The sequence below is a fragment of the Xenopus laevis genome, chromosome 2L (assembly GCF_017654675.1).
Source record: "Xenopus laevis strain J_2021 chromosome 2L, Xenopus_laevis_v10.1, whole genome shotgun sequence".
NCBI classification, from domain to species: Eukaryota; Metazoa; Chordata; class Amphibia; order Anura; family Pipidae; genus Xenopus; species Xenopus laevis.
Genome location: NC_054373.1, coordinates 190526373 through 190670551, shown reverse-complemented (window position 1 = coordinate 190670551; position 144179 = coordinate 190526373). Strand labels below are relative to the sequence as shown.

Genomic DNA, 144179 nt, shown 5'->3' with positions numbered 1-144179 from the left:
CACACTGTTGTACATGAGACTCCCCTGTATGTGTAACACACTTTGTACATGAGACTCTCCTGATGTGTAACACACTGTTGTACATGAGACTCCCCTGTATGTGTAACACACTGTTGTACATGAGACTCTCCGTATGTGTAACACACTGTTTGTACATGGACTCCCCGTATGGATAACACACTTTGTACATGAGACTCCTCCTGTATGTGTAACACACTGTTGTACATGAGACTCTCCTGTATGTGTACACACTGTTACATGGACTCTCTGTAGAGTAACACACTTTGTACATGAGACTCCCCTGTAGTGTAACACCTGTTGTACATGAGACTCCCCTGTATGTGTAACACACTGTTGTACAGAGACTCCCTGTATGTGTAACCAAACTGTTGTACATGAGACTCCCCTATGTGTAAACACCATGAGACTCGTATGTGTAACACTGTTGTACATGAGACTCCCCTGTATGTGTAACACACTGTTGTACATGAGACTCCCCTGTATGTGTAACACACTGTTTACTGTTGTACATGAGACTCCCCTGTATGTGTCACACACTTGTACATGAGGACCCCTGTATGTGTAACAACTGTTGTACATGAGACTCCCCTGTATGTGTAACACACTGTTGTACATGAACTCTCCTGTATGTGTAACACTGTTGTACATGAGACTCCCCTGTATGTGAACACACTGTTGTACATGAGACTCTCCTGTATGTGTAACACACTGTTGTACATGAGACTCTCCTGTGTGTAACACACTGTTGTACATGAGGACTCCCCTGTATGTGTACCTCCCGTATGTGTAACACTGTTGTACAGAGACTCTCCTGTATGTGTAACACACTGTTGTACATGAGACTCCCCTGTATGTGAAACACACTGTTGTACATGAGACTCCCCTGTATGTGTAACACACTGTTGTACATGAGACTCCCCTGTATGTGTAACACTGTGTACATGAGACTCTCCTTATGTGTAACACACTGTTGTACATGAGACTCCCCTGTATGTGTAACACACTGTTGTACATGACCAGACTCCCCTTATGTAAACACACTGTTTACATGTATGTGTAACACTGTGTACATGAGACTCCTGTATGTGTTAACACACTGTTAAATGAGACTTCCCCTGTATGTGTACACACACTCCCTGTATGTGTCACACACTGAGACTTGTATGTTCACACACTGAGAGACGTAGTGAACACGTTGTACATGAGACTCCCCTGTATGGTAACACACTGTTGTACATTGAGACTCTCCTGTATGTGTAAACCACTGTTGTACATGAGACTCCCCATGTATGTGTAACACACTGTTGTACATGAGACTCCCTGTATGGTAACACACTGTTGTACATGAGACTCTCCTGTATGTGTAAACACACTGTGTACATGAGACTCCCCTGTATGTGTAACACACTGTTGTACATGAGACTCCCTGTATGTGTAACACCACTGTTTAATGAGATTCCTGTACACACTGTGCTCTCCTGTATGTAACACCACTGTGTACATGGACTCCCCTGTATGTGTAACACACTGTTGTACATGAGACTCTCCTGTATGTGTAACACACTGTTGTACACAGACTCTCCTGTATGTGTAAACACACTGTTGTACATGAGACTCTCCTGTATGTGTAACACACTTGTTGTACATAGACTCCCCTGTATGTGTAACACACTTTGTGTACATGCAGAGACTCCCCCTGTATGTGTAAACACACTGTTGTACATGAACTCCCCTGTATGTGTAACACAACTGTTGTACATGAGACTCCCCTGTTGTGTAACACACGTTGTACATAGACTCTCCTATGTGGGACTGTATGTGTAACACTGTTGTACATGAACTCCCCTGTATGTGTAACACACTGTTGTACATGAGGACTCCCTGTAGTGTAACACACTGTTGTACATGAGACTCTCCTGTATGTGTAACACACTGTGTACATGAGACTTCTCCTGTATGTGTAACACACTGCTTGTACATGAGACTCCCCCTGTATGTGTAAACACACTGTTGTACATGAGACTCTCCTGTATGTGTAAACACTGTTGTACATGAGACTCTCCTGTATGTGTACACACTGTTGTACATGAGACCTCCTGTATGTGTAACACACTGTTGTACATGAGACTCCCCTGTATGTGTAACACACTGTTGTACATGAACTCCCTGTACACACTGTACATGAGACTCCCCTGTATGTGTAACACAACTGTTGTTACATGAGACTCCCCTGTATGTGTAAACACACTGTTGTACAGAGACTCTCCGTATGTGTAACACTGTTGTACATGACTCCTCCTGTATGTGTAACACACTGTGGTACATGAGACTCTCCTGTATGTGTAACACACTGTTTTACATGAGGACTCCCCTGTATGTGTAACACACTGTGTACATTGGACTCTCCTGTATGTGTAACACACTGTTGTACATGAGACTCTCCTTGTATGTGTAACACACTGTTGTACAGAGACTCTCCTGTATGTGTAACACACTGTTGTACATGAGACTCTCCTGTATGTGTAACACACTGTTGTACATGAGACTCCCCTGTATGTGTAACACACTGTTGTACATGAGACTCTCCTGTATGTGTAACACACTGTTGTACATGAGACTCTCCTGTATGTGTAACACACTGTTGTACATGAGACTCCCCTGTATGTGTAACACACCTGTTGGTTAACATGAGACTCCCCTGTATGTGTAACACACTGTTGTACATGAGACTCCCCTGTATGTGTAACACACTGTTGTACATGAGACTCCCCTGTATGTGTAACACACTGTTGTACATGAGACTCCCCTGTATGTGTAACACACTGTGTACATGCAGACTCCCCTGGATGTGTAACACACTGTTTGTACATGAGACTCCCCTGTATGTGTAACACACTGTTGTACATGAGACTCTCCTGTATGTGTAACACTGTTGTACATGAGATCCCTGTATGTGTAACACACTGTTTACATGAGATCCCCTGTATGTGTAACACTGTTGTACATGAGACTCCCCTGTATGTGTAACACACTGTTGTACATGAGACTCTCCTGTATGTGTAACACACTGTTGTACATGAGACTCTCCTGTATGTGTAACACTGTTGTACATGAGACTCCCCTGTATGTGTAACACACTGTTGTACATGAGACTCTCCTGTATGTGTAACACACTGTTGTACATGAGACTCTCCTGTATGTGTAACACTGTTGTACATGAGACTCCCCTGTATGTGTAACACACTGTTGTACATGAGACTCTCCTGTATGTGTAACACACTGTTGTACATGAGACTCTCCTGTATGTGTAACACTGTTGTACATGAGACTCCCCTGTATGTGTAACACACTGTTGTACATGAGACTCCCCTGTATGTGTAACACTGTTGTACATGAGACTCCCCTCTATGTGTAACACACTGTTGTACATGAGACTCCCCTGTATGTGTAACACTGTTGTACATGAGACTCCCCTGTATGTGTAACACACTGTTGTACATGAGACTCTCCTGTATGTGTAACACACTGTTGTACATGAGACTCCCCTCTATGTGTAACACTGTTGTACATGAGACTCCCCTGTATGTGTCACACACTGTTGTACATGAGACTCTCCTGTATGTGTAACACACTGTTGTACATGAGACTCCCCTGTATGTGTAACACAACTGTTGTACATGAGACTTATGTGTAACACAACTGTATGTTTCAGACTGGAGTTTGATGCTTATCGGGCCGACCTGGAGGAGCTGAGTTTGGGGCCGCGGGATTCAGCCACATTGTGTCGTATGGAGGTCGCACAACAGAACTTCCAGTCGCACCGCGTGAAATACGAGAAGCTGAGGGGGGACGTCACTATCAAACTGCGCTTCCTGCAGGAGAACAAGGTCAGTCTCCCCCAAACAGTCAGTTCCTCATGGCAAGTGCTGACCCCAAAACCTGGAGGAACAGGAGAGAATGCAGTTTGTCTATCCTTTGCCCCCCATCTCCCAGCCATGCAGAGATCTCTAACCCCCATGAACACTGGATCCCTGTTTCTGATCTTGCCTGAACCCCGTCTCTAATTGGGCCCAGGGCTGGACTCTTTTGCTTTATGGCACCCAGTCATGGGGGACTAGTGAGTAGACATGGACTAGTGAGTGGGACTAGCGAGTGGGAATAGTGAGTGGAACTAGCTAGTGACCCCAGTTGATTAGGTACCTACCTGCAGCCAGATTGTGTGACACGATTGTGACCCGCTGCTGTTTGTCCCCCCGCAGGTGAAAGTGATGCGCAAGCAGCTCCTGCTCTTCCATAATGCCATCTCCTCGTACTTCGCTGGCAATCAGCAGCAACTGGAGGCCTCCCTGCAGCACTTCAACATCAAGCTCAGCAGTCTGGCCACTGACAAGCCCTCCTGGCTGGAGGAACAGTGACCGGGACAGCAGGAGGGGCGCTTATTTATACAGCTGTGTGTGTCTGTACATGTGTGTGTGTGTGTGTGACACTCCCTATATATGTCTGGCCATGTCTGTGACACACATCTGCACCTGAGTGTGAGTGCATGTATCTGGGGTACACTCAATGATTTCTTAGTCTCTGTACATATGCCTGGGCATGTGAGTGGGACCAAGTGAGTGTGTCTGTGTGTTTTCAGTATGTGAGTGACACTCCATCTGATTGTGAGTATGACTGTGTGTGTGAATAAGACTTAATGCTTGTCTCTGAGCATGTGAGTGACACTCTGTATGTGTGTGTGTGTGTTATGTGTGAGACTACAACACTCCATATGTCTCCATAGTTTATCTGTGTGAGTGACACTTGGTATGTTAGTCTGGCTGTGTGTGTGACATTCAGTATGTAAGTGTGGGTGTGTGAGTGACACTCAGTATGTAAGTGTGGGTGTGTGAGTGAGACTCGGTATGTAAGTGTGGGTGTGTGAGTGAGACTCAGTATGTAAGTGTGGGTGTGTGAGTGAGACTCAGTATGTAAGTGTGGGTGTGTGAGTGAGACTCAGTATGTAAGTGTGGGTGTGTGAGTGGGACTCAGTATGTAAGTGTGGGTGTGTGAGTGAGACTCAGTATGTAAGTGTGGGTGTGTGAGTGGGACTCAGTATGTAAGTGTGGGTGTGTGAGTGAGACTCAGTATGTAAGTGTGGGTGTGTGAGTGACACTCAGTATGTAAGTGTGGGTGTGTGAGTGAGACTCAGTATGTAAGTGTGGGTGTGTGAGTGAGACTCAGTATGTAAGTGTGGGTGTGTGAGTGGGACTCAGTATGTAAGTGTGGGTGTGTGAGTGGGACTCAGTATGTAAGTGTGGGTGTGTGAGTGACACTCAGTATGTAAGTGTGGGTGTGTGAGTGAGACTCAGTATGTAAGTGTGGGTGTGTGAGTGGGACTCAGTATGTAAGTATGGGTGTGTGAGTGAGACTCAGTACATTGGGTAGGGGTGTCAGGCTAATTACTGGGGGTGTAAGGATGAATACACACACACATTACTACACTACTAGTGAGAATTGGCTCTACTAAGACACTACATCCCTTATGTAATAAAAGGCACTACATTTATGCAGGTGCTGTAGCCCATAGCAACCAATAGTGTGTGTTTTTAAGCAGGTGACCTGTAAATGCTGCCTGCTGATTGGTTGCTATGGGTGACTACTCCAGGGCAAATGTAGTGCCTTTTATTACATAACCCTAGTGTGTGTGTGAGAGTGTATGTATGTATATATGTATGTGTATATATGTATGTGTATATATATATATATATATATATATACACACTCAGTATTGTCTATGGCGGGGCTATTTTTTTTGACATTTTGTAGCTGAAAGAAGTAGCTGCTACTAGTAGCTCTGCTCACAAGCCAATAACACAGGACACTTTGCTTCAGTCCACTTCTAATTGGCCAGCTTATGTCAACATAAAGGGACTATGCTCAGTGTGCAGCTGTCCTATGGGAAATCCTCATTCAACTTTCCTACTTACTCTTCTATATATATATATTTGCTTTCTGCCCTAAAGCTCCTCCTGTTCCATAGCTCTACTTGCTCTCTGCCCCGCCCACTACTCTAAAGCTCCTCCTGTTCCATATCTATACTTGTTCTCTGCCCCGCCCCCTACCCTAAAGTTCCTCCCATTTCATATCTATACTTGTTCTCTGCCCCGCCCCCTACCCTAAAGCTCCTCCTGTTCCATATCTCTACTTGTTCTCTGCCCCGCCCCCTACCCTAAAGCTCCTCCTGTTCCATAGCTCTACTTGCTCTCTGCCGCGCCCATTACTCTAAAGCTTCTCATTGTTTATGTCCCACTCACTGACATAACATTGTATTGTCAGGGCCAGTGAGTATTATCTTACTGGTAAATCCATCTCCCGGGTCCTTACTGTAAGTGCAGATACCTGGACTTGAACCTGGAAACCTGTGCAGGGAGGACAATAGAATAGAACTGTGTAGCTCCTCCTACTTGCCAAGCTCTGACTTCCCCTCCATTAATACTGAGGACATTTGGAATCACTGCTGGGCCATTGACACCAGGACCGGTTACAGCCAATGGAATGTCACATAAGGGTCTGGGGTCAGCCATGACTGGACGTTGCCTGTTTTGAAGGGAAAGAAGTGATTGGAGGAATTACGGCCAATTAGATGCTTGCGATAAAACTTAATATTAAAGGAGCAGTAACACAAAAAAATGAATGTATTTGCCCTGATGTACTATTCTGCCCTGTGCAACTACACGACTTCTCCTTTAAGTAGCACTATTATTTATTATTATTATTAGTAACATGTAAAGTATATAAAGTGCCAACTTATCCTGCAGAGCTGCACAATAAATCAGTATATACATCGGAGATACAGATTTACGTATAAAACAACCAATAACCCATACCTCCCCCCCCCAAAAGAGGAAAAGAGTTTGCTAAACTAAGCCCCTCCCAGTCTGTTCCTATGTATTATCTGACCCAAGAACCCCACCAGAAAACCACAGGCATTTTCAAATAAAAAATGGTGTTACTGGCCCTTTAAGAACAAACAGCAGGCTCTCTGTGTACATAACGGATGGTGGCAGGGAGTTGTAGAGGATTCCGCAGCTTAGTCTAACTTGCCCTTTAACTGCCCCCACACAGGGTAAGTAAATAAACACTAATTGTATTTGGGCCCGTGACAAACACTAACACTGTGTGTGCTCCCACTCCATGGGCAGGCGTGTGTGTGTGTGTGTGTGTGTGTGTATGTGTGCGTGTTCATGACCCGAGGGAGTGTGTGTTTACATGTATGTGTCACATCCTGAGGAAGTGTGTGCGTGTTCATGGCACAGAGAGTGTGTGCACACGTGTGAGAGGTGAGTGATACTCTGCGTGTCTGTCCCATAGGGGTAACAGGATTAAGTACATGTAATGAAGTGAGGAGCAGGTGTAAAGTAGTTGATGATTAGGGATGGTCAGTAATTAGTGGGCCTGCTGCTGACACTCTAATCCCTTTCCCACCTGCTCATCTGAAGCTTCTCCTCCTGTGGCAGTCGCTCCCTACTCCTCTCCTTGTAGTTGTTGTATAGAGAGCAGTGCAGAGCTTTGGGGCGTTGATGGGATTAGGGGTAACAGAGTTAGGGATGTGGGGACAGTGACCCCCCCCCAGGCCATTGCTTATTTATCAGCCCTCTTGTTCATTATTACACACAAAGGAGGCTTTCTGTGCATTGCAACATACACAACCATCCTGATTGGAGGCTTAATAGGGTGTGGCTGAATGTTCTGGAAAATCCTGTTCTTTAATTATTCACTAATTGATGGAATAACATTGTGTGTATTGCCAAGTGCAGCACTCTGTGTGTATGTGTGTCATGTCCTGTGTGTGTGACCGACACTCCGTGTGTATGTGTGTGTAATGCTTTGTGCTACAGGTGTGTGTATCATGTCCTGTGTGTGTGACCGACACTCCGAGTGTGTACTTAGCACTGTGGGAATGTACTTGATGCTTATACACACCATGTCTGTGCATTTGTGTGTCTAATTTGTGTGTAACACTCCACTGAGCACAGGTGCATGGGAGTGTGTAACCCTGGGGTTGTGTACAGTACAGGGAGTACCTGCTGCGCGAGTGCATATGGACAAGTGCTAGAACTTTATGGAATTATGTGTTTAGGGAACAATACAATGGTCCACTTTAATGTCCCGAGAGTGTTGGGTAGGAACCTTGGCATTGCAAACAGGGGCTCCTAAATGGTCCCAATGACTGAGGAGGAATAGGTGGCCCACCCCTGGGGAGACCCACAAGGGAATCCATTCTATCTCTGGGGCAGTTCTCCCTGAGGTATGGGCCTGGTTCTGCAGGATTGATGCTCTCACTATAACGGGTTCTGAACAGAAGAACTTTGGTTCTGTTGGGTTGAGAAAGGACTGGTCTCACAGAGAAGATCTTGGGAGGATTCTCACTGGTGGAGCTGGAGGGAGATCTGCGTGTGTCCTGAAAAGACTGGGGGGGGGGGTAATAATGGATAAAGATTATGGAAATATTTCATTAAATTGATGAAACAATAAATAAATGAATAATGTACAATACCATGAATGAGACTTTGGGCAGATTGAGCCAGTGGAAGAAGATGTCCACAATAGTGTCCTGTTGACTTCTTACCTTCACCATTTGCTCTTGCTTTCTCTTCCTGCGAGATCACCTGACTGCTTCACCCTAGTCTGCCAGGTATAACCAAACCATGCGTCTGCCACGGGTATAACCAAACCATGCGTCTGCCACGGGTATAACCAAACCCTGCGCCTGCCACGGGTATAACCAAACCATGCGTCTGCCACGGGTATAACCAAACCATGCGTCTGCCACGGGTATAACCAAACCATGCGTCTGCCACGGGTATAACCATGCATGCCCATGTTAGGTCAAGGCAGTCTGGATATGATTTCAACCATAGTTCCACACCGCTTGGGTATGAAAGTCAAATCACAAGTTGTCCAAACTGTTATGGCTTAGCATGGGTTTGTCCCAAACATATTGAACTTTAAGGTAATTATTCAACTGCCATCTATTTGGGCAAAAATTGGGAAATTTTATGGATCTTACATCAACATGCAGTCAAGACTTCCTCTACTTCCAATTCCCAAGGCCACTTCAAACAAAACCAGCTATAAAATATACTTACTAAGAGACAGTGGAAGACATCATCATCATTTATTTATATAGAGCTGACAAGAAGGGCTTTACCTTAGTTATAACAAACAGGGAATAAATGGAGGATAACAAACAAGGGTTATAGATACAATAGGATTAGAGGGCCCTACAAATTAGAGTTTACAAACTAAATGTTAGGGGACAGTTGAGACATTAGGATTTTAGAAAAATTTTGTGATTTCTGATACAGCAATGATTGATTAATTAAGGTACATTGAATAAGCCTCTTTATACAGGTGGATCTTTAAGGAGCTTGAAAGTTTGGAAAGAAGGAGAAAGTCTGAGAACTTGTGGCAGAGAGTTCCAGAGAAAAGCAGAAGCCTGAGAGAAGTCTTGTAGGTGAGAATGGGCAGAAGTGATCAGAGGAGAAGTGAGGGAAGATCAGAAGCAGAGAGAAGGTTTCGTGAAGGAGAGTATTTGGAGATCAGAGATGAAATATAGGGAGGGGTTTCATTATTAAGGGCCTTGAGCGTAAGTGTGCGTAGTTTGAATTTGATTCTAGAGTGATATCTGAGGGACGGAATGATCTTGGAGGAAATATAATGAGTTCTGTTTTAGAAACATTCAGTTTCTGGTGGAACTGTGACATCCAAGAGGAGACAGCAGAGAGACAGTCCGTAACTTGGGAAAGGACAGAAGGAGAGAGGTCAGGAGTAGACAAGTAGAGTTGGGTGTCATCAGCATAAAGGTGATAGTAAAGTTCTAACGACTGAATACGTTTTCCTAGCGAAGTTGTATAGAGTGTGAACAGCAGGGGGCCAAGAACAGAGCCTTGAGGAACTCCGACAGAGAGTGGGAATGTAGTAGATTTAGAGAAGGAAACTTTAAAGGAACGGTCAGACAGATAAGATGTAAACCATGAAAGAGCAGTGTCCCGAATGTCAGCTGAGTACTACTGAGGCTACAGAGAGATCTAGAAGGATTAGTATGGAATAGTGACCTTTAGTCATTGCCAGTAGAAGACCATTGGTTACTTTGGTGAGTGCAGGTTCAGTTGGGCAGAAGTCAGATTGCAGGGGGTTGAGAAGGGAGTTGTGATGCTGGATCAGGCGTTTGTAATTTGGATGCGAAGGGAAACTGGACAATAGCGGGAGAGCTGGGATCAAGGGAAGGTTTTTTGAGGATAGGAGTAATTAGTGCTTGTTTCTATAAGGATGGAAAAGTACCAGTAGAGAGTGAAAGATTAAAAACAGTCATATGAAAACGTTTGAATCTACTCCACTTTCAACAAAAAAGATGACAGTGGTATGTCTTTCATTTGCCAGGAACATCTGAGTACTGGGGGGTTTTCTGAACAAAGATTTTTAAACTACAATGAATGTAGTAGTAGGACTGGTCAGGAGCAGCCTCCAGTGGCTCAACTAGAGAGTGCACAGTTCCAGGGACCCACACCCCAGAGTTCAAATCCCAACTCATCCTAAACCAAGTGTTGGAAAGACTGTAGGACAGAGGAAAACAAAATACGGACAGGAATTCATGGGATAACTGTAGGAATGCTATCTTTCCTGCATGAATTTATATTCTTCTGTACCAGGCATCACAAATTTGGTTCCTCTGAACCATGAGAAACCCTCAATGTCCAAAATAAATATTCAAGTTTCCCAATGTGCTGAGCTGATGAAACTATACAGTGCATAGGGTTAAAAGTGGATGGGCAAAGCATTTACAAATAGTCTCTTGAGAAATAAATGTCTGTATATTGCCCAATGCAACTCCTGAACCTGATGTTTCAGTGTAATGAAATATAAATAATGATCAATACCCTGTGGCTGGACAACCTACAATACAATGGAAATCCATAAAACAGTTCCCAGACTCCTATTGTCTTAATAAAGCCAAAATCAATTCTATACCAACAACCCATTAAAGGAAAACTATACCCCCAAAATGAACACTTAAGCAACAGATAGTTCATATCATATTAAGTGGCATATTAAAGAATCTTACCAAACTGGAATACATATTTAAGTAAATATTGCCCTTTAACATCTCTTGCTTGAGCCACCATTTTGTGATGGTCTCTGTGCTGCCTCAGAGATCACCTGACCAGAAATACTGAAGCTCTAACTGTAACAGGAAGAGATCACCTGACCAGAAATACTGAAGCTCTAACTGTAACAGGAAGAGATCACCTGACCAGAAATACTGCAGCTCTAACTGTAACAGGAAGAGATCACCTGACCAGAAATACTGCAGCTCTAACTGTAACAGGAAGAGATCACCTGACCAGAAATACTGCAGCTCTAACTGTAACAGGAAGAGATCACCTGACCAGAAATACTGCAGCTCTAACTGTAACAGGAAGAGATCACCTGACCAGAAATACTGCAGCTCTAACTGTAACAGGAAGAGATCACCTGACCAGAAATACTGCAGCTCTAACTGTAACAGGAAGAGATCACCTGACCAGAAATACTGCAGCTCTAACTGTAACAGGAAGAGATCACCTGAGCAGAAATACTGCAGCTCTAACTGTAACAGGAAGAGATCACCTGACCAGAAATACTGCAGCTCTAACTGTAACAGGAAGAGATCACCTGACCAGAAATACTGCAGCTCTAACTGTAACAGGAAGAAGTGTGGAAGCAAAAGACAAAACTCTGTCTGTTAATTGGCTCATGTGACCTAACATACAGTACAGTGAATCCTACGATCCCAGGGGGCGGCACTTACTTTTTAAAATGGCAATTTTCTATTTATGATTACCCAATGGCACATACTACTAGAAAAGTATATTATTATGAAAATGGTTTATTTACATGAAGCAGGATTTTACATATGAGCTGTTTTATGCAATATCTTTTTATATAGACCTACATTGTTTGGGGGGTATAGTTTTCCTTTAACTTGAACCTTTAACTAACCTTTTAGAAGAAAGGAGGTTCCAGCTAAATATTGGGAAGGGGTTTGTTACAGTGAGAGCTGTGAAGATGTGGAATTGTCTCCCTGAATCAGTGGTACAGGCTGATACATTAGATAGGTACAAGGAAGGGTCGGATGCTTTATTCACCAGTAGCTCCTCCCAGCAGACAGGAGGGAGCCAATGAGATTAGAGGAGGGAAAGGGGTGTTACAGGGAGAGCTGGGAAGTGAATCAGTGGTACAGGCTGATACATTAGATAGGTACAAGGAAGGGTTGGATGCTTTATTTACCAGTAGCTCCTCCCAGCACACAGGAGGGAGCCAATGAGATTAGAGGAGGGAAAGGGGTGTTACAGGGAGAGCTGGGAAGTGAATCAGGGGTACAGACTGATACATTAGATAGGTATAAGGAAGGGTTGGATGCTTTATTCACCAGTAGCTCCTCCCAGCAGACAGAAAGAAGCCAATGAGATTAGAGGAGGGAAAGGGGTGTTACAGGGAGAGCTGGTAAGTGAATCAGTGGTACAGGCTGATACATTAGATAGGTACAAGGAAGGGTCAGATGCTTTATTCACCAGTAGCTCCTCCCAGCAGACAGGAGGGAGCCAATGAGATTAGAGGAGGGAAAGGGGTGTTACAGGGAGAGCTGGGAAGTGAATCAGGGGTACAGGCTGATACATTAGATAGGTACAAGGAAGGGTCGGATGCTTTATTCACCAGTAGCTCCTCCCAGCAGACAGGAGGGAGCCAATGAGATTAGAGGAGGGAAAGGGGTGTTGCAGGGAGAGCTGGGAAGTGAATCAGTGGTACAGGCTGATACATTAGATAGGTACAAGGAAGGGTCAGATGCTTTATTCACCAGTAGCTCCTCCCAGCAGACAGGAGGAGCCAATGAGATTAGAGGAGGGAAAGGGGTGTTACAGGGAGAGCTGGGAAGTGAATCAGGGGTACAGGCTGATACATTAGATAGGTACAAGGAAGGGTCGGATGCTTTATTCACCAGTAGCTCCTCCCAGCAGACAGGAGGGAGCCAATGAGATTAGAGGAGGGAAAGGGGTGTTACAGGGAGAGCTGGGAAGTGAATCAGTGGTACAGGCTGATACATTAGATAGGTACAAGGAAGGGTCGGATGCTTAATTCACCAGTAGCTCCTCCCAGCAGACAGGAGGGAGCCAATGAGATTAGAGGAGGGAAAGGGGTGTTACAGGGAGAGCTGGGAAGTGAATCAGGGGTACAGGCTGATACATTAGATAGGTACAAGGAAGGGTCGGATGCTTTATTCACCAGTAGCTCCTCCCTGCAGACAGGAGGGAGCCAATGAGATTAGAGGAGGGAAAGGGGTGTTACAGGGAGAGCTGGGAAGTGAATCAGGGGTACAGGCTGATACATTAGATAGGTACAAGGAAGGGTCGGATGCTTTATTCACCAGTAGCTCCTCCCAGCAGACAGGAGGGAGCCAATGAGATTAGAGGAGGGAAAGGGGTGTTACAGGGAGAGCTGGGAAGTGAATCAGGGGTACAGGCTGATACATTAGATAGGTACAAGGAAGGGTCGGATGCTTTATTCACCAGTAGCTCCTCCCAGCAGACAGGAGGGAGCCAATGAGATTAGAGGAGGGAAAGGGGTGTTACAGGGAGAGCTGGGAAGTGAATCAGGGGTACAGGCTGATACATTAGATAGGTATAAGAAGGGGTTGGATGGTGTTTAGCAAGTGAGGGAATACAGGGATATGGGAGATAACTCATAGTACAAGTTGATCCAGGGACTGGTCCCATTGCCATTTTGGAGTCAGGAAGGAATTTTTCCCCCTCTGAGGCAAATTGGAGAGACTTCAGATGGGTTTTTGCCTTCCTCTGGATCAACTGGCAGTTAGGCAGGTTAAAATAGAGTTAAAAGGTTGAACTTGATGGATGTGTCTTCTTTCAACCTTACTTACTATGTGACTGTAAGAGAGTAGGTAAGACACACTGTATGGAGAAAGGACTATAGGACAAAGAGTCGGGAAGACATCATGAATGAAGGGAAGGATTGTGGGACAAAATCAATGAAGAGAGGGACTTAGGGCAGGGAATAGAGAAGCCAAGTAGAGAGCAGATAATAAAAAGTAGGACTATAGAGTAGAGAAGACATGATGAAGAGAAGGGCTGTAGGACAGAGACTAGGGAAGACAAAAGAGAGGACTATAGGGCAGAGTAGAGTGATGGCCATGATCTAAGATGTTTCACAATGTTGAGAAATATTCCAGTGCTTAAGTGCCTGTTCTGGACTCTGTTTCTGCCTGATCCGTTACTTCTCTGAGGTCCTTATTGTTCTGTTTAACATGAAATACAGTTCATGTCAGGCCTCAGAATGTCTGGCAGTTCTACAGAACATCAACTCAACATCAAGTCCATCTCCCCTATTTGTACAGTGGGCAATATTAGGACTGTCATGGGCTTGTCAAATTGTCTGCTAGCCAGTCCCATAAGCAAAATCCAGAATAAAGAAAAGACTGTACCAAATCCAGAGCAAGTAGACGGAACATAAGGAACTCCACAGGGCAGTTACCATTGTGTTCCAAGTAGGGTTGGGCCAGGGGGCCACAGCACTATTACTGTTATGGGCCACTTAGTACAGGTTTAATGGATCTTGGGTGGGGTAACAATAGAGGCACAGATAATGCTGGGATTCTGATGTTTCAGAGGATTATAAAATGGGGGCACAATGAGGCCAAAAAGCATTAATGGATGGTAGGAGCAAATAGAGGCATTGGGAAGCAATGGAGACAAAGACTATTTTGGAATGGAGGAGAAATGGATGCACAGTGGATTCTGGGACCAGACTGCAATGGAGGCAGAGGATTCTGGGATGAGAAAGAGAAGGTAAACTGATTATAGGATGGGCGAGTATAATGGAGCCAGAGAGAATTCTGGGATTGGACATAGAAGGCAAATAGGATTGTACAGTGGGGGCAGGAATAATTACCTGGGAGAGGAAAGAGGGTGTAAAGGCTGGTGGGACAGGAGTAAAATAAAACAAGAGAGGATTCTGGGATGGAAGAGAGACAAGGCAAATATGTGGTTTGAGGGCACAATTCATACAGGGAGGAATCCTGGGATGGAAAAAGGAGGCAAATTGGGTTGGGGGCACCATGGCACTACAGGGAATTCTGGGATGGGAGAGAGTAAATAGGATTGTGGGGTGGGAATACAATGGAGCCAGAGAAGATTCTGGGATGGGACATAGAAAAGGATTGTGGGTACAGTGGAGGCGGAGAATTCCCTGGGAGGGGAAACTGGAGACAAATAGAATTCTGGGATAGGCAAGAGAGTAGCCAAAGGGATTGTGGGTCAGGGGTAAAATAGAGATGGGGAGGGAAAACAGGAGGTAAATAGGGTTGGGGTGCAATGGGGCAATAAGGGGAGAGAGGAAGCAGAAAGGGTGGAGGGCAGGTCGGACTGAGAATTAAAATAGGCCCTGGCATTAAAGGTACACACAAGTCCAAACAGCCCCCACCAGCCCACTAAATAGTGACTTTCTATTGTACCTTATAGTAGCCCCTCTGGCAATTGCCAGAACCCACAGATTGTCAGTCCGGGCCTGGTGGAGGGTAGAATGGAGGCAATGAGGGGCAATAGAGGCAAAAAGGGTGGGAGTACAATGGGGGCAGGGAGGGGTAAGATGAAGTGAATAGAATTGGGGATACAATGGGGGCAGGGAGGCAAATAGAGTATTAGGGTTACAATGGAGCCAAGGAACAGGAGGCAAATTGGACTGGGGTGCTACAAAGTAGGGAGGCAAATTGTATAGGGGTACAGTGGGGACAGGAAGGGGAGACAGTCGTACAGACAACAGAAAATCAATACATAATTACCCAGATTTTCATTTCCTGTACTGAAACATGGCAGTAGGCACTGTAGGGTTAATCCCTCCTGTTGCAGACGGAACAGGAACTTCCTAATGAATAAATTAACCTCCCTTCCCCCGCGCCGCCATCTTTTGATTTCTTAACTCCCCCATAACGAGGGTTGGGAAGCTTTGCCCACTGCCATGTTTCAGTACAGGAATGAAAATCTCAGTGAGTTTGTATTGATTTTCTGTTTTCCTGTTACTTACACATGGCAGTGGGCACTGTAGGGGCATACAGAAGCAGCCAATACATGGGTGGGTTATGCCAAGGAAAATGTAATTATTTAGAGCACAGTTAAGAACTGCATACTCCATACTGCTGCTTTGCAGATGTCTTCTGCAGTTACCAGATGTCTTCTGAAGTTACCAGATGTCTTCTGCAGTTACCAGATGTCTCTGAAGTTACCAGATGTCTTCTGCAGTTACCAGATGTCTCTGAAGTTACCAGATGTCTTCTGCAGTTACCAGATGTCTCTGAAGTTACCAGATGTCTTCTGCAGTTACCAGATGTCTTCTGAAGTTACCAGATGTCTTCTGCAGTTACCAGATGTCTTCTGAAGTTACCAGATGTCTTCTGAAGTTACCAGATGTCTTCTGAAGTTACCAGATGTCTTCTGCAGTTACCAGATGTCTTCTGAAGTTACCAGATGTCTTCTGAAGTTACCCGGAGTGCCCAGGATGCAGCTGTACCTTTGGTTGAGTGTGCCTTAAGCTGAGAGGGTACTGTGTGGGACTGGTGTGAATATGCCATTCTGATGCATTCCTTTATCCAGTTAGACACCGTTTTTTTGGTAGGTTGATTACCTAGTCTTGTACCTTGAGTAATGATTAGCAACGAGTTAGTTTTCCTGATCTCCTTGGTTCTTCCAAGGTAGATTTTGAGGCATCTGACAACATCTAGAGAATGCCACTTCTCTTCTTCCAAGGAACTAGGGTTCTCAAAAAAGGTAGGCAGTATAATGTCTTGAGACATATGAAACTTTGACACCACTTTTGGTGTAAACTCATCCAAAGTTCTTAATATCACTTTATCATTATAAAAAGTGAATTTGTCTGGTTCTGCTGATATAGCGTGAATTTCACTCACTCTTCTGGCAGATGTTATGGCAAGAAGAAACGCCAGCTTAATGTTAACCATTTTAAGAGGTACCTTGTCCAGAGGTTCGAAAGGAGTCTCTGTTAGAGCTTTCAGGACCAGACTTAAATCCCATGGGGGAACTTTGGTTTTAGGTAAGGGTCTCGTTCTTTTTAGGGCTTGAACAAACCTTTTGATTAGTGGTCTGGAACTCCAGTTTATGCCTGAGAAATGCGAAATCTGGCCTTTGAGGGTCAAATTGGTCAATTTTAATTCCACTCCACTTTGTAAGAATTCCACTATTTGTAATTCGGAGTTCTGTGTGGCGAATGTATTCCTGGTGGAACACCATTCGGAGAATTTTTCCCAGGTCTTGTAATATTTTTCAGTTGTTGAGTGTTTTTTGGCCACTAGCAAGGTGGTGATTGAGCCTTCTGAAAGGCCTAGGGATCTCAGTTTCTCACTTTCAAACGCCAAGTCGTTAGAGCGAGTTTTTCTGGATATGGATGCACCCGTGTCTGCTGAGTGAGGAGATCCTGTCTTACTGGCAGTTTCCAGAAATTCCAATTGGCCAGTCGGAGAAGTTGAGGGAACCACACTCGTCTTGGCCACCAAGGAGCAATCAGGATTACATTGGCTTGATCTTCCAGTATTTTCCTGATCGGGATCAGTACTATTGGAGGGAATATGTACAACGGTCCCCAGTTCCAGGTTATTGAGAAAGCATCCGTCAAGGTGGCCTCTGGATCTTTTTTCCAAGAGCAAAATGTTTGCATTTTCTTGTTGAACCTGGACGCCATCAAGTCCATCTTGAAAGGACCCCATTTCCTCCAAATTGTTCTGAAAACTTGGTTGTTTAGTTCCCATTCTCCTTCCATTGGGGGAGATCTGCTTAATTTGTCTGCAATCTCGTTGTTTTTCCCCGGGATATGGATTGCTTTCAGAGACAGTAAATTCTTTTCTGCCCATGTAAGTATGGTCATGGTCAGAGATAAGAGGCTCCAGCATTTTGTTCCTCCTTGTTTCATGAGGTATCTGACCGCTGTTGTATTGTCTGATTTGATCAGAATGGCCTTCGTTGATATCAGAGGATTGAAGGCTAAGAGACTCAGGTGGATTGCTTTTAACTCCCTCCAGTTGGATGATTTCTGACTCTCTTCTTTGTTCCACCAACCTCGTACTTTGTGTTCCCCCAGGTGGGCTCCCCATCCTGTCCTGCTGGCATCTGTGGTAATTATGATCCCATTATCTACCAAGAGGGGCATGGGGACTGACAGGTTCTCTGCTTGCGTCCACCAAGTTAGACTCTTCAATGTTTCTTTCACTAAATAGATGAGTTGATCCTGCTGATTCCAGTCTCTGACTTGGGATGAGCATGGACTTTTCCTCGTTTATTTTCCAACCTAACTGTTCCAGGTAGCTTTGTACTATTGTTAGATGAGTCTTCAAAGTTGCCACCGTCTGTGCTTTGAGAAGGATGTCGTCTAAATAGGCATAAATTTGGATTCCCTTCAGCCTCAGGTTTTCTAATACCGGGGCTAGGATTTTTGTGAAAATCCTTGGAGCAGTTGCCAGCCCGAAAAGGCATTGCTGCATATTTATAATGTTTTGAACTTTAGGAATCTTCTGTGAGCTTTCCAAATGGGTATGTGTAAATAGGCGTCCCTTAGATCCAGCTTGACCATCCAATCTCCTTTGGATAGGGCTGCAGCGATTGATGTTATGGTTTCCATTCTGAATGTGGGAATCTTCAGGTTTTTGTTGAGGTTTTTTAAGTTTAAAATAACTCTGTATTCCCCATTTACCTTTTTTTGTAGGAAAAGGTGGGAGTAGATTCCCGTGAATCTTTGATCTGGGTGGACTTTTGAGATCACTTTGTTCCACCATAAGTCTCCTGTTATGAGCCGGAGATGTTTTGTGGCTTCTTTTGTTCTTGGTCTGTCTAATGATGAGACAGTTTCAAACTGTCTTGAAACTTCCTCCTAGATAAGACAGCTGGACTCTCGCACCTTCATGCTTTTTTGTCAGTTTTGGGCTCTCTTTTGTAACCCTGTGATTGGAAATTTTGGCTTCTGGATTTCCATTGCTTAGGGTTGTACTTTCCTGGTCTATATTGCATTGCATCTCGAAAGGAGTTACGCTGGTTTTTGTAGTTGAACCTTTTGTCTCTTCTTTCTTGAGGTAGGAATGCAGATTTTCCAGCTGAGGCTTTAGAGATGATTTGATCCAAACTGGTTCCAAACAATAAGTCTCCTTTGAACGGTGAAGAGCACAAGTTGTGCTTTGATTGGGAATCTGCGTTCCAATGCCTCAGCCAGAGGGATCTTCTTGCCGCCACCGCAAGACCCATTGATCTGGCTGCCAATTTGACATTACTGAGTGAGGCTTCAGCAGAATAATCATTGTCTATCTTGATATCATGGTGCATCTCCAGAAGTTTGAATCTTTCTGTCCCAGTTTTGATGGCATTTTCCAGCTCATTTATCCAGATTCTATTGGCTCTGGTTGTTGTAGTATTAGCTACCTCAGCCTTGCAAATAGCCCCCCGTAAGAGGTATAATTTCTTTAAGGTGGCGTCTTGCCTTCGTTCCATTGTGTCTTTGAGGGAGACTCCATCGTCTACAGGTAATGTGCTTCTTCTGGCCACTCTGGAGGAGCATTCACTTCTACTGGATTTCCTCCTTTGATCTTCTCTGATTGGAGGACTTCTGTAGAAAGGATAGTTTTATTAAGAGTCTAGTAGCACATCTCTTTAGTATTTGTGTATTAACACTTATCCTGTCCGTCATGAGGCTGATGCGTAAGTATAAGGGTATTTACTTACAGTTAGTACACCCAATACCACTTGTGGCACAATCCGACTGTTTCACAAAGTCCTGGTAGGGGGAGATAGAGACGCAGTATTTCTGTTACACATACAGCAGCGTCTAATCCTTTTGGCGCGTTTGCTTTTGAATTTTCGCGCCTGCGCATTACCTTTCTGCAGGTTGCGGTTATTCAGCGGTTTATTGCGCATGCGCCGATAACCAGCATTGCGACTTACTACGCTGATCGGCAACGGATGCCATGGACTCACCAGTCCCCCCAGAAACGCACATAAGCACGAAGGTTCTGCCCTGCGGCTTCAGCGCAGGAGATGTTTTACCACTGGCACTTGTTGGGGGAGTGCAGGAAGAAAAAAGATGGCGGCGCGGGGGAAGGGAGGTTCATTTATTCATTAGGAAGTTCCTGTTCCGCCTGCGACAGGAGGGATTAACCCTACAGTGCCCACTGCCATGTGTAAGTAACAGGAAATCAGGACACAGAGCAAGTTCCCATTAGATCGTGAGCTTTATAGACACAAAGTTCCTGTTGAACTTGTCATACCAAGAACATAATTAGGAATAATAAGAGACACCCACAGCAGCCCCGCGAGAGATAACGAATGGGGAGAGACAGCAGGTCCTGTAGATTTATATTTAGAAATGAGGGTTCAGGTGAGTGAGGCCCCGCCCACTGACACAGGTGCTGCTCTGAGAGTTTTCTCTATTCACTCACCCACAGACAGAGGCTCATAGTGACAGTCTCATAGACATCCTTATACTGAGAGAGACAGGCACCCGAGGAGAGACATCACCTATAGAGACAGGCACCCGAGGAGAGACATCACCTATAGAGACAGGCACCTGGGAAGAGACATTGGATTTGGGTGTGAAGAAAGTGACATCTCTGAACTGTCCAGAAGAGACATGTCTACTTTAGACTGAGACTGCTGCTTGTTAGAAGTACTTATCTTCAGTGAGACACCCTCTGAGGGGCAAGGAGTGTGGGAGAGACATGCATTTATTATACCCCTGAGAGAGAGCACATTATCCCATTAGACTGCTTGTCAGGAGGGAGAGAGACAGCTGGTGCCCATTGTAAGTAAGTACGAGTGCAGTGACTGTCTCTGGGGTTGGGAGATACGGGCTGTCTATAGTGGAGGTGACTGTATGTTTGACACTCTATAGACATTATGGGGGAGACCCATCTACTCCACTGAGCTGTCAGGTTATTCATGTTTAGGGTGAGACAGTCCCCAGCTCATCCCTTTAAACCAGACTCACATCATCTCCCCACTGAGAATTAACCTTAGAGAATTAATTGGGATTCATGCTGCCGACTGCACTGCTAACAAACTGCCCTACGTATCCCAATGTGATGCTCATTAACCCTTCAGTCTGTGGGATTCAGAGGTGGTTCTGGGGGGGGGGTATTTAGGGGTGACATTTGGTCTCCGGGGGTTGGGGGAGAACCTGCTGAGTTTAATAAATATGTAAGTGAATTAAAGCCGTGGATATTAGTGATGATATTGGGCTACAGAAAGAGATGCTTGGGGGGGGGTGAATATTATTATTGGGGTTCGTGGTGTCGCTGCTGATATGGGGGGGGTGACAGGCTTGGGAGGTTGGGGTTGTCGGCATTTTGAAAGGGTGAGTTATATATATATTTATTTACTTAGCAAGTTAATGATCAGATTATTTGATTGTTTTATGGATTTGCTTCTTCCCCTCTATCACATTCCAGCAAATTGGAGGGACATTTGGGGCAAGTAAAGGAGGTGCAACCAGACACTACTATGTGACTACTTGATGCTCCCCTGGTTAGCTCACGTTTCACACAATTACTTGCCACTTTGTCTATTTGTTGGCCAGTTGGAAGGGCCACGAGACCAGATGAGACCCTTTCATTAGGCGGCAGTGAGTGGCCAGTTACTAGGATGCAGTGAGTGCACCATTACTAGGATGAGAGTGACCATTTACTAGGGATACAGTGAGTGCCATTACTAGGGATGGCAGTGAGTGACCGGTTACTAGGGATGACAGTGAGTGACGTTTACTAGGATGACAGTGATGACTACAGATGGCCAGTACTTAGTGACAGGGAGTGACCAGCTTACTAGGATGACAGTGAGTGACCAGTACTAGGATGACAGTGAGTGGCCATTACTAGATGGACAGTGATGACCAGTTACTAGGGATGACAGTGGCCAGTTATAGATGACAGTGAGTGGCCAGTTACTAGGGATGACAGTAGACCTGTTACTAGGATGACAGTGAGTGCCAGTTACTAGATGACAGTGAGTGACCAGTTACTAGGATTGACAGTGATGCCAGGGGGATGACAGTTATAGATGACAGTGGAGTGACCAGATTAGTTACTAGGGATGAGTGACAGTTACTAGGATGACAGTGACCAGTTACTAGGATGACAGAGTGGCCAGTGAAACTTAGGGATTACTAGTTTACTAGGATGACACGTGGCCAGTTACTAGGATACAGCCAGTTACTAGGATGACAGTGAGTGACCAGTTACTAGGAGACAGTGAGTGGCAGTTACTAGGATGACATGCGAGTGACCAGTACTAGGGATGACAGTGAGTGACCAGTTACTAGGATGACAGTGAGTGGCCAGTTACTAGGATGGCAGTAGTGCAAGTTACTAGGGATGACAGTGACTACCATTACTAAGGTATGACATGAGTGACCAGTACTAGGGATGGACATGAGTGGCCAGTTACTAGGGAGACAGTGACCAGCTTACTAGGACCGTGACTGACCATACTAGGGATGACAGTGAGGTGCACCAGTTACTAGGATGACAGTGATGACCATTACTAGGTACAGTGTGACCATTACTAGTGACAGTGAGTGACCAGTACTAGGGATTGACAGTGCAGTGACCAGTTACTAGGATGACAGTGATGACCAGTTACTAGATGCAGTGAGTGACAGTTACTAGGGATGACAGTGAGTGACCAGTTACTAGATGACAGTGATGACAGTTACTAGGGATGACAGTGATGACCAGTTACTAGAGACCAGTGAGTGGACCATTACTAGGTGACAGTTGACAGTTACTAGGGATGACAGTGAGTGACCAGTTACTAGGAGATGACAGTGATGACCATTACTAGGGATGACAGTGAGTGATTTACTAGGACAGTGAGTGACCAGTTTACTGGATGACAGTGGTGACCAGTTACTAGGGATGACAGTGAGATGACCAGTTACTAGATGACAGTGCAGCTGGCCAGTTACTAGGGATGACAGTGAGTGACCAGTTACTAGGGATGACATGAGACCAGTGTATGCCAGTTACGATGACTACATGAGGTGGACCAGTACTAGGATGACCAGGTGATTACCAGTTACTAGATGACAGTGAGACCAGTTCACTAGGGATGACATGAGTGTGACCAGTTACTAGGGATGACAGTGATGTGACCAGTACAGTGAGTTACTAGGATGACAGTGAGTTTACTAGGATGACAGGATTACCAGTTACAGGAGGACATAAGTGACCATTACTAGGATGACAGTGAGTGACCAGGTTACTAGGGATGACCCAGGATGGCCAGTATAGGATGACAGTGAGTACCATACGCCAGTTACTTGGATGACAGTGAGTGACCAGTTACTAGGGATGACAGTGAGTGACCAGTTACTAGGGATGACAGTGAGTGACCAGTTACTAGGGATGACAGTGAGTGACCAGTTACTAGGGATGACAGTGAGTGACCAGTTACTAGGGATGACAGTGAGTGACCAGTTACTAGGGATGACAGTGAGTGGACCAGTTACTAGGGATACAGTGATGGCCAGTTTTACTAGATGACAGTGAGTGACCAGTTACTAGGGATGACAGTGACAGTGACCAGTTACTAGGGATGACAGTGAGTGGCCAGTTTACTAGGGATGACAAGTGAGTGACCAGTTACTAGGGATGACAGTGAGTGACCAGTTACTAGGGATGACACGTGAGTGAACCAGTTACTAGGGATGACAGTGAGTGGCCAGTTACTAGGGATGGACAGTGACAGTGACCAGTTGATAGGTGAACAGTGCAGTGGCCAGTTATAGGGATGACAGTGAGTGGACCAGTTACTAGGGATACAGTGAGTGACAGTTACTAGGATCTGGATGACAGTGAGTGACCAGTTTACTAGGGATGACAGTGAGTGGCCTAGTGGACTAGGGATGACAGTGAGTGACCCAGTTACTAAGGGATGACAGTGAGTGACCAGTTACTAGGGATTGATCAGTGAGTGACCAGTTACTGGGATGACAGTGGAGTGGCCAGTTACTAGGGATGACAGTGAGTGACCAGTTACTAGGGATGACAGTGAGTGGCCAGTTACTAGGGATGACAGTGAGTGACCAGTTACTAGGGATGACAGTGAGTGACCAGTTACTAGGGATGACAGTGAGTGACCAGTTACTAGGGATGACAGTGAGTGACCAGTTACTAGGGATGACAGTGAGTGACCAGTTACTAGGGATGACAGTGAGTGACCAGTTACTAGGGATGACAGTGAGTGGCCAGTTACTAGGGATGACAGTGAGTGACCAGTTACTAGGGATGACAGTGAGTGACCAGTTACTAGGGATGACAGTGAGTGGCCAGTTACTAGGGATGACAGTGAGTGACCAGTTACTAGGGATGACAGTGAGTGGGCAGTTACTAGGGATGACAGTGAGTGACCAGTTACTAGGGATGACAGTGAGTGACCAGGTAATGATACTAGTGCTGAAGCTGGTACTGGTACCGATACTTATACTGATGATACTGGTACTGATACTGATACTTATACTTATACTGGTAGTGATGATACTGGTACTGATGAGTTCCTGGGTCCTGTGTCCCTTGATTGGGTTTCTGAGATTTGTTCTGATACTGTAACCGATACTGATACTGATGATACTGATACTGATGATACTGGTACTGATACTGGTACTGGTACTGATGATACTGATACTGATGATACTGATACCGATGATACTGGTACTGGTACTGATCCTGGTATTGATACGGATACTGATGACATTAAGCCAAAAAACAAACAAAGTCAGCTGGGCCAGGCAAGAAGCCTTGAGAACCCTGTTGACTAAAAGCGAAGCAGTTCAGACATAATGAAAAATGGTTAAAAACTAAAACCGAGTACATAAAACCCTCACACACCACCAACAAACTGAATAACAAAAGACTCCATAGTGGAAGTGATGAAGTCTGGGAAAAGTGTCCCTAAAACCATTTAAAAACCAGGCTACAGATGGAGCGATGATCTAGTACAGCTTAGACCATTACATATGACAGTGTTCTTGCTGCAGAAACGTTCAACCATGGATGCCAGTCGCAGTCCCAGAACCCTCCCTTCCAATCGTTCCCCAGATAGAATCTCCTACGTAGCTACGTACGGAACAAGTGGGAGCTAATCACCCACCTTCCACCTATGCCACAAGCCCAACGCGTTTTGCCGTTTGCGCGGCTTCTTCAGGGGCATAAGTGCCGGGTGTGTGTCCAAATGCCGTTTAAATAGCCGTCCCTAGCCGTTCGTGTAACTCGGCGCCTCTTGCTAGCGTCACTTCTGGTTACGTGTGATGTTAGTACCCTCTGGCATCTCATTGTGCATGCGCTGCCCATACTTGCGCGTAATAGTCTGTAGGTTGTGCGCTTACATTCTTCTGACATTGCATATTGCGCCCCCCATATATTCCTGGTTGCTATGGGAAATGGGGCCAGTAACATATCAAAAAAGGGTTAGTCAGTGACTAATCAGAAACGGAGACCCCTCTAATTAAATGGATAGCGCTATGGGGCACAGTGAAGCCAAGGACCGCTTAGTTTAACCTGAAAAGGAATAAATAGCTACTTAAAATGATTCCTATAATAGTGATTCTTAGTATATCGATGTAAATTATGAAAATTATAAAAATGGAGAGAAGGTAAAGCCCTCATTCAGGCCATATGGTACTTTAGTATTTAACCAATAAATCCATTGGTCTTTACGCTGCAATAACTTCCTATCTATATCGCCAACCCGCATTGTGGGGTTGATGTGATCCACTGCTGTAAATTTTAACATCTCAATATTGCCATTGTGTGTTTCATTAAAGGAGAAGGAAAGGTTAAATCTAAGTAAGTCTTATCAGAAAGGTCTATATAAATACACCAGTAACCCCTCAAAGTAATGCTGCTCTGAGTCCTCTGTCAAACAGCACATTTCTTTCCTTCTATTGTGTACTCATGGGCTTCTGTATCAGACTAACTGTTTTCAGCTTAAACCTCCAGGGCTAGGGCTTGAGCATGCTCAGTTTGTTCCTCTCTCCTTCTATTGTGTACTCATGGGCTTCTGTATCAGACTTCCTGCCTTCAGCTTAATCCTCCAGGGCTAGGGCTTGAGCATGCTCAGTTTGTTATTCTCTCCATCCCTGCTGTAATCTGAGCCCAGAGCTATGAGTGAGCAGGGAGAGACTTGGACAGGAAGTGATGTCACACCAAGCTAATATGGCAGCTGCTATCCTAAACAAACAGAGAGTTTCTAGAGCTTATTACTCAGGTATGGTAAAACATTCTACAGAATAAATATAGCATTCTAGCTTGTACTATTGCAGCTAATCTATTGGCAATAAAATGCCTCAGTAGCTTTCCTTCTCCTTTAATGTGTCTTGCTACCGATGTGTTCGTCCTATGTTTAACATCTCCCACATGCTCAAGGATTCTTCTCCTAAATTCACGTTTTGTTTTACCAACATACCGTTTGCCGCATTCACAATTCATCAAGTATATTACTCCTGATGTCCTACAATTCATGAAATGCTTTAAGGTGTAAGTAGGAATGTCCAATCTTCCAAGGCATGTCGATGTTTTCTCAATAAAAGGCCAGGCCTGAGAACCACCACATTTATAACAGCCTTTAGTTTTATTTCCCAGCCATGTTGGCTTAGTATCATTACTGAGATGACTATGTACCAACTGATCACGTAGATTTTTGCTGCGTCTAAAAGTGATTGTGGGATTACTCCCAATTACTTCTGATAGATCTTTATCTTGCTCCAGAATGTGCCAGTGTTTGCCTTGAATCTGGCGGATCTTTTTATGTTCGGAACTGTAGTTCCCAATGAACCTTATTACTTTCTGATTATCACCGGAGACAGATATTGGCTAGAGATTTCCTAGGCACAAGAAGATGACTCCTATCTGCAGTGAGAGCTCTCTTATAGGCTTTCTTGAGGGAATTATAACCTCTCTGCTTGAATCTTTGGTACAGTTCATTATCAGCTTCATTCTTGAGATCGGCCAGTGTACTACTACAGAGCCTTCTGACCCTTAGATACTGACCTGTCGGAATGCCTCGTATAAGGCCTGAGGGATGTTGGCTTTTAGCATCCAGAAGATTATTAGTAGCTGTTTCCTTTCTAAACACCGTGGTTTGAACATTGTTATTGATATCTCTATAGATTTGAATGTCAAGGAAATTGATTATGTCTTTATTAATTTCCGCCGTGATTCTTAAATTAATATCATTACTGTTCAATGCATCAACAAAACTATGGAATTTTTCTGGGGTACCTGACCATATTACATCGTCTATGTAGCGTAACCATAGTGCGATGTTTTCTGTGAACTCCATGAGAGCCTCATTAAATACAAAATTGTGTTCCCACCACCCCAAATATATGTTGGCATAGGTGGGGGCGCAGGTGCTTCCCATTGCTGTGCCGCGTATCTGATGGTAATAGGCGACCATTGAATGTAAAGAAATTATGTTGGAGTATGAATTCCAATAGTTCAACCACAAATGCATTATGTTTTTTATACTGCTGTCCCCGTTGTTCTAGGGCAGTGGTTCCCAACCAGTAGCTCGTGAGTAACATGTTGCTCCCCAACCCCTTGGATCTTGCTCCCAGTGGCCTCAAAGCAAGAGCTTATTTTTGAATTCCAGACTTGGAGGCAAGTTTTGGTTGTATAAAAACCACATTGTACTGCCAAACAGAGACTCCTGAAGGCTACCAGTCCACATAGGGGCTACCAATAGCCAATCACAGCCCTTATTTGACATCCCCATGGACTTTCTCATGCTTGTGTTCCTCTCCAACTTTTTTACATTTAAATGTGGCTCACGAGTAAAAAAGGTTGGGGACCCCTGTTCTAGGGTGTCCAGGACCACTTTAAGTCCTATCTCGTGTAGGATGCTTGTATAGAGTGATTCTACATCTAAGCTGGCCAAATATTGATCCTCCCCTAAAGAGATCCCTTCCAGATGTCTTAGAGCATCCATGGTGTCTAATATAAAAGATGGGAGACTGTGTACAAACGGTTTTAGTATTTGATCAATACAGATACTCGCAGGTTCAGTGAGGCTCCCAATGCCTGAAACCATCGGACGTCCTGGGGGGGATGTTGCATTTTTGTGGATCTTTGGGATCGTATAAAAAGTGGGAATGGTGGGTGATTTGACCATCATGAAATTAAATTCTTCCTTACTAATAATATTTGAATCTTTCCCTCTTTTTAGAATAGATCCCAGCTCTGTTTGAAAAACCTTGGTGGGATTAGCACTTAATAACGTGTAGCAGTTCTTATCTCTTAATAGACGTGGACATTCCTGAACATATTTCTCTCTATCCTGGATTACAATGTTGCCACCCTTGTCACTAGGTTTAATTATTATGTTCTTATTTTCCTCCAATTCTGTGATGTCGTATCTTAAATGTCAGATTTTTAGATTTTGGACCCTCAGTCTGTACCTTGTGTTTTTAAAGTCAAGGGTGCAGCATTCTATAAAAGTGTCAACCTTAGTTGACCCTATTGGAGTGTATGTACTTTTTGGTCGCAGTTTGGTAAAAGGACCTTCACATTCAGTCCTATACACCTCATTATCTTCTAACAGATAGCAACGATCCTGGAATACCTGCTTCTCTTCAGCATTTAATTGTTCCCCTTTATTCCCTCTGCAGAAATGTTTGTGTAAGGAGAGTTTTCTCCCAAATAAATGTAAATCCTTAATAAGATCAAACAACAAAAAGGTATTGGTGGGAGAAAAGGACAGACCATGTTTCAAACCTTCAAGTTGGTAATGAGTGAGAACTGTTTTTGAAAGATTGAAAACCTGTAACGTATCATTACCGACTACCTGTTGTAACGGTAGCCCCATCACTGCCGGTCCCTTAGCTTTACTCTCCCCACACCTTCCCCCTGACGCGGTTCTAAAAAATTATGAGAGGCCACTGGGGGTATTGTGGAGTGTGTTGTTTTAGTTGGGAGTTGTTTATTGTGGTCAGACTTTTTTCCTAACCGACTGCTTGATAAGCTTCCCTGTGATGAGTCACTTAGTTCACTCTCTGAGGTGTATGGCTCAGGACTAAAGCGATTAAAATCCATATTGCTATTGATGATACTAGTACTGATACTGGTACTGATACTGGTACTGATGAGTTCCTTGGTCCTGTGTCCCTTTATTGGGTTTCTGAGATGTGTGTATCCAATAGTAACACAACACAAACCTGAGTAATGATGGGTTCCTGGGGCCCTGTGGCCCTTACTTGGGTTTCTGAGACCTGCATTGTGCACTTAACTTGCTGACTTACACAAACTACTATAGAGTAATGATGGGTTATTGGGGCCCCTTGTGATGGGATGCGCATATTGGGGTGCATTGGGAACAAGTCCTGAATAAAGGAGGGAATATTACGATGAGAATTTATTCAGGAAACTCCTAGAAATACTTTGCTCGTTAGTGTCATTAGGGGAGGTGACTCAGCCGGGATTGTGCAATGAGACACCTGGTTCTGGTCAGTGTTAGGCTGAAACAGATCCATCACTACAGTACCCCCTATTTGTGCCATTATTTGGGGGGGTAATTACCAAGATTGTTAGTTCCTTGACCAGAAATTACATGTAATTATTTTTCCTTACAACACTCACATGATGGATCCTGACCTGTGAACCAATCAGATCTTGCTATTTAAGTCTCCTATATGTTCCTCAGGATGTAAGATAAATAGATTAGTAAATAGATATAAAGATCTGGGTTGTTGCTTAATTACCCTGTGGGCAGATATTTGTATATCTAATATATTCATAACATTTACACTTTGTACACAATGGGTGGAGATAATGGTAAGAAGATGGAGATGATGAGGGAGATGATGGTAAGAAGATGGAGATGATGGTAGGAAGATGGAGATGATGATGGAGATGATGGTAAGAAGATGGAGGAGATGATGGTAAGAAGATGGAGGAGATGATGGTAAGAAGATGGAGGAGATGATGGTAAGAAGATGGAGATGATGGTAAGAAGATGGAGATGATGGTAGGAAGATGGAGATGATGGTAAGAAGATGGCGCTGATGGTAGGAAGATGGAGGAGATGATGGTAAGAAGATGGAGATGATGATATGAGGATGGAGATGATGGTAAGAAGATGGAGATTCAGGCCTGTCTTCCCAGCGCGCGCAACAAGATGGCGACGAGCTGGAAAGCCTGCCATCGCGCTCACATGTCCCGCAGTCCCCCTCCATCTCAGCTATGACGGGTTCACGGAGCCCGAGTCCGCCACATGTGGATACGCAAGAGCTGCTTAATACTATTCCAGATGCCCCTCCAGTCACGGAGGACATCTTGCTACAGCATCTGAATACTTTAAAGGACTCTCTCACTCACACAATCACCGATTCGGTGGCTCAGGCCCTTACTACAGTAAAAGCAGATATCGCTGAATTGGGCGATCGCACAGATAAAGTGGAAAGCTCCTTAGATGAGCCGATTGAGTCTTACAATGTTTTGACGGAGGAACATAATACTCTACAGGCAGACCATGCTCAGCTCAAATTGCTCTGCGAAGACTTAGAGAACCGCAACCGCAGAAACAATCTGCGCATTAGAGGTATACCTGATGCGGTCAAACAAGTGGAGCTCAAGGACTATCTGCATAAGCTGTTTACTTTTCTGGTCCCTGACCATCCTCCTGACCTGTGGCGTATAGACAGGGCACATAGAGCCCTAGGGGCCAGACCACCTGAGGTTAAGTTACCTAAAGATGTCATTCTATGTCCACATTATTTTGAAAGCAAAGATCTCATTATCCAAACTACTAGGAGTCGTCAGTCCATCCCTTTTCAAGGGATAACTCTCCAAGTTTTCAACGATGTTTCACCTATCACCTTGGCAAAGAGGAGAGCCTTAAAACCACTCACCCAACGTCTGAGGGAGAACAACATTCCCTATAGGTGGGGCTACCCCTTCAAATTGATAGCTGTTAAAAACAGCAGGTCGTATGTACTGCACAATATCTCTCAGGCTAAACAAATTTTACTAGCCTTGGAACTGTCAGCCGCCGATGTATCTATACAGCCATTGCGACGACCGATCCCCGACAAGTTACAGCCCATCTGGGACAAAGTACCTGCTTCGCCTAAACATGGGGCTCCCAATGGCAGGCCCATACAACCTCTCCCTCAACGACCACGGGATAGAACAACAACCTCCGTCGGAGACCTCCAGATGTCAGATGTTGCCGCTGGACATTGAATATTTTGTCACGCCGCTGAGATGGGCTCAGCGAGGACCTGGACATACTTTTACCTACTCTGATAACCGAGACTAGTTCATACCCCGAGATAGAGTCTGAGGATTATTCATCGACCTCGGCTAAATCTACTCCATTGAGTGTATCTACTCATTTACATAGAAGGATAAGAACCAGTGGACTGTGACTCACAACTCTGCCGTTTGGCATTCTCACTGTGATTGCCCATTACAGCTGTGGCCTGCAGATGAGTACACAAAATTTCCACGCTTCCTTCATATTCTGTTTTATTTGTTTTTTTATTACAGTTTTATTGTTTTTGTTTTGCTATGCTCTCAGTTTAGCACTAAGGTTAAATTTATGTTTATTGTTACACTTGTGGTACTTAGACTTATGTCATCGTACTGGGCAATATAATATGGTGGTGACCCTGAGAGACCAAGCACCAAATATTGTGAAATGTCTGCTTCCAGTGGGGTTCAAAAGAAAAACGTATGTAAATCGTGATGGCTAATTTTGTCTCTTTAAACCTTAAAGGTGCCAATTCCCCATTGAAACGGAAATTGTTGTTTAAAGAATTACGCACTTTACATGCAGATGTAGCTTTCCTTCAGGAGACGCACCGCAAAAAAAATGAGATCTGGCGATTAGCTGATTCCAGATATCCTAAATACTATTTCGCCTCGAATCCGCAAAAAAAAGCAGGAGTAGCCATCTTATTGCGTAATACGGTTAATTTTACTTTGATACACAAGGAAGTGGACATGAATGGTCATTATCTATTGCTGAATGGTGTCTTGGAGGGGGTTCGGATCACACTCCTCAACATCTATGCGCCCAATAGAGGCCAGATTAGGTTCCTTAACAAGTTAAATACGCATCTTAAAAAATATCTAGGGGACCCTGTAGTCCTGGGAGGGGATTTTAATCTGGCACTCTCACAGGTTAGGGATGTCTTGAGGGTTAAAACAACTACGCCTTTGAAGGAGTTAGAGCTTTCCTCACAAAGATTTCGTCAAATATTAAGGAAACTCCCGGTCCTAGATATATGGAGAATTAAACATCCCACACTAAAACAATATACCTTCTATTCTGACCCCCATAGTATGCATAGCCGAATAGACTATATACTAATTTCGCCCCAACTTAGTCATCCTGATATTAAGGCTGCGATAGGGCAAATAACTTGGTCCGATCATGGGCCAATCACAGTTCAAATACCATTGCAGGATCTTTGTAGGGTCAAGACCTGTCAATGGAGATTAAATGAATCCTTACTGGGGTCACCAGAGCACTTGAAACTTTTAGGGACAAAATTAGAGGAATTTTTCCAGCTGAATACTGGCTCAGTACCAGATTTCTCCACTGTATGGGAGGCCCATAAGGCTTTTATACGTGGTGAATTAATTGCCCTAGCTAGCCAGCTCAAACGCGATAAACAGGTAACACTGAGGGACCTCCAGGACTCTTTACACTTGTCAGAGCGACAATTTTCGAATAGGCCCACCCTACCACAGTTGGCTAACATTACTATCTTACGCAATAAAATTAAAGATTTACAAACACAAGACGCAGAGAAAACATTGCGGTGGACCAAACAAAGGTACTATGAATATAATAATAGAGCACACACTTTGTTGGCTAATAAATTGAAAGAACGTACAACACTTCAAAGACCACTACTGATCGACACAGGACATCGAATAGAGTCCAACCCTAATAAGATTTTAGACTGCTTTAAAGACTATTATGATCATTTATACAATTTACCCACTCCAGTTACAGACCCTATTCAACACCAGGAGGCCTTACATAATTTTTTAAGGCAATCTGGACTTCCCATTCTCACTGAACAGGAGCTCAGTCAGCTAAATGCCCAGATAACAGTAGAGGAGTTGGATTCGGTCCTCAAGGAACTCCCAGCCAAGAAGTCACCGGGCCCTGACGGTCTGACATATAAATATTATAAATGCTTTCCCAAACAACTGTACAGCAGAATGTGTGATTTATATAATAGCTATTTACAAGGTGAATCCATGCATAGAGAGACTCTGAGATCATATATTACGGTCATTCCCAAGGTAGGACGGGACCACACCAAATGTGCCAGCTATAGGCCGATATCGCTCCTAAATGCGGACCTTAAAATTTTTACCAAACTCCTAGCGAATAGGCTAAATGAAATTCTCCCTCGACTAATTCATAAGGACCAGGTGGGTTTTGTCCGCTTTCGGCAACCTGGAGATAACACACGCAGAGTAGTCGACTTAATTGATATACTAAATGCAGACAAAAGAAGTGCCCTGGCATTGAGTGTCGACGCAGAAAAAGCGTTCGACCGCCTTGATTGGGAGTTTATGTTCTCGACATTGGACATAATGGGTTTTTCGGGGTCCTTTGTTACGGCTCTTAGGGGATTATACTCTGAACCATTAGCGCAGGTGAAATCGGCGGGCCTGCTTTCTGAGACGTTTCAGATACGCAATGGGACGAGGCAGGGCTGTCCCTTATCTCCGCTGCTGTGCATTGAGCCTTTGGCAAATAGGATACGGCTTAACCCAGATATTAGAGGAGTTCAGGTGAAAGGAAAGTCTTTTAAAGTCTGCTTATATGCGGACGACGTACTTTTTACGCTGACTCAACCCCTCACCTCCCTCCCGAATTTGCACCAGGAATTGAGCTTGTACAGCCTTTACTCCGGATACAAAATAAATAATGATAAAACAGAGGTATTACCAATAAATGTCCCCCCAGCTATGCTGAAGCTGTTGAAACTGAACTTCGATTATAGGTGGAAATCACAGAATCTGAAATATCTGGGCATCTTCATTACTGCACGATATGACACCCTTTATAAGGCAAATTATGGGGTACTGTGGAAGTCTCTGACAAGTGAGATACATAAATGGGGGAGGTTAAACTTGTCGTGGTTTGGCAGAATTGCCACATTGAAAATGACCATCTTGCCTCGACTTTTGTATTTCTTCGAGACTCTGCCAGAACTTCCAAAATCTATGCTATAAATATATATGGGGGGGTAAGAGACAACGAATACGTAGGGGGGTGTTGCAAACTCGGCGGACACAGGGAGGACTAGATGTGCCGGACTTTTATACATACTATTTAGCCACACACGTTAGGCAAACAATACAGTGGTCCTTTAAGTTTGCATATACTAAATGGATGGAAATAGAGAAACTAGTTCTCGCCCCGATTCACCCGAGCACATTACTATGGTCCGAACATACTATTAAATTAGCAACCTTGGCCCCGCGTACTATATCGTTCACAAAAAAATTTGGTCCAAATGTAAAAATAGATTGGTCCCGACGGATAGAATGAGCCCCCTTACTCCCTTCCTCTTTACTGAAGCATTTCCTTTAGGACTGGAAAAACAGTTTGTTCAGCTTTGGCAACATACAACTGCACATCAGCTTGTCAATTTATTCGACCTCCGTACTAAGAGTTTCCTAGACAAACAACAGCTGATAGAAGGGCATGAGCTCCTTGGGCTCAAAGACTATATGTATTATCAGTTGAGGCACTACGTTAAATCCCTATGCTGCACTATGAAACTACCAGATTTGTCCCTATTTGAGAAATTGTGCACTAAAGTGGGGGAGCGGAAGGGCCATATTTCCCAGCTATATAAGGAACTAATTTCCTATGATGTAGAAGACCACCCCCATTTGTACATGCAACTCTGGGATAGAGATTTGGAAACTCATATCACCGTCGATCAATGGGAACGAATTTGGGCTAATGCTACCAAAACCTCCATATGCACGACTACTAAAGAGAATATTTACAAGGTATTGTTTAGGTGGTATCATACCCCAGCCCTTTTGCATAAATTCTCCCCCACTATACCACCGAATTGTTGGAGATGTGGCGCCTCACCAGCCACATTGTTCCATATGTTCTGGACATGTCCCCTAATAACCACTTTGTGGTCCACGGTACAAATATTGGTGACGAAGGCTACTTGCCTAGATTTACATAGAGACCCCCCTGACTTACCTACTGGGTCATCCGGTGTTAGGTGTAGGGAAAAGACTGCAGAAAGTACTAAACTGTATATTTACGTCAACGAGGTGTTTAATTGCAGCTCGATGGAAAGATCCTACACCCCCATCATTATGGGACCTGATTAATAGAATAGAACAGGTGAGACGTATGGAATATTTAACTGCTATACTACATAACACTTCATTAGCTACAGAGGAGGACTGGTTTATGTGGAACTCTTATTGCTCTGAACTCCAAAAGGAGGTATAGCAACCAAGAAGGACGTTGGGCGTTTAGACACTACTCTCTTTCCATACTCCATCCCTGTTGGGTGCCTCTCCCTCTCATGAGGAGGGGGGACCGGATAGACTCTTAACATTGGAACGCATTACGGATCCCCTACGTTTATAGCCACTATGAGGTGAAGTTAGCTTCTTGCTCTCAGATGAGATGCACTGCTCAGTACCCACGCATTTTGCCTTTTCTTTTTGAGTTGTTCTTTTCTGGTTTAATTTTTGTTTACTGTGGATATTGTCAATGAATGACCATATGCATAATGTATGTCTACATTGTACCTTTCTGAAACTGGTTGTGTACCGCTTTATTTGTTTCTGATTCTGTGAACTTCAATAAAAACACAGTTGAAAAAAAAAGGAAAAAAAAAAGAAGATGGAGATGATGGTAGGAACATGGAGATGATGGTAGGAAGATGGAGATGATGGTAGGAAGATGGAGATGATGATGGTAAGAAGATGGAGATGATGGTAAGATGGAAATGATGGTAGGAAGATGGAGATGATGATGGAGATGGTAAGAAAATGGAGATGATGGTAAGAAGATGGAGATGATGGTAGGAAGATGGAGATGATGGTTAGAAGATGGAGATGATGGTAGGAACATAGAGATGATGGTAGGAAGATGACGATGGAAATGGGTAGAACATGGATATGAAGAAGGGGTGGGGCAGAGCAGTACTAAAGGTGCTGGAGTAGAACTGGGCAGAGGAGAGTGCGGGGCTCATGTTTAGTAAATAGGAACATTTGTTTTCTTTGTTCTTTTGTCATTGTCTCAGGTTCAGTGTCTTTGATACAATCCCTAGTTCCATGGGACCATGACCTGCTCTTCTACTATTTCTGCCCATGACATTTGTTGCCAGACGGGTTTCTATTCATTCATAACTGGGGGGGGGGGTTGTTCAAATACTTAATATTCTTTATGTGCAAAGCTCGACCCCTAACTGCCCCGAGTCCTCCCAACAATGACTGATTTTGATTTGGGTGAATTTCTTCCTTTTCTGTTTCCTTTTTGTATTTTTCTTCTGGTTTTCCCCTCCCCGGCCTCTGGTTTTTACTTTTTCCCTCCCCAAACTTCCATTTACCTCTACCACATCCTCTGACCTTTTCTTTCAGTACCGAGACTAGTGCATTGTGGGAGTCTTCACAACATTCCCCATTCATATAAATGAGAGCTCAGCTGGATCCCAATTCACTCAGTGCCTAGTTATGAAAGAATAATAATAATAATAATAAAAACATACCTCCCAACTGTCCTGTTTTTAGAGGGACAGTCCCTCTTTTCACAGCTATACCCGCAGTCCCTCGTTTGTACTGGAAAGTCACTATTTTCTCTGGACTGAACAGCCAGAAAAAAAAACAACGTTTCTAACTTAATTGGCTTTTGGCAGAGAGCCCAGAACAGCCACAGCTGCAGATAAGATACTTTTGTTACAATTTTGAGATAAACAAATAAGTAATTGTAACAATATAAGATAACAGGTCCCTTGGGAGAACTTAGACTCACAGCTTAAAGGGCAATTCACCTTCATTAGCAAAACTGTAATAACTGAAAAAAAACACAGAAATATCTTCAAACTTTTATAACCTGCCAAATTTTGTGAAATGAACATGGTAATTAGGGGGTGTGGCCACAAAATGGGTGTGGCACTACGCAAAGCAACTTTTTTGTCCCTTTTTCTATTTCCAAAATGTTGGGAGGTGGGATAAAACGCCCCTGTAGGCTCAGGTGTTTCTATGACTCGGGGCCCAGGTGAGGGCTGGAAGGAATGTTGGTATTTATTTTGGGGGCACGCCCTGCTGCCTCATGGGTATTTTTAGATGGAGCAAAGAAAACATTTCAATAGAGCGGGAGAGGAGTTGTGCCGCGTATAATGACTTAGTTTTCTCAGTACCGGGGGGGGGGTCTCACGTTAGTTCCTCTCAGCACTGGGGGGGGTCTCATGTTGGTTCCTCTCAGCACTGGGGGGTATCACGTTGGTTTCTCTCAGCACTGGGGGGGTTCACGTTGGTTCCTCTCAGCACTGGGGGGTCTCACGTTAGTTCTTCTCAGCACTGGGGGGTCTCATGTTGGTTCCTCTCAGCACTGGGGGGGGTCTCACGTTGGTTCCTCTCCAGCACTGGGGGGTCTCACGTTAGTTCCTCTCAGCACTGGGGGGTCTCATGTTGGTTCTCTCAGCACTGGGGGTCTCATGTTGGTTCCTCTCAGCACTGGGGGGTCTCACGTTGGTTTTCTCTCAGCACTGGGGGGTCTCACGTTGGTTCCTCTCAGCACTGGGGGGTCTCACATTAGTTCCTCTCAGCACTGGGGGGGTCTCACGTTGGTTCCTCTCAGCACTGGGGGGTCTCACGTTGGTTCCTCTCAGCACTGGGGGGGTCTCATGTTGGTTCCTCTCAGCACTGGGGGTCTCACGTTGCTTCCTCTCAGCACTGGGGGGTCTCACGTTGGTTCCTCTCAGCACTGGGGGGTCTCACATAGGTTCCTCTCAGCACTGGGGGGTCTCACGTTGGTTCCTCTCAGCACCAGGGGGGGGGTCTCGCATTGGTTCCTCTCAGCACTGGGGGGTCTCACGTTGGTTCCTGTCAGCACTGGGGGGTCTCACATTGGTTCCTCTCAGCACTGGGGGGTCTCACGTTGCTTCCTCTCAGCACTGGGGGTCTCACGTTGGTTCCTCTCAGCACTGGGGGGTCTCGCATTGGTTCCTCTCAGCACTGGGGGGTCTCACATTGGTTCCTCTCAGCACTGGGGGGTCTCACGTTGGTTCCTCTCAGCACTGGGGGGTCTCACGTTGCTTCCTCTCAGCACTGGGGAGTCTCACGTTGGTTCCTCTCGGCACCGGGGGGGGGGTCTCGTGTTGGTTCCTCTCTCTTAGAAGGGAACCATAGTGAGACCCCCCATTGCTGAGAGAGAGGAACCATAGTAAGTCCCCCAGAACTAAGATGAACCATAGCGAGACCCCCCCCCCCACCAGTGGTATCTAATTTATGGGCCTGTGGGACTCATGGGGCCCAAGTGAAGGCTCAGAGGTCAGACAGTTGCTAAATGTGCCCGACAGCCAGTGATTTGTTCCCCAGCAGGTCACATGACAGGGGTAACTGGAGGATTATAGGTGGGAGTTGGGTTTTCAGTAAGTCACGTGTCTTTTTCTGTAGCCGGAATCCTATTCAATGTGACATTAAGTTTAGGTTGGGAGGGTAATGTGTTTCCTTACACCTGTTTGGGTTCCGCTTGTTTGGATCAGACATTTGTTTGGGTTCCGCGTGACTTGCTGATTGTTCTTGGTGGCTGGAGCGGAGCACAGAGTTTATTGTAACAACCTCCCTCCTGAAGTTTCTCATCCACAAGCAGAATGGGGTTTTGCCTCTGGTTTGGGGCCGTATTTATATGTCTGTGTTGCTCGGCCAGCGAGGGGCTCCTTCCCCACCACAGAGAAGTCGGCCATTAGTTGTCTTCTCTCTGATACAATTGGCTTCAACTGTTCCATGGAAGGGTCTGTTGTATTTCATTCAATGGCTTTCCATTCCCAGTGTGTGTCATAGTAAATACCCCCCGCCCAACAAACACATCATTTCAATACCCATCTGTTTAAAGAGGCTTATTCGATGTACCTTAATTAATCATTGCTGTATCATAAATGACAAAGTGTTTATATAATCCTAATATCTCAATTGTACCCTAACCTTTTATCTTGTAAACTCTAATCTCTAGGTCCTTCTAACCCTATTGTACTCTGTAATCCTTGTCTGTTAGCCACCATTTATTCCCTGTTTGCTATAACTGCAGTAAAGCACTGCGTATCTTGACAGCGCTATATAAATAAATGATGATGATGATGATGATGATGATGATGAATTCTTGTACCACAAACAAATACATTCATTTTCTGTGGCTTGTGCTGCACATAAAGGGCCGGTGGGTGGAACTTGGGAAAGGTCCAATAGCAAATGCCGGTGTGGTTGAGTCGAAGGCTTGGGAGGCACGTTGGCTGATGATGAGAAGAGTAATAAACTGGGAATGTGGGATAAATGCCAGGCATCCACGTGTGTAATTATGGGACTGTGGGTTCCTGGTGGGGCAAGTGTGGGAGTCTTTACACGTGAACGAGTTGGCACAACATGGAATGGAGGTATCGGAGTGGGTTTCAGCCCAGTAGGTGTTCTGCCTGGTGGTTGCACCCCTCCCATGGCTTTTGTTTGTCAGGCATGAAGGTGTCGTTTGTTATGGAATTTGTGGTTTCCAAGTTCTCTTGGAGGGAAGTCCCGCAGGTTTCCAGCCTCAGATAAACACGTGTTGGACTCCATGTGCCTCACGGGAGCTTGGATTGGTTTATAGGACTGGTGTGTGATCAACAAAATAAAGTACCGGTGCCTTGGTCCCACCCCAAGTCCTACGCAGCCCAGTACATGTGAGATGCAGTAGAGTAGCCAACCTGTGGTACCTCAGGTCCAGTTAGATCCTGCCTGCAACATAATCTGAACCTATTCATACTATCAAGCTATTCCTACTGACAGCCCATGCAACTGGCCATCACCAGTGGAGAGTAGAGCCAGTGCCAACTGGAGAATAACCAACCGGATTGGCCAGAATTGGGTCATCTTCATATATCTATATGGTAGGTGGGAGCCTGGGAGCACAATTACTAAGAGGGGGCCATAGTCTAAGTGGAATAGGATCAGGGCTTGGATTGGTGTAGAAAAGAATGGGCGTCTAAGAGTTCCTTTGGTTTTACAGAATTGACAGAACTTTTTGGACTGGGTTTCTAAAGAAGAATTGTTATTTATGTTTTGCCATTAATGTAGCCAATAACGAGTGCCTTATTGGCACTGGGTGGGGTCTTATTGTGGGCCAATCAGGAATGTGTCCTGTGTTGAGGGTCCATGAGGGATTTTTGGGGGAAGGATGGGGAGATTAACTGAAGCAACAAGAAGAGGAAACGTGTGTAAGGGGCCACAGGCGTGTTCTACATGTTGTGTTACATCTGTGAGATGATTGGGAACGTGTTACTGTTATTTTCCATTAAATTGGGGTTTGTCATAATGCAAGGGCAAGTGGATGTGCAAATATTATTTTCAGCTCTTATTTGTGGAGATTAATGTACATCTGTGGGGACCTTTTGTTGTGGGTTTTGTGGATCCATTAATGGTACCAACTTTATTTATTCTGGCTGTACATGCTGGAGGTCTTCCAATGATGTTCCAACGATGTTCTAAGATGTCTGGATTTTTTTGTCTGGATTTTTTTTTGTCTAGATATCAGTCTGGGCAGATTTTTGGGGAAGGCTCCATACATGGGCCAATAAACAGCTGACTTGGGCTGGAAGGGCGGAGTCATATTGGACTTTGTTTGAGCAGCTTTAGATTCCTGCAATACTGGTTAGCCCTATGTTTGTGGGTATGTACAATCCTTGAGTTGTTGCATTTGTTAGGCTCAGTGAGTGATAACTGTGTTTTTATAAGGGACGTGGATAATTGTTTCCTCTGATGAACCAGAGTGACCTCTTTTTCATTTAACTTAAAGGGAGGGAAGGAGCTACATCTATCTTCCATGCCACCCCAATCTCTCACATCTCCCTCCCTTCCTTACAAGACACCTAGTGGCCACTTGTTTGGCCGTGGCTCCTGTGGGCCTAGACAGTAGGGCTATTTCTGTAAGGAATTGCTTTTGTAACATTTGTGTATTGATTGTCCTCCCTTCTTGTTCTTTAGGTTGGGAGAACCTCTTTCTGGGAATGATCTAATTCACCCTTGTCCTGAGTATTGGCACACAGAGCGGCAAACTCCTCTCCATTTAGCCCAAAGGTACATGGATGAGACTGGTTCTGTTGCCATGGTGACTAGCAAGAACTCTTCTCCACCCTGTCCTCCACCTTGCCCACCACCTCCTCCTACAGGGTTCTCTTTCCCACCTCCTCCACCTCCACCAGCTAAATTCCCTTGTGCTCCTCCTCCCCCACCATCAGGGGAATTATCATTGACCCCTAAGTCCTCTGGGGATACAACTCTGTCACATCCTACATCAGCTCCTGAACGACTTGGAGATCAGCGAAGATCCAAATTGCGCAGCTTCAACTGGGATGCAATACCTGCTGAGCGTGTGCTGAAGGGACGCAATATATGGACTTGTGGGTCACAACAGCCAAGTCTTCAGATCGATGTCACACACATGGACAAGCTCTTTGCTCAGAGAGATGAGCCACGTAAAGCTCGATTAAGTGAAAGGTTCAGGCCACGGCACCAACAGACTGAGCATGAACCAGAGGTGAGAAAACCCAATTTTCAGCTTCTCTCCATAATCCCGTGCTACTTATCCACATGAGAATAGACTTGGCTTCTAATCAGTAAAGGGAAGGATTCATAGGAAAGCAAGATAAAAATATAGGGTTTTTTTTCTAGACCAGGTAGCAGCCAATTTGTGAATCCCTTAAACTTCATCATCGCAGATGAATTTGCCAGGAGCCATGATGTCCATATGAAACCGTGTTCCACAGCAGAACATGTCAAACAATTCATTTCACTGCATTGGGAAATGATAAAATAACAAATCATGCAGATTTTTTTTTTGGTGGGAGGGTCAGTAGTGTGTTAAAGGCACTTACTAACCTTTGAATACGTTCTTACAAAAAAAGTGACCCAATATTTCCCATTCTGTCCTCTCTGCCAATTTAGTGTTCAGGTTCTAGAGAACCAGCACATTGTTTCTATTGAAGCATTATTATGGACAGTGAGAATGAGAAGGTTCCAATCTTCCAGAGACATTTCTTTGGGGTTTCTGTCTGGCGATGCATAATAACCTTTATACATCATATCTAGGTGTCCCTTCTGGATTCTAAGAAGATCATGAACCTGGGAATATTCCTGAAGCAATTCAAGAGGTAAGTGCAATGCACTACAGGGGAGGCCGTAACACACCAACACTATTGTCCTTATTCTGACACTTTAGTTTTGTGTGTAGCTTGTCACTAAACAAGGCACATGTTTAGCATTTCTCTAGACTTCCATGATGAAAACGCAATGTTTAGGGTGTCTCTAGACTTCCATGATGAAAAGGCACATGCTAAGCATTTATCTAGACTTCCATGATGAAAAGGCAATGTTTAGCGTGTCACTAGACTTCCATGATGAAAAGGCAATGTTTAGGGTGTCTCTAGACTTCCATGATGAAAAGGCAATGTTTAGCGTGTCACTAGACTTCCATGATGAAAAGGCAATGTTTAGGGTGTCTCTAGACTTCCATGATGAAAAGGCAATGTTTAGGGTGTCTCTAGACTTCCATGATGAAAAGGCAATGTTTAGCGTGTCACTAGACTTCCATGATGAAAAGGCAATGTTTAGGGTGTCTCTAGACTTCCATGATGAAAAGGCAATGTTTAGGGTGTCTCTAGACTTCCATGATGAAAAGGCAATGTTTAGCGTGTCACTAGACTTCCATGATGAAAAGGCAATGTTTAGGGTGTCTCTAGACTTCCATGATGAAAAGGCAATGTTTAGCGTGTCACTAGACTTCCATGATGAAAGGCACATGTTTAGCATTTCTCTAGACTTCCATGATGAAAAGGCACATGTTAAGCATTTCTCTAGACTTCCATGATGAAAAGGCACATGCTAAGCATTTATCTAGACTTCCATGATGAAAAGGCAATGTTTAGCGTGTCACTAGACTTCCATGATGAAAAGGCAATGTTTAGGGTGTCTCTAGACCTCCATGATGAAAAGGCACATGTTTAGGGTGTCTCTAGACTTCCGTGATGAAAAGGCACATGTTTAGCATGTCTCTAGACTTCCATGATGAAAAGACACATGTTTAGGGTGTCTCTAGACTTCCATGATCTAATTCCCGTTAAACATTTGCTGTGGGCCTTTTCCTTCCCGTGTTCCCTTTCTGACTAGGCCGGTACATGTGATGATTGAGGATATAAAGAGAGGTGTGGGGTCTAATTTTGGAGCTGAGAAGTTGAGAGAACTTCTAAAACTACTTCCTGAGAAAGATGAGGTAAGTGGGAGAGAAGTGGGTGAATTGAGCTGGTTCATTTGGGGGATTGGGGTTCAACTCCATGCCTGATATTTCTCTTCTCCATTTCATGCCACAAGGTGAAGAGACTAAGAGCTTTCAAAGGGGACCGGAGCAATTTGTCTGAAGCAGAACTCTTCATGATACTTCTAGTCGAGGTGCCCAGGTCAGAAGCCCCCACACGTTTATGATGTCCCACCTATTGGGAATGGAGCCAGTTATTCATGTGTTCTTATATAAAGTGCATTCTGGAATGGGAATAATGTTGGGATTTTCAGGCAACAATTATATTGTTGCCAGTTACAAATGATCTGTGGATTTATGGGCTGGAGCTACTACATTGCTCTCCACCAATAGAATCAGATTAACCCTTTCTTCATACTGGGCCCTACTGAAACGTATGAACTACTGTCATGTTCAGGTTTTCTTTGCCTTTAGTTGTTCCCAGAGGCTGCAAGTGATGATCCTAAAGGAAGAATTCTTTCCTCAACTGAATTCTATGAAACAGGCAGTGGAAATACAGACGGCAGCAGCCACTGGTAAGACTGGGCCCAGGGATTGTCCAGTACCTTGTAGTACCTTGTAGCACCTTGTAGTACCTTGTAGCTGGACTTGTAGCACCTTTTAGTACCTTGTAGTGTCTTGTAGCTGGACTTGTAGTACCTTGTAGTACCTTGTAGTACCTTATAGCACCTTGTAGTACCTTGTAGTACCTTGTAGTACCTTGTAGTGTCTTGTAGCTGGACTTGTAGCACCTTGTAGTACCTTGTAGTGTCTTGTAGCTGGACTTGTAGCACCTTGTAGTACCTAGTAGTGTCTTGTAGCTGGACTTGTAGCACCTTGTAGTACCTTGTAGTGTCTTGTAGCTGGACTTGTAGCACCTTGTAGTACCTTGTAGTGTCTTGTAGCTGGACTTGTAGCACCTTGTAGTACCTTGTAGTGCCTTGTAGCTGGACTTGTAGTACCTTGTAGTACCTTGTAGCACCTTGTAGTACCTTGTAGTGCCTTGTAGCTGGACTTGTAGTACCTTGTAGTACCTTGTAGTGCCTTGTAGCTGGACTTGTAGTACCTTGTAGTACCTTGTAGTGCCTTGTAGTACCTTATAGCACCTTGTAGTACCTTGTAGTGCCTTGTAGCTAGACTTGTAGTACCTTGTAGCACCTTGTAGTACCTTGTAGCACCTTGTAGTACCTTGTAGCTGGACTTGTGGCACCACCAGGGAGTGAGCAGAAAAGAATGACATGAGGGTGATGGAGCTGGGATTAAGGGGTACAGAGGAGATGACATACAGGGTAGTGGAGTGAGTGTCTGAAAAAGGAGAACATTGAAACCTGGAGAGAGGAGAGAGAAGTTGACAGATAGATGTGGATAATAAGGAGCTGGCAGGGGTGGGAGGTGAGGAGTTGGTAGTGGGGGACAGATACTGAATGGTTAGTGGGGTGTTGAGTGAGGAACAAGTAGAGACACTGTTGTTTCAATGAGACCCATTCTGTGTTCTGATCCAGAACTGGTGAGGTGTGAAGAGCTCCACACGGTCATTTACCTGGTGCTGAAAGCTGGAAATTACATGAATGCGGTGAGTTCATTCCCCCCATTACAGATTAAACCCTAACCCTTAGTATACTCTCAGCTGTCTGATCACTCATACTTACACTCACCTCATCCCTTACAGTCCCATTCACTGTCCCACTCATTGTTTCACTCACTGTCCCACTCAAACTCTCACTCACTGTCCCACTCAAACTCTCACTCACTGTCCCACTCGCTGTCTCACTCCCCCACTATATTCTCATCTCTTCACTCATTTACTCCCCAATCGTTCCTCACAGGGCGGCTATGCCGGGAGTGCTCTGGGCTTTCGCATGGGGTCACTGCTGAAACTGTCCGACACCAAAGCCAACAAACCCGGAGTGAATCTCATGCACTTTGTTGCAAAGGTAAGAAATGCTGAAGATGGGGGAGGTTGTCTCATTTAGTAGCCCCCAAGTGTGTGACACTAACAAGCCGATGATCAATCTGGCAGCTCCTATTTATATGTCCTGGCCCAGTTTTATTTCCTCAGAGCATTTGCCAAAACCTTCTCTTATTGCCCCTGTTTATTGCCCCTTTTTATTGCCCCTTTTTCTTCTCTTGGGCAGGAAGCCGAGAGGAACAGCCGCCCCCTCCTGACGTTCCCAGACAAGTTGCTTCATATCAGCCAAGCGTCCCGGTAAGGGGGGTCTCGGGCCCATTCCCCCTCATCCGCCATATTGTTCTTTTATTTCAACTCAATTTACCCCCCAAATCAATCTTCTTGCTCCTTCCAGACCCGTCACTTACTTCAACCCCTCCAAATGACCCCCAGCACATATATATATATATAAATATAATACACAAGAGCCAGGACTAGCCTGTAAATTAAATCCTTATAAATGGCGACTAGTGATGTCATTGGTTATAATCAAAGCTTAGTGATGTCATTTCTGTCACATGACTCACTGGAACTTGTGTATTATAATAAATAAAGTGCCACCTGTTGCAAACTATGAGGATATTAGAAGTCACCTTGGGGTTCCATGACCTGTATATGGTTATGAAACTCCTCTGTAACTTATAATATCCTTATATCTTACAATAGGGGGCACTTTTATATATATAAACGTATTCGTCCCTTTTATAAAATGTATAATTAAACCATAGAATTCTTAATGAATCAGATGAAAATAAAGCATAGGACTGGCCAGATATGGGATGAGTGTGACGTTGTTGTTCAGCTTAAATATATTGTAATATATGGACAAACAATCCCTGTGTTGTTTAAAGGGTAAGACATTTTTCAGTAGCAGTAGCACAAAATGTCTCTGTCTTAAATATATTGATAATGGGTTGAGTGCAGAGGAATCTTGTATTTGACTATATGTATTTTGTGGTCACACCCTCATTGCACCCCCGCCTAATGGTTTTAAAAACTAGTGGTGAGAACAACTTTCCCCTGTTTGTTATATATATATATATATATATATATATATATATATATATATATATATATATATATATATATATATATATATATATATATATATATATATATATATATATATATATATATATATATAAAACCCCAAATCCGTAAAAAAATTGGGGGACTGTGTGAAGTGTAAATAGAAAGCGAATGAGAGAATTTGCAAATGAGTATTTAATTGCATCCAGGAACCCAGTATTCAGAATGATCCGAATTACAGGAAGACCATAGAGGCCATTTTGACCAAATAATTAACATTGTCAAAAAAAATTATTTTGTTTTTCTGTGTAATAATAAGTCAGAACCTTGTAACTGATCCCAACTAAGATATAATTAATCCCTATGGAGGCAAAACAATCCCATTGGTCCTGTGGGGGGGGCAAGGGGTATGGTGGGCATAATGTCTGTCAGGTTTATTGAATTGTTCCTCAATGGGTTTATAGTAGCAGAAGTAGTAGCAGAAGTAGTAGCAGTAGTAGCAGTAGTATCATCAGTATCACATTCCTGATACCCTGGGCTGGGGCTCCTGTTAGTAGAAAACTGCAAGTGACCAGTACAGGAGCATTGCCAGGGTTTCCTCACATTGAGTAGCTATAACTGTGTCTCCTCCACCCACTGAATCCCCACATCTTCTCTCTTACACTTATCATATTGTTTCAACTATTTTAATCCCCACATTCTTCCCTGACCCCCATCTCTTTCCTGTGTCTTTGCCCCCAAGTATCAACTCGCAGGAGATCGAGAGTGACTTGGAGAACCTGAAAAAGAAACTGAGTAGCACAAGGGAGGCTCTCCGAGACCAGTCAGACCTCAAGCATTCCATGAGACCCTTCCTGAAGGTGAGGAGATGTTTGGCCACAGAGGAAACCAGTTTGTTGAGCAGGGGTAAAGTCTTATTGGGCCCATTGAATGGCGGCGCATGGAGCTTGTGAGTTTCTATATGTCAGAAGGTTCATTGTGGGTTCTGACTCCTGCACTACTCTTTCAGCTTGCAGAGGTTGAGCTCCGTGAGGTTCTCCACTCCCTGAAACGACTGCGAGATGTACGCCGGGAACTCATGGAGTTTTTCTGCGAGGATGAATCTGCTTTCAGGATGGAGGAGATGTGTTTGGTGTTCAGCACTTTCTGTGCCCGATTCCTTTCTGCTGTGCAGGTGGGTCCTTTTGGGTATCAATGTATCAACTTCTCAGGTGTCGTCCAAACCCCAAAGTTGCTCCTTTAGGTTTCAGAATATATGTAATTGGGAGTGAAATCAGGAGAATAAGCCATTGTGGTGACCCTTTTACCCCTCAATGAATTTGGAGACTTAATTGTACAAAACAGCCCACCCTAAATCTCTTCTCATAGTCCTTTCCAGAGGTCCTACGTCCCATGACGCACAATTCTGATCTAATGATACAGTGTCTAATGATATAGTGAATAATGATATAGTGAATAAAGATATAATGCATAATGATATAGTGAATAATGATATAGTGAATAATGATATAGTGAATAATGAGACTGTGTCTAATGATATAGTAAATAATGATATAGTGAATAATGATATAGTGAATAAAGATATAATGCATAATGATATAGTGAATAATGAGACTATGTCTAATGATATAGTAAATAATGATATAGTGAATAATGATATAGTGAATAATGATATAGTGAATAATGATATAGTGTCTAATGATATAGTGTCTAATGATATAGTGAATAAAGATATAATGCATAATGATATAGTAAATAATGATATAGTAAATAATGATATAGTGAATAATGAGACTGTGTCTAATGATATAGTAAATAATGATATAGTGAATAATGATATAGTGAATAAAGATATAATGCATAATGATATAGTGAATAATGATATAGTGAATAATGATATAGTGAATAATGAGACTGTGTCTAATGATATAGTAAATAATGATATAGTGAATAATGATATAGTGAATAAAGATATAATGCATAATGATATAGTGAATAATGAGACTATGTCTAATGATATAGTAAATAATGATATAGTGAATAATGATATAGTGAATAATGATATAGTGTCTAATGATATAGTGAATAATGATATAGTGAATAATGATATAGTGTCTAATGATATAGTGAATAATGATATAGTGAATAATGATATAGTGTCTAATGATATAGTGAATAATGATATAGTGAATAATGATATAGTGAATAATGATATAGTGTCTAATGATATAGTGAATAATGATATAGTGAATAATGATATAGTGAATAAAGATATAATGCATAATGATATAGTGAATAATGATATAGTGAATAATGATATAGTGAATAATGATATAGTGAATAATGATATAGTGTCTAATGATATAGTGAATAATGATATAGTGTCTAATGATATAGTGAATAATGATATAGTGAATAATGATATAGTGTCTAATGATATAGTGAATAATGATATAGTGAATAATGATATAGTGTCTAATGATATAGTGAATAATGATATAGTGAATAATGATATAGTGAATAATGATATAGTGAATAATGATATAGTGAATAATGAGACTGTGTCTAATGATATAGTGAATAATGATATAGTGAATAATGATATAGTGTCTAATGATATAGTGTCTAATGATATAGTGTCTAATGATATAGTGAATGATATAGTGAATAATGATATAGTGAATAATGATATAGTGTCTAATGATATAGTAAATAATGATATAGTGTCTAATGATATAGTGTCTAATGATATAGTGAATGATATAGTGAATAATGATATAGTGAATAATGATATAGTGAATAATGATATAGTGTCTAATGATATAGTGAATAATGATATAGTGAATAATGAGATAGTGAATAATGAGATAGTGAATAATGATATAGTGTCTAATGATATAGTGAATAATGATATAGTAAATAATGATATAGTGTCTAATGATATAGTGTCTAATGATATAGTGAATAATGATATAGTGAATAATGATATAGTGAATAATGATATAGTGAATAATGATATAGTGTCTAATGATATAGTGAATAATGATATAGTGAATAATGATATAGTGAATAATGAGACTGTGTCTAATGATATAGTGAATAATGATATAGTGAATAATGATATAGTGAATAATGATATAGTGAATAATGATATAGTGAATAATGAGATAGTGAATAATGATATAGTGTCTAATGATATAGTGAATAATGATATAGTGAATAATGAGATAGTGAATAATGATATAGTGAATAATGATATAGTGTCTAATGATATAGTGAATAATGAGATAGTGAATAATGAGATAGTGAATAATGATATAGTGAATAATGAGATAGTAAATAATGATATAGTAAATAATGATATAGTGTCTAATGATATAGTGAATAATGATATAGTGAATAATGATATAGTAAATAATGATATAGTGAATAATGATATAGTGAATAATGATATAGTGAATAATGAGATAGTGAATAATGAGATAGTGAATAATGATATAATGTCTAATGATATAGTGAATAATGATATAGTGAGTAATGATATAGTGAATAATGAGATAGTGAATAATGAAATAGTGAATAATGATATAGTGAATAATGAGATAGTGAATAATGAGATAGTGAATAATGAGACAGTGTCTAATGATATAGTGAATAATGATATAGTGAATAATGATATAGTGAATAACGAGATAGTGAATAATGATATAGTGAATAATGATATAGTGAATAATGATATAGTGTCTAATGATATAGTGAATAATGATATAGTGAGTAATGATATAGTGAATAATGAGATAGTGAATAATGAGACAGTGTCTAATGATATAGTGTCTAATGATATAGTGAATAATGATATAGTGAGTAATGATATAGTGAATAATGAGATAGTGAATAATGAGACAGTGTCTAATGATGTGTTGATGGAGTGAGTGTCACCTCATTGCAGGAGAATGAGGAGAGAGAGAAGGCAGAAGATCGCAGGGAGCGAGTGGAGAAGCGCCGATCCATTGCCAGTTGCTCCACCCTCGACAAGGACCTTCAGGATGTGGAACTGGAGTTTCTGCTGCTCAGGATCCCCCGCAGGGGTCGCTCAGCGAGGAAACCACGGCCACTTCCACGCACCTGCTCTGTAGACACCCTCCATCTCTCCCCACCCATCATGGAAGATCCCACTGACTACATGTCCAGAGTCTTCTCTTCACAAGTCATTACAGAGGAGGAGAAGCCCACGGCCACCCCCCGGTCTGATACCAAGAAAGGACACGGGCGGCTCCGGAGAGTGAGCTCTGGGGGGGACGGGGGTCAGGAAACACCTGGAAAGATGAAGCGAAGGCACACGCTCTCTTCTCTCCCCTCCCTCAGTGACGGGGCACAGAATACCCAAAATACTCCCCCCACTGTACAACGTGAAATCAATGCTGTGGCCCCCGATGAAGCATCAGAGGTGGCTCCTATTTCATCCCCACACACCCCCCAAAACACCCCCCTTAAATGCACCCCAAAGTCTTCCCAAAAAGGCCAGTCCTCTCCAGAACTCTCTCCTTCGGGGGGGCTTTTTGCAAAAGAAGGGGGGCACGTGGGGCCCTGAGGCCTCTCACCATTCTCTGGGGGAGGAGCCACATAAGGGGGGGCAGTGCAGCGTCTGCACTTGGCACATTCTTCAGGCGTTTGGCAACGTGCGTCGTTCCCCCAAATAATTGCCCAGAGGGGGTCATTGTACGTTATGGAGACCTGGGGGGCACGTTCTAGAGACAGTGGGGCTCATTTTGCAGCACTTGGATATAAAGACAACTGGGTGTTCTGTGTCCATAAGACTGAGAGTAAGAAGGGACTGAAGTGACAGTTGGGGGCATGAAGGACTCACTGTTGGGGGAGGTGGGCAGATAAGTGTAACCCCCCCCCAGCCACTGTCGTCTTGTCTCACTCACTGCCATTGGCCAAACCCAGAAGTTTTTACTCCTCTTTATTGCTATGGGGGGGGGGACATTGAACTTACATTTAATATGACGTATTGTTATTACTGGGGGGGGGGGGTTGGAAGAGAAGGAAAAGGAGTCGGATTTCCCTCAACTCTGACCAATGGGCTCAATGGCATTTTCACAAATGTATTTGTCACCGGCAAAATGCGAAAAATACGCCGCAAATTCGTGCCAGGTGACTTTATTTGCCATCACTTCCCCTGAACTGTAACAACCTCTCAGAATACAAACTGTAATTCCACCTCAAAAATCATTAATTAATGAGATAACACTAATAAACCCAACAATTTATTGCTCCAGTCTATGAACCCCCAATAAAACTGATTTCTGATTGTTTCTGTAGTTTCCAACTGTCACATGATTATTAAATAGAGTTACACAAATGTCCTGGATTTTGGAAATTCATACTCAGGCATCAACCCAATAACTTAGGGACCTCTGCTTTTAGATTGTTAGCTCTAAGAACCAGGGCCCACTCTGCCTTCTGTATCAGTCAATATTATATATTATCTATATGTGTGATATACTTCACTGTGGCATAAGATTTATGGATTAAATACGTTCATATTAATAATACACATTACAACAAGGTGTTATTTATGAGAGCTGCATATTTAGCATTTTGCTGTCACAAAAAGAAGAAAATTTGCAGTCGTTTCTTTATTTAATCGAGAAACTGGAAAGAGTATTTGCAATTACAAAAAGAAAAAACATTGAACTTTGAAATATGATTTATGTATTTCTGTTTATTTTCTGGTGGAATTATTATTATTTATTGGGAATATCATTCTCATAAATCATCAATGAAAAACTCCCAGTCATCATCATGTTTATTTTTCTGCCATTTTATGAAACAATGACTGGAATGATGGCTGGAAAGACTGCGTTATGTGTATATATACAGTATATATATGTATATAAACCTGCTCAATAGAACAAATACAGGAATTTACCTTCTAAATGACCCTTTCTGTATACTGAGAGTTTTTTTATTGCTAATAAAACACATTGTTTAAGTCAAACAATAGTGATGGGTGAATTTATTCACCAGGCGCGTATTCGCGGCGAATTTGCGTGATTCGCCGCCAGCGAATAAATTCGCGAAACGCACGCGAAAATTGGCAGCAAAAATTTGCTGGCGTCAAAATTTTTTTTCCAAAAAACGGACGCCGGCGTCAAAAACGAGATGCTGGCACCGTTTTGCGAACTTTTCGTCGTTTTGCGAATTTCGCACAAAATTCACTAATTTTTCAGCGAAGCGAAACGGCGCAAATTCGCCAATCACTATCAAACAAGTAAAACAAAAAAACACTCTGCTTCTATAACAGAATTATTTGTGAATCAAAACATTCCGACTAGTTAAATGTGTTGTCATGGTAACGTTGTGATGTCATAAAATGGATCTAAGTAAATATGTTGTCATGGCAATGAGATTGTGATGTCATTATTTACACCGCTGATTTGTGCCGTATTAGCCCAAAGAGACTATGAAGATTTCCATTCATCCAGGTCATGGTATATCTAGTATAGGTCAATCTATAAGAACTGGACTTGCTGAGTAATCAATGAAGACGTTTCACATCCGAGCAGCTTCTTCAGTACAACTGACTGGTGTGGGAAGTTCTCGCCATATAAACTCTTCCACTAATCCAACCACAATGGCACATTGTAACTCTTCAGAGAGGTGAGACTCACAGAGGTGTAGATTGTGTGTAGTTACTGTGATAGGATTATCCAATGTTTATTATGGGAACGGGAAAAATCACAGTGCTACGCAATATGTTGGCGCTATATAAATACATGTTAATAATAATAATAACACTTCTTACTTAAAATGAACTCCTTGCTCCTCAGACACCCAAGCAGTTATAACCCCACTTGGAAAAGAAGAAAGAATCTTATTTGTGACTGTAATTTTATACAAATATAAAAGTTCTCTGATTTCTGACACCCACTATGTTTAGTTCTCAATATCTCCAGCTGAAACTTCCACATTCAACATGATTGTCCTCCATTGGTCACTTATTTACTCATTAAATGAACTCCCGCCTATAATCCTCGTATGCTGATTTCTTAATTAACATCACCCCATCAGCTCCACTTCTATTGGTTAAATATCGGGCGCTAGCTGCTCCTCTTTCACATCTGTGCCCCCATTTGTACTATATAAAAGGTTTATTAGTTTAAAAAGGCTTAAGTGCTAGTTGCTTATTTTCCACAACTGTGTAATTATTGGCTCACCAGTATTTGGTTTAATTAAAGTGCCAAGTGTTTATTTCCACACTGTGTAACTCTTAACTCTACACGTGTTGCACTTAACAATCAACACTTAGGGGCCGATTCACTAAGGGTCGAATATCGAGGGTTAATTAACCCTCGATATTTGAATGGGAATTAAAATCCTTCGACTTCGAATATTGAAGTCGAAGGATTTAGCGCAGATAGTTCGTTCGAACGATCAAAGGATTATTCCTTCGATTGAACGATTAAATCCTTCGAATCGTTCGATTCAAAGGATTTTAATCCAATGATCGAAGGAATATCCTTCGATCAAAAAAACTTAGAAAAGCCTATGGGGACCTTCCCTATAGACTAACATTGACTTTGGTAGCTTTTAGATGGCAAACTAGGGGGTCGAAGTTTTTTCTTAAAGAGACAGTACTTCGACTATCGAATGGTCGAACGATTTTTAGTTCTAATCCTTCACTTGAAGTTAGTGAATCGGCCCCTTAATCTAAACTATTTCACCAGTTGAATCAATACTTTGATAAATATAAATAAATAGTTTGGCTCTGTGATGTTGGATCTAGATGAGCTTCATGTCATGATTTGCTGCCAAGATCCAACTACATTCAATCAATCAATCAATCAATCAGTAAATCGATCAATCAATCAATCAATCATTCAGTATATCAATCAGTAAATCAATCAATCAATCAATCAGCACTTACGCTCCCAGGGAATAGAAACAAATTCTAGGCAGACTCCATTGGGAGCAGCTCCATCATTTTCCATTTTCTTATCCTTAACTAAAGGAGATACTTGATAATAACTCTAGATCAATAGGGAATCATTTGAATACACTGGACACTTTACATTTAATGAAGTTGAGGTTGGAAGGATTTTTTAAAAAAAACGTTTAATTCACGTAAGCGCTGATTGAATGATTGATTGAATTTACCCTGGCAGATAAGAACCAATCCCCATCTATTCTGACTTCTCCTCCCACATCAATTCACAGGGGTGCTGAAACGACTGTATTGATTCTCTCTCTCCTATATCAGAGCCTTTAAAAACTCCTTCTGTTTCCCCATTGGTTACACCACCCCTATAGTCTCCTACACAGGGACATAACTGACTTGACTGGTGAGCAGTTTCATTATTCAGGTGTGGAACCTGTTATCCAGAATGTGCAAGACCTGGGGTTTTATGGATAAGGAATCTTTCTGTAATTTAGATCTCCATACCTTAAGTCTACTAAACAATCATTTAACATTAAATAAACCCGATAAAAAACAAGAATAAATTGTATCTTAGTTAGGATCAAATACAATACACTGTTTTATTAATGCAGAGAAAAAGGGAATCATTTTTAAATATGTGAATTATTTGATTAAAATGGAGTCTATGGGAGATGGCCCTCCGTATACTGTTATATAAATAGAGGCAGTTGTCGGCTGTCATACTCTGTCTCTCCTATACTCCCTGTGTGTGTCATACTCTGCCTGTCCTATAGTTCCTGTGTGTGTCATACGCTGCCTGTCCTATACTTCCTGTGTGTGTCATACTCTGCCTGTCCTATAGTTCCTGTGTGTGTCATACTCTGCCTGTCCTATACTTCCTGTGTGTGGCATACTCTGTCTGTCCTATAGTTCCTGTGTGTGTCATACTCTGCCTGTCATATACTTCCTGTGTGTGTCATACTCTGCCTGTCCTATACTTCCTGTGTGTGTCATACTCTGCCTGCCCTATAGTTCCTGTGTGTGTCATACTCTGCCTGCCCTATAGTTCCTGTGTGTGTCATACTCTGCCTGTCCTATACTCCCTGTGTGTGTCATACTCTGCCTGTCCTATACTTCCTGTGTGTGTCATACTCTGCCTGCCCTATAGTTCCTGTGTGTGTCATACTCTGCCTGTCCTATACTCCCTGTGTGTGTCATACTCTGCCTGTCCTATAGTTCCTGTGTGTGTCATACGCTGCCTGTCCTATACTCCCTGTGTGTGTCATACTCTGCCTGTCCTATAGTTCCTGTGTGTGTCATACGCTGCCTGTCCTATACTTCCTGTGTGTGTCATACTCTGCCTGTCCTATAGTTCCTGTGTGTGTCATACTCTGCCTGTCCTATACTTCCTGTGTGTGGCATACTCTGTCTGTCCTATAGTTCCTGTGTGTGTCATACTCTGCCTGTCATATACTTCCTGTGTGTGTCATACTCTGCCTGTCCTATACTTCCTGTGTGTGTCATACTCTGCCTGCCCTATAGTTCCTGTGTGTGCCATATTCTGCCTGTCCTATACTTCCTGTGTGTGTCATACTCTGCCTGTCCTATACTTCCTGTTTGTGTCATACTCTGCCTGCCCTATAGTTCCTGTGTGTGTCATACTCTGCCTGTCCTATACTCCCTGTGTGTGTCATACTCTGTCTGTCCTATACTCCCTGTGTGTGTCATACACTGCCTGTCCTATACTTCCTGTGTGTGTCATACTCTGCCTGCCCTATAGTTCCTGTGTGTGCCATACTCTGCCTGTCCTATACTCCCTGTGTGTGTCATACTCTGCCTGTCCTATACTTCATGTGTGTGTCATACTCTGCCTGTCCTATAGTTCCTGTGTGTGTGTCATTCTCTGCCTGTCCTATACTCCCTGTGTGTGTCATACTCTGCCTGTCCTATAGTTCCTGTGTGTGCCATACTCTGTCTGTCCTATACTTCCTGTGTGTGTCATACTCTGCCTGCCCTATAGTTCCTGTGTGTGTCATACTCTGCCTGTCCTATACTTCCTGTGTGAGGCATACTCTGCCTGTCATATACTTCATGTGTGAGGCATACTCTGCTTGCCCTATAGTTCCTGTGTGTGTGTCATACTCTGCCTGTCCTATACTTCATGTGTGTGTCATACTCTGTCTGTCCTATACTCCCTGTGTATGTCATACTCTGCCTCTCCTGTACTCCCTGTGTGTGTCATACACTGCCTGTCCTATACTCCCTGTGTGTGTCATACTCTGCCTGCCCTATAGTTCCTGTGTGTGTCATACTCTGCCTGTCCTATACTTCATGTGTGTGTCATACTCTGCCTGTCCTATGGTTCCTGTGTGTGTGTCATTCTCTGCCTGTCCTATACTCCCTGTGTCTGTCATACTCTGCCTGTCCTATAGTTCCTGTGTGTGTCATACTCTGCCTGTCCTATACTTCATGTGTGTGTCATACTCTGCCTGTACTATAGTTCCTGTGTGTGTGTCATACTCTGCCTGTCCTATACTTCCTGTGTGTGTCATACTCTGCCTGTCCTATGTTCCCTGTGTGTGTCATACTCTGCCTGTCCTATAGTTCCTGTGTGTGTGTCATACTCTGCCTGTCCTATAGTTCCTGTGTGTGTCATACTCTGCCTGTCCTATGTTCCCTGTGTGTGCCATACTCTGCCTGTCCTATAGTTCCTGTGTGTGTGTCATACTCTGCCTGTCCTATAGTTCCTGTGTGTGTCATACTCTGCCTGTCCTATGTTCCCTGTGTGTGCCATACTCTGCCTGTCCTATACTTCTTGTGTGTGTCATACTCTGCCTGTCCTATACTTCCTGTGTGTGTCATACTCTGCCTGTCCTATGTTCCCTGTGCGTGTCATACTCTGCCTGTCCTATACTTCCTGTGTGTGTCATACTCTGCCTGTCCTATACTTCCTGTGTGTGTCATACTCTGCCTGTCCTATACTTCCTGTGTGTGTCATACTCTGCCTGTCCTATGTTCCCTGTGTGTGTCATACTCTGCCTGTCCTATGTTCCCTGTGTGTGTCATACTCTGCCTGTCCTATACTTCCTGTGTGTGTCATACTCTGCCTGTCCTATGTTCCCTGTGTGTGTCATACTCTGCCTGTCCTATGTTCCCTGTGTGTGTCATACTCTGTCTGTCCTATAGTTCCTGTGTGTGTCATACTCTGCCTGTCCTATACTTCCTGTGTGTGTCATACTCTGCCTGTCCTATACTTCCTGTGTGTGTCATACTCTGCCTGCCCTATAGTTCCTGTGTGTGCCATACTCTGCCTGTCCTATACTCCCTGTGTGTGTCATACTCTGCCTGCCCTATAGTTCCTGTGTGTGTCATACTCTGCCTGTCCTATACTCCCTGTGTGTGTCATACTCTGCCTGTCCTATACTTCATGTGTGTGTCATACTCTGCCTGTCCTATACTTCCTGTGTGTGTCATACTCTGCCTGCCCTATACTTCATGTGTGTGTCATACTCTGCCTGTCCTATAGTTCCTGTGTGTGTGTCATTCTCTGCCTGTCCTATACTCCCTGTGTGTGTCATACTCTGCCTGTCCTATACTCCCTGTGTGTGTCATACTCTGCCTGTCCTATGTTCCCTGTGTGTGTCATACTCTGCCTGTCCTATGATCCCTTTGTGTGTAATACATATAGAAAACTAGGGGGCACTGTGGGTAGAAATCATGAGCTCTGTATAAACAAACACTCTTCCTTTCCCCATCACCTTCCAATGTTTAGTTTACCAAATAAGCAGAAATCCATTAAACAAGGGGATGGGTCATTAGATAAACACCTTTCTGCCCCTCCCAAAATTGCTCTGAAGAAGCAGGATGGATAATGATAGAACTTTTAATGTAACAGGATTGAGAAGGGGCAACTGTGAAGTCCTGGATTATTACTGTTATGCTGAGCCTATAAACTGGTATAGTCAGTACTACGACACCTGGCATACCCAGGCGGTCTCCCATCCAGGTACTAACCAGGCCCGACCCTGTATCACTTCTGAGATCAGACGAGATCAGGCACTTTCAGGGTGGTGTGGCCGCAGGCGATGAACAGCGGCACTTTTCGGCTTCTTGACTTGTCAGCGGCACTGTGGCAACACAGCATCGCCTTTTATTTCTTCTTTTTCTCCTTCAAGAATTTTCTCTGTAGAATTGTTTTTGCAGCTACAATAATGAAGCTGTTTGGTTTCAGCAGGTCCATTAAAGAAAAGGGAAAGCACCAAATATCCTTATTCCTGGGTTTTGTGCCTCGTATTGACTTCTACAGACGTAATGAGCCAAACAAACCAGCAGAATAGGGGCACCCCGAGCAGTTGGCCCGGCCACAAGCCTCTCACACGACCCACAAGACTGAGACACTGGAGTTTATGAAACCTGAAAGGACGGGCAAAGTTACCATAAGAACTGCTGCAGCTATTTCCTACTCTCAATTATATTATTGGTTTAGTCACTTCGTCTGTTTCCATAGGAGAAAATCAAAGATGTCTGGCCTCCCAAATGGGCAGGCTTTAGTATGTGAGTAAATGTAATAGGGACCTTAGATTGTAAGCTCACTGGGGCACGGACTGATAGGAATGTAATAGGGACCTTAGATTGTAAGCTCACTGGGGCAGGGACTGATGGGAATGTGATAGGGAGACTAGATTGTAAGCTCACTGGGACAGGGACTGATGGGAATGTGATAGGGACCTTAGATTGTAAGCTCACTGGGGCAGGGACTGATGGGAATGTGATAGGGACCTTAGATTGTAAGCTCACTGGGGCAGGGACTGATGGGAATGTGATAGGGAGACTATATTGTAAGCTCACTGGGACAGGGACTGATGGGAATGTGATAGGGACCTTAGATTGTAAACTCACTGGGGCAGGGACTGATGGGAATGAGATAGGGACCTTAGATTGTAAGCTCACTGGGGCAGAGACTGATGGGAATGTGATAGGGACCTTAGATTGTAAACTCACTGGGGCTGATGGGAATGAGATAGGGACCTTAGATTGTAAGCTCACTGGGGCAGAGACTGATGGGAATGTGATAGGAACCTTAGATTGTAAACTCACTGGGGCAGAGACTGATGGGAATGTGATAGGGACCTTAGATTGTAAGCTCACTGGGACAGGGACTGATGGGAATGGGATAGGGACCTTAGATTGTAAACTCACTGGGGCTGAGACTGATGGGAATGAGATAGGGACCTTAGATTGTAAGCTCACTGGGGCAGAGACTGATGGGAATGTGATAGGAACCTTAGATTGTAAACTCACTGGGGCAGAGACTAATGGGAATGAGATAGGGTCCTTAGATTGTAAGCTCACTAGACATAACATACAAGGCTGGAATGTGCACAGTTATGGCCAAGTTAACATGATCTGTTGGGAGTTGCCAGTCAGCAGGTTGTGCCCCTAGGGCAGGAGTCAGACTAGAGGCAAGTCATGGTACTACACACATATATATATATATACAGATGAAGCCACTTTGATTTGTGAGTTAAATGCGTCATGACTCAGGGTTAATTGAATAAACTGTGCTATCTAAAGTCATCTTAACTCATTTAATGCATTTAACCTTTTCATTAGCATACCAAAGCACCATTGTTCACAATGGTGAATGCTTTAATTAGATGGGATGTTGTGATGCAGTTTTCTGTGTTAAATGAGATAAATGGGATATCTGTGTTTAGTTATTCTGTGTCAAACAGACAAACCAAAGTGGCTGCATCTGTATATATATATATATATATATATACACATTACATGTATGAGACGTGTGATACGGGTTTATTTGCTGTGAGCAGTTTATTCCTTACAAAACATTGGGTGGAAAAACAAAATGGTGGCAAATATATTGAAGCTTTTGGCCAAACACAAACCTGCCCACCGACTCTTTACATCTCCTCCATTTCTCCTCCTAAAGGTGGGGGGTGGCACACTGCCTATGGCACATACAGACTAAGGGTACATTGTGTGCCCACAACATGCCTTCTCTCTCTCTCTATATATATATAGCGCTATAGTGTAGGAGGGAGCTGCCATATTGTTTTCCTTTTTAATCAGAACTCTATAATGAACCTCTTGCCCCCCATCAGTGATTATGTGCCTAATACACAGGGCGAGACCCCAATCTCAGGGTGAATGCAGGACTACTTGCTGCCGCTCCATATTGCACCCCAGGAAATGTTACATTCAGTGCAAGTACAGTATAACAGCAAAGCATAAAAAGCCGGACACCCCAATAATTCTCAATAAAAAGTAACAGACACAAAGCAGGGACACCCCAATAATTCTCAATAATGATCAGACAGATGGTTAGAATGGGTGGTCATTGCTAGGGAGCCCCCCTGTGTCCGACACCTGTAGAACTGCTTGGGGCCCCAGTATAGACACAGAGAATAGAGGTAATAGGGATCATGGGGATTTGGCTGAGGAGGGGGAGACGGGGCATTGACTCTATAGAATGTCCCCCGTTAGAGAGTCAGTGGAGTTGAGGTTACACCCCCTGATAATAGGAATGTGCCGTATACATTCAATTCCAGCTCTCAGTGTTTTGGCCCTGGTTGGGGTGCGGCTGGGACCTAAAATTCAAAGAAACAAAGCCGCCCACACTCCTGCTTCTCCCTGGGGGGATCCCCTGTGTTTATTGTGGCAACAGACCGCATACAACGATTTGGGAATGTGCCCCTTTGTCTGACACCCCTTCATTGGCACAGCCCCAAAACGCTTGTGTGTTGATCACCCCTTCAGTACTGAGTAATGGAGTGTCCCCCAATAATTGTGCCTGTAGGACACTGTACTGGGGGGCAGATGGGCCGGGGCAAAGTCTGGAGTGAGGGGCTAAGCCTGGGGCAGATGAATGAGAGATGACAGTAAAGTGCAGCCCCCTGGATAGGGGAGACCCTGTGACACCTGAAAAGTGTTACATTCAGTAAATGCCCCTCATATTTATTCTAACGTCCCACCCTGAGAGCAGGCGCCCCATCTTCCTGCCATTGTGTGGGACCCACCTGAGTTCTCCTCCCTTAGTTTTCCCATGAGCTCCGTGAATTCAAAAATACCCCCCAATCCATTATAGTGGCACTGGCACCCTCGCAATTCCCTTCTTTATATTAAACCTCCCTTATGGTGGGTACCCCAATGTCCTCCTCTGCTGTAGCTTTGCCTCTAGTCATCTGCATATACCCCGTTACAGTTCAGCTCCTCTTCTGTTACTGACCAATCACATACCTTTGTTCATTCTCAGGTACCGCCCTGACAGTAAGTGCCCAACTCTGTGCATTGGATTGTCCCTGTGAGTGGTCTCTCACCTCCATCTGATATTCTGTATATATATATATATATATATATCATTGGAATGATCTGTAATTTCCCTATAATATATATATTCATTCTTATCTACTCGCCCCCATGCCCCATTTTAGGGTGCTCTGCTCCCAGGTCAGTAGATGTGACTGAAATGTGTAGAACATCTTTGTACAATCCCAGGTCCAAAACCCAGATAAGGAAAGTTCCTCCAGTGCTTCCCATAGAGACACATTTAACAATAAATCAAATATACGGAGGAGGGGAGGGCCATTTGGACATAGAAGGAGTTCAGTTGAGCTAAATACTGAATGTCCTTATTTTCGAGAGCGTTAAGCCTGGACCATTGGCCAGTGGTTACAGATCAGATTAGCAGTGGGGCCCCTTACATGGGCCCTAGTTATAAGCATGTGCTTGGGGTAAGATACCCTGTAACTGAAGAGTAAAAATACAAAAAAAAAAAAAATCATTCCCTTCTAGAGCCAGAATTCCAGTACGTTCCTCAGTGGAGATTCTGAGGGAACACAGAAGGAATCCCCTGAAATCAGGACCACTTTGAACCCCAACCCTTCTAGTGCAAGCAATGGAGGCCAGAGAGCCAGTGGTTTAGTAAGTCCAAGTCCATCTGGGAAGTGGATCCATTGTGTGCCACGAGATCCCCGGCACCACCACATGTGACCCCATGACAAACTCCAGTCTGTAAACATTCCAAAGAGAACTGACCAGGAGTGGGTAACAGCAGCCCAGAAAACCAACCCATGTCACTGTTATTCCTAGTCCTGGGCAAACATTCAGCTGCCAGGCAGAGGCCACCTTGGCAGGAATTCCATGAAGAAGTTACTCATTTACAGTATTATCTGAGGGCCGACAGACAAACACAGCAAGGCCAAGCTGGGCAGGAATGGGTATAAGCCTGGATAGATACCAGTCTGTAGGGGTCAGGCGTGGTGCACCCGGTGCTGCAGAAAACATGTAGCAGTATCTGGCACAGCATGAGCTTGGCTGCAGGACACATTGAGTTCACAAGAAGAAGACGACATCACTTCAGGCTTGACATAAAGTTGGGTGAGGAACTGGCAGATAAAGCCGTGGCCCATCATTGCAGGTAACGATACACCTTGAAGCAGTGGTTCCCAGAGTCGGCGACCACCACGTGTCCATCTGAGGTCAGAGCCAGACCTTGGGGGCCGTACAGTGGGTCCCCCATGGTGTTTATGTAGGACAGGAATGAACCTGAGCTGTCAAACACCTCAATCAGAAACAGAAAGAAGCAATTTAGCATCAAACCAATGAATTCTGCACCCACCACATCTGTCTTTCTCTGTAAGCCAGGGAATTCTGGGTAATCTTCCATCTCACGGACCCACCACACATCTCTCTTTCAGTGAATGCCAGGGAATTCTGGGTAATCTTCCATCTCTTCTACCTCAAGAACCCACCACACATCTCTGCTTCATCCATCTTTCATCTAACCCTAACCTCAAGAACCTCTCACACATTGCTGCTCTAAAAGCCAGGGAATTCTGGGACATGTCCATCCCTATTCCACAATCACATTGGATGCAGGGCTTCCCTCACAGACAGGGATTCTCGGAGACACATAACCAGACCCCCATAATGCCCTGCATGTGCTTCTGTCTCCTAACAATTGTCTCCTCTAATAGTCAATCCCTGTGCCACTCCTTACGTCTCTTTCATGGATACCCCACTTCTTTCCCCATCTCTACAACTGATGCCTTGTGCCTCTCCTTACGTCTCTATTATGGACACCCCACTTCTTTCCCTATCTCTACACGTGGATGCCCTGTACCTCTCCTCACTTGTATCAAATGATTCTTCATCCTTTTGCCACTTGCACTAACTAATGCCCCGCCGTTTTCCTCACCTGTATTCTGCTGTTGCCCCAGTCAGCCACGATTATATTTCCATTCGAATCCACAGCAATTCCAGTGGGGGCATTAAACTGGCCATTCCCCTCTCCATGGGATCCAAACTTGAAGAGGAACTCCCCATCTGCGCTGTAGACCTGGTTGAACACATGAAGGATTACAGAATAATTGGTCAAACTCAGCCAAAGTAAAAGAGGGGCGCATTAAATATTCCACAATGGGGTTCCAGGGAAATAGTCCCTCCTTGTAGAACAGAGCCCTTTCCTCTTGCCTCTTTGCCTTCTTACACCAGTTGGGGTTTATGACCTTTTATCACTCTGAAACAATTGCTTCATTTGCAAACATTTCATTTCTGAATTTCTTATTAGGGCTGCACCAAATCCTCCATGTTGGATCCAATCTGACACATAGACACTCACTACAACTTACCTTGACTGAGTGGTTGTGAAAATCTGTGACCACAATCTCATTCTTGTTATTCACTGCCACGAAATGGGGACCTGGGCCAAAACAAAATACAATTAAACTCCAAATAAAACACGAGTACCCCAATCTTACCACATTTAATTCCCTAGTTTTTTTTATCTTCCATAAAAGATTCCCTTTTACCCCATATCAGTCCCAACTTTATTCCAACCCCTTAATAAAAAGATGTCTCTTATTCCTCTTCATATGAAACCACCGTTCCCAATTCTAAATGTAACAAATTCTCTTCTATTCTACCATAGACTTTATCCACATCACTGGCCCTTTAAGTTTCCCTTCTGCCCCATCTTCTAGCCCACCTTGTAGCCCACCTTGTAGCCCAGTACTGTTGTGTAGAGCTCAGAGCCTTCAAAGAGCAGCTATTCATGGTACCGGGTGCTGCTCTGGAGATCAGCAAATAATATTAAAAGCACTGCAGAAATGTAAGTGATGCAAATCTTTTTCAGCCCAAAAACAGTAATAAAGTAAAGGCAACATTTTGGGCCCTCCAGGCCTTTTATCCATTTTTTTTTTCACTTCTCAGCATCATTTTCTTCTTCTTCCCCAAAGCCCTTTCCACTCCAAAACAAATTGTTCATCATAACCTAATAATATTATTCCTTAATACAGAGCGTGCGGCTCGCTGCCTAAAACTTCTTTGGAAGGATCACAATTCTTTAATCAAGTTCTTGTCCAAAATAAATGCAGAGAATTCTTACAGAACCCACAGGCTGGCAAGTTCTACAGTATAGCATATATAGTATATATAGTATAGAGTCTTGTCTCCTTCCAAAGCTCCAATAAACATAATTCCAAATCCCCATACACTTCCTTCAATTATTACCATCTAGAGCCCCAGGTTGTTGCTTGTCCCCAGGTCCACGTGCCCCAAATCTCCCCACAAGCTTCCCATTGGACTGGAAGATGAAGATGCAGCAGGATTTGTTGTCTATTACAATTAGGTGTCCATTACGGTCCACGGCCACTCCTTTGGGCCCCATGAGACGCCCTACACCAATTTTGTTCTGCAAAAAGAAAATAACATGGGAGGGGGAGGCAGCGAAAACTCTAGTTACGTCAGAAAGAAGTCATTGGAAATGGGTGGTGAAAGGGGAACATATGGAAATGTAGGAAGACCTGGAGAAAGAAGAAAACTGAGGAGAAAAGCATTTAAATAGAAGACTCGTCATTATCATAAAGCACAAGACTCCTCTAGAAATCTATTACCTTGAACTTGCCCTCAGGTGAAAAGATGCTGACCCAGCGATTGTCATAATCTGCTACAACAATATCTCCATTCATATCCACTGCTACTCCTGTTGGACGCTGCAACTGCCCTGGGGACCTACCCCGGATCCCAAATCTCAGCTTGAATAGGCCATCGTTGGTGAAGACCTGAGAAGAGAAGCATGGGGGAGATGAGAGGGTGGGTAGATCTAGGGAATGGACAAAGGTCTAAGATATGACACTTGTGTCTCTTTACCTGGATACACTGGTTATTGCTGTCGGCCACAACTATGCGATTATTGCCGGAGGTTGAGATTCCCTGTAAATTGGAGAATTCCCCTTTATCTCTCCCTCGGGAGCCTGGAAAAGTGCAAGATGGTACATTAGATAAGCGACCAGAACATTCCCAGTGATAAGAAACATTTCTCTCTCTTCTATCAGTATTATCAATGGTGTATCTGGAATCCCATCCAACTAATTACATAGTTCCCCAGAACAGATTCCCTTATGTTAAGTTTCAGTGCCTACAGAATCCCATTCATGGAGCAGATGCCAAACATTCCCTATGTTGTGTTAATATAATCAGTGCCCCAATGTGGAATCTCATCCTGACAGTCTTTAGCAGACCCCAAAACTTTCCTTAGGTTATATTAATAGAAATCTCCATCCCATGCTTTGCAGCAAATTATCCCCACCCAATATTCTCCTCCTCTCACCCACTCTTAGTATCATCTCATCTTCTATGGGATTCTCCTTCTTCTTGTTAGTACTGTACATGCTAGAGGGTCTCCTCACAGCCTTCTGTCGAATGTGACCCCCACTTGGAGACTTGACCCGGCGCTTGACATCCTCAGGAGAAGGCGGCACATCCCCAGGTTTTACTGCTCGCACTCGGTAAGGACTTCCACGCAGAGGTTGTCCATAAAGCCTTAAAGATAAGAGGTGCTCCCCTTCTATGCGCAATGTGTACACAACCTCATATGTTCCATTCTTATTGTCGGTCACCTCTCCCTCTTGTGCTCCTCCATCTGGGCCTGTGATTTGGGCTTTTAGGGTGGCATTGCCACTGCGAACCAACTCGCCATCCATGTCCTTGGTGGTAACTGTAACTGAGGTCTGTTGTGCGACCAGGGCTTGGCGTAAGCCTTCTCCTGTGGCCACTGATGCATACGCAACAGCATTTGTGGTGAGCAGGGCCCCCAGGTTCTGTAGGGAGCGTCTGAGTCCCTCAGTTTCCACTCGAAACTCAAGTTGTGGGTTCTGCTGGGGATGGAGTGGAAACTCACGCGAGGCCAGTTCATTGAGTCGCTCGCTCATTTGTTTCCTCACCAACAAGACTTCTGTTTCTGAGCCGTGACCCAGGGCTTGTTCTGTAAAACGCACGCTGCTCTCCATGTTGTCCAAACCTTGCTGTAGGGAGGACAGCTGAGACTGGAGGACCTTGAAAAAAAGAAATGGAAGAACCAAAACAAATTACATTTATAAAACTCATATCTATCACTAAATGCCAATCGGTAACAGGTGAAGATCACGGTTGGAGCACTCAGTGCCAGGCAGTGGCTGGGAAAGCATAAGCCATAGATACATACAAGTCATTGGTTAGGCAAATACTTCCGGCCATCTACAAATCACAAAAACTGAAAAAAAACAGAATCAACTTCTGCATGGGGGCACCATTGCCACCTCCCGTCAGAAAGATTATCAGTAGTAGGGATGCACTGAATCCAGGATTCGGGTTGGGATTCGGCCTTTTTCAGCAGGATTCGGATTCGGCTGAATCCTTCTGCCCGGTCGAACTGAATTTGCATATGCAAATTAGGGGCGGGGAGGGAAATTGCATTACATCTTGTCACAAAACAAGGAAGTAAAAAAAGTTTTCCCCTTCCCATCCTAATTTGCATATGCAAATTAGGATTCGGCTCCGGTTCGGCCAAATCTTTCGCAAGTTAGTGGTTAGTGGAATCTGCTCCTACTTCCTTAAGTCTGGGGGTCCTGATGTACGTACCTGGACACTTTCCAATCCTCTCAAATGAATTTCTTGAAGTCCAGCAGCAGAAATCTTGTTGAAATAAAAATTCCTTTATTAGGACCACTGTCAGGACCTGGATAAGTGACGTTTCAGGCTACACTGAGACTTTTTTCAAGCTCACCAAACACTAAACAATTCAGCTTTTTATAGAGAAACCTATTGCGCCATCTAGTGGCATTATCTTTATAAATTTGTGACGTGTTTCTAGTCTCCTGATCCACATGATTTCTTTGTTAAGAAGCCCTCTGGTCCAGTCAGCCCCACGTTGCATTCTGGGTACATTATCCACAACCTGATTCTTTAGCTGCTCTACCCCGAGGCACTTTTCCACTAAATGAGAGTTTTGCTCCACTGTCTTTGTCCTTATGATTTGTGTTCCCTTACACGTTCTCTAACTGGGGGGCTTGATGTGGAGACCCTTTACATCTGGAGTGGAGGTGGTCCGCATTGAGCTGGACCAAGATCCAGCAATGGATGGCACTCAAAAAAAGTTTGTTCTACAATATTTGGAGATGGTTCTTCACAATAATTACTTTGTCTTTCGGAAGAAGTTTTCTCTGCAGTTGAGGGGTACGGCAATGGGGTCGAAGGTGGCCCCGTCCTATGAGAACATTTTCATGAATAGATTTGAAGAACAGTTTGTATACACCAATAGGTGGTTCTCAAAATCTTGCCTTAGATGGTTTCGCTTTATTGATGATGCGTTCGCATTGTGGAAAAATCATTAGCAAAATCACAATAGAGTCAAACGTATTGTACGTGATGAAGAACTGCTGGGTGGGAGATTGGACGAGATGCAGGAAACTTTTAGGAAGAGAGGGAACCCGGGGGCGATTCTTGCTATTATGCCGCCCCCACCCCTCCCCACGGCACTAACCTTTCCACGCCGGAGAGGGCAGGGGCGGTCCGCCATGCTTAGTGCAGAGAGTGCAATAGTGCAATAGTGCTCTCTGCACTAGAAGAGCCGAATTTCCAGTTTGAAAACCGGCAATTCGGCTCTTAGTTACGAGGAGCGGCATTTTTGCCGCCCCTGGCAACCAGGGGGGCGCTGCTGCCTGAGGTGAGTGTCTCAACTCGCCTCATTGGTGGAGCGCCCCTGAGGGAACCCTAATAAACGTCTACAAAAGCAACGGGAGGAGGTAGAGAAATCAGAAAGAATAAATACAGTTAACGTCCGACATAAAGGACAAACAGATCGTATTCCCTTTGTCTAGAGGTTTAATGTTTAAGCCACCAGGTGGCCAATATCTTTAGGAGACACTGGGGAGTGTTGAGGGGCGGTATCCCTGGGGTAACTTGGTTCTACTCACCACCAATGATGTCATATAAAAGGAATAAAATAATTGGATCAATGTTGACTAAATCAGATTTGGGAGTGGAAAAGACCAAAGTTTTTAAGGTCCCGGCAAATGTGGAACCTTCCCATGTTTGAGTTTCAGCTGCTGCTCCAACTGCCAGAAAGGTGATGTCATTTACCATCCGCTCATGGGCACCCCCATAATAATCCCATGCGAGTTAATGTATGTGGGTCAGACGAGTCCCCCAGTTAGAGAACGTGTAAGGGAACACTAATCATAAGGACAAAGACAGTGGAGCAAAACTCTCATTTAGTGGAAAAGTGCCTCGGGGTAGAGCAGCTAAAGAATCAGGTTGTGGATAATGTACCCAGAATGCAACGTGGGGCTGACTGGACCAAAGGGCTTCTTAACAAAGAAATCATGTGGCTCAGGAGACTAGAAACACTCACTCCCCAGGGATTCAATAGGGAATATGATTTGCAAGATATTTAATTGTTTTTAAACCTTGTGTCTTACAGAAACTTGTTTAACATGTGGTTGTGCAACAGTTGTTAAGAGTTAACGGACATCAAGGTGTGACATTGTAACAAACCTGCTGGAAATTGTAACAAATTTATAAAGATAATGCCACTAGATGGCGCAATAGGTTTCTCTATAAAAAGCTGAATTGTTTAGTGTTTGGTGAGCTTGAAAAAAAAGTCTCCGTGTAGCCTGAAACATCACTTATCCAGGTCCTAATAAAGGAATTTTTATTTAAACAAGATTTCTGCTGCTGGACTTGAAGAAATTCAGCAACACAAATTGCTGGAGATGTTAGGAAAGTAATTGGAATAGACATGTGGGAGGAATAGATTGTGGCTCTAGGCTGGTCTATAGCTTGTCTCTTACCTTCTGCTTATTCACACAGATTGCCTCCAGGTCCTGCAGCAGAGCACTCTTTCTGTGCTGAAGAGCCTTTTCCAGCTCCTCAAAGGCAGAGCAAATCTCATTGACAGCCGAATTCTTCCTCTCGCTCACCTGTCGGCTGATGTCAGTCACAAGGTCAATGGCCGAGGTCAGCTGAGGAATCCTGAGAAACAACAAGTCAGGGATCATCTCAATTAGCCAGTGGGACAAAGGTCTTTTATTATAGGAATTAGGGAATTGTTTGGCTGCTCCTAATGAACATACTGAGACGGAGACACTGAAATGGGCCAAAACTGTATGTACAGCAACGTACTGTCAACTGTGTTACCCACTAGTCCCCGTCTCCTCCCCCAGGGTCTTACCCCAGCCCATCTGGCCAATCAGACTGGCCCATTCCATCAGAGAAGTAGCCAGCATTCGGGCAGAGTAGAAGCCAATACAAAGCAGACTGAGCCTGGTTGTAAGTTCTAGTTGCAGCAAACATGAGGTTTTCCAGCCAATGGGTTTCTACATGTCACCACTGGAGCCACCCTCCCCCCCAAATGCTGATGTGACCCTCCACTGCCACCACCAGAAACTCAGCCGACAAGTCCTGATTGGAGGTGTCCCACCGGCATTTGTCACGGTATCTCAGTGAGCCAATCAGACCCTGCTGCTGGCTATAGGAGCCTCTATTTATCTGACCAATGACATTGCAGCATTCAATAGGCCAGTGATGGGCATCTCAATGAGTGTAAGATCCTTTCTCACACTTGTAGAATTGGGGAGAGAAGTGGACGGTGATGAGTGATATAAGGATATAGTGATATAAGGAATCACAGTGGGGGTGAGGGATAATGTCGGGGGGCAGGGGGTACACGGCACAGGAGGATGAGGGTGTGGATTGTCTTGTTGGTACCTGCTCTTAATACTCTCCAGTTGGTTGCGTAGCGATGTCTTGTGTTGCTCCACCACATCTTTCAGTGGGACGGTGCAATGCTCCCGGTGCTCCCCCTCGGTGCACTCCACACACATGGCCGTCTCACAGGGGCCACAGTAATACTCCATTGTCTGCCAATAAGAGAGAACATGACTGAGAGCAAGGCTTGGACACTGGGAGTTGGATTACAAATGAGTTTTGAGATGTTGTGGGGGGGGGCATGATGCAACGTGGGAAGTATTATCTGAGTACTTTGCTATCTACATGGGAGTATGAGAGTATTATATGGATCTCATTGTGATAGAGGGACCTCTGGATCATTTAGTAGAGCTTTGAGGTTGGACTTGTTGGACCACACAACTGTTATTATCAATATAAAATGTTTCTGAGATGGGTGTTAGAGCCCCCAGTTGGAGGGACTATGAGGTCAATACTAAATATCCACTGGAGGGGCCTTACCTTGCCCTGGTGGTTTGGGCATGATAATGGGGTCCCGGCTACTTGGCCCTCACTCGGCAGGACACTCTGCTCCTGGCGCCCACTCTCTGGGCTGCGCTGCAGGACCTCCATCAGGTTTGTAATGAAGAAGTTGTTCTGCAAGGCGGAGACTCCTTTCTCGGGCAAGATGGAGGTTTGGCGGCAGACTGGGCAGGAGAGGGTCAGGCTCTGGGGTGGGATATAGCTCTGCAGGCATCTAAACAGGAGAGGGAGGTCAGGAAGAACATGATGGATCCTGGAGCATTAACATGGCTCCAGCATAGGATCTCACCTGACACTTTTGGGACATGGTCAGGCATGGCACAGACACTCACCTTAGAAACAGGAGGTGGCACTTACCTGCTGGCACTTACCTGCTGTCCCAGAATGACTACAGACGTGCACGTGACAAGACCAGTAAGTGCCACTCACCTCTCACAGAACGTGTGCAGACAGGGCAGCACCTTGGGAACGTGGTATCTCTCCAGACAGATGCTACAGACCAGGAACTGCTTGTCAATCTGACGCACCACCGGACTCGCCATGATCTTCACTGATAGAGACGCACTGGGAGAGAGAGTGAGGAGAAATACTCAAAGGCAAGCTGCTCATTATTAGGAACATAACCCTTTAAATAAAGACAAAGCAGCCCAGTTGTAAAGTGTATTACAAGTTATTATTGATTATCTGCCTTAACGAATAAGCCGCCAGTCTGCTCCATCTGCCGCCCCCCTCCGGATCTGCTTCAGAATGATAACGAATCGGCCTCATTGTCCCAGTATATGAGGGAAAGGTGGTCCCAATATTCATCAATACGTCACACCGAGCTCTAACACCACCCACAACTGAGGTGTCTAAAACCAACTGTCAGATTTGCCTCTGTGCGGCTACAATTGGCTCCAAATTGCCTCCCTGCTCCTGCATCTAATGCGACTTCGGCAGCTAACGGGACTTCGGCAGCTAACGGGACTTCGGCAGCTAACGGGACTTCGGCAGCTAACGGGACTTCGGCAGCTAACGGGACTTCGGCAGCTAACGGGATTTCTGCCCCATATCCAACATTCCCTTTCACAATGACCCACAGCCTCATGTGACAGTTGGGTTGGTTATTCTGCAAATAAATTATTATAAACTAGGGATGCGCCGAATCCACTATTTTGGATTCGGCCGAAGCCCCGAATCCTTCACAAAAGATTCAGCCGAATACCGAACCGAATCCTAATTTGCATATGCTAATTAGGGGTGGGAAGGGGAAACATTTTTTACTTCCTTGTTTTGTGACATAAAGTCACGCGATTTCCCTCCTGCCCCTAATTTGCATATGTAAATTAGGAATTGGTTTGGCTGGGCAGAAGGATTTGACCAAATCTGAATCCTGCTGAAAAAGGCAAAATCCTGGCCAAAACTCAAACCTGGATTTGGTGCTTCCCTATTATAAACCCCCCTCTCCCATAGCAGAACCCCAAATTTCTTAGTGAACACAGGGAAATTAGCTGAATTTGTAAGACATTTCAATGTGAGAATTCTATAAAAGGAGGAGTGGGGTGAGCCCTGGGGACACCCCATCATTACTGGACCTTCCTTAGAGGTAGAGAACGAGGGGGTCTCTCTTTTGTACCAAACAAATTAAATGGGCCCTTTGTCCTGTGCCGACAGATTTCTTCTTGTATTTGGGCAACTGGAGCATCGGCCGACAATGAGTCTTAACTTGGGGGGCAGCTAAATTGGTTATTGGGACTGTAGGGCCCTTCTGAGAAAAGCGTTAGGAATGAAAACTGGCAGTTTGAGCAGATTGGGGTAAATAAATCAGCACATGTCTGACCCTCGCTGGGGTTTTCAGTTTTTGGTGATGGTTCTTTAGCAGCGGGGGGGGGGGGGTATTTGTGCCACTAATTTGGGGATATGTGTCTGTAAGTCCAGTCTCAGGACTGAAAGTTCCATCTATAAGTAAATGTCGTTTGTGACCCAACTGTCACCTTTCCTTCAACTTCAGAAATAAATCAGCAGTCTCTATAGCAACTGTCAGACCCCTACACAATGGCCAGAAATACATGGGGGGCAGTGATAGTAGTGACCCGCGCATTATACACTCTACATGCACCACTGCTCCTGCATTAGTATTATTAGTATTAGTATTATTAGTATTATTAGTATTAGTATTATTAGTATTAGTATTATTAGTATTATTATTGGTATTATTGGTATTATTATTATTAGTATTATTATCTGCACCAGTGCTACAGAGCCAGTTGCACCCGCAGGGCTGCGCTTGTCCCGGATTCAGTGGAAAGGTCCCGTGGGAAGAGGTTGGGGGGTGAGATTGATAAATGAGAGGAGACATGTGACTTGTTGCTGATGTGACAGTCTGTATGGCAGCTCCACCCTGTGCCCCTCCTGTTACTGCACAATAATAATAATAATAATAATAATAATAATAATCTGATCAGACTGACACAGACATGAGGGAATATTATATAGACGGTCCCTGTGTGGGGGGAGGAGACAGCTCAGGACTCTGGTGTATTAGGGAGTGTCCTCTCCTCTCTCCTCTCATTTCCCTCCTCACTCACCGTCACAACTCTCTCTCCTCACAGTCTCTCCCCTGACTGTCTCTCACTGTCTCTCACTGTCTCTCACTGTCTCTTACTCACGTCTCTTCTACTCACGGGCCGACTCCCTGCCACAGGCCTCGCTCTCAATCCCTCCGGCTGCCATTGTACAACACAACAGCTGACAGGAATGACATCACTGAGCCCGCCCCTCTCTCACGTCACTGCTGCCTCTTCCCCACACCGACCCCGCCCTCATATGACTCACTGCTGATTAGCAACTCACAGACACGCCCCACTCATTACCATGTGACACAGCTGCAGCCACTCACAACTGAGACTCCCCAGAGACATTTATTGTTCTCTCATTTACTGGAGCTTCTTTCTTCTGCTTTTATTCTTCACTCACACTCAGTCCTCTAACAACTCACTGTAATACACAATAGATCTGCTCTACTGCACTTCTTATCACTTCTACTGACAACTCATGTATTATACTGGAGAATGTACCCCCTACTGTAAATGATAAGGATATTAGAAGTCACCGAGGGGTTGTTCTGTGACCATATAAAGGCACAAGGCTACAGGCTGAGTTATACAGGGAACTCTGAGTATCACTCATGTATTATAAGGGATAATGTACCCCCTACTGTAAATGATAAGGATATTAGAAGTCACTGAGGGGTTGTTCTGTGACCATATAAAGACACAAGTCTGCAGGCTGAGTTATACAGGGAACTCTGAGTATCACTCATGTATTATAAGGGATAATGTACCCCCTACTGTAAATGATAAGGATATTAGAAGTCACCGAGGGGTTGTTCTGTGACCATATAAAGGCACAAGGCTACAGGCTGAGTTATACAGGGAACTCTGAGTATCACTCATGTATTATACTGGAGAATGTACCCCCTACTGTAAATGATAAGGATATTAGAAGTCACTGAGGGGTTGTTCTGTGACCATATAAAGGCACAAGGCTGCAGGCTGAGTTATACAGGGAACTCTGAGTATCACTCATGTATTATAAGGGATAATGTACCCCCTACTGTAAATGATAAGGATATTAGAAGTCACTGAGGGGTTGTTCTGTGACCATATAAAGGCACAAGGCTACAGGCTGAGTTATACAGGGAACTCTGAGTATCACTCATGTATTATACTGGAGAATGTACCCCCTACTGTAAATGATAAGGATATTAGAAGTCACTGAGGGGTTGTTCTGTGACCATATAAAGGCACAAGGCTGCAGGCTGAGTTATACAGGGAACTCTGAGTATCACTCATGTATTATAAGGGATAATGTACCCCCTACTGTAAATGATAAGGATATTAGAAGTCACTGAGGGGTTGTTCTGTGACCATATAAAGGCACAAGGCTACAGGCTGAGTTATACAGGGAACTCTGAGTATCACTCATGTATTATAAGGGATAATGTACCCCCTACTGTAAATGATAAGGATATTAGAAGTCACTGAGGGGTTGTTCTGTGACCATATAAAGACACAAGGCTGCAGGCTGAGTTATACAGGGAACTCTGAGTATCACTCATGTATTATAAGGGATAATGTACCCCCTACTGTAAATGATAAGGATATTAGAAGTCACTGAGGGGTTGTTCTGTGACCATATAAAGGCACAAGGCTGCAGGCTGAGTTATACAGGGAACTCTGAGTATCACTCATGTATTATAAGGGATAATGTACCCCCTACTGTAAATGATAAGGATATTAGAAGTCACTGAGGGGTTGTTCTGTGACCATATAAAGGCACAAGGCTGCAGGCTGAGTTATACAGGGAACTCTGAGTATCACTCATGTATTATAAGGGATAATGTACCCCCTACTGTAAATGATAAGGATATTAGAAGTCACTGAGGGGTTGTTCAGTGACCATATAAAGACACAAGGCTGCAGGCTGAGTTATACAGGGAACTCTGAGTATCACTCATGTATTATAAGGGATAATGTACCCCCTACTGTAAATGATAAGGATATTAGAAGTTATACAGGGAACTGTAGTTCTGGATGTTATAATTGAAGTCTGGACCTTTCTGCAGTCCGACATCTTTGAATATTGAACTTGAATTTGTTTGTTACATTAGTTACTTTGTATGTGAATAAAATCTGCTGTAAATACAACACTGGCCAAGTCCAAACTCACAAGTCTCCGTATGTCCGTCAGTCTGAAATACTCCTCCTGTCTGTCAGTGGATAATAACGGTATAAAAGTGCTGCCTCTCTCTATATAGTGAGTGTAATGGGCACTTACTGTAACTTGTACAGATAAAGTAGTTAATACAGTGCTTGGCAGCCCTACCACCGGGGTCGCTACTCCCTCCCACATTCCCACTGCACCATCAGGTACCAGTTTGTTACTGGACATCTCTATGTGGTTTGGGTTGTCACATGATCCATTATCATATTGTGAAATACAAGGATAAGAAAGTTGATACTCAGTCCCCACAAGGTGTAGCATGCAACAATATCGCCAACTTTTACTTGGCCTTGTACAAAACATGTGCCTGAGAAATGGGCGGGGCTAAAGAGCCACTAAATTCTCTGAGTCTGGATTGGAGGGAATATTTGGTCTGTCATGAACAGATTCAAGAAGAAGCCTGCAAGGCATTGTGGGTACAGAAACCAACATGAACTCTCCCTGCCCCCCATCCTATACATATTAACATAGTAACATAGTAAGTGAGGTTGAAAAAAGACACACGTCCATCAAGTCCAACCTTAAGTCTATATATAACCTGTCTAACTGTCAGTTGATCCAGAGGAAGGTGAAAACCCATCTGAAGTCTCTCCAATTTGCCTCAATTCCTTCCTGACTTCAAAATGGCAATAGGACCAGTCCCTGGATCAACTTGTACTATGAGCTCTCTCCCATATCCCTGTATTCCCTCACTTGCTAAACACCATCCAACCCCTTCTTATACCTATCTAATGTATCAGCCTGTACCCCTGATTCACTTCCCAGCTCTCCCTGTAACACCCCTTTCCCTCCTCTAATCTCATTGGCTCCCTCCTGTCTGCTGGGAGGAGCTACTGGTGAATAAAGCATCCGACCCTTCCTTGTACCTATCTAATGTATCAGCCTGTACCCCTGATTCACTTCCCAGCTCTCCTTGTAACACCCCTTTCCCTCCTCTAATCTCATTGGCTCCCTCCTGTCTGCTGGGAGGAGTTACTGGTGAATAAAGCATCCGACCCTTCCTTGTACCTATCTAATGTATCAGCCTGTACCCCTGATTCACTTCCCAGCTCTCCCTGTAACACCCCTTTCCCTCCTCTAATCTCATTGGCTCCCTCCTGTCTGCTGGGAGGAGCTACTGGTGAATAAAGCATCCGACCCTTCCTTGTACCTATCTAATGTATCAGCCTGTACCCCTGATTCAGTTCCCAGCTCTCCCTGTAACACCCCTTTCCCTCCTTTAATCTCATTGGCTCCCTCCTGTCTGCTGGGAGGAGCTACTGGTGAATAAAGCATCCGACCCTTCCTTGTACCTATCTAATGTATCAGCCTGTACCCCTGATTCACTTCCCAGCTCTCCCTGTAACACCCCTTTCCCTCCTCTAATCTCATTGGCTCCCTCCTGTCTGCTGGGAGGAGCTACTGGTGAATAAATCATTAGAGAGATTATTATATGATCCCCTTATATATTTATACATAGTTATCATATCTCCCCTTAAGCGCCTCTTCTCCAGAGTGAACATCCCCAATTTGGCCAGTCTTTCCTCATAGCTAAGATTTTCCCTTTACCAGCTTAGTTGCCCTTCTCTGTCCCCTCTCTAATACAATAATGTCCTGTTTGAGTGATGGAGACAAAACTGTAGGGCATATTCTAGATGGGGCCTTACCAGTGCTCTATACAGTGGGACCCCCTCCTCCCGTGACTCTCTGCCCCATTTAATACAAGTCAAGAGCTTATTTGCCCTTGATGCTGCTGACTGGCATTACTTGCTACAGACAAGTTTATTATCTACAAGGACTCCAAGCTCCGTCTCCATTATGGATTTGCCTAGTGCAGTCCCATTAAGGGTATAAGTGGATATTGTTACATCCCAGGTGCAGGACTTTACATTTATCAACATTGAATCTCATTTGCCACTTAGCTGCCCAGATTGCCAGTTAGTCAAGATCCTGTTGCAAGTGCCACATCCTGGATGGAATTAATTGGGCTGATAGTTTACTTACAATCCCCTCCCCTAAGTCATTAATGAACAAGTTAAATAAAAGTGGCCCCAATACTGAGCCCTGAGGGACCCCACTAAGAACCTTACTCCAAGTAGAGAATGTCCCATTAACAACCACCCTCTGTACCCGATCCTGTAGCCAGTTTCCTATCCATGTGCAAACGACTTCATTAAGCCCAACAGACCTTAGTTTAGAAAGCAGTCGTTTGTGGGGCACAGTATCAAACGCTTTGGCAAAATCCAAATAGATCTACTGCCCCCCCACTATCCAGAATCTTACTTACCTCATCATAAAAAGCAATCAAATTAGTCTGACATGACCTATCCTTCATAAAGCCATGCTGATTGTTGCTCATAATGACATTCACTAGGACAACATTCTGAATGTGATCCCTTAACAAGCCTTCAAATAATTTGCCCACCACAGATGTCAGACTTACTGGCCTATAATTGCCAGGCTGAGATCGTAATCCCTTTTTAAATATTGGAATAACATCAGCTTTTCTCCAATCCATAGGCACCATACCAGATGAAAGTGAATCTGAGAAAATCAGAAATAAGGGCTGGTCTAAAACTGAACTAAGCTCTCTTAGAACCCGGGGGTGTATGCCATCAGGCCCTGGAGCCTTGTTTACATTCATTTGTATTAAAGCTTTATGAATCATATCCTGAGTCAGCCACTGACTAGATTGAGCTGAGCCATTAGTGCAGCTATAAAGTGAGCCTGGGAACTCACACTCCTCTATTGTATACACTGAAGAAAAGAACTGATTTAACACATTTGCCTTTTCTGTATCTGTTACAACCATAGTGGTACCATTATTTAATGGAGCAACACTCTCAACCTGCATCTTTTTACTGTCAATATATTTAAAAAACTTTTTAGGGTTAGTTTTCACCTCCACCGCAATTAACTCTTCATTTCCTTTCTGTAATGAAGTTACCTGTGAGACCGGGGTTGCCCACCACGCCATCGGTGGGGACGCCCACCACGTGATTCTTAGGCGCCATCTTGTTTCCTAGTGCGCGCGCGTTGCGCCTAAGTGCCACTTAAAGGTACAGGTAATCACGCAAGCGCATTGACGCACGTTTTGGTGTGAAATCTGACTGTATTTAAGGTCCATTCTGACCCCCAGCCAGTGCCCGTGATAGAACTTGTTCTAGTGGTTTTCCTGAGCCTTGTGTGTCTGTCTTTGAAATTCTGATCTGATTATCCGTGTTTGACTCCTGCCTGTTCCTGACTACTCTGCATTCTGTATCCTCACCCTCGCCTGCCTACGACAACTCTCCTGCTTAACCCATTGATTGACTACCTGGTTTTGACCTTTGCCTGTTTGACGATTCTGATATGCGCCTGCCTCGACCCTGTCTGTCTGACCATCCTTCTGCCTAATCCTCTGTTCCGTGACCTTCGGCCCAAAAGACTTTGCTAACAGCCGTGCCCCTTCGCCAGCCAGAACATCTCGCCTTGTTCCCCTCGTTAAGTCCAGGTGGCACCCAAGTAAGCTGAGGGCTCCTCCCGAAGCCCAACGGTGGTCACACTACTGGTGAAGCCGAGACCAGGGTGCTTGGCACTTGTTCTGGTATTGGGTGCCAACCGTGACACTTTCTTAGCCTTCCGGATTGCTGATTTACAACATTTATTAGTGTTTATATTCATTAAATGCAGCTTCTGTCCCTACAGACTTGTAGTTATTAAATGCCTTTCTCTTCTTTCCCATTAACTTCTTTACTTCTGTATTAAGCCACACAGGATGATTCTTAGAGCTTCTACGTTTAGTCCTTAAGGGAATAAATTGAGAACAGTAATGATTTAATATCATTTTAAAGGACAACCATTTCTGTTCTGTGTTTTTAGCTGAAAACCTAATGCCCCAATCAATACTCTGTAGGGCAGCCCTCAAGGCACTAAAATTAGCTTTTCCATAATTCCTGGTTTTTGTTGCCCCAGTGTATATTAGTTTTTTGCACCAGACATTAAATGATATAACATTATGGTCACTATTACCCAGGGGTTCAATAACTTGCACATTTGCTATAAGTTCTGGCTCATTAGAGATCACTAGATCCAGAATAACATTTTTTCTGGTTGGCTCCTCAACAACCTGTGCCATAAAATTGTCATGTAACAGTTTATAAACTTGTTCCCATTAACTGATCTGGCAGTACTGTTGCTCCAGTCAATATCTGGCTAATTAAAATCCCCCATTATCATTACTTTACCTAAACTAGCAGCCTTTTCTATTTGTATCAGGAGCTTATCCTCGTCACTTACATTAGGGGGTCTATAGCGACTCCTACAATTAATTTGCTGGACTCATTACAATTGGTGAAGAACTCCACCCATAAGACTTCTGCCCCCTCATTTTCTAACATAACCTCCTCCTTTATATTAGATTTAAATCCTGCCTAACATACAGACATACCCCTCCTCCTTTTCTATTGCCTCTGTCCCTGGGAAACAAAGTATAGCCACTGATATTTACTGCCCAGTCATGTGACTCATTCAGCCATGTTTCAGCCAATCACATCATATTTTCCCTCCAGCACCAGCAACTCCAGTTCTCCCATTTTACCAGTCAGACTCGTTGCATTTACAAACATACATTTAATACTGGTACCATATTGAACATATGACATGTGCTCCTCCCTATCCTTAACCCCCAGCCAAATCTCCTCCCCCATTTTCCCTTTCTTTGCCCACTATCTCATCTAACCTGACTTCCACTGAATCTTTTACTGAACCCCCCCCCACACCTAGTTTATAATCTCCTCCAACCCTCTAGCCATCTTCTCTCCCAAAACAGCTGCCCCATCATCATTGAGGTGCCCCATCTCTAGCAAAGAGCCTGTAGCCGACTGAGAAATCAGCCCAGTTCTCCAAAAACCCAAAACCCTCCTCCCTACACCAATCTCTCAGCCCCACATTAATCTCCCTACGCTCCCGCTGTCTCCTTAGTGTTGCTCCTGGCTCAGGTAATATCTCGGAGAAAATTACTTTGGGATTCCTCCCCTCAACTTTACACCTAGTTTTTTTTTAAATCATTCTTGAGGACTTCACCACCTCCTCTAACTTTGTCACTGGTACCTATGTGTACCCCAACTCCCAGGTCTTCCCCAGCCCCCCAATAATCTGTCCACTCGTTCCACCACATGCAGAACCCTAGCACCAGGCAAGCAGCAGACTGTTGGGCATGTAGGGGCCTTACGGCACATTACCCTATCTACCTTTCTAATAATTGAATCCCCTATAACTAGAACCTGCCTTTCCTTCCTTGCACTCCCCCCACCACCCGTATTAGAGACACTGCCCCCGGGGTGCTCCGAGAGTCAGCCTGCTCCATACACGCCAGTTCAGAGTTTTCCTCCCCAGTATCTTCAGCCAAAACGGTGAATTTGCTGTTTTGGACAAACTGTGGACCAGCCCCCCTACTCTTCTGTCCCCTACTTCCCCTCTGACTGTCACAAACCTTCCTCCCTCATTAGCCTCCACAGACCCCCATCCTATACAGTAACCCAACATGATCTCCCCCTGCCCCCCATCCTATACAGTAACCCAACATGAACTCCCCCTGCCCCCCATCCTATACAGTAACCCAACATGAACTCCCCCTGCCCCCCATCCTATACAGTAACCCAACATGATCTCCCCCTGGCCCCCATCCTATACAGTAACCCAACATGAACTCCCCCTGCCCCCCATCCTATACAGTAACCCAACATGATCTCCCCCTGGCCCCCATCCTATACAGTAACCCAACATGATCTCCCCCTGCCCCCCATCCTATACAGTAACCCAACATGATCTCCCCCTGGCCCCCATCCTATACAGTAACCCAACATGAACTCCCCCTGCCCCCCATCCTATACAGTAACCCAACATGAACTCCCCCTGCCCCCCATCCTATACAGTAACCCAACATGATCTCCCCCTGCCCCCCATCCTATACAGTAACCCAACATGAACTCCCCCTGCCCCCCATCCTATACAGTAACCCTATTCCCCCCCCCCAGTGGTATGTGTGTGAATGTTGGAATCACCACTGGGGGTGCAAAACGTTACGTAGAATGTGGGTGATTTGGGGGGGGGTGGAAAGAGTGACTGTTCCCCATTATAAATCCCAGGTCTCTGAGTAACTGACATGAACTAAATGGGGGGACAAAATAATTGACACCTTCTACAAAGAAATGTTTCTTATTTCGTTTATTTTTTGTACAAACAAATTGAAACTTATTAAAATCAATTCTGTATAAAACTTGGCACTTGTGAAATGACGGCACGAGAGGCGGGGCCTAAATTCCGGTGCCGCCCCCGTGCCTAATATTCACCCTGTGATATAAACCTCACCCCCCCCACCCCCAAACATAGATACTTGTAAAATACAGAAAGAAATGAAACAAAGCCGCTGCTTCTGGTGGAATACAATAAATAAGGTTGTGGAGTTCACGGAATGTGTAATACTGACGGGGAACATTTACACATAGGAGGGTTCTAGGGGGACCATCAAATAACTGTGTAGTACTCAGGGTACAGGTAAATACTGGGGGTTACTAGAGGGATCAAACAGCCTTGCTGTAATGCTGCGGGATAAGATTTCTATAAGGGGTGTGTGATATGGGGCCCATACAGACATCCTGTAATATGTTGGGGCAAGAGCTACACAATAGGAGGCAGTTGCTAGGCAACGGGGCAGTACAGGTGTAATACTGCTGGGTAACAGGTACATAAGGGGGGATACTACAGTGACCACACAGCCTTCATGAACTATTGCTGGGCAACATTTACACAAGGTGGGGGGATGCTACAGGGATTATACTGCCTTCTGGTAATACTGCAAGGTAACTTATACACAAGGGGTATGATATTGGGAACAGTCACTCAAAGAACAAGATACTTTGGGGACTACAAAGCCTCCTTGTAATACTGCTTGGTAACATTGAAACTAAGGGAATAGGCTATAAAGGCCCTACAGACATTGTGTAATACACAATAGAATAGAATGTCCTATGGTGGAACAAAGGGCAATTTATACCCCAGAAATCAAGTTTTATTTATGGGTAACATATTCATAATGAGGTGCTCGTTATGGCCCCTACAAACATTCCAGAAGACTAATTAGTGATCGTTTGCAGCTTGTTGCACAGTCGGGTGATGCCTTCTAATGTGCCATGTTGATGCCCTATGTTGTCCCATATACAGATAAATAGAGGATAACCGCGGGTAAATCTTATTCCTGTAGGTCATTAAAGGGCACACACATGGGCACAGACATGAGGGTTGGCTCTTTTTGTGCCAAATAACACAGACATCTTTCTGCATAGAAGGTGCCAGTCAATAAATAAAGCAACGTAACTGGGGAACGGGGCAGAAAGAACATACTGGACAGTTGGAGACACAACGATTACATGAAGAAAGGCTGAATGAGATGTCAGGTCTGACAGGTCTTTTTATTAAGAATTAGGGCCTTCAACTGTCTGACAGAAAACAGGTTGGTCAATATGTTACTGTCACAAGAGACCATTCCAGCCCTTCCATCTCACTATTTCTTTAGGACCTCCTGGATTCTTCCTTCCTACAACTGCTGTTCTGAAGGGACCCAGTATGCCCAAGGCCCTGGGTGGTCAACCCTATTGAACCTCCTCCGAAAGAGAGAGCTTGGCTCTCAGTGGCATTATGTTACAGAGACTAGACACATATGTATGGACATCAGACACAAATATACACAAGCTCTTGCCCAAGTGCATTGGATTTTATTGCTTACTACTCCTGGTAATGCTGGTGTGCAATATCTTCTGCTGCCATTTATTTTCCATTTATAGTTAGTAACCCTAGAGGAAGGCAGGAGAAAGCCTCTGCTCCCCAACACTATATCACTATGATCTGCTCCTTCTGTATCTCACATCATTCCATATTCTCATGCATAATCATTAGCCTACCACATGTTCCACTTCCATCCTATTTAAGTGCTATCTCGCTAAAAACATTCTGGGTTCCCATGTACTACTCACATTCTCTTTGATATATCTTCTGCTCAAGTCGCATATTGTCTTTTATAAAATTACACCTTGACTACTTTGGGTCACCTCTGCATGCCTCAATAAGAGTTGTGAATACATTCAAATTCCACATGAGGGTCGGTAGTCTGCTTCCCTGGACGTGTACTGAGACTAGATCCTGCCTAAAGTGTTAAAAATAAGGTTGTAAGCAGTTGAATGATGGGCTTGTGTCTCCAGCTGCCAAGCAGGGTCAGGGGTTATGGTCAGTCATTTATTTCAGGGTAGTAGCACTGCTCAAATGAGGAGAAATCAGCAGCTACTTTCATGCACCACAGAAACTCGGGTCTCAGCTTCCTGCCCCTGGTCAACAGAGGGGACGTTGGAACAAAATGATTGACTCCTTTCAAACTCTATGATACGAGGAGCCCACTGTAATCAGTCTTGACTTCGGGTAAATGGGGCATGATCCATTCCCTTTCATTAAATGTCTGTATTTGGCAAAGAGACTGATGGTTAAAATGTCAGTCTGTGGACACAAGTGATATAATTCACTCATCCTGACATCCTTGGAGATGTTTAATCCTCATCTTCTTCTCTTAAATTGAGAGCAATTATATTTGTAGCTCTGAATCCCCTACTGGGTCAAGGTTGTGTTCCGTGCTAAGAATAGATGCTGTGGGTCCTTGGGAGATGCCAAAGGGGGATACAACAGGAGAACGTGCTGCAAGTGGGGAGAGTGATGGAGAAAAGCTGGGGGGTATGGCAGAAGAAGTGAGTGATGCTTCATTAATGATAGGGGAGCGGCGCAAAGATGAAAAGTTTGGAAATGCTCGGACTACAGCTGGCTTGGGAGGAACCGTCTTGGCGCCTGGGTGAGCCACAGAAGTTATAAGAGGAGGTGGGTCAATGCGGGGTTGAGGGACAGATTTGGGTTTGAGTTGGAACGGTCTTCGTAATGCTGACTCATCCTTGAGTCGGGCAATCTCCATGAACACACTGGCCAATGGTTGGAATTGAGGACACCAGTTTAGGAGATAATCCCAGTTATAGCTGCCACGTAATTCTTCATCACTGGCCACAATAGCAGTCAGTGAGCCCTCCACAGAGGGCTTGCCATCTTCAGGGAAAGAGTAGTCCTTGAGATGGGACATGTTAAGTCCACAACCCATACCCACAAATGCTCCGCCCCCACCTCCATCATCCCTATAGAGCTGTGACTGACTGGACCCCTTCTTGCTTTTAAACCACTGCTCAGTGTCCATGGAAGGATCACAGGAGATCTCAGACAGCTGATCTGCATCCTGCTGGATACCAGAGTCAGGACCACGTGCTGAGATATGTTCCTGCATTGAGGAAGTTATGCTAGCAACCCTTGGGTACTCGTTGATCATCCGAATTTCATCATCTTCAGCTGCTTCTGCAGACCCACGACCACTGGAGTGTGAGGGATCCAGTGACCCACCCCTAGTGTAAGAGGCATTTCCTACTGATGAATCCAGGGTGTAACCAGGGAGGGCCTGATGGTAGATTCGATCCCCACTGGACAACGCTGACTTGTCATGACCCATCCTCTGCAAGGTGCTTCTCTGCAAAGTGTCCAACTGAGCATCATCCTCCTCCTGCTGCTGTTTCTTATTGATGCCCCGAGATCGGCAAATCACCAGAACAATGGCAACTACAGCTAGAACTACCACCACTGCCAAGGATGAAGCCACAGACACTACAAGAAGTAAATTCAGGTCAGGTGCTAGACCAAAGGATGTGTGTGTAACGTCCACTGTTACTTGAGCAGTGGCCACGCGTGAAGAAGGGAGTGGACTATGAGCATGAACTTCCAGGGTCATTTCCCTTGTTTCTCGTTTGGAACGTCCAGAGCGGTGCCTCTGACTATCCGTCTTCAAATAAATGTGGCCTGTGGTCTCATTAATTCCAAAGTATGGGGATGTCTTAGAGAAAGAGTAAAGAACTACTCCATCAGCCCCTTCATCCTCATCCGTAGCTTGCACATGGCCAATGCTCTCTCCTTTAACAGATCCCTCAGGAACTTCAAAATTAAAGAATGGGGAAATGAATACTGGGTTATATTCATCTTCACCAGTCACAAGAACCTGAACAGTAACCGTGGCAGAGAAATTACCAGCATCCACAGCTTTTACTACCATGTTGAAAACTTTTGTGCGCTCATAATCAAAACTTTGTTTGGACCTTAGCTCTCCTGATGTTCTGTTTACAATGAACATATCTTTCCCTGTGAGCATCCCTGACCCCGCCACTGCCAAATCCAGCATTGTGTAGAAGAGCTGCCCATACACCCCAGTGTCCAAGTCAATAGCATGAATTTTAGTGAGAGGAGTATTGGCTGGTTGGTTCTCCCGGATGCTGGTGGTCAGAATTTGCACTGGGAAGTAAGGCTTGTTGTCATTTATGTCTCGCACTTCAATAGTAACTGGGACAAGGGCAAAGTTAGCTTGACCCCCCTGACCATCAAGAGCCAAAACCACAAGTGCATGTAGGGCCTGCCTCTCCCTGTCCAGATGGCGAGCCAGTCGTATGGCTCCTGTTGCCTCGTTTATCTGAAAGAGTCGATTCTCATCTCCAGAAGTGATACTGTAGTGAACCATACCATTGTTACCAGAGTCAGAGTCCTGGGCCAGCACTCGTAGCACCTCAGAACCTACAGGAGCCTCCTCACTTAGGAGGACACTATACAGAGGATGAGGAAAAACTGGAGGATTATCATTTACATCAAGAACAGTGATCAACACAGGCACAGAGTGACTCCTCTGAGGAACACCTCTGTCTGAGGCTCCAAGTGTCAGGTTGTAAAAGGAAATGGCCTCAAAGTCCAAAGAGTCTGTTACAATAATAGAGGCAATCTGCTGAAAGCGTCCATTCCAGAATCGCATTCCACTCTGAACCTGAAAGGCATTACCTGTGTTTCCACTAAGAATAGTATAATCAAGGCCAGAGTTCTCTTGAGTGAAGTCTTCATCGGTCACTTCCAAGATAAGGACAGTGCTACCAAGTGGGAGATCCTCGGGCACAGATGCACTGTACTGGAATTGGGAGAATGTAGGGGCATGGTCATTGGCATCCACAATGAGAAACTGCACAGTAGTGAGGGAGGCGAGGCTTGGGAAGCCATGGTCACGGGCCTCTATCAAAATATCCACCAATGGTGATTGTGGATCCAGCTCCACCAACTTGTTAGTGAATATGGTCCCTGTAGAGATAGAGAACTGTGTTAAAGGCACATATTCAAACTGGGGCATTAGATAGAAATCCAACAAAAGGCCACTGGGTGCAAAGGCACATGGAATGGGTGCAAAGGAATGTTAGAAAGTGACATATTTCGCCTCTTACCATTGTCAGGGTGAATGTGGAAGGCTCCACCCACAGGAGACAAAATTCTGTAGCTGACTCTTCCATTGTCCCCAGAATCCTCATCAGTAGCTGTAATTGTAAAAAGTGACGTTCCAGCACCAGTGTGTTCCAAGATGGAGACCTGCAGAAGTAAATCCAAACTCATTGGTGGTGCTAAACACTTGGTGAGACTTGATTCCAAGATGAAACCAATAGACATAAGATCAGACTGTTACTAGTGGTGCAGGTTTAGCCTTCTATGGGACTGGGTGGCATGAAGAATACAAACTGATAGGGAGGATGGGGGAGAGTAAGGCCAAATAGATGGGGTGGAAAAATAAGGTGAGGGGATGAGAGACAGAAGGAGAGAAGGGAAAGGGGGTTAGGGAGTAGAGAGACAAATGGGGGAGAGGAGAAATATAGAAGGGGAGAGAAGAGGGAGGATGGGGGAGAGTAAGGCCAAACAGTTGGGGGAGAAAAGGAAAGGAGAGGGGATGAGAGACAGAAGGAGAGAAGGGAAAGGGGGTTAGGGAGTAGAGAGACAAATGGGGGAGAGGAGAAATATAGAAGGGGAGAGAAGAGCGAGGATGGGGGGGAGAGTACGGCCAAACAGTTGGGGGAGAAAAGGAAAGGGGAGAGGGGGTGAGAGACAGAAGGAGAGAAGGGAAAATGGGTTAGGGAGTAGAGAGACAAATGGGGGAGAGGAGAAATATAGAAGGGGAGAGAAGAGGGAGGATGGGGGAGAGTAAGGCCAAACAGTTGGGGGAGAAAAGGAAAGGAGAGGGGATGAGAGACAGAAGGAGAGAAGGGAAAGGGGGTTAGGGAGTAGAGAGACAAATTGGGAGAGGAGAAATATAGAAGGGGAGAGAAGAGGGAGGATGAGGGAGAGTAAGGCCAAACAGTTGGGGAGAAAAGGAAAGGAGAGGGGATGAGAGACAGAAGGAGAGAAGGGAAAGGGGGTTTGGGAGTAGATAGACAAATGGGGGAGAGGAGAAATATGGAAGGGGAGAGAAGAGGGAGGATGGGGGAGATTAAGGCCAAACAGTTGGGGAGAATAGAAAAGGAGAGGGGATGAGAGACAGAAGGAGAGAAGGGAAAGGGGGTTAGGGAGTAGAGAGACAAATGGGGGAGAGGAGAAATATAGAAGGGGAGAGAAGAGGGAGGATAGGGGAGAGTAAGGCCAAACAGTTGGGGAGAAAAGGAAAGGAGAGGGGATGAGAGACAGAAGGAGAGAAGGGAAAAGGGGTTAGGGAGTAGAGAGACAAATGGGGAAGAGGAGAAATATAGAAGGGGAGAGAAGAGGGAGGATGGGGGAGAGTAAGGCCAAATAGTTGGGGTGGAAAAATAAGGTGAGGGGATGAGAGACAGAAGGAGAGAAGGGAAAAGGGGTTAGGGAGTAGAGATGGGGGAGAGGAGAAATATAGTAGGGGAGAGAAGAGGGAGGATAGGGGAGAGTAAGGCCAAACAGTTGGGGAGAAAAGGAAAGGAGAGGGGATGAGAGACAGAAGGAGAGAAGGGAAAGGGGGCTAGAGAAGAGGGAGGATGGGGGAGAGTAAGGCCAAACAGCTGGGGGGGGGGAATGATGGGCGGGATGAGAGGTCCCATGGGCAGAAAGGAGTTGGCCAAGAAAATTTAGGAGAAAGTGGGTGTGGTTTCAGGGAGACTTCCTGCACTGAGGGGCTGGTGGCTGCACAACAAAGTGGGATAAGCAGCAGCTCCCCCTCTTTTGGATGCTGGGAGTGACTGCTGGGAGTGACCGATGGGACCTGAGGTGAGACTGGGCCACAAATTACCCTAAATTGACTTTGCTGCTGAATGAAGGGATTGTGCGCTGATAAGCTCTGGTTGTGCCGTTGCCTATTATATGCCATAGACCTGTCTCATGCTCGGGGGCACCGCACCCCACATGTAAGGTTTCATGACACCCCCGACACAGACCAGTGAATATGGAGACTTACCTGGTAGAGGCTCTTGCTGAACTCAGGTGAGTTGTCATTGACATCCTCCAGTGTGAGTGTGAGGTCAGTGTGAGTCATGTGTTTGCCATCGGACGTTTGTACCGTCAGGGTGTAGGATTTCCGATCCTCATAGTCCAACTGTCGGGATAACCAGATCTGACCCCCATATCGTAAGATTGTAAATGTCCCCTCCATTGCCCCATCCACTAACAATGTGTAAGACAGGGTGGGGCCTGAATCCACATCATTGCCTGTCACCTGCAGAATCTCTGAGCCAATCACAGCATCTGCAGGAAGAAAACAGACATCCCATTGGTTACTATACTCTAACACTATAGGCCCCTCCTCCCTGTGAATCCTGACTGATTACTGAACCCCCACCCTACAGGCTGAGGAGCCATTTTCTTCCAGGGACACTTACCTTCAGGGACACTGAGTTGCAACTGGACAGGGATGGTGGGGCTATTATCATTGACATCCATCACCAACACCGTCAGACTGGCGGAACTGCTGAGAGGGGGGGAGCCACGGTCTGTTGCTATGACAACCAAGCTGAGGAAGAGCCAATCAGTGAGCAGAGAAGAGTCACATGATACAGGGATCGATATCAACATCCCACCCATAGTGTGTGTCACTGACGCCTCCCTGATAACAACAAAAGACGCACATCGACACACACTAACACTCACACTCTAACACCACTGGTTACCACTCATGACATATGGGATATGGATACACTGTGGAACCCCAAAACCTTAAATAAATCAATGTTAAATGTTTCATTTACCGAGCCTGGGCCCAAATCTCACGGTCCAAGATGGCGGCAGTGGTGATGGCGCCTGTCTGGGAGTCTATGCGGAACAGATCTCCCATTGCTTGTGATTGGTCCAAAGAGTACAACACCTGACCATTCAGTCCTTGGTCTGGATCTTCTGCCAAAACCTGGTGGATAAAAAGCAGAAAAGAACTTTCAGGGGTGTAGGGTCAGAGGGGGCCCCAAAAAAATTTGCAGGGGGGGCACATGTTACACCTGTTCCACAACATATTCACCCCAGTCCTACAGCTTGGGGCACTTACCTGTATGATGTGACTCCCGTCGGCCTGTGCCTCTTGGATGTAGGCCGTGTAGTGTGGCAGCTGGAAGCGGGGGGCATTGTCATTCAGGTCCAACAGGCTGACAGTCAGGGAGGCAAAGCTGAAGTGCTGCTGGGTCTCGGCCTGTACAACCAGCTTATGGCGGGGGTTCTGCTCATAGTCCAACATGGCTGCCTGCACTACTGTCACTTGTCCTGCAGGGGGAGACGTCAGACATGAACTTTGTGCGTGAAGGTTCCCATTCATCCAGGTCAGTGATCCCCAACCAGTTGCTCACGAGTAACATGTTTCTCTCCAACCCCTTGGAGATCGGGAAGACCCGTCGGAAGCCCCCATACACGGGCAGATAAGCTGTCAAATTGGTCTAAATGACTGATATCAGCAGCTTTATCTGCCCGTGTATGGCCACCTTAAATGATGACCAGACAATTTGGAAAATGGCACAAGGCAGATAAAGAAGTGACAAGGACATGGCTCTACTACTTCCTGCAGTTCTAATTGTGCTGTCAGTCTGCCCAAACCAATAAAACTATGGGAATGTGGCACTTGCATGGTATGGGCCAGTTGGTGAAATACTGAGTACTGAAGTATGGAGGGATCTCCTAGTGAATGCAAGTGTGGAGCTTTGGAGAACTTCTGAGGGTGCACTGGCGTAATTCATTGGGGGTTCATGAATCAGGGAGTAGTGGAGTAAGGGTGATGTGCTCTGGACAGGAAAGGGTTATATGAAGGGTTATAATATTCCAGGTACCTGTAGTTGCGTGGATACGGAACACCCCATTCTCGTTCCCGCTAAGGAAGCTGTAGGAGATTCTCCCAGTGGATCCACCAGTGTGTGCGGCCGTCATAGTCCCAACCACCGATCCTGTTATGGAAAATGTGAGGTGAGACTGGTAGGAAGGTAGAGACACCTCGATGGGATGAGGGCACATGGAGACCTGCCAGGTCAATAGAGTTGGGGTCATTGGGACATTAAGGTTGAGAGTCTTGATACTGTTAAACTGTAGGTGGATAGAGCTTGTGTTTGGAAGAGAGGCAGGTGACATTAGGGAGAGTTGAGTTTGATAGAGCGGTAGAGGTTTAGGAGTGACAAACTTCAGGTGGATGGAGGGGAGACCTGGCAGAGAGATCCAGGCCCAGGGACAGGATGAGTGAGGAATTTGAAGATCAATGTAGGTAGAGCTGGAGGAAAGGGGTCACTAATAATGTTGACATTTCAGTTGTAATATAAATAGATATGAAGGTCAGGATGGGGGTGGGTTGGTAAATGTAAAATTAATGACTATGAAAACTGGGTGGGGGTAAGAGGGACTGTAGAAAAAAAATGTACTGCCTACCTTCTGGGCTATTCTCAGGGAGACTGACTTCAATGGTCTCTTGTGGGAAACGTGGCCCCTGTGGTGCCTCCTCACGCAGGTGGACAACCAGCACAGCAGTGGAAGAGAGTGGAGGCTCCCCCAAATCAGTGGCCTGCACAAACACAGTGCGCTCTTTGGAGCTCATCCCATTCAGTGGCTCAAGCAGCCTCACCTCACCAGTATAAGGGTCAACAGAGAAACCTCCTTTAGCTGAGGCTGGTGCCAAGCGATACAAAATGGAGGCATTGGCACCGGCATCTTTATCTTCGGCTTTCATGGCACCGATGGATCTCTTGGTGGGGGTGTTGCGAGAAAGGTTGAGATGGAAGGGACTGCGCAGAAAGGCCGGGGCATTATCATTCACATCTCTGACAAGAACCGTTACAGTGGCCTCTGTACTCCGATGCCCAGTGGCATCAGAATCCATGGCCCATACCAGAAAGGTGTAGGTTGCCCTACGCTCACGGTCCAACTGGGAGGCAGTGGTGATGCGGCCGGTGAGAGGATCAATGTGGAAAGCTCCCTGTGTCCCATTTGAGAGATGATATGTGGTCTGACCGTTAGGACCATCATCGGGATCAAGAGCGGACAAGTGCAGGACCAGACTGCCTACTGGGGCCTCCTCTGGAATCTCAGCACTAAATTCAGATGAGCTGAAGGTGGGGGTGTTGTCATTTATGTCCAGCACATTGATATTAACCATAGCGGTAGCACTGAGTGGCGGATTCCCTCCATCAGAGACAGACACCACCAGGTGGTACTTGGATGTCGTTTCTCTGTCCAAAGGGCGAGATGTGGAGAGTTTCCCAGTGGTGGAATCCAGTGTAAAGTCCCCAGAGGAATCACCATCTGTATGGCAACAAATAAGGGCCAACATTATACAGAAAAAAACCTCATGAGATCCTTAAATCCATAGTGTGGTCCTTTATGTAACCCCCAAGCAGCAGGTGAATGTGAATTACTCACCAATCAGTCGGTACTCAAGGTGCCCATTATCTCCTCCATCAGGGTCCCAAGCGCTCAAAGTGCAGAGTTCCAATGGCTCCTGATTCTCCGGTACCTCCAGGAACACAAGGTCCTTCTCAAATGTAGGAGTATGGTCATTCTCATCCCCCACACTAACTTGCACCCCAACCTCAGACACTCGAGGTGGGGAACCTCCATCCCGAGCATAGACTGGGAGAGAAATGAATGGGAGTGTGAGTGCTGAATCTTTACTGTATCAAGAGAATCAATAGCTTTATACTTTTATTTCCTTGCTAAAAAGGCATCCAACCCTTCCTTGAACCTATCTAATGTATCTTCCAGTAAAGCCAATTCAGGAAAAGAATCCCACAACTTCCCAACTCTTCCTGTCACACCCCTTTCCCTCTTTAACATGGAATCTCCTTTCCTCTAAACTGATTGGCTCTGGCCTGCCTGTTGAATGAGCCTACTGGAGATTAAAGCATCAGAGAGTTTATTGTCTATTGTCTATCTATTTCGTCACTCTTCTCTGTACTTTCTCTATTTCGTTACTGCCCCCTACTTCTTATCAAATTCCTTTATGGGTCTATAAGGCCATGGTGCTATGAAACCCCCTGCATGCAATATGAGAGCACAGACCACCAATTGGGTGACTTCCTACTACAGCTCAGTGTTCTTACTTGTCAGTTTGTAGAGCTCCTTGGTCTCCCGGTCTAGTGGTACTTTGGTGGTGAGGACCCCAGTTTCTGGATCAAGTGCAAATTCATCCCCAGATACACCTCCGTAGGTGACATGTCCACTCTGGCCTGGGGAAAACCAAAGAGGGCAGAACAGACAAGTGTGTAAGCAAACTTCTGCTATAGCCCCACCCATGAGGTGCCTCTGATTAGATTCTTGTTACATTTGTAAGGACTGGCAGATAAGGACGGGGTTAGATCTGTGTAGTTTAGAGGAACATGCATTCATATTTATTACAAAGTAAGGTTGGTAAAATACAAAGTTCAGCCCTCACTGGAGAACACAACACCCATCAGGGAAAGTGCAGGAAAGAAGAGCAATTGACGTGGCATTATCATATTCCTACCTCCGATTTAGGTTTGGGCCAGAGGTGGGATTATATCACATGCCATATAAATCACATTGTCATTAACCCAACTGTCCAGTCCCCAAGATCAACTCACCCACATCCCTGTCTATGGCCACCAGTCTCAGTACAGTTGTGCCCGCAGCCTGGTTTTCTTGCACTTGAGCATCATAATGTGGCTTCTCAAAGGATGGAGCCTCATCATTCACATCCAGAAGGGAAACTGAAAGTGTCTGGGTGGAGGAGAGACGGAGTGAGCCATGGTCCATTGCCAGGACCGTCAGATTATACCCTTTAGTCGTCTCTCGATCGAGCGTCCTGACCACAGAGAGGGCACCTGTGGGGGCACATATGTCAAAATCATCATTAAATTTGTTTGGCTAACAATTGTTTTCTCTTCAGATTTATGTCAGACCTTGATATAAGGCTTGTAATGTTGGCTCTTAATCCCTAACATAAAGCAAAGAAGAACTGCTGTTCAGTGCTAGAAAACAAGCAAAGAATCTCAACCAGCAGCGAACTAGGAGTCGAGCAATGGTATTTGGTGAAAGGGAACAGTGATGTGCCAAACCAGAGTGTCTACAATAAGCAAAGGCCAAGTTAAGTTGGACCTATTTACATCATTGTTGGTTTCAGGACTTTTTGAATAGCCCCCTGCCTAAATGTAGCCCCACTGGTTGCCGTCTGAGTGGCTGTTAAGTAACTGGTTGCCTACTCAGAGCCCCATTCCTTAACTACCTCCTGTAGCAGTGCAGCCCACAAATATAGGAACATGGTCCTAAGGCCCTGTTATTTAAAGGTCATCTACCACAAAATGTGCATGTTCTTGACATTGGTCCACATGCCATGTGGACCATGTGCTTCCATGGTTTTTACTCTTTTTTCCTTAGTTCTTATCCTGTACAGCTGCCCTTTACTTATTTGATATTATGCCCCAAAGCAGCCTTAAGAGTTTGCTTACCTGAGCTTGGGTGAAGCTGGAACTTGCCCTCATCATTTCCTCCAACAAGCTGATAGCCAACCTTGCCATTATCGCCCAGGTCTGGGTCCTGTGAGACCACGTAGATTGCGGTGGATCCAACAGGCAAGTCTTCAGGTAGCCACACCAGAGATGGATTTATGAATTGTGGGGGGTGATCATTGCGGTCACTGATGAATACTCGGGCAGTAACAGAGGTTGAACGTTGCTGGCTGACATTTACTGCTTGGTCTGAGGCCTCCACCACGAGGAGATATGAGGGCACTTCCTCACGGTCCAATGCTTGTGCCACATACAGTACCCCAGTTTCTGCATCCAGCCGGAAGGTGCTACCTGGGGACCCTGGATCTTGGCGCAGTAGGGAATACCTCACGTGACTATTAGGTCCTGGACCATCATGGTCAGAGGCTTGGAATGTGAATACAGAGGATCCAACCTGGGCATCTTCTGGTACCACTAATGTCAAGGGGTCCTCAGGAAATATAGGTGAATGGTCATTCCGGTCTTGCACCTCCACCTCAATATGGACCACATGAGGAGGCATATACCCTACAGACACCTCACGCACCTCCTCGACACTCACACGAAAACTGAATCTGGGCTGTGATTCAAAATCCAACTCTCCCACCAGGAAAATGCTCCCAGTCTGGCCATCAACCATGAAAATGCCATGAGGGTCATCAAGCAACGTGTAAATTCGGGAGCCATGTGGTATTTTGGGAGCTAGGGATCCTAAAAGGGAACCAGGAGCCAGTCCTTCCATGGGAGAGAGAACCAGGGTACTTGGGTTCAACTTTGAAGGGTAACGACTGGATGGAATGACCTGAAATGCAACATATTTAGACACATATAGAGTAAAGTGAATAAAATAAACTCATCATTTCATTTAAATCATGTCTGGATCATGAGGAAGGAATGGGGGATGCTTAATCATGAACTGGTGTATGGAATGGCTGGGGGAGGGGCAGTCGTATCATTTATTTGTTTAGAAAGACAAGTAATGGAAAATGCTTTGATCATGCACCTGAATGGATGGGGAATGATCAGTTTAGTTAGTTGTACATGGTATGATTGGTGGAGGATGGGGAATGATCAGTTCAGTTATACATGGTATGATTGGTGGAGGATGGGGCATAAACAGTTCAGTTATGAGAGGATGGGGAATGATCAGTTCAGTTGTACATAGTATGATTGGTGGAGGATGGGGAATGATCAGTTCAGTTATACATGGTATGATTGGTGGAAGATGGGGAATGATCAGTTCAGTTATACATAGTATGATTGGTGGAGGATGGGGAATGGTATGATTGGTGGAAGATGGGGAATGATCAGTTCAGTTATACATAGTATGATTGGTGGAGGATGGGGAATGATCAGTTCAGTTATACATGGTATGATTGGTGGAAGATGGGGAATGATCAGTTCAGTTATACATAGTATGATTGGTGGAAGATGGGGAATGATCAGTTCAGTTATACATAGTATGATTGGTGGAGGATGGGGAATGGTATGATTGGTGGAAGATGGGGAATGATCAGTTCAGTTATACATAGTATGATTGGTGGAAGATGGGGAATGATCAGTTCAGTTATACATAGTATGATTGGTGGAAGATGGGGAATGATCAGTTCAGTTATACATAGTATGATTGGTGGAGGATGGGGAATGATCAGTTCAGTTATAAGAGGATGGGGAATGATCAGTTCAGTTATACATAGTATGATTGGTGGAGGATGGGGAATGATCAGTTCAGTTATACATGGTATGATTGGTGGAGGATGGGGAATGATCAGTTCAGTTATACATGGTATGATTGGTGGAGGATGGGGAATGATCAGTTCAGTTAGAAGAGGATGAGGAATGATCAGTTCAGTTATACATAGTATGATTGGTGGAGGATGGGGAATTATCAGTTCAGTTATACATGGTATGATTGGTGGAGGATGGGGAATGATCAGTTCAGTTATACATGGTATGATTGGTGGAGGATGGGGAATGATCAGTTCAGTTATACATGGTATGATTGGTGGAGGATGGGGAATGATCAGTTCAGTTATACATAGTATGATTGGTGGAGGATGGGGAATGATCAGTTCAGTTATACATGGTATGATTGGTGGAGGATGGGGAATGATCAGTTCAGTTAGAAGAGGATGAGGAATGATCATTTCAGTTGCAGAGGTATGATTGGTAGAGAACTGGTGAGGAGCACTTATAAGTCAAAGGCAAAGTACCCTGGTGTACACCTCATTACCTGTATATGAAGAGTGGTCTCTGTGCTTCTTTTTGGGACCCCACAGTCACTGGCTCTTAAGGTCATAGTATAGAGGGAGCGATCTGCTTGTATCAGTCCAGCCGCTGTCCTCAATTCCCCCGTGTTCCGGTCCAAAGTGAATCTCTCTGCCCAGGGTCCTGCAGAGACAGTTATGGGCAGTTACACAATAGTGGGGGGCTGTAGTTACACAACAAGGAAATGGAAAGATTACTCCTGGAGAGGCGGAGTTACCTTAGCATGGGGTGTGGTTATAGTGCAAAGCTAAAGAAGGGAAGAGGCAGTATTAGCTCAGAATTGGCTGAAAACCAATGGCATACTTGATTGGAGGAGGCCAGGTATTATAAAGGGGAGCTCACAGGTTGTTACATTATGTAGAGAACTGGAGTCATGTTATATACAGGTTATCTGTCAGCAGTAAAACATACGATGAAAAGAAAAGCAACTCAAAGTGGAAATCTGTATAATAATCAATTCTTTACTAAATGAGGTAAAATCCAGTGACAAACCCAGAGATTCCCCCAGTACCTCTGATTTCTTCTCACATTTCCCTCCAGACACAGGACTTGCTTTATATGTGAAGATCTTACACTGAGCAACAACTTCTGCTCCATCTTTTGTCTCTTTTACCTCATTTGCATTTACACTATGAGTTGCACTTCTATCTATTGTATGTTTTACACTATCACATGGACGTCTTCTAGAATTCACGTTGTGTAATTGTGACTTAATGGTGACACTGGTTTATGTAGTGTTGTGTAATTGTGAGTTAATGGTGACACTGGTTTGTGTGGTGTTGTGTAATTGTGAGTTAATGGTGACACTGGTTTGTGTAGTGTTGTGTAATTGTGAGTTAATGGTGACGCTGGTTTCTGTAGTGTTGTGTAATTGTGACTTAATGGTGACACTGGTTTGTGTAGTGTTGTGTAATTGTGAGTTAATGGTGACACTGGTTTGTGTAGTGTTGTGTAATTGTGAGTTAATGGTGACACTGGTTTGTGTAGTGTTGTGTAATTGTGACTTAATGGTGACACTGGTTTGTGTAGTGTTGTGTAAGTGTCGCTTGTGCTCTGTACCTGTCACACTGTATCTCACTGTCCCGTTCTCCCCCTCATCAGGGTCCTTGGCTTGGAGGGATGCAATGAACATTCCCGATTTCTTCCCCTCCATCACCTGCACAAGAGAATGAGACTCAGGGTAATTCAGTCCCACAAGGGGAATAATATACACATGCACTGTCAGTTGTGGCTTATGAACCCTGCTCAAATCCCAGCCAATGAGAGACTCCCCAGGAAGCAACACTGGCCTTGGTCACATGACCTCTGCCTCTCCAGTTCATTTGCTTGTTTTCTTTTTGCAAAAACTTGACTTTTCCTTATTTATATGTTTTACCCCAAACAACACGGGGCACGCGATAAAATAATCTTTCATGGGGAATGGCCTTGCCACATACACTTCAGATAGCATGGCAGTCTTCACCAGATTGTAAGCTCTTCTTTTTTTTATTTGTGCCCCAGGTACCCCTGGAACTATAGCAGGGTGATACCCCAATGTTTCTATATATCTGTAACCTTGTTATGAGCTAAGGGGCCCAGTCTGAAGGCCAGTTAGGGGGAGATTTGGGGTGAGTGATTATTTGTACCCTGGGTACCCCTGGAACTATAGCAGGGTGACACCCCAATGTTTCTATATATCTGTAACGTTGTTATGAGCTAAGGGGGCCCAGTCTGAAGGTCAGTTAGGGGGAGATTTGGGGTGAGTGCTTATTTGTGCCCCAGGTACCCCTGGAACTATAGCAGGGTGATACCCCAATGTTTCTATATATCTGTAACCTTGTTATGAGCTAAGGGGGCCCAGTCTGAAGGTCAGTTAGGGGGAGATTTGGGGTGAGTGTTTATTTGTACCCTGGGTACCCCTGGAACTATAGCAGGGTGACACCCCAATGTTTCTATATATCTGTAACCATGTTATGAGCTAAGGGGCCCAGTCTGAAGGTCAGTTAGGGGGAGATTTGGGGTGAGTGTTTATTTCTACCCTGGGTACCCCTGGAACTATAGCAGGGTGACACCCCAATGTTTCTATATATGTGTAACCTTGTTATGAGCTAAGGGGGCCCAGTCTGAAGGTCAGTTAGGGGGAGATTTGGGGTGAGTGCTTATTTGTACCCTGGGTACCCCTAGAACTATAGCAGGGTGACACCCCAATGTTTCTATATATCTGTAACCTTGTTATGAGCTAAGGGGGCCCAGTCTGAAGGTCAGTTAGGGGGAGATTTGGGGTGAGTGTTTATTTGTACCCTGGGTACCCCTGGAACTATAGCAGGATGACACCCCAATGTTTCTATATATGTGTAACCTTGTTATGAGCTAAGGGGGCCCAGCCTGAAGGTCAGTTAGGGGGAGATTTGGGGTGAACTATTTAGTGCTCATCCAAAAACACACAAAATACCTGTAAGGATATTTCCCTCCCCGCATTGGGGTGCAGAAACATAGGTGCATTGTCATTTTCGTCCAACACTGTGACATGTACAGTGCCAGTGACACTTCTGGGGGGTGCCCCCCCATCCTGAGCAATAACCAGGAGCTGGTAGGTGGCCTGAATCTCCCGGTCCAAGATCCTCCTGGTTGAAATCTCACCTGTAAGGGGATAAGGTTAAAAGTGGGAGGGCAGAAAGAAGACGTAAAACGGGGGGAGAAAGTAGCACCTGGGTGAGAGAATGAAGGTGTGGGTGGCAAATTGGTGGGGTAAGGGTCAGAACTAAGCAGCAGTAAGGAGGGGGTTCACATGGTAAATACAGAAGGAAAAGAGTATACAATGGGGTATTTGGATATAGGGGTACAAAGAGGGGTAACAGGAAAGGGGAGATATATGGTGAGTATGTGATACTGAAAATTTCTCTAGAGAATTACAAAACATAAAACAAATGTATAAGGAACCAGCAGCCTCTCATCTGAGTTGATATTGGCTTTTATTGAGGAGGGGAAGTACAGGGTGCAAGCCCCCAATACACCTGATGGAATTGTACACTTCAACTCCAGTTACAGCCAATTGCACTGATAATGCCCTCCAGCTGGTCTATAACTACAGGTGGAGCTGTGCAGGCTACAATGATAATCCCACTTTCCTATGACTTCTTTTTCTTTTTTTGGGTGAAGATACCGGGGAGGAAAGCTCTAAACTGGAGCACCCTGGGGGGGGGCAGTGTCTCTAATACTGGTGCTGGGAAGGAAAAGCAAGTTCTAGTTATAGGGGATTTAGTTATTAGGGAGGTGGATAGGGGAATCTGTCGCAAGGAACCTACATGCCCCACTGTTTGCTACTTGCCTGGAGTTCCAGATAAGGGGGAACAAGGGGGGGGGTATTGACAAAGCTGGAGGAGAGGGGAAGTCCTTATGGTGGAGTTCTTCAATGATTGTAATGAAACCAGCAAATTAATTGTAGGAGTCACTATAGACCCCCTAATGTAAGTGACGAGGAGGAGGCGAAGCTCCTGATGCAAATAGAAAAGGCTGCTAGTTTGGGTAAAGTAATGATAATGGGGGATTTTAATTAGCCAGATATTGACTGGAGCAACAGTACTGCCAGATCAGTTAGTGATCTCCAATGAGCCAGAACTTATAGCAAATGTGCAAGTCATTGAACCCCTGGGTAATAGTGACCATAATGTTATATCATTTAATGTCTGGTGCAAAAAACTAATATATACTGGGGCAACAAACACCAGGAATTTTGGAAAAGCTAATTTTAGTGCCTTGAGAGGTTTTCAGCTAAAAACACAGAACAGAAATGGTTGTCCTTTAAAATGATATTAAATCATTACTGTTCTCAATTTATTCCCTTAAGGACTAAACGTAGAAGCTCTAAGAATCATCCTGTGTGGCTTAATACAGAGGTAAAGAAGTTAATGGGAAAGAAGAGAAAGGCATTTAATAACTACAAATCTGTAGGGACAGAAGCTGCATTTAATGAATATAAACACTGTAATAAATGTTGTAAATCAGCAATCCGGAAGGCTAAGAAAAGAAATGAGGAGCATGTTGTGGCTGAGGCTAAGAATAAACCCAAAAAGTATATTAATAGTAAAAAGATGCAGGATGAGAGTGTTGCTCCATTAAATAATGGTACCAGTATGGTTGTAACAGATACAGATAAGGCAAATGTGCTAAATCAGTTCTTTTCTTCAGTGTATACAATAGAGGAGTGTGAGTTCCCAGGCTCACTTTATAACTGCACTAATGGCTCAGCTCAATCTAGTCAGTGGCTGACTCAGGATATGGTACAGAACGGAATATTCAAAATTAATGTGAACCAGGTGCCAGGGCCAGATGGGCTTACCTGTGTGTGGGTTGATATGGAAGCCAGTTTCCAGGGGTGGGAGTCTGTAAGACACTCGACCGTTGGGGCCGGTATCTCTATCAGTGGCACTAATTCTACCAACAGTTTCCCCTGCTGGACGATTCTCCATGACGCTAAAGAAGAACCTCTCCTCACTCAGCCGTGGGCTGTTGTCATTCTCATCTGTGACTCGGACTCGTACGGTGCAGGTGGCAGTGTGAGTGGCAGGCCCCGCTGAGGCCAAAACAGCCAATACATAGGTCTCCCGGCTCTCTCGATCCAGAGCTCCTCGCACATAAATCCAGCCTGTGTCTGCCTCAATACTGAAGCCAACAGAATCAGCGTCGGGCCTCAGGCGATAGATAAGCGGTCCTTCCCCTACCCCAGGGGGTTGTGCCCGCACCTGCAAGAGACGGCTGAGTGGGGGGCTGTCCTCTCTGACCTCCACTCGGTAATCAGACGCCCCACAAGCAGGTTCTTTCTGCAGCTCTATCATCAAAACTGTGAGCTCCATCACCGAGGAGAGTTGAGGGGACCCTCTGTCCAAGGCCAGCAACCGGATGTCATAGCGCTCCTGACTCAATTGGCCAGTGACACGCAACTGCCCAGAGCTGTCTATACTGAAGGGCCCCTGAGTGTCCAGTTCATAATAAACCTGCCCATTGGACCCCGTGTCTGGGTCTGTGGCCTGAGCCCTGAATATAATGGAGCCGATAGAGATGGGAGACTGGAGCCGTAGAGTGTGGAATGGAGAAGGAAACACTGGGGGGTTGTCGTTGACATCAGTGATGTATATGGTGACACGGGCTCGAGTGTAAGCTGGGGGGGCCCCACTGCGAGCCTGTACCTCTACAACCAGATTTGCAGCCTGTTCCCTGTCCAAAGGGCGGATAATAGAGAGGAGACCAGAGTGGGGGTCCAGTGCAAGGAAACCGCGGGGATCCCCCGAGGAGATGGAGTATAGAACCGGGCCCGGAACACCTAAAAAGAGAAACAGGATAAGGACTCTGGGGGGCCACCGTTTAGAATGAGACCTATTAACACACAGTCATACAGAGAGGGGTATATATAGAATAAGAGGGGTATATAAGGAATGGGGGTATATATGAAATAAGAGGGGTATATATGGGATAAGAGGGATATATATAGAATAAGAGGGGTATATATAGAATAAGAGGGGTATGTATAGAATAAGAGGGATATATATGGAATAAGAGGGGTATATATGGGATAAGAGGGGTATGTATTGAATGAGAGGGGTATATAAGGAATGAGGCGTATATCTATATGGAATATGAGGGGTATATATATATATATGGAATGGGAGGGGCATATACAGAGCACATGGGGTAAGAATCAGAGGATCTTGCAAGGTTTACCTGTGGGGGTAGTTGCAGTGATGCTCCCAATACTTGCCCCTAGGGGGGTATCCTCGGCCACAGTGATCTGATAGTGAGACTGCAAGAAGGTGGGCACGGGGGCAGTGCCAGGGAGGATGCTGATATTGACACGGGCATTAACTTCAGCCCTTACCCCTTCTCCATCCTGAGCCCCCACCTCCACATAAACCACAGAGCCGGCCCAAGCAGAGAGAGAGCGTGCCACCAAGAGAGTGCCTGAGAAAGAGAGAGACCTCCACCATCATAATTACATAGCAACAGCCAGTGGGTGTAGAGAGAGTGATAGTCACATGCCCAAATTAGGTGCCATTTGCAAAGAGCCCGGAGAGACGTGTAAGAACTTGCCCCTTGTGCCACACAGAGACTCATACTGTCGGGTTATATCCCTCTGTCTCTCTGGGTTATACCCATCTGTCTCTCTGGGTTATATCCCTCTGTCTCTCTGGGTTATACCCATCTGTCTCTCTGGGTTATCCCCCTGTCTCTCTGGGTTATACTCCCTGTCTCTCTGGGTTATTTCCCTCTGTCTCTCTGGGTTATACCCCTCTGTCTCTCTGGGTTATACCCTCTGTCTCTCTGGGTTATACCCCTCTGTCTCTCTGAGTTATACCCCTCTGTCTCTCTGGGTTATACCCCTCTGTCTCTCTGGGCTATATCTCTCTGGGTTATACCCCTCTGTCTCTCTGAGTTATACCCCTCTGTCTCTCTGGGTTATATCTCTCTGTCTCTCTTGGTTATATCTCTCTGTCTCTCTGGGTTATACCCCTCTGTCTCTCTGGGTTATACTGCTCTGTCTCTCTGGGTTATACCCTCTGTCTCTCTGGGTTATATCCTCCTGTCTCTCTGGGTCTCTGTCTCTCTGGGCTATATCCTCCTGTCTTTTTGGGTTATACCCCTCTGTCTCTCTGGGTGATATCTCTCTGTCTCTCTGGGTTATACCCTCTGTATCTCTGGGTTATATCCTCCTGTCTCTCGGTGGTAATTCCCTCTGTCTCTCTGGGTTATACCCTCTGTGTCTCTGGGTTATACCCTCTGTCTCTCTGGGTTATACCCCTCTGTCTCTCTGGGTTATATCCCTCTGTCTCTCTGGGTTATACCCTCTGTCTCTCTGGGTTATACCCTCTGTGTCTCTGGGTTATACCCTCTGTCTCTCTGGGTTATATCCTCCTGTCTCTCTGGGTTATACCCCTCTGTCTCTCTGGGTTATACCCCTCTGTCTCTCTGGGCTATATCCTCCTGTCTCTCTGGGTTATATCTCTCTGTCTCTCTGGGTTATACCTCTCTGTCTCTCTGGGTTATACCCTCTGTCTCTCTGGGTTATACCTCTCTGTCTCTCTGGGTTATACCCCCTGTCTCTCTGGGTTATATCCTCCTGTCTCTCTGGGTTATACCCCTCTGTCTCTCTGGGTTATATCCCTCTGTCTCTCTGGGTTATATCCCTCTGTCTCTCTGGGTTATATCCCTCTGTCTCTCTGGGTTATATCCCTCTGTCTCTCTGGGTTATACCCTCCTGTCTCTCGGGGGTTATACCCTCTGTCTCTCTGGGTTATACCCTCTGTCTCTCTGGGTTATATCCCTCTGTCTCTCTGGGTTATACCCTCTGTGTCTCTGGGTTATACCCTCTGTCTCTCTGGGTTATACCCCTCTGTCTCTCTGGGTTATACCCCTCTGTCTCTCTGGGTTATACCCCTCTGTCTCTCTGGGTTATATCCCTCTGTCTCTCTGGGTTATATCCCTTTGTCTCTCTGGGTTATATCCCTCTGTCTCTCTGGGTTATACCCTCCTGTCTCTCGGGGGTTATACCCTCTGTCTCTCTGGGTTATACCCTCTTTCTCTCTGGGTTATATCCCTCTGTCTCTCTGGGTTATACCCTCTGTGTCTCTGGGTTATACCCTCTTCTCTCTTACTCACTGGGCATACCCTCTTGTCTACGCGAGACAGTATCATAGAATACCCTCCTGTCTCTCCTGGGTATCATTCAGCATGTCTCAACTCCCTCGGGTCTAAACCATACCACATAACCCCTCCCTGTACTCTTACAGGGTCCAATATACCCCAATCTGTCTCTCTGGGTAACTAAATCACAACCTGTCGCGTAACCCCTGCATATCATAAACCCATCCTCCACTCTCTCTTGGGGTTATATCCCTCTGTACTCTCTGGGTTATACCCCCTGTCTCTCGGCAGCGAATCTGAAATACCCTCTGTCTCTCTGGTTATACCCCTCTATCTCTCTGGAATACTAACTTATCCCATCTGTCTCTCTGGGTTATACCCTACCCCATCGATGATCTCAACATACGGCGTTTATATAACCCTCTGTCTTCTGGTTATACCCCTACTGTCCTCACAAGGTCTTACACCCACCCTATGGGCGGATTATCACCTCTGTCCATCACGACTCCCTTCAATACCCTCGTCTCTCTGGGTTTATATCCCTCTGACTCTCTCTGGTTATTACCCCTCCTGTCTCTCGGGCCGATGTCTCTCTGGGTTATACCCCTTCTGTCTCTCTGGGTTATATCCCTCTGTCTCTCTGGGTTATACCCTCTGTGTCTCTGGTTATACCCTCTGTCTCTCTGGGTTATTACCCCTCTGTCTCTTGGGTTATACCCTCTGTCTCTCTGGGTTATACCCCTCTGTCTCTCTGGGTTATATCCCTCTGTCTCTCTGTTATATCCCTCTGTCTCTCTGGGTTATATCCCTCTGTCTCTCTGGGTTATACCCTTTGTCTCTCTGGGTTATACCCTCTGTCTCTCTGGGTTATACCCTCTTTCTCTCTGGGTTATACCCTCTGTCTCTCTGGGTTATACCCTCTGTCTCTCTGGGTTATACCCCTCTGTCTCTCTGGGTTATACCCCTCTGTCTCTCTGGGTTATACCCCTCTGTCTCTCTGGGTTATACCCTCTGTGTCTCTGGGTTATATCTCTCTGTCTCTCTGGGTTATACCCTCTGTGTCTCTGGGTTATACCCTCTGTCTCTCTGGGTATACCCTCTGTCTCTCTGGTATTACCCTCTGTGGGGTATATACCCTCTGTCTCTCTGGTTATACCCTCTTTCTCTCTGGGTTATATCCCTTCTGTCTCTCTCGGGTCCTATACCCTCTTGTGTCTCTGGGTCATACCCTCTGTCCTCTCACCCTCCTGTCCTCTTGGTTATACCCTCTGATCCTACTCTGGGTTAACCCCTCTGTCTTCTGGGTTATACCTCTGTGCTCTCTGTCTATTATCTCTCTGGTCTCTCATGGGTTACAATCCTAAAACACCACTACACATATCCGAGCACTGAGTCCTACACCCAATGCAGATCACCCACAACCCAATCAACAACACACACACAAACACCACTATACCCCTCTGTCTCTCTGGGTAATATACCCCCTCTGTCTCTCTGGGTATACCCCTCTGTCTAATAACCCCTCTGTCTCTCTGCGTCCTAACTATCCTCATGATCTCTCCTGTGTTATCGTCGTCGAGTCTCTCTGGGGTATACTATCCCTCTGTCTCTCTGAGGTTATACCCTGTCTTTACCTCCTGGGGTTTATACCCCTCCTTTCTACTCTGGGTAACCTATCATCCCTCTGCTCTCTCCTGGTTATACCCCTACCCTGTCCTCGGGTGATACTCTCATAGCCCGATATATACCCCCTCTGTCTCTCTGGTTATACCCCTCTGTCCTCTCTGGGTTATACCCCTCTGTCTCTACTGGGTACATAATTACCCATCCTGATGTCTCATCGGGTTATCCCTCGCTGTCTACATCCCCCTTCACCTCGACATGACCCTCCATCCCATCACGGAAGCTTATACACACCCCATCTGTCACTCCTCCTGGCAGTAATACCCCTCATGCTCTACCGACGGTTATACCCCTCTATATCATTTCTCGAGATCAAAAAATACCACCTCCACTCCACTCTGGACTGAGCGTCCAATATACCCAACATCAACCCACCCAACATACTAATATCTCCTGATCTCTCCACCGTATCCTCCATACCTGTCTACCTCCAATCGGCACTAATACCCTCCTGTCTCTCGGGGGTTATACCCTCTGTCTCTCTGGGTTATACCCTCTTTCTCTCTGGGTTATATCCCTCTGTCTCTCTGGGTTATACCCTCTGTGTCTCTGGGTTATACCCTCTGTCTCTCTGGGTTATACCCCTCTGTCTCTCTGGGTTATACCCCTCTGTCTCTCTGGGTTATACCCTCTGTGTCTCTGGGTTATACCCTCTGTCTCTCTGGGTTATACCCCCTGTCTCTCTGGGTTATATCCCTCTGTCTCTCTGGGTTATACCCCCTGTCTCTCTGGGTTATATCCCTCTGTCTCTCTGGGTTATACCCTCTGTCTCTCTGGGTTATACCCCCTGTCTCTCTGGGTTATACCCTCTGTCTCTCTGGGTTATACCCCCTGTCTCTCTGGGTTATACCCTCTGTGTCTCTGGGTTATACCCTCTGTCTCTCTGGGTTATACCCCCTGTCTCTCTGGGTTATACCCTCTGTCTCTCTGGGTTATACTGCTCTGTCTCTCTGGGTTATACCCTCTGTGTCTCTGGGTTATACCTCCTGTCTCTCTGGTTTATACCCCCTGTCTCTCTGGTTTATACCCCCTGTCTCTCTGGTTTATACCCCCTGTCTCTCTGGGTTATTTCCCTCTGTCTCTCTGGGTTATACCCCCTGTCTCTCTGGGTTATATCCTCCTGTCTCTCGGGGGTAATTCCCATGTAACTCTCTGCCCATTCTGAGCTCTGACCTGAGTCGGGGTGGATGTGGAACAGAGGTGGGTTGTTCCCAGAAGTGATGATGTAGGTGATGGTGCCGTGGGTTCCCTCGTCCTTATCATGAGCCGAGACACTCAGGACTGTGGTTCCCGGGGGGCTGAGGACACTGATACTCCCCCCATAATCCAGAGGATAAAAGACTGGAGGGTTGTCATTAATGTCTTCCAGGGTAACGTGCACGAGACACGCAGCAGAGAGACCCCCCTAAAACAAAGCAGAGTAAGTAGGGGGGCAAATGTCGGATCATATCCTTCAGGCTTATTGATAAGGAACCCCCATCTCAAACTACTTACAGAACTCTATCCTATGTACCCCCACATATATACAGCACTCTATCCTATGTACCCCCACATATATACAGCACTCTATCCTATGTACCCCCACATATATACAGCACCCTATCCTATGTACCCCCACATATATACAGCACCCTATCCTATGTACCCCCAAATATATACAGCACTCTATCCTATGTACCCCCACATATATACAGCACCCTATCCTATGTACCCCCAAATATATACAGCACTCTATCCTATGTACCCCCACATATATACAGCACCCTATCCTATGTACCCCCACATATATACAGCACTCTATCCTATGTACCCCCACATATATACAGCACTCTATCCTATGTACCCCCACATATATACAGCACCCTTACCCCATCAGTAGCGGTCACGTGCAGAAGGAAAGATCGCTCCCCATCATCCCGGTCCAGCGCCTCAGTAGTGCAGATATTGCCATTATCGGGGTGCACCCGAAACTGATGGGGGGACGTTGGGCTGAGTGAGTAAGAGACTGACCCCAAACTCCTGCTGTCTGAATCCAACGCCGACACCTGAGAGAGAGACACCTGTAATTACACACCTGTACTGTATATATTATATATACCCATCCCTCATACACACCTGTACTGTATATATTATATATACCCATCCCTCATACACACCTGTACTGTATATATTATATATACTCATCCCTCATACACACCTGTACTGTATATATTAACCCTTCCCTCATACACACCTGTACTGTATATATTAACTCTTTTCTCATACACACCTGTACTGTATATACTATAAAAAGTGTGAAATGAAGTTCATATGAGTGGGGAAGGTGTTACTATGGTATGTGGCAACAGGTAAGTACAGCAGCAATAATGCAAGGGTTAACATCAGGGTCGGACTGGAGCCTTGGTGGCCCAATGGGAATGCAAACGAAGGGCCCTCCTCACAGTCCCGGGGGCCCCCCTTCTATTCGGTTTATTTATTTATTTACGGAGCAGCCGGGGGAGCATGTCTGGTTAATATGCTACTTGGAAAGGGAGATTAGAGTTTAGCAGTGAAAGGGTTAAAGTGGCACATGGCAAGGGAAGATATGGGTTACTACAGTTATGGGACCAGTTATCCAGAATGATAAAATTTGGGACATTTATACCTTAATCTGCTAAAAATCACTGAAACATGAAATAATCCCAATAGAATTGCTCTGCCTCCCATAGGGAATCATTCAATGTGAGTTGGGGGAAAGTCATTACCTTATTATTATAATTACAGAGAAATAGGACATTGAATTATTTGATTATAATGGAGTTTAGTTGCAGACTAGTTGTGAAAGAGTTAATATGGAACATGTCAAGAGAAGTTACAGACTAGTAGTGAAAAGGTTCAAATGGAATGTGGCAAGTGTGAAAGGGTTACTGGCACATGATTATTGGCTCCTGCTGCTGCTTCCCAAGGTCATGTGACATTGAATTCTGGAGCTGCCCATGTGTCACGTATGATGGGGTTAATAAATGCAGTAGATGAAGTTCTTCATACACACATACATGGGTAGGAAACAGTGAAAGGGTTAATGTGGTGCAGCTCGGATGACAGCCTATAACGAAGGAGCTGGCAATGGGAGTGATACCTGGCAGTGAAAGAGTTAATTTAGCATAGGCCATATGAAATCACATGCCAGCAAAAAAAGGGTTAAATAAGGATGTGCCACTGCCAGTTTGTCAACTGATGGGGGTGGGAATGGCACCTGCACAGAAACCCTACATGTGACATAAGCCTTAGTACTGGAGGAGAAAGGGTTAATCTGACAGCAGATGTGGAACTGAATGTGGAAAGCTTTAATAAAAATTAATGTAAACAAGGCTCCAGGGCCTGATGGCATACACCCCCGGGTTCTAAGAGAGCTTAGTTCAGTTTTAGACCAGCCCTTATTTCTGATTTTCTCAGATTCACTGTCATCTGGTATGGTGCCTATGGATTGGAGAAAAGCTGATGTTATTCCAATATTTAAAAAGGGATTACGATCTCAGCCTGGTAATTATAGGCCTGTAAGTCTGACATCTGTGGTGGGCAAATTATTTGAAGGTTTGTTAAGGGATCACATTCAAAATGTTGTCCTAATGAATGTCATTATGAGCAGCAATCAGCATGGCTTTATGAAGGATAGGTCATGTCAGACTAATTTGATTGCATTTTATGATGAGGTAAGTAAGATTCTGGATAGTGGGGGGGCAGTAGATCTATTTGGATTTTGCCAAAGCGTTTGATACTGTGCCCCACAAACGACTGCTTTCTAAACTAAGGTCTGTTGGGCTTAATGAAGTCGTTTGCACATGGATAGGAAACTGGCTACAGGATCAGGTACAGAGGGTGGTTGTTAATGGGACATTCTCTACTTGGAGTAAGGTTCTTAGTGGGGTCCCCCAGGGCTCAGTATTGGGGCCACTTTTATTTAACTTGTTCATTAATGACTTAGGGGAGGGTGTTGTAAGTAATGTATCAGTGTTTGCAGATGAGACAAAACTATCAGCCCAATTAATTCCATCCAGGATGTGGCACTTGCAACAGGATCTTGACTAACTGGCAATCTGGGCAGCTAAGTGGCAAATGAGATTCAATGTTGATAAATGTAAAGTCCTGCACCTGGGATGTAACAATATCCACTTATACCCTTAATGGGACTGCACTAGGCAAATCCATAATGGAGACGGAGCTTGGAGTCCTTGTAGATAATAAACTTGTCTGTAGCAAGTAATGCCAGTCAGCAGCATCAAGGGCAAATAAGGTCTTGACTTGTATTAAATGGGGCAGAGAGTCACGGGAGGAGGGGGTCCCACTGTATAGAGCACTGGTAAGGCCCCATCTAGAATATGCCGTACAGTTTAGAGAAGGGAAAGGGGTGTTACAGGGAGAGCTGAGAAGTGAATCAGGGGTACAGGTTGATACATTAGATAGGTGCAAGGAAGGGTCGGATGCTTTATTCACCAATAGCTCCTCCCAGCAGACAGGAGGGAGCCAATGAGATTAGAGAAGGTGGAAAGGGGTGTTACAGGGAGAGCTGGGAAGTGAATCAGGGGTACAGGCTGATACATTAGATAGGTACAAGGAAGGGTCGGATGCTTTATTCACCAGTAGCTCCTCCCAGCAGACAGGAGGGAGCCAATGAGATTAGAGGAGGGAAAGGGGTGTTACAGGGAGAGCTGGGAAGTGAATCAGGGGTACAGGCTGATACATTAGATAGGTACAAGGAAGGGTCGGATGCTTTATTCACCAGTAGCTCCTCCCAGCAGACAGGAGGGAGCCAATGAGATTAGAGGAGGGAAAGGGGTGTTACAGGGAGAGCTGGGAAGTGAATCAGGGGTACAGGCTGATACATTAGATAGGTATAAGAAGGGGTTGGATGGTGTTTAGCAAGTGAGGGAATACAGGGATATGGGAGAGAGCTCATAGTACAAGTTGATCCAGGGACTGGTCCCATTACATTTTGGAGTCAGGAAGGAATTGAGGCAAATTGGAGAGACTTCAGATGGTTTTTCACCTTCCTCTGGATCAACTGACAGTTAGGCAGGTTATATATAGACTTAAGGTTGGACTTGAGTTCAACCCAACTTACTATGTTACTATGAATGAGTTAACAGACAGCAGTGACCAGCTGAGTGGGTGTCAGTCTTCTGTTTGGTGCAGAACAGGGTGAGAAAAGTGAGGTGCATTGACCAGTCACCCCCACACAGGGTATTGACCCCTCAGCTCCATCGTCTACTGCCCCTTCTGCAGTAGACGATTTATATCCCTCCCTTATACTCCACATTTATATCCCTCCCTTCATAATCAGCCCTGTACCCCAATACCCACCAGAGGCTCCACATTTATATCCCTCCCTTATACTCCACATTTATATCCCTCCCTTCATAATCGCCATGTACCCAAATACCCACCAGAGGCTCCATATTTATATCCCTCCCTTCATAATCGCCATGTACCCCAATACCCACCAGAGGCTCCATATTTATATCCATCCCTTCATAATCAGCCCTGTACCCCAATACAGCTTGCCATACCCCTGCTTAATATAGCGATTAGCTCCACCTTGCCTTATATCTCTGCTTAATATAGGAATCAGCTGGAGGCATTGGCTCCACCTAGTAATACTTTTGCTAAAGAATTGGAATCAGCTCCACTTTGTACTGCTGCCTGTTTGTGCAATCAGAGAAGGACAACTATCACAATAGCCAAAAGATGGACTTTCTCACCTGTAGGAAGCAGCTGCCCCGTGCTGTGCCCTCACTCAGGGTGGCATTATAAACTGGACTGGAGAAGACGGGCTCATTATCATTGACATCAAGTAGATGGATCCTCACAAGGGCTGTGGAGCTAAGTGATGGCTGTCCCTGATCTGACGCTACAACAGTAATTTTTGGATGGGGTTCCTGTTCATAGTCCAAGGGTGCGGCAGTTGTTATTACCCCAGTGTCTGGGTTGATACTGAACCATGGGGTGGGCAAGAGACTATACCTCACTACTCCATTTGCCCCTTGGTCTTTGTCACGGGCTGTTACTTGAAGGAGGAAGGTGCCCGGATGCACAGCTTCTGGAACAGTATGGCTGTACTCCTGGCGGTCAAATACAGGAGGGTTATCATTGACATCAGTCACTTCCAATACAAATGAAGACTCTGCCCTTAGAGGGGGTGTTCCTGCATCAGTTGCAAGAACTCTCAGACGGTAAGAGTCCCTCTCTTCTCGGTCAAGCAGTTTGTCTACGCAGATGAGGTAGATGATACTGTCTTTGGTGGTCAAGGCAAACTTGCCTTCTCCTCCTTCCAGAGTGACATCTACATCTGGGTGTTCTCCATAATCCGGGTCCGACACAGAAATACGAGCCACAAATTGCCCTGGGGTAGCTCCTTCGGACACTCGGGGGGCCCCATCCTCACTGAGAAAAATAATGGTCATACTGGGTTGGTTGTCATTTGAGTCTCGTACCTGAATGGACACAAAGGCTGTACCAACCTCTGGCTGTTCTGCTCCATCCTTGGCTTGTACCACCAGTTCATGAACTTTTCTTGTCTCGTAGTCCAATGGCTTGTTGATTTGGATGAGGCCCGATTGAGCATTTATTGTAAAGTAGCTTTCCGGGTCACTTTGTCTGCGGTTGATCTCGTAGGTAACTTCTCCGTTGGGACCTTGGTCAGCATCAGTGGCATAGACTTGCAAGACACTGGCCCCTGGAAGGAGGCTTTCTGAAATCAGTGCATGATAGCGACTCTGGTTGAAGACTGGTGCATGGTCATTGATGTCTAGAATGGAAATGTCTAGTCTCATCTGGGAACTGCGGCTAGGTGAGCCTCCATCATAAGCCTCCAAAATAAGCGAATATCTTGACTGGTTCTCACGATCTATATCTGAACTGACAACAAGCTCAACATCCAGGACCCCATTGGAAACTCTACGGGTTTCTAACCGAAACATCTGCATGGAATCTCCACTCCGGATCAAGTAGCCTTGAGTGCTAAGTACCCCGCTATCAGAGTCCATCGCTGGATCAATGGGGTACCGAGTTCCCAAGGGGGTGTGCTCTGGGATACTTAGCTCACTTCTCTCTTTTATAAACATTGGAGAATGGTCATTGATATCATCCACGTGGATATCAACCTCCACAGTGATACCTTCTGGCGTGACTGCAATGAAACTATAGTGGTTGCGCTTCTCACGGTCTAGGACCTGTGCCGTCTTGATGATGCCAGTGTGTTCATCTATGTCCAGATCCGTGCTGACGCCACTGCCCTCCTGTGCAGAGATAAAGAACATGTAGCCACTAGATCCAGGAGGAAGCCCAGCGCTGATGTCCCCAATGATGGTGCCAGCCGGCTGCTCCTCATCGATGTGCAACCCTAGGGTGCCCAGGGAGGCAGAAGAGGGTGAACATGCCATGTGCAGCAGTAAGCACAAGGTGAAAGCCAGCATGGTTTCTGTAATACTGACTGGAGGTGGCAGATCTCTGAGAGAATTCAAAGGGCACCTGGGTGAAGGATGGGAAATGTGGTTAGAACTACAACAAAACAAAATAAAGCCAACATTTATAGAAGAAAATATGAAAAGTTTTCCCTAAACAAGAGGCTGACCTCACTGTCTGAATCACCTAACCTCACTATCTCAATCACCTAGCCTCTCTATCTGACTCACCTAGCCTCTCTATCTGACTCACCTAGCCTCTCTATCTGACTCACCTAGCCTCTCTATCTGACTCACCTAGCCTCTCTATCTGACTCAACTTGACTCTATCTGACTCAACTTGACTCTCTATCTGAATCACCTAGCCTCTCTATCTGACTCACCTAGCCTCTCTATCTGACTCACTTAGCCTCTCTATCTGAATCACCTAGCCTCTCTATCTGACTCACCTAGCCTCTCTATCTGACTCACCTAGCCTCTCTATCTGACTCAACTTGACTCTATCTGACTCAACTTGACTCTCTATCTGAATCACCTAGCCTCTCTATCTGACTCACTTAGCCTCTCTATCTGAATCACCTAGCCTCTCTATCTGAATCACCTAGCCTCTCTATCTGACTCACCTAGCCTCTCTATCTGACTCACTTAGCCTCTCTATCTGACTCACCTAGCTTCTCTATCTGACTCACCTAGCCTCTCTATCTGACTCACCTAGCTTCTCTATCTGACTCACCTAGCCTCTCTATCTGACTCACTTAGCCTCTCTATCTGAATCACCTAGCCTCTCTATCTGAATCACCTAGCCTCTCTATCTGACTCACCTAGCCTCTCTATCTGACTCACCTAGCCTCTCTATCTGAATCACCTAGCCTCTCTATCTGACTCACCTAGCCTCTCTGACTCACCTAGCCTCTCTATCTGACTCACCTAGCTTCTCTATCTGACTCACCTAGCCTCTCTATCTGACTCACCTAGCTTCTCTATCTGACTCACCTAGCCTCTCTATCTCAATCACCTAGCCTCTCTATCTGACTCACCTAGCCTCTCTATCTGAATCACCTAGCCTCTCTATCTGACTCACCTAGCCTCTCTATCTGAATCACCTAGCCTCTCTATCTGACTCACCTAGCCTCTCTATCTGACTCACCTAGCCTCTCTATCTGAATCACCTAGCCTCTCTATCTGACTCACCTAGCCTCTCTATCTGACTCACCTAGCCTCTCTATCTGACTCACCTAGCCTCTCTATCTGACTCACCTAGCCTCTCTAACTGACTTACCTAACTTCTCTATCTGAAGTGGCCTGTCTGACCATCTCCATTGGCTTGTCTCCATATAAACTGGCTGGCCTCTCAATCTGAATCACCTAGTCTCTCTATCTGAACGGGCTAGCCTCACTATCTGGACTGGCTAGTATCAATCCGAACTGGCTGGCCTTTCAATTCAAACCTCACTATCTTGCCGGCATCACTATATGAACTGGTCAGTCTCTTGAGGATGAAACTATTTAACTCTGGAAGCATTGGAATTTTGGGAAATTAAAGGAAATTCTGAATTAGGGTGTGACATGGGACCATCAGTCCTGTAACCACACCTACAAAATAGAGGGGTGCTACTACACAAAGCTGGGTGCAGGGGAAGTGTGAGAACATAACCTGCACTCCTGGCTCTTCATTTGCCCTCAAACCCCAACATTGAGGATTACAACCCATGGGGCAAAGTCATCTGCAAAACTAAGTAGATTTTCTTACAACCTCAGCCCCTCTGGCTGCAATGGCAAGTGGAAGGAGTAGCCCTTGGCCAGCACATATTGCCCTGGTAACATGAACAGACACATTCCTGGGCAATACTGGCATATGGAGGTGGCTACTCTCCGCATGTCTTTACTGAGAATAGAGCCTGGCATTGCAGATACACAGTGTCCCAAGGAGCCCCTCACTAGCTCACCAAATAGTGTCCTTGGCAACTTACAGCAGCCCCTCTGCCATATGCCACAACCCACAGATTGCCAGTCCCGGCCTGGCTCTCAGCTCTTCATATTGCTGCAATGGGAAACAAGTGCTGCAGAGCCTTGAAAGGAAGAAAATTCACCATGATTTCCATAACCCTACAACTGGCCAGTCATGGTGCAATAAGTTGGCCAATTATGTGCTTTAGAGCATTATCACAACAGGAGCAAACTTGACACTGGGTTTGGGCCAAACTTGATAGTAGGGTTGGACCAGACTTGGTAGTGGGGTTGGACCAGACTTTCTAGTGGGGTTGGACCAGACTTTCTAGTGGAGTTGGACCAGACTTGATTGTGGGGTTGGAACAGACTTTCTAGTGGGGTTGGGCCAGACCTTCTAGTGGGGTTGGAACAGACTTGATTGTGGGGTTGGAACAGACTTTCTAGTGGGGTTGGGCTAGACCTTCTAGTGGGGTTGGAACAGACTTGATGGTGGGGTTGGACCAGACCCTCTAACAGGATCATATGAAAACAGAACAAGTGCAAAGACTAATCCAGTTGTTTCAGTTCAGGTCCAACAATGACATTACCTACACAGAATTAAAGGGCAAGTCTCCTGTGTATCAGCCCCCAGACTCACTTACCCACACAGAGTTAAAGGGAAAGTCTCCTGTGTATCAGCCCCCAGACTCACTTACCCACACAGAATTAAAGGGCAAGTCTCCTGGGTATCAGCCCCAGAATCACTTACCAACACAGAATTAAAGGGCAAGTCTCCTGGGTATCAGGTCTAGAGACAATTCTACAGAAGGAGGGAACAAGACAGTCTTCAAGGGAAGGGCCAGTCTTCACCTCAGAAGGGGGCATTTAGGGGCACTTATCTCTATATACAGATTAAGAGCCTGACAGTTGACAATGATGTATTTGCTCGGTGGCCCCTGAAGCTGAGTTGCCTGTTAGGGGCAGAAGGGATTTCCCACTCATCACATGGGGGGAGGGGGGCAGGAATAGGGTTTCTCATCCATAAAGGAGATTGAGAGGAATTATTATTGGGATTTCTATGGAAAACAAAGACTGACTTTCTTCTCAATAATCCCCACAATGGACCCAGTCACACGGCAAAATGCAACATAATCCTGCCCTCTGATCTGCCCTGTCACCCCTCTATATATAGTGACCCCACATGCACAGAGACTCCCACCCCCACACATACACTCACTTACAGCCAACAGATATACTCACACTACCGCAGGGGAAACACACAAGATAGTGAGGCTTGGCACCCCATTGGTATAGATACCCACTCTTATAGTACTAGGTGCCGCATTTAGTATAGATACCCCTGAGAAGTGATAGATTGATAAGATTGAGAAGTGATAGATATGGTTCCCACTGTGCAGCTGGTTAATAACGCCGGGGAGCAGATAAATTGGTTAATGCTGTGATTCTGGGATTTAAGGAGTCACTTGGAAATGGTGCCATGGCAAATGGGACAAACCAAAATCCCCAGAAAAGGGACCATAATCAGTGTAATGGAAAGAATAAAACAACACTTGACGTGTGAGCTGACAATTCCGTTTTCTGAAGATTTGATTTTATTCCAAGAATTGGAGAGTTAGCTCTGTGGGACAGGTATAATTTGACATTAATCTGAGATTATTCCAAGAATTGGAGTGTTAGCTCTGTGGGACAGTGAAAACTTGACATAACTCTGCAATTATTCCAAGAATTGGAGGGTTAGCTCTGTGGGACAGGTAAAATGACATAATCCTGCGATTATTCCAAGAATTGGAGTGTTAGCTCTGTGGGACAGGTATAATTTGACATAACTCTGAGATTATTCCAAGAATAGGAGTGTTAGCTCTGTGGGACAGGTATAATTTGACATAACTTTGCGATTATTATAGATGTAACCTATAGATTATTTCCAGTATTAGATTGTCAGCTCTGTGGGGTGGTGGATGCCATTATTATTAACATGTATTTATCAACATATTGCGCAGCGCTGTACAACAAATGGGTTAATACATTGAATATACAGCATCACATACAAAACACCTAAAGTAAAGAGCTTACGACCTAAATGGACAAGGGACACGTAACTCGTTTAACATTTAAAGAGTCAGCTCTGTGGACTGGTGGGTGTCGTGTGATCAGTCTCACCTTTAGAGTGTGAGCTTGGTGTAAGAGTCCTGTCTCTTCATTCGGTGTCTCGCAGTCTCCCCTTATAAGCAGCTGTCTTGGTTTCCATCCCAGGAGATCCCACGTCCGCCCTCTCCTAACGGTCTGTCTCTCCCCTTGTTGTACCTCCCTTCTCCATACAGCTTCAAGGATGTCTCCTAGGCCTGAGCATGATAGGGGGTCTCTTTGTCCAAGGCAGTCTTGTAACACATGCAGAACAATCTCATTGTCTCTTTCCCTTTGTGCCCATCTCTGCCGTCTCTTCTAAGCAGGTCTGTCTGTGCGTGGGGGGTCTCTCTGCTCCAGATGTGGCGGGGGGGGGGGCTGTGAGGTTCCTCTTGGAGAGAATCCAATGTGGCCCCTGGATGCAGAGTTGTAGGATGGTGAGTGTGAGCCCCAGCAGTCTCTCTCTCTCGCTGGCTGTCTCGCTGGCTGGGACAATGGATAGAGACAGCTGTGGATGTGAGAGGCAGCACTGAGGGAATGAGAGGCTGCTCTGAAACCTGACTCCCCCCAATCTCCCTCCCCCCCAATCCTCTCTCAGCAGCAGCAGCAGCCTGAGCCCCCCCCCCCCCCAGCTCCATCCCTTCCTTCCACTGCTGCCGCCGCCTCATCTGGAGCCTTCATGCTGCTCAGTTGGGGGGAGACAGAATTCCAGGAGAGGACCCAGAGCACAACATGGAAACCAGCAGCAGAGAGGGGGGAAAGATGGGGAGCAGGGGCCCAACTGCACTCACTCACTAGTCTCTCACTCAGCTCATCCATCTGTAGATTGTCAGCTCACTGGCACAGGGACTTACACCTTGCACTTAATCCGTATGACTCACAATATTTACATTTATTAACCCTGTGATCTACAATACTGTCTGTGTGTGTGTATTATATGTGTGTTATATGTATATGTGTGTGTGTATATACTGTATGTATGTCTGTGTGTGTGTATTATATGTGTGTTATATGTATATATGTGTATGTACTGTATGTATGTCTGTGTGTGTGTATTATATGTGTGTTATATGTATATATGTGTATGTACTGTATGTACTGTCTGTGTGTGTATTATATGTGTGTTATATGTATATGTGTGTGTGTATGTACTGTCTGTGTGTGTATTATATGTGTGTTATATGTATATGTGTGTGTGTATGTACTGTATGTATGTATGTCTGTGTGTGTATTATATGTGTGTTATATGTATATGTGTGTGTGTATGTACTGTCTGTGTGTGTATTATATGTGTGTTATATGTATAAATGTGTGTGTGTGTGTGTGTGTGTAAGGGGGGGGGGGTCAGGTTACCAAAGGGACACATTAGTGATGTTGGGGTATTTATTTAGTCACACACAGATGATGATTAAATGCTCAGGGGTTTCAACATATTTACATGCAAATTCCTTGCCCCCCACACACTCAGTACATCAACCCCCCCCAGCAACTCTACATATCTGTCCCCCCCAACTTAGAACATCAGCCCCCCCAATAACTCTGTAGTTATATCACATGATCATGTTAAGCTAAATTCCAGTTATACTGGAAAAACAAATGGTTCTGTCCATATTCATATGGGACTTGTTAGATATATGGGAATTCACGCTATGTTGGATATGGGGGATATGTCGAATATTTCAGCTATGGGATATGTTGCATATATCAGATATAGGAGATATGTTGGATATGGGGGGATATATCAGCTATGGGATATGTTGGATATGGGGAATATGTTGGATATGGGGGATATGTCAGCTATGGAAAAGTTGGCTATGAGGGATATGTCGAATATTTCAGCTATGGGATATGTCGGATATGGGGGATATGTGAGCTATGAGTTATGTTGGATATGAGGGATATGTTGGATATGTCGGATATGTCAGCTATGGGATATGTTGGCTATGGAGGATATGTTGGATATTTCAGCTATGGGATATGTTGGCTATGGGGGATTTGTCGGATATTTCAGCTATGGGATATGTTGGATATTTCAGCTATGGGATATGTTGGATATGTCAGCTATGGGATATGTCAGCTATGGGATATGTTGGCTATGGGATATGTTGGCTATGGGGGATATGTTGAATATGGGGGAAATGTTGGATATGGGATATGGGGGATATGTCAGCTATGGAAAAAGTTGGATATGGGGGATATGTTGGATATGTCAGCTATGGGATATGTTGTATATGTCGGATATTTCAGCTATGGGATATGGGGGATATGTCGGATATGTCAGCTATTGGATATGTTGTATATGTCGGATATTTCAGCTATGGGATATGGGGGATATGTCGGATATGTCAGCTATGGGATATGTTGTATATGTCGGATATTTCAGCTATGGGATATGGGGGATATGTCGGATATGTCAGCTATGGGATATGTTGGATATGAGGGATATGTCGGATATGGGGGATGTCAGCTATGGGATATGTTGCCTATGGGGGATATGTCTGAGATTTCAGCTATGGGATATGTTGGATATGTCAGATATGGGGGATATGTTGGATATGTCAGATATGGGGGATATGTCGGATATGTGAGCTATGGGATATGTTGGATATGAGGGATATGTTGGATACGTCAGCTATGGAATATGTTGGTATGGGGGATATGTCAGAGATTTCAGCTATGGGATATGTTGGATATGGGGGGATATATTGGATATGGGGGATATGTCAGCTATGGGATATGTTGGCTATGGGGGAAATGTCGGAGATTTCAGCTATGGTATATGTTGGATATGGGGGATATGTTGGAAATGGGGGATATGTTGGATATGTCGGATATTTCAGCTATGGGATATGTTGGATATGGGGGATATGTCAGCTATGGGATGTGTTGGATATGAGGTATATGTCAGATATGGGGGATATGTCAGCTATGGGATATGTCGAATATGGGATATATTGGATATGGGGGATATGTTGGATATGTCAGCTATGGGATATGTTGGATATGGGGGATATGTCAGTTATGGGATATGGGATATGTCAGATATGGGGGATATATCAGCTATGGGATATGTTGGATATGTCAGATATGTGGGATATGTTGGATATGGGGGATATGCTGGATATGGGGGATATGTCAGATATAGGGGATATGTCAGATATGTCAGCTATGGGAGATGTTGGATATGGGGGATATGTTGGATATATCGGATATGGGGGATATGTCAGATATGGGGGATATTTCAACTATGGGATATGTTGGATATGGGGGATGTCAGCTATGGGATATGTTGCCTATGGGGGATATGTCTGAGATTTCAGCTATGGGATATGTTGGATATGAGGGATATGTTGGATATGTCAGATATGGGGGATATGTCGGATATGTGAGCTATGGGATATGAGGGATATGTTGGATACGTCAGCTATGGAATATGTTGGGTATGGGGGATATGTCAGAGATTTCAGCTATGGGATATGTTGGATATGGGGGGATATATTGGATATGGGGGATATGTCAGCTATGGGATATGTTGGCTATGGGGGAAATGTCGGAGATTTCAGCTATGGTATATGTTGGATATGGGGGATATGTTGGAAATGGGGGATATGTTGGATATGTCGGATATTTCAGCTATGGGATATGTTGGATATGGGGGATATGTCAGCTATGGGATGTGTTGGATATGAGGTATATGTCAGATATGGGGGATATGTCAGCTATGGGATATGTCGAATATGGGATATATTGGATATGGGGGATATGTTGGATATGTCAGCTATGGGATATGTTGGATATGGGGGATATGTCAGTTATGGGATATGGGGGATATGTTGGATATGGGATATGTCAGATATGGGGGATATATCAGCTATGGGATATGTTGGATATGGGGATATGTCAGATATGTGGGATATGTTGGTTATGGGGTATATGCTGGATATGGGGGATATGTCAGATATAGGGGATATGTCAGATATGTCAGCTATGGGAGATGTTGGATATGGGGGATATGTTGGATATATCGGATATGGGGGATATGTCAGATATGGGGGATATTTCAACTATGGGATATGTTGGATATGGGGGATTTGTTGAATATGAGGGATATGTCGGATATGGGGGATATGTAAGCTATGGGATATGTCAGATATGGGGGATATGTCAGCTATGGGATATGGGGGATATGTCAGCTATGGGATATATTGGATATGTCAGATATGGAGGATATGTCGGATATGGGGGGATATGTTGGATATGTCGGATATAGGGGATATGTCAGCTATGGGATATGTTGGATATGGGGGATATGTCGGTTATGAGGGATATGTTGGATATGGGGATATGTTGGTTATGGGGGATATGTGGGATATGTTGGATATGTAGGATATAGGGGATATGTTGGATATGTCAGCTATGGGATATGTTGGATATGGGGGATATGTCGGTTATGGGGGATATGTTGGATATGTCGAATATTTCAGCTATGGGATATGTTGGATATGGGGGATATGTCAGATATGGGGGATATGTCAGCTATGGGATATGTTGGATATGTCAGCTATGGGATATGTTGAATAGGGTGGATATGTCAGATATGGAGGATATGTCTGATATAGGGGATATGTGGAATATGTCAGCTATGGGATATGTTGGACATGGGGGATATGTGGATTATGGGGGATATGTTGGATATGGGGGATATGTCAGATATGGGGTATTTGTTGGATATGAGGGATATTTCAGATATGTTGGATATGGGGGATACATGATATGGGACTTTGGTAGTGGTGGCTGTAGGGGTGATCTTCTGTTAGGGACCCATTGTGGATCAGTGTGGCCCCTCTGATATAGACCTTATTGATTTTCTATAGTAAGTGCTGAGTTTCTCCTCACTGTAAGTCCCGGCAGTGAGTAACACAGGGAAGGACCCCACATAGGAGCCATACAATGTATCAGCCCCTTATGTAACTATTGGGGTGCCTGTAGTCTGTTTATCTCTGGGTCCCATTAGCACATCAGAAAAAGGAAAAAATTCTCAGTTCTGTAGGTTCAAAGTGATTACTATTTGGCCCGCGAGGTTAACACTAGATTCAAATAAGGCCTTGTCTCAATTTCAAAACTAAACGGTTAAATCTGGAGCAGTCAGAATGTGCGTCTCCCCCATAGACACAATGAGTCGGGTGTGTGAACCCCAAGTCCCGCTCTTGGGTCAGCGATTCCTTCTGACAAAATATGAGGGTAACAAGCGGGAAATGTCAGTCAGCAAATGAAGAGAGTGGCCGGGGGCATGTGAACTGCAATAGAATCGTCAGCTCTCCGCGTCCTCTCGTTAACAACAAACAACTTGATTTCAACAGATGAAAAGCAAACGTTGTCCTGACGCGTTTCACATCCACGATACGTAGTCATAGCAACGGTCTAAAGTGCCTAATTCTGCCTTATTGAAATCTCTCATTTTGTGGATGTGAAACGCGTCAGGACAATGTTTGCTTTTAATCTGTTGAAATCAAGTTCTTTGTTGTTAACCATTAGCACATGACTCACCTTTGTGCCAATTGTGTTCCACCTGTACAACTGCCCTGTAGCCCCCCAAACACTCCCACAGGGACCCCAGCGTGGCAGCACCATATCCAGTGCAGTCTGCAGCAGAGCCTCTCACACTCGGGCCCCACACATTTGTCTCTCACATGAAGGAACAATATTAGTGTGAGAGGCGTCAGTATAACGTGTGTCTGTGGGACTCAGATCTCACTTCAGCTTCACTCCCACGATCTCCTATTTCTCATTACATCCCCACAATCCTCTGCGCGTCGTGACGTCACGCGCAACAGAGGAGGCGCTCGCCGCGGCCATTTTTCTCGTGGGCGGAGGTAGTTGTTTGGGGAGTTCCACGGTATTGTGACAGCCGCACGAGGGACGCGTTTGTCTATATCGAAACCTATTATATATATAAACCCGAAGAGAAGCCCAGAGTCACGGCACGAACATTAGCGCTGCTGACGTAACGCGCAAACATCGCAAGTTTGGGAGCCAGTCACGTGACAGGCGGAAACCTCAGCTGCTGAGGGGGAAGTGACGCATGACATCAGTTTGAGGTTCCGGGTTAAGGCCCAAAACTTCAGCTCCAAATCTCACCTCCAAGGCCTCAGCCCAAAGGTCTCAATCCCAAAATTTCAGCCCCAAAGTCTCAGCTCCAAGGCCTCAGTCTCAGCTCCAAGGCCTCAGTCTCAGCTCCAAAGTCTCAGCTCCAAGGCCTCAGTCCCAAAATTTCAGCTCCAAAGACTCAGCTCCAAGGCCTCAGCCCCAAAGTCTCAGCTCCAAGGCCTCAGTCCCAAAATTTCAGCTCCAAAGACTCAGCTCCAAGGCCTCAGCCCCAAAGTCTCAGCTCCAAGGCCTCAGTCCCAAAATTTCAGCTCCAAAGACTCAGCTCCAAGGCCTCAGCCCCAAAGTCTCAGCTCCAAGGCCTCAGCCCCCAAAGTCTCAGCTCCAAGGCCTCAGTCCCAAAATTTCAGCTCCAAAGACTCAGCTCCAAGGCCTCAGCCCCAAAGTCTCAGCTCCAAGGCCTCAGTCCCAAAATTTCAGCTCCAAAGACTCAGCTCCAAGGCCTCAGCCCCAAAGTCTCAGCTCCAAGGCCTCAGCCCCCAAAGTCTCAGCTCCAAGGCCTCAGCCCCAAAGTCTCAGCTCCAAGGCCTCAGCCCCAAAGTCTCAGCTCCAAAGTCTCAGTTCCAAGGCCTCAGTCCCAAAATTTCAGCTCCAAAGTCTCAGCTCCAAGGCCTCAGCCCCAAAGTCTCAGCTCCAAGGCCTCAGTCCCAAAATTTCAGCTCCAAAGTCTCAGCCCCAAAGTCTCAGCTCCAAGGCCTCAGTCTCAGCTCCAAAGTCTCAGCTCCAAGGCCTCAGTCCCAAAATTTCAGCTCCAAAGTCTCAGCTCCAAGGCCTCAGTCCCAAAATTAAGCTCCCAAAGACTCAACCCCAAAGTCTCAGCTCCAAGGCCTCAGCCCCCAAAGTCTCAGCTCCAAGGCCTCAGCCCCAAAGTCTCAGCTCAAAGGCCTCAGCCCCCAAAGTCTCAGCTCCAAGGCCTCAGCTCCAAGGCCTCAGCCCCCAAAGTCTCAGCTCCAAGGCCTCAGCCCCAAAGTCTCAGCTCCAAGGCCTCAGCCCCCAAAGTCTCAGCTCCAAGACCTCAGCCCCAAAGTCTCAGCTCCAAGGCCTCAGCCCCCAAAGTCTCAGCTCCAAGGCCTCAGCCCCAAAGTCGCAGCTCCAAGGCCTCAGCCCCAAAGTCTCAGCTCCAAGGCCTCAGCCCCAAAGTCTCATCTCCAAGGCATCAGCCCCAAAGTCTCAGCCTCAAAGTCTCAGCTCTAAGGCATCAGCCCCAAAGTCTCAGCCCCATTGCCTCAGCCCTAAAGTCTCATCTCCAAAGTTTTAACTCCAAAGTGTCAGCCCCAAGGCCTCAGCATGGATTTCTATACGGCCAACTAGTTCCCCCTGGGCATTGTCAATTACAAGAAGTTTGATTTGTACCACATGGAGTGGGAGCTGAGGGAGGTATTGAGAGAGTGTCTGGTGGCTGCTGGGCCCTACGCTGGGACTGTGGCTTTAATGAGGAATCCCTGTGCCAAGGAGAAGTCTGGCCGGCCCATACTGGAGATCTACTCTGCCTCCGGCCTCCTCTTGTCCTCCTTCCCATGGAAGAGCGGCCTGGTGGTGCATTTGGGTTGGATACTAAGAAAAGGCACACTGGCACACAAGCTGTGAATGCAGGTGAACACCTTGCAAAGTTTTATTACCGGAAGTGCAACGTTTCATCTGCTTGACAAAGGGGCTTGCCCCGAAACGTTGCACTTCCGGTAATAAAACTTTGCAAGGTGTTCACCAGCATTCACAGCTTGTGTGCCAGTGTGCCTTTTCTTAGTATCAGATTTGAGGTTGCCGGTTACCTCTATCACTGTGCACCAAGGGAATTTGGAATTATCTACACAGACAGGTGTGCGTGAGCAATTACTACTTTGCATTTGGGTTGGAGCCTGAGCCAGGAGCTGGTGTGTATCCAGTAGGATGGCACGGTGCTTCTCTACGACCTATTCTGCTCATTCAAGTGCAACTTCAGCCTGGGCAGTGAGGTGAAACAGAACCAGGTGCTGGAGGCCAAAGTCTTTCACACCAAGTACAGAACCGACATCTTAACCATCTTAACCGGTGCACTCAAATTCACAATTGCCTCCAACATCGACGACGTGAAACTGCGGAGTTTGCCGGAAATACCCGGCCTTAGGGGCCCACCCTCCTGCTGGACTGTCCTCTTCAATGAGCGCGTGCCTCTAGTGTTAGCTGCAGTGGGCCCAGACTTGTACCTTCTGGATAATACCACTGCTGTCACACTGCCCGATATCAGCCCCATGACCAGATCCTTTCTATAAATGGCCATCTCCTTCAATTATACCTTGCAGCCTTCACAGACACTGGCTACATCTGGATGGGCACTGCTTCCCTGACGGATAAACTATTGGAGTTTACCTCTGATGTCCGGCAGACACCAAAACAAATGACACGGTTTATAAGGCCCGGCAGCAGGAACATTGCTCTTGCACTAATGTGGGAGAAACTCCTGTTCTTGGTGGGCCGTGCCAGTGAGGGCGTTCACTTCCCTTTGGATGAGCCGCCGTTTCTCGTGCCCGAACTGGATGGGGTTCGAATTATACCTCCCTCCACCCATGAATTATTTCATGAAATACCAAAAGTGACTGAGGACATTTTTAAAATTGTGTCTATGGCGCCTGGAGCTCTTTTACTTGAAGCACAAAAAGAATATGAGAAAGAGAGCCAGAAAGCGGACGACTATCTGCGGGAGATTAAGGATCAGAACCTCCTGTCAGAAGCAGTGGAGAACTGCATAGAAGCCGCTGGGAATGAGCTTACCCCTGAGATGCAAAAGTCTCTCCTTAGAGCGGCTTCATTTGGAAAATGCTTTGTAGAAAAATATTCTCCTGCAGACTTTGTGACCATGTGCCAAGATCTGCGTATCCTCAATGCCATCCATGACTACCAGATTGGCATGCCACTGACTATTACACAGTACAAGCAACTTACTGTACAGGTTCTGTTGGACAGATTAGTCCAACATTAATCTGTGAATATCTAAAATTTTCTGACTTTCAGGGAGTCAGTTGGATTTTTGCTCATTACGCTTGTTACAAGGTGCAACAGAAGGAGAAATCTGACGATGAAATAGCACAGGCCATTAATCAGAAGCTCGGAAACTCCCTGGGAATTTCCTACTCTGAGATTGCCTCCAGGGCCTGTGAGTGTGGTAGGACTGAGTTGCCCATTAAACTCTTGGAGTATGAACCAAAGTCAGAAGATCAAGTCCCCTTGCTTTTAAGATGAAGAGAAGCAACTTGGCCCTGGCCAAAGCTATTGAGAGTGGAGACATGGATCTAGCCTATATTGTGGTCACTTACATGAAGAATGAGTTTAACCGTGGGGACTTCTTTATGACACTACCGAACCACCCTGTGGCTTTGAGTTTATACAGACAGTTCTGCAAGCACCACGAACCCGAGACACTGAAAGACCTTTACAATCAGTGTGACAATCATCTGGAACTGGGCAATTTCTATGTCCGATCCAGTTACGGCACAGAGAAAAGAGTGGAAGGCCGTGTTGCTGAGCTGCAGAATGCTGTAGAGGAGTACAATAAAGCCAAAAGTGAACTGGCGGCCAGGGCCACTGAGGATCAGATCAAGCTGCTAAGGAACCAGCGGGCCCTGCAGATAAGGTGGACAAGCCTTACCTGGACTTCTCGCTTCATGACACCGTTTATAATCTCATACTGGAAGGTATGCACAAAAAAGCAGAGCAACTTTACATAGAGTTTAATATCCCTGACAAGAGGTACTGGTGGCTCAAAATCTCAGCTTTAGCTGAAAAAGAAGACTGGGAAGAGCTTGAGAATTTCTCTAAAAGTAAGAAGTCTGCCCTTTGTTGAGATATGTATGAAGCATCACTACAAGGTGGAGGCCAGGAAGTACATTGGGTGGGTGGCCATTGAGCAGAGGGTCAAAGCCTGCCTCTTGGTCGGGGACTTGGATCAGAAAGTGCCACTGAACAACGAAATGAGAAAGAAATGAATCTGATGCTGTCCCGCTGCACCTCCGCCGCTGATAATGCCATTGCAGAAAAGATCAACCCTGCCAAATCACAGATCCTTAAGAAATAATATTGGCTCATTCGGCATCTTGCCATCTGGAGGGGATTTTGCTTAATGAGCAGCTTTGTATATATTGATTGCTATGCGACATCCCATGAACCCCCCCCCCATGCACTGGATCCTGGGGCAGCAGTTCAAGCTGAAAGCTAGGGCCATGATGTTGGGCGTGACTTAAGTGATAGAGTGCTGCTGGTGTTAAAGTGTTGTACTGCAGTCCCACAACTGAACACTTACCGGATAGCAGTGACTTTTTTAAATCAGTTTATTAACTGTACCTGTTCCAGAACTGAATGAGATGTGGCCCCTTGTCTTTCTCATAACAGAAAGATAATCTAAGGGTCTGGTATTTGTGGGTCGCCTTTATCCAGTGAGGGGTATCCCTAAAATCTACATGATATCACTTTCTCACCCGGTAAGATTTGCTTTGCCACCACGTGTACAGGAGCTGTGTTGGGATGGGGGCGAGGAATTAGAACTTCTATATATTTGTTATGTATAGTAACCGGGACTAGTTATGTGCAAAACCACAGCTAATAAATATGCTACTTGCAACCTACCAGATTCTTCTGTGGGGTCCAACTCCATACACTTCCCATGGGGTTTTGTCAATCAGGGGTGTCCAAATAACTGTCCACCCAAAACCTTAGTGTTATGGGGGTTCAGACTCCCATCCCCTAAGGTAGGTCCCTGTCCAGAATGTCATATTAGCCAATCAGATGCTTGCTGTCATTAGTCTACCTGCATTTGATTAGTAACAGCTAACTGCTCATTGGTTGCTAGTGTGCGATTGCAGAAACGTTGCAGGTTACTACAGTACTTGTTGTCTTCCTGTTATGGGGCTGATGAGGGTGGGCAATGTGGGGGTGCAACATCATGAGCCATACACATTGCTATTAATGAATCCTATAGAATGTCAGGGTTTGTGGTGCAGGGGGAGAAGGTGCTGGTGTAGTCCCATACATATTGTAGTGGGCAGTAGCTGGCAGTTGCTATAGTGTCTGTCAGTCCTGTGTTCCCTGTATCACTGAGCAGATAGTCAGACAGGTTTAGCTCCCATGATGCCCAAGACCTTTGGTTTAGATACTGGGAGGATCCCAGGATGGTGGCACAACACTTCCTTAGAAAGATCCTGGGCCGGAGCATTATTTTCAGATAGGGAGCAGCATCCCAGGTGAAAATGTAATGACTTCATTTATTGGGGGCCTCACAGTTTGTCTCCATTAGCCTTTCCTTGGAGTGTGACCCCTTATCTCACTAGTGCTGCAGACAGTGGCGTAACTAGATGTTGCTGGGCCCCACAGCAAATTAATTTTAGGGCCCCCAACATATCCAGTGTTTGTCCTGTTTTACCAATATATGTTCAAATTGCTCATCAATGAGAGCCTCATGGGGCCCCCTGTACCTCCTGGGCCCCCCTGCAGCCGCAGGGTCTGCTTCCTCTGTAGTTACGCCCCTGGCTGCAGAACTGGACCCTCGCTAGTGCTGCTGAACTGAACTCTCACTAGTGCTAGTGCTGCATTTTGTGTGACTTCTGCATCACCCTCATATACAAGTTATTGTGCCAAGAGGCTGGCAGTTAGAGAGCGGAGAAGCCAGCTCAGTGTGTCAGCACCGGGTCATAATAACCAGGGACTTTATGCCCCTCTCTTTGTATGTTACATGGGCCTTCCCATTAGTGCTAGTGCTGATGAACTGGACTCTCACTAGTGCTGCAGAACTGGACTCTCACTAGTGCTAGTGCTGATGAACTGGACTCTCACTAGTGCTGCAGAACTGGACTCTCACTAGTGCTAGTGCTGATGAACTGGACTCTCGCTAGTGCTGCAGAACTGGACTCTCACTAGTGCTAGTGCTGATGAACTGGACTCTCGCTAGTGCTGCAGAACTGGACTCTCACTAGTGCTAGTGCTGATGAACTGGACTCTCGCTAGTGCTGCAGAACTGGACTCTCACTAGTGCTAGTGCTGATGAACTGGACTCTCGCTAGTGCTGCAGAACTGGACTCTCACTAGTGCTAGTGCTGATGAACTGGACTCTCGCTAGTGCTGCAGAACTGGACTCTCACTAGTGCTAGTGCTGATGAACTGGACTCTCGCTAGTGCTGCAGAACTGGACTCTCACTAGTGCTAGTGCTGATGAACTGGACTCTCGCTAGTGCTGCAGAACTGGACTCTCACTAGTGCTAGTGCTGATGAACTGGACTCTCGCTAGTGCTGCAGAACTGGACTCTCACTAGTGCTAGTGCTGATGAACTGGACTCTCGCTAGTGCTGATGAACTGGACTCTCACTAGTGCTAGTGCTAATGAACTGGACTCTCGCTAGTGCTGCTGAACTGAACTCTCACTAGTGCTAGTGCTGCATTTTGTGTGACTTCTGCATCACCCTCATATACAAGTTATTGTGCCAAGAGGCTGGCAGTTAGAGAGCGGAGAAGCCAGCTCAGTGTGTCAGCACCGGGTCATAATAACCAGGGACTTTATGCCCCTCTCTTTGTATGTTACATGGGCCTTCCCATTAGTGCTAGTGCTGATGAACTGGACTCTCACTAGTGCTGCAGAACTGGACTCTCACTAGTGCTAGTGCTGATGAACTGGACTCTCGCTAGTGCTGCAGAACTGGACTCTCACTAGTGCTAGTGCTGATGAACTGGACTCTCGCTAGTGCTGCAGAACTGGACTCTCACTAGTGCTAGTGCTGATGAACTGGACTCTCGCTAGTGCTGCAGAACTGGACTCTCACTAGTGCTAGTGCTGATGAACTGGACTCTCGCTAGTGCTGCAGAACTGGACTCTCACTAGTGCTAGTGCTGATGAACTGGACTCTCGCTAGTGCTGCAGAACTGGACTCTCACTAGTGCTAGTGCTGATGAACTGGACTCTCGCTAGTGCTGATGAACTGGACTCTCACTAGTGCTAGTGCTGATGAACTGGACTCTCGCTAGTGCTGCAGAACTGGACTCTCACTAGTGCTAGTGCTGATGAACTGGACTCTCGCTAGTGCTGCAGAACTGGACTCTCACTAGTGCTAGTGCTGATGAACTGGACTCTCGCTAGTGCTGCAGAACTGGACTCTCACTAGTGCTAGTGCTGATGAACTGGACTCTCGCTAGTGCTGCAGAACTGGACTCTCACTAGTGCTAGTGCTGATGAACTGGACTCTCGCTAGTGCTGCAGAATAATGCGGAATTAGTGACGTGGGGTTAATTTGTCTCAAAGGTGCTGAGTCAGGGGGTCCAATTACAAGAGGCAGCGTTTCCTTATCGTGTCCCTGGGCAGAACCAGGTTACAGGGATGGGAGGGGGGGCTCAGCTGTGCAATAGAAGCAGGTGGCCCTTAGAAAAAGCAAATCCTGCAACTTCTCTGACCCCCATAAATCCTTATGTGATGTTCTGGAGCTCAGGGTCACTCCTAAAAAGGCAAAACATTGAATGCAGTGGCTGTGTGATGTTGTGTTAGTGTTTAACTGGAGAGAGTGTGTGTAAGTTTGTGTGTGTATATGTGTGTGTGTATATGTGTGTGTGTATATAAGTGTGTGTATAAGTGTGTGTATGTGTATATAGTGGTACTTGGGCACACAGCGCTGTACAGCAGATCAACACATCAGTAGAACAAAGGGGTTAATAAGAAATAGAAATGATAATAATCAATAGACATAAGAGAAGGTCTGACATGTTACTGCCTGTCCAAGATAAACAATTGAGGCTTCCTCAGCCAGGACATGATACACAGTATCCAGCAGAATTAACTCTCAAGCACCTGCACCTTTTTTTTGTCTTTTCTTGAAACCATTTCAGTGCAGGAGTGCTAGGGAATTCCCCACCATTTAACCCCTTAAATGCAGTCATCTAATCACACTGGTTCCATTGAGCTTATTCAGTGGCTTTTTCATCTTTAATGAGGCAATGTCCAACGACAAAGTGTCAGAGAGACTAGAGGAAGGAGACTTCTGCCCCACAGAGCTGACAATCTAAGGAGAGTGATGTGTTGTGGATTCCACATGGATGGGATGCAGGGAGTTGTAGCAATGTATTCAATAAGAAGCATGGGACTCCTGTGTGTACATGATCAGTCAGGCACAGCTCGGGCTGCGCACATTAAAGGGGTTGTTCACCTTTAAATTAACTTTTTATTCATTGGTGAAAGATGAATAGTTACATAATAAGCACATTATTTATATCAATAATAAAGAACAGTTTTCCATCTTTAGAGTAACAAGAAGCAAAAACAATATGTAATGAAAATGAGATTTTATGGGACTAATATCTAAATGTTATTTTCCTATTAGTACAAGTCAGTATTTAATTATAAGTCTTCCATGGAATTAAGTATAGAATGAAATCCAAGTTCTGTCATTTAGGGAAAGATTGCTCAACTCTTAGTTTGATGTAGAGTCAGATATTCTGAGACAATTTGCCATTGTTTTTTATTATTTGTAGTGTTTGACTGATTTAGCTTTTTATTCAGCAGCTCTCGCATTTTTAATTTCAGCCATCTGGTTGCTAGGGTGCAAATTCCCTTAGCAACCATGTATTGATACGAATAAGAGACTGGAATATGAATAGGAGAGGCCTGAATAGAAAGATGAGGAATAAAAAATAACAATACATTTGTAGCCTTACAGAGCATTTGTTTTTAGATGGGGTCAGTGACCCCCCCATTTGAAAGCTGGAAAGAGTCAGAAGACGAAGAATGCAAATAATTCACGAACTATAAAAAATAAATAATGATGACCAATTGAAAAGTTGCTTCGAATTAACGAAACTAAAGCCCCCCTTTAAAGGCTATACATGGCAACAGTCCATGTGTATTAAAGCTGGGCTCCTCCCCCTGGCAGGTAACACTCACCTGGCACAGGCAAAGCAAGGGGAGCTGATTTGATTTACAGTTGGACATTATCACTAAAGAGTCACATGAGTGGGCTCAGCACTGTTCTTAGTAGAGATTCCACTATTTTGGATTCGGCCGGACCCCCAAATCCTTTGCGGAGGATTCGGCCAAATACCGAACCAAATCCAAATCCTAATTTGCATATGCAAATTAGGGATGGGAAGGGGAAAAATTTTTTACTTCTTTGTTTTTTTACAAAAAGTCACGCAATTTCCCTCTCCGCCCCTAATTTGCATATGCAAATTTGGATTCGGTTCGGCCAGGCAGAAGGATCCCAAATCCCAAACTGAACCCTGGATTTGGTGCATCCCTAGTTCTTAGTGGGTCTTAGGCCTCCCAGTGACCCGAGTACTAATGGCGCCTCTTTAATAATGCACCCCCCTATGAATAATGTATGGGCCTGCCGGCCTCCTGACCTCTACGTTTCCATGGTTACTGGCCGTTTTCAAAATCGTCAGGTGACAGGGAAACTAGGGCCGGACCCCAAATCTCTGAGACACTGGGGGGCCCCAGGAAGGGCAGCTCTTGCACTATCACTTTAATTAAAGGAACATTCCCATTTAAATGTCTCCCTTCCTTCCCCTCGCAAAATTTCGATGATGAACAGCACTGGTTTTATGAATAAAAATCCTTCATTATTGCTTTGCTACATTACATTACAAGCCACATCCCTTCTTCCCCTTCGCACACTCGCTGCTCACTAGTACAGACTGTCAGCTCTGACGCTCCAGGAATTGGAGGGGAGGGGCCAGTACTGACAGAGACAAAGAGAAGGAGGAGCCACAGGGGCAGTGATTGACATACAGGGGGGCAGAGGCGCTGGTCACATTTGATTAAAGTGACTCTGCACCTCTCACTGCCGGACACATCGGAGTTAATCACCTGGGACATGTGACATTACATTAGCCCCTCCCCCATGTCATTGTGTCAATGAGGGGCTCCACACTATTATTATTTACTGGCTAAACTTGACCCACATTTGCCCCATTCTGCACTTTTCCTATTGAATATAATGTGGGGAGCTCCCCCCCACCCTTGTTCTGTCACTTCCCCCATGTCAGTTCCCTGTTTCCTTAATCAGGTGCCCCCCGTCTCCCCCACAATTGCCTGTTCTCACTCTCTGTCTGTCTCTCTCTGTCTGTCTCACTCTCTGTCTGTCTGTCTCTCTGTCTGTCTCACTCTCTGTCTGTCTCTCTCTGTCTGTCTCACTCTGTCTGTCTCTCTCTCTCTGTCTGTCTATCTCAGTCTGTCTCACTCTCTGTCTGTCTCACTCTGTCTGTCTCTCTCTCTCTGTCTGTCTATCTCAGTCTGTCTCACTCTCTGTCTGTCTCACTCTCTGTCTGTCTCTCTGTCTCTCTCTGTCTGTCTCACTCTGTCTCTCTCTCTCTGTCTCACTCTCTGTCTCACTCTCTGTCTGTCTCACTCTTTGTCTGTCTCTGTCTCACTCTCTGTCTGTCTCACTCTCTGTCTGTCTCACTCTCCGTCTGTCTGTCTGTCTGTCTCTCTCTCTCTTTCTCACTCTCTGTCTCTTTCTGTCTGTCTCTCTCTGTCTGTCTCACTCTGTCTGTCTGTCTCTCTCTGTCTGTCTATCTCAGTCTGTCTCACTCTCTGTCTGTCTCACTCTCTGTCTGTCTGTCTCACTCTCTGTCTGTCTCTCTGTCTCTCTCTGTCTGTCTCACTCTGTCTCTCTCTCTCTGCCTGCTCACTCTCTGTCTGTCTCACTCTCTGTCTGTCTCACTCTTTGTCTGTCTCACTCTCTGTCTGTCTCACTCTCTGTCTGTCTCACTCTCCGTCTGTCTGTCTGTCTGTCTCTCTCTCTCTTTCTCACTCTCTGTCTCTTTCTGTCTGTCTCTCTCTGTCTGTCTCACTCTCTGTCTGTCTGTCACTCTCTGTCTGTCCTCCCTAATGTAGATGTGACTAAGACATGCCCTGCCCATGTTATTTCCAGTAACAGCTAATGTGGGTCAGTGCCAATTCCAGTATATGAGGCTGAGCAAAGACTCAGGAGCATCAGGTTGAAGCCTTTTCCAATATCTTCTGTCTGGATTCTGAGCGAGAGGAACCCTAGCGCCCCCTGGGCCTGTCTTTTAGGAACTGAAGCAACTGAAGCAGCAATGTGGGTCACCTGGCCAACATGGGCACAACCAAGGCCTCACCTGGCCCAGATAGACAGGGAGAATACTCAGTATCGGCCATACTGCCCAACCAAATCTCGATCTGTGGGGCCACTTTAATGCCAACAGGTATCACCCCCCAGGACAGAAAACCCACCAGTAAGAAGCACTTCTGCTCAGGTGACGCACCAGCTCCTCATGCCCGGGCAAATGAGGAGCTTTAACACTCTCCTTTCCCCTTCTCCACCCCCTCCATGCACATCTGTCTCTGCTCAAGATATTGCTGAGCACTTCAAAAACAAAATTGTCACTATCAGAAGGGACATTCCACTACTCAACCCCCCTAGACTTCCACCCCCCTCCCTCCACACTCCCCAGTCTCTCCTGTGCTCCTTCACCCCTGTCACTGATGAGGAATCTCAAAGCTTCTGGCCTCTTCTCACCTTACCACCTGCCCGCTTGATCCAATTCCCTCAAAACTTCTCCCCAATACCAATCCTTGTCTAATCAAAGCCTTAACTCTATTTAATCTCTCGCTCTCAACTGGACTGTTTCCTTCTCAACTAAAACATGCTCTTGTCACCCCCATTCTGAAAAAACCCTCTCTTGATCCCTCCAATCTTGACAACCTCCGACCTATCTCTCTGCTACCTTTCATCTCTAAACTACTTGAGCGCCTAGTCTACAACCGACTAATCTCATTCCTCTCTGACAATAACCTGCTGGACCCCCTACAATCTGGTTTTAAGCCACAACACTCCACTGAAACTGCCCTGACTCGACTAACTAATGACCTTTTAACCGCTAAAGCCAACAATCATTTCTCACTACTAATACTGCTTCATCTCTCAGCCGCATTTGACACTGTAGATCACCCTCTCCTCCTCCAGTCCCTCCAGTCACTTGGCCTTCGTGACACAGCCCTGTCCTGGTTCTCTTCTTACATCACCAATCGTTCCTTCAGTGTCTCCTACAATGGAGCATCATCTTCTCCCCTACCTCTTTCTGTTGGAGTTCCTCAAGGCTCTGTCCTGGGACCATTACTGTGAGAAATTACGCATGCGTCCTGTCCGGCGCGGGCGTGCTAATGCGCGCAGGCGCGAAGGCGCCGGCGGCGGTCGCGAAGGCACCGGCGGCGGTCGCGAAGGCGCCGGCGGCGGTCGCTGGCGCAAGGACGCGGGCGAAAACGCTTAAGACGGACGTGCTGGCGTCAGTTCCGCAACGCCAGCGCAAAGACGCCAGTTTGGCGCCAAAGTAACAATAGATCAGATCCAGACTAAGATGCATTGCCTGGTTATTAGGTTGTTTAACTGAAACCCTAGCGTCTTATACTCTTTTGGAATTCTTGTTACCGACCCTTGCCTGTACCTGGACTACGACTTCTGCTGCCTGTCTCGACTCTTCAGCCTGTCTCATCGTTTACGAATCTCGCTGCCTGCCTTCTGACCTCGGACCTCCTGACCACGACTTTGCCTAATCCTTTTGTACTTCGCTTGATCGTCTCATTGGCTACTCTCCACAACCCTGCTCCCTGTTCCACTCCAGGTGGGTAGCGGTTGTGTGAGGCGCTTGTGGGTTCAATATCTACAGCTCCAGCTCCTTCTACGACTGGATTATACTGGTAAGCCTGACAGTATAACCAGGCCAAGATGGATCCAGCTGAAGGAGCATCTCCGTTTGCTGTCCTGACCCAGCAGCTGTCTACTCTCACGCAAGCTGTTCGGGAGCTATTCGCAGCTACAGGAGCACATTAGAGCTCATCCGCCAGCTGTACTCCCTTCCACGGCTGCTGCAACTCCTCCTGCTCCAACAGAAGTCCAGGTGATTATCTCAGAACCCAAAGTGGCCTTTCCGGAGAAATTTGCTGGTGACCGAAAGGTGTTCCGGAACTTCAGGAGCAACTGTAAGCTGCTGTTCTCACTCAAACCCCACACATACCCTACTGAGCAAACCCGGGTTGGGGTTATTATTTCTTTCCTCACGGGAGAACCACAGACTTGGGCCTTTCGTCTCATGGATCGTCACAGTCCTGTATTGGCCACAGTGGATTCTTTCTTTGACGCAATGGCGGTCATTTTTGATGATCCACACAGAGCCACTACCGCCGAGGCCGCCCTGCGTGCCCTGAAGCAAGGGATCCGTCCAGCGGAAGATTACACGCTGGAGTTCCGGCAATGGGCGGATGATACTGAATGGAACCCAGCAGCATTAAAGAATCAGTATCGTTTTGGACTCTCATCCGAACTGAAGAATGAGTTAGCCCGTACTGGCATCTCTGACAGTTTGGAGGACCTCATCCTCCTTTCTATCCAATTAGATCAGAGGCTCAGGGAACGCAGAGAGGAAGAAAAGGCTGAGAAAGCGGGCCTTCCACCTCAGACTTGGATGTTACCATCCGCTCCTCCTCCTGTCCGAATGCCTTCTACATTTTCTCCAGCTATGCCTCCACCCGTCTTCAGTGCAGCTCCAGAGCCCATGCAGATTGGAGCCATAAGATCTGCATTAACTCCAGAGGAGCGTATCAGGCGTCGCAGACTTAACCTCTGCCTCTACTGTGGACAAGCAGGTCATTTGCTTCGGGGTTGTCCGACCTGCCCAGCGGGTAAGAAGTTGCTCGAAAAAGACTTTACCTCTTGCCATGTTCCTGTGCCTCTCCTGACAGTTTCTTTATCTTTGCAGTGGGGAGACAAGCGGGTAGAACTCCAAGCAATCCTTGACTCTGGGGCCAGCGGGTGTTTTCTGGACAATAGAGTAGCACTACAGTTCCAGATACCGCTCCAGACCAAGAAGAATCCCATAGCTCTCCGTGTGGCAGATGACTCTCTGATTACCTCAGGCCCTGTGGTGCAAGAGACTGTCTCACTTTTTGTTTTGTTGAATAAAGGGCATGCTGAAGTCATGAACTTTGATGTGGTTTCTTCTCCTTTATTCCCCGTCATCCTGGGATTACCCTGGTTGCAGAAACACAACCCGTCCATCAACTGGGCTACCGGTGAAGTAAACTTTCTTTCGAATTTTTGTTCTTCTCAATGTATTTCCTCTTCAAATAGAGTCTGTTCTTTATCCCCTGCCTCTGAAGTCCATGACCTTCTTCCTCAGGTTTATTGGGAATTTTCGGATGTTTTCAATAAAAGAGGGGCTGACAAGTTACCTCCTCATCGTATTTACGATTGCCCGATTAATCTTCTTCCTGGGGCTCAGATTCCTTTTGGACGAGTTTATCCTTTATCCGAGTCTGAACTTGTGGAGCTTCGTTCTTATTTAGATGAGAATCTGGCTAAAGGGTTCATTAGACAGTCTTCTTCTCCAGCAGGAGCCGGGATTTTCTTTGTTGAGAAGAAGGATCGTTCATTAAGGCCGTGCATCGACTACGGGGATTTGAACAAAATCACAGTCAAAAATCGTTACCCACTTCCTCTAATTCCTGAACTATTTCAACGTTTGGCGGAGGCTAAAATCTTTTCTAAGCTGAATCTCCGGGGCGCTTACAATCTGGTCAGAATAAGAGAAGGCGATGAATGGAAGACGGCCTTTCATACTCGTTATGGGCATTTTGAATACCTGGTCATGCCCTTTGGTCTCTGCAACGCCCCTGCAACGTTTCAACATTTTGTTAATGATGTATTCAGAGACTTCCTTGATATATTCGTCATCATATATTTAGATGATATTCTTGTTTTTTCTAATTCTTTGGAAGAACACAGACTACATTTAAAGAGGGTCCTGGCACGTTTGCGCACTCATCAGCTGTATGCCAAGATCGAGAAATGTGTGTTTGAACAATCATCTGTGGACTTTTTGGGTTTCTTCATTTCTCCTCAGGGTATCCAGATGGACTCCAGGAAAATTTCTGCAATTCTTAACTGGCCAATTCCGTCTTCCAAAAAAGCTGTTCAACGTTTTATTGGTTTTACAGAAAATTTATAAAGAATTTTTCTCAAGTCATCCTTCCAATTACTGAGTTGACTCGCAATAATCAAAAGTTTGTTTGGTCCACACAGGCTCAGGGGGCTTTTGAGAGACTGAAGACTCTCTTCACTTCGGGCCCAATTCTTCACCATCCAGACGTTTCCCTTCCTTTCATTTTGGAGGTAGACGCATCAGAAATTGCGGTGGGTGCTGTGTTGTCGCCGAGAACTGGGATTCAAGAGGATCTTCATCCTGTTGCTTTTTATTCCCGTAAGTTGGCCAAGAGCGAATGTAATTATGATGTAGCTGTCCGTGAATTACTTGCTATCAAGCTGGCACTTGAAGAGTGGAGGTATCTCCTTGAAGGGGCTAAACATCCGATTCTCATCTTTACGGATCATAGGAATCTGGAGTATCTACGTTCGGCCAAGAGGTTGAGACCTAGACAAGCAAGGTGGGCTTTATTTTTCATGAGATTTAATTTTCATCTCACATACCGACCTGGGTCAAAGAATGTTAAAGCGGATGCTTTATCTCGAATGTTCTCTCCTGAAGATGAGGTTCCTCTGGCTCCTGAGACGATTTTAAACTCTAATAATTTCCTCCTGCTGCAGTCTACTCTTGTAGATGGAATTAAAGACGCATCCATAAACATCTCGGAACCATCATTAGTTTCCAAGGAGGGTTTTCTTCTTCATCAAGGCAAAATTTTTGTTCCAGAACAAATGCGTTTAGAGGTCCTTAAGAATATTCATGATTCCAAATTGGCGGGTCATCCATGTATCAAGAAGACCATTATCTCGGCTAAAAGATTATTTTGGTGGCCTGGGATGGCTAAAGACTGTTTTAAGTTTGTTTCATCATGTGAAGTTTGCACCAGATCCAAGGACTCTCATTCTAGGCCTATTGGTCTTCTTCAACCACTGCCAGTGCCTTCTCGTCCATGGGGATCAGTTTCTTTGGACTTTATTTCTGATTTATTATTGTCCTGTGATTGTTCCACCATTGTTGTTTTTGTGGACCGTTTAACTAAGATGGCTCATTTTAAATCGTTACCAAGACTTCCTTCTGCCTCCGAGACGGCCGATACCTTCATTAAGGAAGTAGTAAGACTTCATGGTCTTCCAGATGAGGTGGTGTCGGATCGGGGACCGCAATTCACATCTCAGTTTTGGAAATCGTTGTGTGGAGCACTCAGGATTTCGGTGTCCCTTTCTTCTGCTTTTCATCCTCAGTCCAATGGCCAGACCGAGCGAACTAACCAGACTCTCGAGCAATATCTGAGATGTTATTCTTCCTACCTCCAAGACGATTGGGTGAATCTTCTTCCTCTTGCAGAGTTTGCTTATAATAATTCCCACCATTCTTCAATCATAATGATGGTTGTGATGATGATGGTGGTGATGATGATAGTGATACTGTTTATGGTAATGATTATGATGGTGATGATGATGGTAATGATGTTAATAGTGATGATAATAATGATGATGGTGATGATGATGGTGATGTTGATGGTGGTGGCTCAGGTGTCAGGAAGTAGGACAATATTATTATTATTATTATTATTATTATTATTATAATTCTTAACATGTATTTATATAGCACCAACATATTGTGTAGCACTGTAAAGTAAATGTGTTTATACAACAAAATCACATGAATTCTATACATAGAACATACAGAGTTACATACATCACAACCAATACCGGTACAAAAGGTAAGGAAGGCCCTGTGCAAAAAGAGCTTACAATCTATAAGGATATTTCACCGGAAAAGAACTTCCAACTTGACATGAGACTGCAGTGGGCACAATGGGCATCAATTCATCTTACTGACAGTGGCCCCCGGACGGCCAAACATGGTGCCTGAACCCACGAGCAGAAGTGAAGTCACTGACAGATCAATTTCCGGGTTCTGCTGCTGTTCCTTTATTCTGCCAAATGCCAAATGTGGACCACGGGGCTCATTTACTAACGTAGATACTAAACTGCACGTGTGCTGGGGGAATAACAACCAATCAGCAATTTGTTTTGAATGGCAAAAATACCTGATTGGCTGCTGCTGGGAGGAGCCATGCAGAGAACACAGACCTATAAACCCAGTGAGAATGAGGAATGAATGGATATTGGGAAGTTGTATCAGGAGTCAGAAGCAGCAGTGCAGAGAAGAGAAAGGGACAGACACAATGACAGTTACACAGAACTATAAACCCAGTGAGAATGAGGAATGAATGGATATTGGGAAGTTGTATCAGGAGTCAGAAGCAGCAGTGCAGAGAAAGGGACAGACACAATGACAGTTACACAGAACTATAAACCCAGTGAGAATGAGGAATGAATGGATATTGGGAAGTTGTATCAGGAGTCAGAAGCAGCAGTGCAGAGAAGAGAAAGGGACAGACACAATGACAGTTACACAGAACTATAAACCCAGTGAGAATGAGGAATGAATGGATATTGGGAAGTTGTATCAGGAGTCAGAAGCAGCAGTGCAGAGAAGAGAAAGGGACAGACACAATGACAGTTACACAGAACTATAAACCCAGTGAGAATGAGGAATGAATGGATATTGGGAAGTTGTATCAGGAGTCAGAAGCAGCAGTGCAGAGAAAGGGACAGACACAATGACAGTTACACAGAACTATAAACCCAGTGAGAATGAGGAATGAATGGATATTGGGAAGTTGTATCAGGAGTCAGAAGCAGCAGTGCAGAGAAAGGGACAGACACAATGACAGTTACACAGAACTATAAACCCAGTGAGAATGAGGAATGAATGGATATTGGGAAGTTGTATCAGGAGTCAGAAGCAGCAGTGCAGAGAAAGGGACAGACACAATGACAGTTACACAGAACTATAAACCCAGTGAGAATGAGGAATGAATGGATATTGGGAAGTTGTATCAGGAGTCAGAAGCAGCAGTGCAGAGAAGAGAAAGGGACAGACACAATGACAGTTACACAGAACTATAAACCCAGTGAGAATGAGGAATGAATGGATATTGGGAAGTTGTATCAGGAGTCAGAGGCAGCAGTGCAGAGAAAGGGACAGACACAATGACAGTTACACAGAACTATAAACCCAGTGAGAATGAGGAATGAATGGATATTGGGAAGTTGTATCAGGAGTCAGAGGCAGCAGTGCAGAGAAAGGGACAGACACAATGACAGTTACACAGAACTATAAACCCAGTGAGAATGAGGAATGAATGGATATTGGGAAGTTGTATCAGGAGTCAGAAGCAGCAGTGCAGAGAAGAGAAAGGGACAGACACAATGACAGTTACACAGAACTATAAACCCAGTGAGAATGAGGAATGAATGGATATTGGGAAGTTGTATCAGGAGTCAGAGGCAGCAGTGCAGAGAAAGGGACAGACACAATGACAGTTACACAGAACTATAAACCCAGTGAGAATGAGGAATGAATGGATATTGGGAAGTTGTATCAGGAGTCAGAGGCAGCAGTGCAGAGAAGAGAAAGGGACAGACACAATGACAGTTACACAGAACTATAAACCCAGTGAGAATGAGGAATGAATGGATATTGGGAAGTTGTATCAGGAGTCAGAGGCAGCAGTGCAGAGAAAGGGACAGACACAATGACAGTTACACAGAACTATAAACCCAGTGAGAATGAGGAATGAATGGATATTGGGAAGTTGTATCAGGAGTCAGAAGCAGCAGTGCAGAGAAGAGAAAGGGACAGACACAATGACAGTTACACAGAACTATAAACCCAGTGAGAATGAGGAATGAATGGATATTGGGAAGTTGTATCAGGAGTCAGAAGCAGCAGTGCAGAGAAAGGGACAGACACAATGACAGTTACACAGAACTATAAACCCAGTGAGAATGAGGAATGAATGGATATTGGGAAGTTGTATCAGGAGTCAGAAGCAGCAGTGCAGAGAAAGGGACAGACACAATGACAGTTACACAGAACTATAAACCCAGTGAGAATGAGGAATGAATGGATATTGGGAAGTTGTATCAGGAGTCAGAAGCAGCAGTGCAGAGAAAGGGACAGACACAATGACAGTTACACAGAACTATAAACCCAGTGAGAATGAGGAATGAATGGATATTGGGAAGTTGTATCAGGAGTCAGAAGCAGCAGTGCAGAGAAGAGAAAGGGACAGACACAATGACAGTTACACAGAACTATAAACCCAGTGAGAATGAGGAATGTATGGATATTGGGAAGTTGTATCAGGAGTCAGAGGCAGCAGTGCAGAGAAAGGGACAGACACAATGACAGTTACACAGAACTATAAACCCAGTGAGAATGAGGAATGAATGGATATTGGGAAGTTGTATCAGGAGTCAGAGGCAGCAGTGCAGAGAATGAATGTAAATAATAAAATACAGTTAGACACGGCCTCTGTTCCTGGTCATACAATACAAGGGCCACATGGAATGACAGTTTTTCAATAGTATCAGGTGCAGCCAATGAGATTTGTGTGTTTTCATTGTAATTCTTGGACCAAAGAGCTAACCATCTAGAGCAGTATATCGAGTGTATTTAGAGTCATTGGGATCACGTGGCCCAGGGGTGGGGGTTATTACTGACCCGCAGCAACTCCCTGCAGCCCAGTACTATTTGACATTAACCACATCTGCACCTAATTAGCCCAAAGTGTCAGTCTGTGACCTACAAGTGTCTCACTGGGCTTCCTGCCCCTCCCCCGCTCTCACTGGAGGGCCCCGGGGACACTGAAACTATTTCATTCATAAACCAGAAAGGGCCCAAAGGCTACAGATACACCGGCCTCACCCCCCTATGTGCCCTCCTCCCCTGCTGGGCACTCACCCATATCTGGGGGTCCCCGTACTGCACTGGGGAGAGAGGGGGTGTTATTCTGTATCTTATACGGCATCATAGGGCCACAAGGGGCAACACCCTCATTCATTCCACAAACCAATGACATTTAGGCAACTGCCCTGTAGAAGTGATCACCCCCAGCTCTGCCAATGTGTTGGGCCCCCCAGCATCTTTCTATATGGGGGGCAGACTCTGTGGGGAAGGATCAGGGGCCACAAAATCTTAGAGAAGCTTCAGCCCTGGCCCCAGTATAAGATGAGGGTCTGGGAGTTATGGGAAATGGAATGTACTGGAATATACTGGAATATACTGGAATATACTGGACTGTACTGGAATATACTGGACTGTACTGGACTGTACTGGACTGTACTGGACTGTACTGGAATATGCTGGACTATACTGGAATATACTGGACTGTACTGGAATATACTGGACTTTACTGGAATATACTTGAATATACTGGAATATACTGGAATATACTGGAATATACTGGACTGTACTGGACTG

The 144179-nt window shown here is 45.2% G+C and overlaps 4 protein-coding genes and 2 pseudogenes across 11 annotated transcripts in view; 3 read left to right on the top strand and 3 right to left on the bottom strand.

Annotated features, from left to right (window-relative positions):
* The window catches only part of LOC108708786 (arfaptin-2), a 24095-nt gene extending 18430 nt beyond the window's left edge, over positions 1-5665 (top strand). For all 3 annotated transcript variants that reach the window (XM_018247821.2, XM_018247820.2, XM_018247822.2), the window contains 2 exons: positions 3734-3908; positions 4281-5665. In XM_018247821.2, coding sequence (XP_018103310.1) covers positions 3734-3908; positions 4281-4436 — 331 coding nt within the window. In that variant the 3' untranslated portion in view covers positions 4437-5665. The remainder of the gene's footprint in view (positions 1-3733; positions 3909-4280) is intronic.
* A 14674-nt stretch (positions 5666-20339) lies between these two features.
* On the top strand, positions 20340-51940 carry LOC108708788 (FH2 domain-containing protein 1). Its single transcript, XM_018247823.2, has 12 exons — positions 20340-20905; positions 41339-41891; positions 42443-42504; positions 43520-43622; positions 43721-43806; positions 44079-44179; positions 45146-45216; positions 45470-45577; positions 45779-45849; positions 47363-47480; positions 47630-47794; positions 50570-51940. Exons 2-12 carry the CDS (start codon positions 41436-41438, stop codon positions 51209-51211), a joined length of 1983 nt encoding a protein of 660 aa, XP_018103312.1. The 5' UTR covers positions 20340-20905; positions 41339-41435; the 3' UTR covers positions 51212-51940.
* A 6569-nt stretch (positions 51941-58509) lies between these two features.
* LOC121400277 lies at positions 58510-58628 on the bottom strand (annotated as a pseudogene).
* A 1729-nt stretch (positions 58629-60357) lies between these two features.
* trim3.L (tripartite motif containing 3 L homeolog) lies at positions 60358-73887 on the bottom strand. 4 transcript variants are annotated; one of them, XM_018247826.2, is made up of 12 exons: positions 73753-73887; positions 71519-71653; positions 71069-71303; positions 70589-70740; positions 69673-69853; positions 66174-66897; positions 65714-65817; positions 65458-65625; positions 65075-65255; positions 64195-64265; positions 63762-63902; positions 60358-63125 (listed from the first exon to the last, which is right to left on the bottom strand). In XM_018247826.2, the coding sequence occupies exons 2-12, from the start codon at positions 71629-71631 to the stop codon at positions 62973-62975; spliced, it is 2223 nt and encodes a 740-aa protein (XP_018103315.1). In that variant the 5' UTR covers positions 71632-71653; positions 73753-73887; the 3' UTR covers positions 60358-62972. The 4 variants fall into 4 exon arrangements, with proteins under 4 accessions (XP_018103315.1, XP_018103313.1, XP_041438823.1 ...); XM_018247824.2 differs by having other exon boundaries at positions 73738-73886; XM_041582889.1 differs by having other exon boundaries at positions 73734-73842.
* An 8137-nt stretch (positions 73888-82024) lies between these two features.
* On the bottom strand, positions 82025-123576 carry dchs1.L (dachsous cadherin-related 1 L homeolog). 3 transcript variants are annotated; one of them, XM_041582886.1, is made up of 22 exons: positions 123282-123576; positions 117771-118242; positions 111960-113727; positions 108090-108266; positions 107395-107626; positions 102622-102858; positions 101243-102223; positions 99356-99543; positions 97984-98080; positions 96890-97047; positions 94618-95458; positions 93754-93993; positions 93253-93378; positions 92573-92782; positions 91586-92455; positions 91000-91113; positions 90231-90442; positions 89941-90095; positions 89575-89705; positions 89154-89440; positions 87196-87337; positions 82025-87055 (listed from the first exon to the last, which is right to left on the bottom strand). In XM_041582886.1, exons 3-22 carry the CDS (start codon positions 113670-113672, stop codon positions 84444-84446), a joined length of 9723 nt encoding a protein of 3240 aa, XP_041438820.1. In that variant the 5' UTR covers positions 113673-113727; positions 117771-118242; positions 123282-123576; the 3' UTR covers positions 82025-84443. The 3 variants fall into 3 exon arrangements, with proteins under 3 accessions (XP_041438820.1, XP_041438821.1, XP_041438822.1); XM_041582887.1 differs by lacking the exon at positions 117771-118242; XM_041582888.1 differs by lacking the exons at positions 102622-102858; positions 123282-123576 and having other exon boundaries at positions 117771-118299.
* A 1610-nt stretch (positions 123577-125186) lies between these two features.
* LOC108708790 lies at positions 125187-130523 on the top strand (annotated as a pseudogene).
* Positions 130524-144179: the final 13656 nt, after the last annotated feature.

Excerpts from the sequence above, each read along its gene's own strand:
- LOC108708788 (XM_018247823.2), top strand. The coding sequence starts at position 41,436 with ATGGATGAGACTGGTTCTGTTGCCATGGTGACTAGCAAGAACTCTTCT. Across the intron at positions 45,850-47,362 it reads CATATCAGCCAAGCGTCCCG|TATCAACTCGCAGGAGATCG; the intron begins GTAAGGGGGGTC and ends TTTGCCCCCAAG. Across the intron at positions 47,795-50,569 it reads GATTCCTTTCTGCTGTGCAG|GAGAATGAGGAGAGAGAGAA; the intron begins GTGGGTCCTTTT and ends ACCTCATTGCAG.
- trim3.L (XM_018247826.2), bottom strand. The coding sequence starts at position 71,631 with ATGGCGAGTCCGGTGGTGCGTCAGATTGACAAGCAGTTCCTGGTCTGT. Across the intron at positions 69,854-70,588 it reads CTGGAGAGTATTAAGAGCAG|GATTCCTCAGCTGACCTCGG; the intron begins GTACCAACAAGA and ends GTTGTTTCTCAG. Across the intron at positions 65,818-66,173 it reads TGAGATGATACTAAGAGTGG|GCTCCCGAGGGAGAGATAAA; the intron begins GTGAGAGGAGGA and ends GCACTTTTCCAG.
- dchs1.L (XM_041582886.1), bottom strand. The coding sequence starts at position 113,672 with ATGCTGGCTTTCACCTTGTGCTTACTGCTGCACATGGCATGTTCACCC. Across the intron at positions 102,224-102,621 it reads CACTGCAACTACCCCCACAG|GTGTTCCGGGCCCGGTTCTA; the intron begins GTAAACCTTGCA and ends TTCTCTTTTTAG. Across the intron at positions 93,379-93,753 it reads GGCCATAGACAGGGATGTGG|GCCAGAGTGGACATGTCACC; the intron begins GTGAGTTGATCT and ends GGTTTTCCCCAG.